The sequence below is a fragment of the Anolis sagrei genome, chromosome 2 (assembly GCF_037176765.1).
Source record: "Anolis sagrei isolate rAnoSag1 chromosome 2, rAnoSag1.mat, whole genome shotgun sequence".
NCBI lineage: Eukaryota > Metazoa > Chordata > Lepidosauria > Squamata > Dactyloidae > Anolis > Anolis sagrei.
This window is the reverse complement of record NC_090022.1, coordinates 272,392,060-272,511,927: the sequence shown is the minus strand read 5'-3', so window position 1 is coordinate 272,511,927 and position 119,868 is coordinate 272,392,060. Positions and strand designations below refer to the sequence as shown.

The window sequence follows — 119,868 nt, the reverse complement described above, 5'->3', positions numbered from 1 at the left end:
ATTTATTTTAGTTAACTATTATAGGAATAGGACCCGCTGTGGTGCAATGAGTTAAACCCTTGTGCCAGCTGAACTGTTGACCTGAAGTTCAGCAGCTTGAATCCATGAGACGGGGTGAACTCCTGTCTGTCAGCTCTAGCTTCCCATGCAGGGACATGAGAGAAGCCTCCCGCAGGATGGTAAAACATCCAAGCGTTCCCTGAGCAACATCCTTACAGATGGCCAATTTTCACGCACCAGAAGCAACTTGCAGTTTCTCAAGTCACTTCTGACACTAAAAGAAATCTATTATAGGAGCTTTAGGATAGTGATTTGTGTTTATTTGTCTTTGTATTCTTATTTTTTTATTGTTGAATCAATAAACAATTTTTTCAATCTATCTATCACTCCAGGAGATCAAGGTTCAAAACCCAACTTGGCCATGGAAACCCATTAGGTGACTGTGGACAATCCGCATTCTCTCAGAGGAAGGCAAAGGCAACCCTCTCTGAACAAATCCTGTCAAGAAAAGCCTGTGATATGTTCTTCATGGAGGCTCATAAGTCAGGGACAACTTGAAGGCACACAACAACAACAACAATTGGTTTTCTGGGTTATGTATTTTATTTCGCCTTGTTATCAAAATAACATTTCATCATTAAAAAGTTTATAAAACAAGAATTTAACTACTAACCTATGTAGAAAGAGGAAGAGCAAATTCTAAAACATGTAGCATCTCATAGTGTTTAACTAGAATTTGCCAATGGAATCCACATAGACAACACCAATAATTTCCCGTTGTTTACTAAACAAAGCTTTTTAAAATACATATAAATATATATAGATTCCAACAGCTGCAAAATACAAGTAACGGGCCAGCTATCAATGCCCTTGGCATACACATTTCTAAATAAATGACAGTGTGGCAAAGGCTAGAGTTTGTGCATCTTTCACTCTGAAGTGTCAAATATCTAAAGCGTATTGCGAGTGCAAGATAAAAGTACAGTTTTAAAACATAAAAATAGCACCAGTATTTGTTTTTTTCCCTCTCTTTTTCTTTACAGTTTATTTTTCCACATTCTCATTTCATGTTTCATAAAAAGCTGCATTTTACAAAGAAACACCAAAGCCAACCCAAGGAACCAAATGCCAGTGGCACTAGACAGCTTGTCTCCAATGGCTGGCACTGCATGAGAATCCTAGATTAGTCAATTACACAAGGGCAGACACTAATCTCACTAATTAACCCCTGCTTTGGTTTAAAAGCTCCATGGTAACTGGAAGAGAAGGAAGCTGCTTGTTTAAGCCCCATGTTGCAGTAACTAGTCCCTCAGGATGGTGTCAATATCTGAACAAGGGAATTTTAGTGCAATGCTCTGTGCATAGTAGCAGTGAGACATATTGCTTACAATTCTGGCAGCTTCTGGCACCAGTGTCAACTGAGAACAGTTTTTAAATAGGCAATCCAGATAGGGAGCAGGAGAGTGACAGGATCAGTTTCCCAATCTTGGGAAAGATCCAGATTGAGAAATTACACAGGAAGGAACCCATGGCTGGGTGTCCAAGAATGCTATCAAGTTGCAACAAGTGTTTAACAATGGTACACACTCCTTTCAAAGTGCAACTCTGATGAAAATACATCATATGAATATTCAGTCTAGCAGAGAGATATACTGATTTACAGAATACTATGGCAGTGTAAATTTCATTGAAACAAACAAGGCGGCATCTGCTCAGCAGAGTCCTTTTTATCTAAAGTGCATCACAGCTCTATTGGATTGAGGAGACTGTATGAATCCATTCCAATCTGTATTCCATTTATGAGATGGCTTTGGTGGGTGGTTGGCCTACACTAGAAAATAGACAAGGGACAGGTGTTTTAACAGTACTACATGAAAACGGCCCTACTATAAATTGAACATGGTAAAAAGTAAAGGTTTCCCCTTGACATTAAGTCTAGTCATGTCTGACTCTGGGGGTTGGTGCTCATCTCCATTTCTAAGTCGAAGAGCTGGCGCTGTCCATAGATGTCTCCCAGGTCATGTGGCCAGCATGATTGCATGGAGCATCATTACTTTCCCGCCAGAGCGGTACCTATTGACGTACTCACTTTTACATGTTTTTGAACTGCTAGGTTGGCAGAATCTGGGGCTACCAGTGGGAGCTCACCCACTGGTAGCCCCAGATTCAAACTGCCGACCTTTTGGTTTAACCCGCTGTGCCACTGAGGGCTCCAAAATTGAACATGAGCCAGCCCAAAAAGGAGAAAAAGGGCAATTGCTATTTTAGTCTACATTAATAGTATAGGAGAGAAGTAATAGTCCTACTATGTTCTACATAGTAAGGCCTCATTTGGAGTATTGCATTCAGTTCCGGGTGCTTAATCTTAAGCTGGCTATGGACACGTTGGAGCAAGTTCAGAAAAGGGCAATGGAGATAAGATATGGAGAGCAAAACATGAGGAGAGGTTGAAGGCCTGTTTGGCTTGATGAAGAGAAGGCTAAGAGTAGACATGATGGCCATGTATAAATATATGATAGGAAGTCATAGAGAGGAGGGAGCAAGTTTGTTTTCTGCTGTCCTGATGCGGAACAATGGCTTCAAACTACAGGAAAGGAGATTCCACCTAAACATTAGGAATAACTTCCTTACTGTGGAACTCTCTGCCCCAGAGTGTGGTGGAGGCTCCATCTTAGGAGGCTTTTAAACAGAGGTTGGATAGCCGTCTGTCTGGAGTGCTTTGAACACAATTCCTGCTTCTTGGCAGGAGGTTGAACTGGATGGCCCACAAGGTCTCTTCCAACTCAATGATGCTATGATTCTAAAGACCTCAACGGGTGTCACAGAGAGGAGGCAGGCATGTTCTCTGTTACTTAGTAGGACCAGAGCTACTAGTCTGAAGTTAAAGGAGATTTTAACTGGACATTAGAAGAAACTTAACCATGGTTCAAAAATAGAACCATTTACCTAGGAAGGTGATGGAGTCTCATTCAAAAAAGAGGTTGGGCACCTACCTGCTGGAGACCCTGCACTGAGTGAGGATTGGACACAAAGTCCTATAAGACCCTTTCCAACTGCATGATTCTATACAACTTACTGTTGCTTATGCTAGGCCTCTGAGTGGTATTTAGTATGAGCCTGTGATCCTTATGGGCTGTTTGGCTGAGATGAGAGGCAACTGAGTTGCAGAAAGCTATCTCTATTACTTGTTTCTGCCATGTGATTGAAATAATAGGGTTATTGGATCAGACCAAACAACCACGAATAGTCCTCTAATTGAGCAGTAGACTATCCCTGAATGTGGTATCTAGCCATTCATTGCATTTGATAGATTTCTTTTCCTACATGAATTTTATTAGTCTCTCTTTAAAGCAGTTTTGGGTAGTGGCCATCACCATTTCTGGCAGATATGTGATCACAACCAATCATTTCAGTGTGGCAAGGAGTATGAGCAAAGACCAGTAGATCCTCTTCCTTGGCTTCCCAGGTTAAAATGTCAAGTGGCCACTCCCTGCCACACTCCATCGAAGAACCAGTCAATCTGCATGGAAGAGGTTGGCAACCTGGTTCCCTTCAGATCACAATTTGCATAAACCCCAAGCATCTTGTTAGTTTGATCAGAGATGGAATAATTTGGTAATCCAAAACTGCTGCGAGGCAACACAAGTTTGTCTACCTCTGTTGCAGAGAGATAGTTTTGGAAGCAGTGATCCACCCTGTATTCAACTACAGTTGGGATGGAAATATGAGGAGCAGTGTACAGAGACGTATGAACCTGAGGGGCTTAAAACCGGTGACCATTCCTCTCTGCTTCCCTGGACTGTGAAGGGAAAAGTCTCTCAGTGTATATAGAAGGGATGCTAGGTGCCTTGAATGCGATTTTCCTGCTTCTTGGCAGGGGGTTGGACTGGATGGCCCTCGAGGTCTCTTCCAACTCTACGATACTATGTATGAGTCAGTTGAGTTTGAAGGAGAGAGAGAGAAGAATGAGAAGTGGTGGTGGGATACTAAGTTTGCTGATAAGCCACACAATATGGCTGGCCTATGCAGAAATGTGGGAGGGGATGGATTGGTTGGTTGGTGGGGAAAGGACATCAGCACTGGATAACCCATGGAAAGCCCAAACTGTTGGTCTATGCAATGTTCTTGCTTCATTTACATGTACTCAGTATCTTTCCCCCTCCCATTATTGGGGGACACCCCCTTCTTCTTTTTATGTGGTCCCCATGGGCCTCCATTGTGTAAAACATGAGCTGGTCCAGATTCCACATGCAGCTTCTACCACCTATGAGTGGATGTTGGGTCCAGGTGGCCACATGCCTCCTTTCCTGGGCAACTGATGCCTGCTGCTATAGTGAGGAAGCTATTCCATAGTGTGTGTTTTTTTTGTTTTGCCTCTGACCTAGAATTTGAATTCAGTTTTACTTTGCCAGCATACTGGCACTGCCCTGCGTGTTGTGATGTAAGCAGAGGGCTAACTCAACATGCTGCCTCTGAACTCAACATTCACTGCACAGTCTTTGCCCAATGGCAGCAATTCTAGGGATGTAGGGCGTGTTTTTATTGTGGGATGTAGGGTGTAATCTCTCTTTAAAGCTGATTTCCTTTGAGTGCACCTGGATAGTATCTAATAGGCTGAAACCTTTGAGCTGGTTAAGCGTCATCCACAATGCTCTTGCTGCATAACCTAACTCATCCCTGCTGTTTCGTAATATCGTCAATATGGGAACCTGCTTCATAGTCTTCTTAAAGATAAGACATTACATTTGCATTTTAATTTGTTTATTATTTCCCTTTCTTCCTTGTTGGGAGTGCATAAAGGATCTAATGACTGGTACAGTGGCAACCTCTTATCATGGCACAGAATTTATTGCTCAGCCCAGACTTGAAAAACCACAGCAATACTTTTAATTGTGCCTCCACATATATGAATTGTTTCATAGCAACATGTGCTAGAAGTAACAGGCAATTGCCATTCAATAGGGGCATTTTCCCTTCGAAAATATTGACATTTTAATATCCAGTGTTTCATTATTTCAAATTGCCATGCAAGGCAGAAATATTATTGTTTCTCAAGTAATTTCTGTATCTTTCACATGTCATCCAAGTAGGGTGGGTGAAATATTCTTACACCATCCTCTATACCAGCATCCCATAAGCCACGTTTTTTTAAAAAAGTAAAGCACATTTTCTGAGTCGTGGCAGAACAATTTTTTAAAATATTACTAATGCACTGTGATTTAATCTGTGTTACATTTCAACCATAAGTATACTTCTTTCAATATACCACTAGAGCAGTGGTTCTCAACCTGTTGGTCCCCAGGTGTTTTGGTCTACAACTCCCAAAAATCCCAACCAGTTTACCAGCAGTAAGGATTTCTGGGAGTTGAAGGCCAAACCATCTGGAGACCCACAGGTTGAGAACCACTGCATTAGAGTGTATTCTAAAACACATGTAGAAACATAAAATCAATGAACTCTCTTAATTTATGCTACAAAAAGTCATACAGCTTATTATTGACCTGAAACCCAACTTGTCTATGTATAAAAAAATTCTTAGGTGGCTTTTTCCACATGACAATCATTTTAAGAAAGAATTTTAGGTTAATGCTTGTTCAGTTTGCCACAGTGTACCATGTTCCATTCTACATCATCCATTTCTGAAAAGTCTGTTACTGTTGTTTTAAAATGTAGGCATTCTTTGGGACAAGTTAACATCAACGGATGGGCAAACAACCGTTTTACGAGTATAGTTGCTCAATGTACTCTTTTGCAACTCCAATACCTCTCACAAAGCAAGATTGATTCACATTAGGAACTGTGCAACCAGGTTAGCCACTCCTAGGAGGATTATAAAAACGTGAATAGCCAGTCCCAACCATGTCAGCCGATCTTCCCGACGCAAAGAGATAATGTAGATGAGGGAAGGATACACAAACACAAACGCCAAGCCACAAGTTGCTCCGGAATATCTGGGGAGGAAAAACAAAAACAGAGATTCTACTTTAACTTTCACTGTGCAATTTAATATATGTCTACTCAAGCAGTTCAATGAAACTTGCTTTCAGGTATCATACACTGAAGAGGCCTGCACTCTATTTTAAAAGTGAATTATCACTCCTGGGGTTTCTAGGAGAGGCTAGTTACCTTGTCTCTTTTTGTTGGAAATAGCAACAATATTCAAACCTCCACTAGTTTTTTGTTACGTTTATAATTCAAATTGCTCACTGTATTGTATATGTGTATATTCATTTGCAGTTTTCCTTAACTCTTTTGTTGTGGGAGGGGCTGCAGACCATGTGATCAGATCTGGGCTTGTTCAGATCTCAGACTCCATTTTAGAAACACTATGCTTCAGACTTCAATGCAGGAACAGTATGCTTAGAGACATCAGTAGGAACAGATGTATGTTTTTAGAAGTTTAGTTGAAACAGACTACAGAGACTCTATTAGACTCTCAGAACAGAGAGATACTTTAGATTATTGACTATTGATTCAAAGAAACAGGCCCTTTGTTATCTACACAGAGAAACTACTACAAATTCTATGTCTAACTGGAAGTACTTGTATGTTGAATACATTAAGTTTGTGAGTATACCAACTATGTTACTTTTAAAGAAGTCTGCTTATTTTTGTCTCTTGAGAGCATGATTTAAAGGCAAATCTATTTTAAGGATGTGTAGATGTTTTTGGGCAACTAAAAAGAACACTTCTGAAACTCAGCTGAATTCACAGTATATATGGTTTGTGCCTAGGCATATCTTAGCCCCTAACAGTTCAAAGACATACCTAAGTAGTACATTAGTTTAACAGTTGAGAAACCTAATTGTCTTGCATGACAGCCATTTTCCCAAAAGGTTATGACTCTAACAGGTCATGATTTTTACAAGAGGTTATGACATTATTTTTCAAAAGGTTATGACTTCTAACAAGATCATGCCTTTTCAAAGATCATAAAATTTCCAAAAAGATTTCCATTTTCCAGAACTTTTTGCTAAAGTAAGATAGTTGGGCAATTTTGAAGAATTCTGAAGAATTACAGCTTCGGAAAAGTATTTCTGTTATTATTATATACCATTTTTTATCTTTTAGAGCAGAGGTTCTCAACCTGTGGGCTGTGACCCAGCAGTGGGCCGCAAGTATGACAATCTAGTTCACGAGCCTCCTTCCTCTTTATTTATTTATTTTATTTCTGCTCCTTTCTGCAGAGCTAACCAGCCCCATCCCATCTGATACTAATGTTGGAGATTTGCCCCTGGTCAAAGTGGGCCCTGGTTAAAAAAAAAAAAGGTGGTAACTACTGTTATATAGGCTCAAAGCGTGGGGGGCAAAATTTGCACATTTCAGTTGAAGGAAGAAACCATTTAAACAACCACTGCCTTTCAGTAAGCCACTACAACAACTAATTCAAAGAGCGACAGTACCTTATGATTCCTCCGATATTTGGATAGAATCTGGCCATCACAATGCCAACTCCTACTATGGCTAGGTTCAATATGAACACATGTACAAAGCTGTCAGATGAAGGAAAGAGAGAAAAAGTAATCACATTTCATATTGGTGCAAGAACAATCCATTTTATGAGTTTAAGTAAGCAACTTTCCATTTCTATGACTCATCTACTAAAAAGGTAATTAATTTTACATATGAAAAGTCTTGACATATACAGAGTCTTGTAAAAAAAACCTAAAAATGTTTGGACTCTCAGTGTGTATAATTTGGCAATTCTTTTGAAAACAATGTAACTGGCAGAGTATGTTACCCTCCCAAATTTTTTTTGGCAGGAAGCAGTTAAAAGAATGAGCAAACGAACGAAAGATCCTCCCCCAATAAACCAAAAAGTTCCATGCTCTAGAACACAACTCCCACATGAAAAACTGCATTTTGGATCCAGGAAATGATTTGAGCAACGCAAGCAGACTAATTAATACCAGAGGACGAATCTTCAGATGAGTGGAAAGCATTACACTAAATATATATACAAGCCAACCTTAAGCATTTAGATAGATTAAATAAACATTTATTTTTGCAAGACTCATGCCTAGGAATAATTGTCATTGGACTAAAACTATGAAGGAATAAAACAGGAAGGGGTTTGTACTCTCCTGAATGCTCCAAGTAGAAAAAAAAATAAAGCTTAGGGAATTTTCACATTCTGCATAAATCCCTTCCCATAATGCAAACAAAGCAATAGCTTTATTGAAATTCCAATCCAGAAACTTCTGGAGAACCTAGAAGGCCATAGGCCTAGAAACAGTTATACACTGATATATATATATATATAGCAAATCTTGGTCACTAAAGAACAGAAAGACTCTGAACCAGAGTTCCCTCTGTGGTGTTTATTCTGTTTTTGGGGATATGGCAATATAAATATTGGACCATTAAACTCTTTCTTCTTAAAACGCTTAAAGTATCCGATTACCTTTGCTAATTGACTTTCACTGGAAGAAATGCACAATTTAATGGGAAAGGAACAGGAGTGGCAAATCATTGTGTGCCGAGGCTCTTGTTTATCTTTCATTTTTATAAATGACTTAGAAAATTAGACACAACGGGCTGGAATGGAATTGAGCAATTTGTGAAATAAAAGGATCAGCTAATGCTTAGTGAAAGTAAATAGCTCAGGGCTATAAATATGATGAATGATTAAAGAACTAGCAGTGACTGTACTAAGACAAGGACACTGCAAACTCACTGAATACATGGCCAATTTAGCAAGACGTTATTACAACAGAAAATAAGGAATTCTATCCAATACTAAAGCTTAACTCATGAGTGAGAGATGACAATTTAACAAGTACACCTCAGAAATATGTTTGGTGCCATAAAGATGAACTGACAGGTCTGGCCCAGGTGAGGCCGTGAGGGACAAGACACACACACAAGGCAGGACAGTGGGAAGCTACCACTGTATATTAAATATTTCTCTGCTGCCACCAATTAATTACTAAGGTTTCTTCAGTTGCCATCATTTTTTGAATCATAGGCTACCACCTTCACTAGAATGTTTAAGAAGCCACACGGATTCTTCAGTTGAAATAAAACAGGAATGTGTTGTTTATTTTGTTCTTGAACAGTAAAGAAGCGTAATAGTTCCAATAAACTGGCAGGTTTTACTTTTACAGAGAATGGTACTATAACCTGAGTTTCTTAAAAGCAATGTTTCACACACAGGAATACAAACGGGATATTTTGAACCTTTTGAATCCTCTTTCCACACCAGCACTCTAACACTATAGAGGCCTACTATATTTCTCACTCCTCCCTAAAGGCTTTAATTATTTTCCTCAAAGAAGTATATTTCATATAACAGTTCCCAAAACTTTTCTTTCCTTCCTTCCCCTTCAAAACTCCTAACTAACTTCTTCAAACACCAAACTCCCAACTGACTAAACTATGGCTGCCTTAGCTCCTTCCTTTCCCTCTGGCTCTGCCAATCTCATCAGCCAGTCAGACTGCACTTCCAGCTATGAGGATGCCTGATAGCACCATCCCATGCTTTCCTTAACCTTTTCAAGCCAAGCCTATTTACTGCCTTTACACCAACCCTGTAAGGTAGGGCCAATCCATTACACTTGGTATGACAGATAGCCAGGTATAGTATTGTACTAGTCAGTCAATTTTTTGATACAGTATTTGAGAAAATGGTGGAAAACAATGACTGAAGATGAGGATAAGAGAGGATTTGCAGAAGTGACCCTAACACAGCAGTGGCTTTCCCACACAATTAGTGAGAATGCTTTCCCCAAATGTAGAGGATTGCAATGTGACTCTCCTTCCTTGCCTTTTCTTTGTTTTTATAATTATCTGTATAGGTTACAGAAAATAGAAAGGTCTTCTAATACTGGGATGCTACATTAATTACACTGGAAATGCACACACTTGAGGGATTTATTTTATTTTATTTTAATAGAATCATAAGATGCTGTAACTGGAACAAGCTGCACAACACTTAAAATTAGAACAGAAATTGTTGCAAGACACTTTAACTCTGGGTCTGAGAAAAGGCGGGATAGGAAAAAGAAAAAAGGAGGAGGAGAGCTAGTCCACAGGGGACATAAAAATTGAATATGTTTGTGGCCCATCACTATTTTAAAAGAATACAAAATGCCTCCTGCCAACACACTGTAGAGCAGTGGTTCTCAACCTGTGGTCCATGGATCACCAGTGGTCCCCAAGAACTAAAATATGGTCCACGGCCTCATCATTACAACACTGTTGAAATGAGAGCGACTGGTCTTGCGAAACTCTCTTATAGTGCCAAGGCAACGGGGATGTCAGGAGGGGAGAGGATGACTACCCACAAAAGGCGTGACAACAAGCCTCCTGACTGCTGCTTCTCCTCCTCCTTCCTCCCCCTGAGTGTAGCCATTCCATGTGGCGCCTGGAAGTGGGGGGCTTTGGTTTCTTCATTTTTAGGGCTGTTCCTAGGATTATTTTGGATGATTTGGGGTGCTGATTCAAAAAATGGATAGAACACATCAACTCTAGATTATTAAATATGGTTTTCTGTGGGTGAGCAGATGGTGACTATTGGATGGCATATGTCCTGTATCTGAAGCTAGAGCTGATGTGGTCTATCCAATGCCATTTTTTGAATCAGCACCCCAAATCACCAAACCAAATCTAAAGTTGACCAAAAACCGATTTGTTACCCTTTGGTTACTAGTGTTGGATAGTGGTTCCTGGTGAAAGTAGTCCCTGGGAACAACTGCTGTAGAGGAATGGTAATGACAATTACAATCACCCGCCCCAGCAGCTATATAAGGCCATTTTTAAGCCCAAAATAATTCTTGGTTCACAAAAAGGCCACTCTTGGGCCTATATGCTGCCTTTGCAAAACATAGAGAAGCTTTTTGATTTTTAAAAATTAGCAAGCAGTGAGGAAAGGAATGTTGGCCATCCAAAGTCTAGCAAGGGACTGCATGATTCACTCTGGATTAGAGAATCAGAAGTGAATGGGCTTCACAAAAATAAACTCCTATTTTTTTTTCCAAACTACCTTAATTTTTTTTCAAGATAATTTTGCTGCTGTTTTTGTTAAACAATTAAAAATTAAATACTCTGTGCTTGTGTATACAGAAGTATCTAATAATAGATCCAGATCTATTCTCTGCCCCTCTTCCTCCATTAAATTGACTTACCCAACTTTGGGCTCTGATTACATCAGATATGTGTGGAGACACTGCAAAGCTATAATAGTGGTATTTGGACTTTCGAAAGCTGAGTGAAGCAATTCCCAAAAGAGAAACATCTGGATTACAGCAATAATATATCTTTAAAAAAAAGGCTTTGGAAAAGGCCAATGTAAGCACTGAGGAGATGTGGAAAAACTTGGTTCAATTACTAATTACTGGGTGGTCTTGCATATGTTACTGTCCTTCATCCTTGCACCTCTTAATTAGTGACCTATCTCAAGAAAATATATTTAATGATTATGATAATGAGTATACACAAAGAGCTCCATCATGATATTGTTTTCTAGATAACAACTCACATCATTTAAAAAAACTGGAATTTTCCACAGATTGCTCCTAAACAAATGTCATATACTTTTGTCCTGCCAGTGTTTGGTTCACAGGAGCACCAGTAACATTTGGTTCACAGAATTAATGCAGTTTGACACCACTTTAAATGCATTGCCTCAAAGAAGGTTCCACCTGAACATGAGGAAGAACTTCTTAACTGTGAGAGATGTTCAGCAGTGGAACTCTCTGCCCCAGAGTGTGGTAGATGCTCCTTCTTTGGAGGCATTCAAACAGAGGCTGGATGGCCATCTGTTAGGGGTGCTTTGGATGTGATTTTCCTGCTTCTTAGTAGGGAGTTGGACTAGATGGTCCACAAAGTCTCTTCCAACTCTATAATTCTATGGAATCATGGGAGATGTAGGTCTTTAGGATCTAGACATTTCTAGTTTGGTGCCTCACCAAACTACAAATGTGCTGCTATGGCCTGCCAGGGAGGAAAAATATTACCTAAAGAAACTAACGTGTGAGGAGAGTCTCACTGAGCAGTAAATTGCAAAATAAATGGCTCCATTTCCCCTTAAATATATAAATATAACTAAGATTGATAGCAAATTAGTTGCCAATACTGGCAACTAGTCTGTATTTTTCGTCCAATCTGGCTTTTATATATCTCCAGAATCCTGTTGCCAGGAATTATAAAAGCAGCAGTTTCCACATCTGTAGGTTTTGACTCTGAAAAAAAAGTTGACACTGAATTTCAAACATTACGAGATTCGGAGTAGAGAGTGCTGGAAGAAGAATGCTAAGGTTACAGATGAAGATAGGAAAATTTACTGCAGAGTCCAGTAAGCGATGAAACATTTAACCAACCAAATGAAATTTGAAGAAGCAAATTAAGTTTGAAGCTCAATTGTTTTTTGTTTTTTTTGTTTTTTTTAATGTTCATGGCACATTTTAGGGAGGACTTGGTAGTTAAAATCTTGCCAAACACATTCTCTCCGTCAAAAAGCCGAACTGATCATGACTGAACTTCATTTTTTTAGCCATATTGTTTTGCAAGCCTAAGATTCCTTCCATTCCCCATCATAAATGAGTCATAACAAGATTTGTAAGGCCTATTTCTTTTTCCTATTCCACTACTTCATCACATTAGAGAATGAATCCATTTTAAATACGGTTTCTGCCTCCTGCAGAATTCTGGAGTTGGTAGTTTAGTGAGGCTGTTAAAGGCTCCTCCCTAAACTACAAACCCCAGAATTCTGCAGGAGGCAACAACCAGATTTACATTGGATTCATTCTCCAGTGTGATGAGGACCCCCGTGACAACCGATTCTAGGTGTCAACAGCAATTGCTAAATGTTGAAAATGGCATAGGATAACCTCTTTAGCCACCATGCTTACCACTAGACTTTCATAATACAAAAAAGGAGGAAAATAAACAAAAATAGTGACAGCGATTCATTTCTGATTGTAAACATCACTGCAGTTTTATACCTGAATCGTTTTAGTAAAAAGGGAAATAAGAGTCATCTTACTGCAGGGTATCACTCTTCAAAACATCACAGTTTTGATGACCATGGCTCAATGCTATGGAATTATGGGAGTTGTAGTTTGGTGAGGCAGAGAATGCTAAAGACCTTGTAATACTACAACTCCCATGATTCCATATCATTGAGTCTTATGGCCGCCTCCATTGAAAATTTATTAAAAGTAAAGTGGCTATCAAACTGCATTAATTCTACAGTCTAGATCAGGCATGGGCAAACTTCGCCCCTCCAGGTGTTTTGGACTTCAACACCCACAATTTGTGGGAGTTGAAGTCCAAAACACCTGGAGGGTGACGTTTTCCCATGCCTAGTGTAGATACACCCATAGTCTCCAGCATTTGATTATAATCCCAGAAAGGCTATGGCCCCATCTATTTCCTAATCACCTGGCAATCTCAGATGCTTTGAAGCAGCCACTCCTAAGATTAACCTGGCATGGAATCACTTTGTTGAAGCTCCCTGGAAGCATTCTGCAATGCCTGAGTTGGAAAAGTTTTTCAAACAGGGAGTTCCTGTTACTCACTATGAAGGATTTGCTTTGACACCAAGAAGTAAACAATGACAGTTTGCTTATAGGGAAAGGTAAGTGCTAAGGCATGCAAAGAGAGGAGCCTTTACCTTGGGTAAACATTTCCAAAGATATGTCCTAAAAGCTGCACTCGTGCCAAATAGCCCAGCAGTGGATACACAGTGATCATCTGGAACAGCAGGAAGATTCTTGCAAGAAATGACATGATGTCATTGCTGGGGAAATTGTCTAAAAAATTCTAACAAAGGGAAGACTAGTCAGACAGCAACAATGACAGGTCTGTTATAGTGTGCATATTCTTCTTTCCATAATAATCCACTCACAAAGAGGATTCCTACGTCAACAACATCACCACCGGCATCATGATGCAGACAGATTATAAAGGACTCTTAAAACCCTGCAATTGCTTCAACCAGATAATATTTTTGTTTTTCAATACGAGAGAGAGTTCTTCATGGAATTAGACACAGCTATGGTCAAACAGGACTGAAATAAGGCCCAATTGCCTACAGACGTTCGGGAGGCTGCATTTTCAATTAAAATGAACACGGAATCTTTCTGGAAGCATTACAGTATGGCCCCCATATTTGTGTAATTCTATGTTCATTTTCCAGTAGAAATTCACCCTGAAGTTATGAAGGAAGACCTAAAAACTTCTAGAGAGGTGTTATCTCTGATTTAAAAATAGCAATTTTTTCGTTTGCGGTTTCTCACTTTCACAGAGAACCTGTGTCCCTAAACAGAGCAAATGTAGGAGCTGGACTATCGTGTGCTTGTGGTGCTTTTTGTCACAGCCTTGGGGCCTGTACAATAAACTTTTTGATGATGACATTATAAACTGCCTTGGTTTCTACTGGGAGAAAGATGGGGTATAAATTAAATAAACAAATAATGAAAACATAAACACAAGGCAGAAGGGTTGCAGTTCATGACATCAGTGTGTTACTAGTTCATACTAAAGCAGACTCCTCTGCTACTTAACAACTCGTGGAATTTGAATCCATCTCTGTTTAATTAATTTTATTAATATCATGCAAATAAAAATGGGAGACTTCAGTCACTTTATTCTCTGCTAGTAGCAAGAGGCAAATCTCGCAATCAAATCAGAACAAGGGGACTCTCCTGCTTCCTGGTTGCCATAAATAGCACTGGGACTGTGGCGCAGCTGTCTGAGTATCAGCTGCGTTAAGATCACTTCTGACCACAAGGTTATGAGTTCGAAGCCAGTCCGGGATGGAGTGAGCTTCTGACCAATTGTGTAGCTTGTTGCCGACCTTTGCAACCCAAAAGACAGTTACATCTGTCAAGTAGGAAAATTAGGTACCACCTATGTGTGGGGAGGCTAATTTAACAAAAAATTACGAGGCCGTAAAAAAAAAACTCCAGCAAAGCACTCCAGCAAAAAGCATGTGGGGAATGCGGAAGTACTTCATCAGTGTTGCAGATGGACGCTAAAAGCGACAGCTCCCCTGGTGGCCAGAAAAAGTTAAATAGCCTCTGACTATTTGTCTATATCTGTTGTCTGTATTTGGCATTGAATATTTGACATATATGTGTACATTGTAATCCGCCCTGAGTCCCCTGTGGGAATATAAATACTGTAAATAAATAAATAAATAAATCATACTGTGATCTGCAACAGTTCTCCACTGATGCATCCTGTTATTTTTCCAGCTTTATGCTGGAAACAGATAAAACTCAGTTTATGACAAATAAAATGTGCTCTATTTTCACTCAACAGTCTAGATGGCATCATATGTTTAGCTTGCAGAAGAGAAGGCTGAGAGGAGACATGATGATCATGTCTAAATACGTGAGGAGAAGCCAAAGGGAAGATGGAGCAAGCTTCCCCAGAGACTAAGACACAGACCAATGGCTTCAAACTACAGGAAAGGAGATTCCACCTGAACACGAGGAAGAACTTCCTAACGGTGAAAGATGAAAAGCGGTTCAGAAATAATTTATTTATTTATTCTGAAACCCAAAATCATAATACATTGGTCTGGATGCAATGATAAACTGTGGTCCATTAGAGACTCCCTTCTTTTTTTGCAACTTGTACAAACTGACTCTGCATCTGGGCAAAAGCCTCAATCATATATTGACTCCTTAAGCCAACATACAGTCATGGAAAGTAGCCCATTCTTTTGGGAAATTCAGATAGTTTCCACACCAACAATTCCCCCACCAAATTCAATGCAGACGTTATGCAGATTAGATAGCAATTTCTATTGGTGCCAACTTGCAGCTATTACCTAACTGCTGCCAACATACCCTTGTCTAGATAAAATCAATATTATTTATGTGTGGCGCTGTGCACAATCCTGGCTTGGTGCCAAGACAGGAAAGCAAGCATGAGCACTGCCATATATCCAGGAGATGGCTGTCAATAAGAAATGTAGATGTAAGAAAAACAGAATGCAGCAGCATACATTCTAAGCTCGTTAAAGCCTGTTTAGTGGGCCATTTTTTCCTGTACCTGTTCTATGCACTCTTTGCTCAATGGTGGAGATGGGAAAGCAGCAAAGATGAGCACCCCAACATACAGATATGTTATGCCCACCAGGAAATAGGCAATGGAGAGATCTCTGACCTGTAGTTAAAAACAAGAACAAAAACAATAATAAGAAAAGAGTAATGTATGAATAGTGAACTATAAGACCATATTGTATCACAGTCTGCTTGAACCTTGGGCTTATGATATTCATGGGATGCAATAGTTCTGCATCTAAACCCTTTAGACAAAGATGCTGTTTTAAATCATTGCTTTCCATGGGATGTAACAGTTCTGCATCTAAACTCATTGGACTCTTGAGACAAGGATGCTGTTTTAAACCACTTTCCATAGGAAGGAGTAATAATGCATTCCCATATAAATGGAAATGTTTGATATGAATGGCACCATTCTACTAGAATATGTTATTTTTACTGGGTTATTCTAGGTTTTTCAGGCTATATGGCCATGTTCTAGAAGCATTCTCTCCTGACGTTTCGCCTGCATCTATAGCAGGCATCCTCAGAGGTTGTGAGGATTGTGGTTTTGGAACCAGGCTTTTGGCTAGGTATTTCTTAATTATTTGACAGAACAGTGATATTACACTTCCCACTTAGAGAGAAGACATGGCAGTGGTTCAGATTTGTTGTCAAAGATGGTATAGCCAACCCCTTGCTCTACTCATTTCACTTCCTCTCCCAGGCAATTTTCCCTGTTACAAACTGCTAGTCTCCCATATGGCATTGTCTTTCCCACTTACAAAAACCTGCTCTGGGCTCCAGCAGTGAAACAAATGGAGGAAGCAGAGGTGAGGAAGACATGGATAGTATGGGGAGAAAACAAGGGAGGCTGTTGTTTTGCCACAGGCATCCAGCAACTGTTTAATTAGGACAAGAAAAACAAGATATGGGAAGCAGAAATCAAATTTGCTGACTGACCAGACCTTGACTGTAGTTATTAAATGCATTGTGTCACTGTCTAGAACGCCAGACACAGATCAGCAGCCCACCATGTAAAGAACTGCACAAACACATCATAAAATGATGGCCAGGGTCCAAGACATTGTGTAAGCATTACATAGAGATGGAATCCAGAAAACTGAGGTGGTGGGATGGACGGCAGAATTAAGGCAAATAGGCTTAAACTTTGGATTCCCACATGATCCTTGTGGAAGCTACCAAACACTCTCTCTTAATGCCTTGCACATATGTGAGCCTCCTTAGGGGAAACAGGCATAATCTCGAGGTAAGATGAGAAATGGAACGGATGATCAAAGGAGAGGATGACACATTAAATATGTTGCTGAACTGAGGGAACTGTTGCTTTGTGGCAAGTACCGTAACTGAAAAAACTAGTCTGGACTTTAGGTTTTCCTTACAAATTGAGACAGCAAACTTGTTTAATTAATTTAGGACAGCACTAGCCATCTTTACAACCTCTCTAGCAGAGCTTGGAAGTGTTATATTTTTAGACCACGGCTCCTATTATCACCCAGCTTGCATGACCAATGGATGTTTGGCTGATGAATGATGAAAAATGTAATAAGAAGGAAGAATTATAAATTCTGCTGTTGAGATAAGTTCCCTAATCTATTGATGCCGCAGTTTCACCCTTTGTTCTAATCTTGTTAACTCCAGTATGAAACAAAGCCGTAGTTTTGTATTCCCTATTTACTCATTCTCAGCCATTCATGATTTCATATGCTTCCATCATATCCCTTTTCAGTCGCAAATTTTCTGAGCTTAAGAACCCCAGTTGTCTTTAGTCTTGCCATGTAGGGAAGGCATTCCATCTCCCTGATGACTTTTGTTGCTCCGCTCAATCCTTTTTCCAGCTCCAGTCCTCAAGGGGCTTTATGAAGTCATCAAAGTTGGCAGAGAACAAAATCCTTCTTTGTTGTAAAATCTCCTCATATGCATTTCAAACTTTGGAAGAGGATGACATTACAGCCCAAGTTGGATGACATAATTTACCAAACTCCAAACATGTTCCCGTGGGTTGATTTTTACTTGTCATATACACTGATTAGACTTTTTGATGTATATTTCACAAGCAGGAAATTCAGAAAGAAAGGCTGTTGGCTAAATCAGCCCTCCATATTATTAAGCCATGGTGCCTGGCATCAATATATACCCTGGTCAATATTTTATTTGTCTCTTGTATATGGTGTAGCCAAGTTATTGGGAAAACCAGAGGATTTAACTGAAAGTCTATTTCTTGCAGACTACAGATGAGGCAGTGAAGACGTGAGACCAGACTCTGCCATTTCAGATGGAAGCACAGACCAGTTCTTCCAGTAGATCAATGCAGGTGGTTTTAAAATTGTGGACTGTGTGTTTTTGAAATATATATGCTTTTTGATCCAAAAACAGAGGAAGTTACAAACAAGCTCTTTGGCAGGGAGATGAAGTGACAACACCCCCCCCAACACCCCCCGTTGCTTGAACTGAGCACACCTTCCAAAGAGGTTGAAAGATGGGAAAGCTAGGTTGCTGTGAGTTTTTCAGGCTGTATGGCCATGTTCCAGAAGCAGACATTTCAACCACATCTATGGCAGGCATCCTCACAACCTCTGAGGATGCCTGCCATAGAAGTGGGCAAAACATCTGCTTCTGGAACATGGCCATATTGGGTTGTTGTAGGTTTTTTCGGGCTATATGGCCATGTGCTAGAGGCATTCTCTCCTGCGATTTCGCCTTCATCTATGGCGAGCATCCTCTGAGGTAGTGAGGTCTGTTGGAACTAGGAAAAAGGGTTTATATATCTGTGGAATGAGCAGGGTGGTTGAGAGGTGATTAGATGTCCCAGATTGTTTCCCCTCTGCTGTTTTGCTGTTGTAATTTTAGAGTTTTTTGATACTGGTACCCAGATTTTGTTCATTTTCATGTTTTCCTCCTTTCTGTTGAAATTGTCCACATGCTTATGGATTTCAGTGGCTTCTCTGTGTAGTCTGACATGGTGGTTGTTAGAGTGGTCCAGCATTTCAGTGTTCTCAAATAATATGCTGTGTCCAGGTTGGTTCATCAGGTGCTCTGTTATGGCTGACTTCTCTGGTTGAAGTAGTCTGCAGTGCCTTTCATGTTCCTTGATTCATGTTTGGGCGCTGCGTTTGGTGGTCCCTATGTAGACTTGTCCACAGCTGCATGGTATACGGTAGACTCCTGCAGAAGTGAGAGGATCCCTCTTGTCCTTTGCTGAACGTAGCAGTTGTTGGATCTTTATCTGTATTCTCGTGGCTTGTTCTTGGTCTTGCAGCTCTTCAGATTCTGAGGTGGAGTATCCATTGGCCTGTAGAGCCCAGTTTAGGTGGTTCAGTTCATCTTGGAGGAGGTGGGGTTCACAGATTCTTTTTGCACGGTCTGCCAGAGATTTGTTTGTTGTTGTTTATTTGTTCAGTCGCTTCCTTGATCGACCCCTCTTCCTTTTTTCTTCAATTTTCCCCAACATCATTATCTTCTCCAAGATTTCCTGTCTTCTCATTATGTGGCCAAAGTACTTCATCTTTGCCTCTAATATCCTTCCCTCCAGTGAGCAACCAGAGTATGGACTGGTTTCATCTTCTCACGGTCCAAGGCACTCTCAGAATTTTCCTCCAGCACCACAGTTCAAAAGCGTCTATCTTCCTTAGCTCAGCCTTTCTTATGGTCCAGCTCTCACATCCATAGGTTACGGAACATGGCCATACAGCCCGGAAAACTCACAGCAACCCAGTAATTCCAGCCATGAAAGCCTTCAACAACACAGATGGGAAAACCGATACACACACACCTTTTATCTATGTATAATTGCCCATGTAGTTATGTATAAAATGACATGTTTGCCGCATATGTATGTTTTGTGATCCACCCTGAGTCCCCTTCGGGGTGAGAAGGGTGGAATATAAGTACTGTAAATAAATAAAGAAATAAATTTTAAAACTTAAGCTTACTTTTATCTAGCTATGTATTTTCAATTAGCATGTGTATTTTAACTATGTTATGTGTCTTTGATTCTGTATTTTAAGATGATGATGAAGATTGCTGTGATAATTGTTATTATTGATGTTGTTATTATTATTATTTAAATACTCTCTAATAGAAATAAAATTAAAGTGCTTGCGTGCTGAATGTTACATGTCCGGGAGGGTTTTGACCTAGCCTTTTATCTGGCATTTTAATTTTCTATCCAGCATTTTAAATGCATACATAGCATGTGAATCCTCAATTGCATTGTGACTTGGTATAGTCCAGACATGGGTTAATTACCTCAATTGCCTAATATGGTTTCATTGAAGTTAAGGTATAACTGAAGCAGGCACTATTTAAAATAGGACACTATTTAAATAGCACAATCCAAGCACATTCCAACCAGTTAGTACAAGGAGTCCACCCTGATTGTGTTGTGTGCCGTGTTGTTTTCTTGGCAGAATTTGTTCATAGTAGTGATACCTTGGCTTTCCTCTGAGGTTGGGGGAGCACAACTTGTCCAATGTCACCCAGTGGGTTTCCATGGCAGAACAAGGATTCAAACCTTGGTCTCCTGAGTTATAGTTCAACACTCAAACCCCAGACAATGCTGGCTCTCAAGCCTTATTATTGCTCAATAATTCTTCTCCCATATACTCCAAGTATGTTGTCAGTTATTTTCATGAACTTACAGTACCATGGTTCTGCCATAGTGAGCAAAATTGACAATTAGATTATTAAGAAATGTAACCCTGCATTAGGGTAACACTTAGCACACCCATAACTGAAATTACATTTGGATCCAGGACTTCCAAGGTAAGAAGTCTTAAGCATTATGCCAAGATCAAGCAGTATAATCAATCAGGATTAACAATGGGGGAGCTACTTATCTATAGTCATAAGTAAAGGTTTCCCCTTGACATTAAGTCTAGTCGTGATCGACTCAAGGGGTGGTGCTCATCTCCATTTCTAAGCTGAAAAGCCGGTGTTATCTGTAGACGGCTCCAAGATCATGTGGCCAGCATGACTGCATGGGGCACCGTTACCTTCCCACTGGAGCAGTACTTATTGAACTACTCATACTTGCATGTTTTCGAACTGCTAGGTTGGTAGAAGCTGGGCCTAACAGTGGGAGCTCACCCTGCTCCCCGGATTCAAACCACCGACCTTTCGGTCAGCAAGTTCAGCAGCTCAGCAGTTTAACCCGCTGCATTATTAGGGGCTCCTTGCCACCTGTCTACAGTCATACAATGAGCCAAATATTTCAGGCCAAATACAACATGAAGATATCTACTACTATGGACTTTCTTCTAGATTCCTATAACTCTTCTAGGATATCATTAGATCCTCAGATCTAACGTTTCACCTAATAAATAAGATGACAGCAAAAAAGTGAGAACTTTTATTTACATATGATTCCAGCTTTCCTATATCTATACAGTATAATTACAATATGAGAAGATCTGTACAATACAAGCCCAAAAACTGGAGATGAGTTATCAGGGAAAAGATAAGCAAATTAGATTATATGCAGAAATAAGTACTCCCTGAATATGCCATCTGTTATATTGTAATGGCCTCCTATAAACTGGCATTTTCGTAGTTTATTATATGTTTTGTTTAGGGGTGGTGGTACAAATTTAATAACCTAAGAAGACATGTGTCCATTTATATTTGAAATCCATAAATTTTATAGCACTGATATCATTGTGTAACACAATTTTTGTTCCTGGGTTATAAATGTCATTTCCTAATTGGTTCTATCATAAAAACATGTAAAAATGCATAAAACTGCAAAAACTTTTACTTTTGCAGGACATTTTGCAGCACATTTTGCTAGAGATTTTCAATGAATATCACAAAAAGTCTTAACCAATTCAATATAGTTTGTGGCAGTCACAAAAACCAAGTTTCTGGAGTATAATCATAAGTTGCTTACCTGTAACTGTGGTTCTTTGAGTGTCCGTCTGTGAAATTAGCACATATGGGTCTTCTTGTGCGCCTGCGCAAAAAATCGGAATATTCTAGAGTTTTACTAAGTTTTTAAACCAATTAGAAACCCCGCCCACCACCCCCCCTCCCCCCCTGGCCGTATAAGAGGCCCCACGGCGTGGTTTCACTTTAGTTCCTTAGCGCCAGACAGCAACCAAGGAAAAAGGAAAAACAGGGCATGACCAGAGGGGAGGATGGGCGGGTTCGTGCTAATTTCACAGACGGACACTCAAAGAACCACAGTTACAGGTAAGCAACTTATGATTCTTTGTCGTGTCGTCTGTGAAATGAGCACATATGGGAGAATAGCAAGCTACTAACCTGGAGGTGGGTCATGCCACACAGGAAAAAAGTACCGCTCTGCCAAAGGCTGCATCTTTTTTAGCCGCCAGGTCGAGCTTGTAGTGAGAAGCAAATGTTGAAGGCGTAGACCAAGTTGCTGCCTTGCAGATTTGGTCAAGAGGTACTCCCCGAAGGAAAGCCTGAGAGGCAGAGACTGACCTCGTGGAATGAGCTTTGATGTGAAGTGGTGGCTCTTTTCCCGCTAGTTGGTAAGCTAGTCTAATAGTGGATATGATCCAGGAAGAGAGTCTTTGGGACGTTACTGGGTGTCCCATTGTGTCTTCCCTGTATTTCAGGAAAAGTCTAGGGGATTTCCTATATGATGTTGTGCGATGTATATAGAAGGAAAGTGCTCTTTTAACATCTAACGAGTGCAGTGAGACCTCCAACTGTGAGGTCGGATTAGGAAAAAAGGACGGTAACGTGATGTCTTGGGACATATGAAACTGAGACACTACTTTGGGTAAGAAGGTAACGTCCGTACGGAGGACTACCTTGTCCTCATGAAAACGGATATATGGGGGGTCTGCCCGAAGGGCAGCGAGTTCACTGGACCTCCTAGCAGATGTAATGGCCACTAGGAAGGCCGTCTTCCACGAAAGGTGGGAGATATGGGCTGAAGACATCGGCTCAAAGGGGAATTTAGATAACTGGGATAAAACTAGTTCTAAACTCCATGGAGGCGAAGGGGGGGAAACAGGTGGGTAAAGGTTCTTGTAGCCTCTGAGGAACAATTGAACAAGGTTATCTTGAAAAAGGGACGGCAAGTCCGCCTTCCTTCTAAAGGAAGATAGGGCAGCTACATAACATTTAACTGATGAAAGGGAGAAGCCCTTGGAGGCTAAGTGAGAGAGGAAATCTAATATCAACGGGATAGAGGCCAGAGAGGCATCTCGGCCCAAATTCTCGGCAAAGGTTTTAAAGGTAGTCCACTTGTAAGCGTAGGCTCTCTTAGTAGACGGCCTTTGGGCTGCGAGGATTATGCGTGAGACTCCATCCGAGAGTCCTAGTGTGGCTTGATCCTCCATGCAGTCAGGTGGAGGGAGTGTGGATCTGGGTGTTGGATTAGGCCGTTCTCGATGGTGAGAAGGTCCGGGGATGGTTGGAGCCGGAGAAATTGGCCTTGGGAGGCTTGAAGTAATGGTGCGAACCATGGTTGGCGGGGCCACCACGGTGCAATCAGAATGCAGTCTGTGTTGTCTGCAATTATTTTGGCTACCACAGAGGGTAGGAGGGGGAGAGGGGGGAAGAGGTACAGTAGGCCGGGGTTCTACTGAAAGAGGAAGGCATCTCCGAGACAGCCTGGGAATGCGTGAGGGTGGAGCCTCGCGCAGAACAGGGGGCAATGTGTGTTTGTTGGTGATGCGAAGAGATCTATCTGGGGTGTGCCCCAGAGGTTGGAAATCATTTTGAACTTTGAAGGGTGTAAGTGCCACTCGTGGTTGGTCCTTGTGGACCTGCTTAGTGAGTCGGCCAATGTGTTGTCCTGTCCTGGTAGGTGGATGGCAACTAGGAATATTTTCTCTTTGATGCACCATTCCCAGATGCGGGTTGATATGGACAGAAGGGTCTGGGAATGAGTTCCTCCCTGTTTGTTGATGTAGTATTTGACAGTGGTATTGTCCGTCACTATTTGAATTGTGCGGTTGTATATGATCGGGCTGAAGGCCCGAAGAGCTTTCTCTACCGCTATGAGTTCGAGGGCGTTGATGTGAAGTTGGCGTTCCGACCCGGACCAGCGGCCGCTGATCTGGAGGTCGTTTATGTGTGCCCCCCACCCGGACGTGGAGGCGTCGGTCGTGAGGGCCATGGTCGGTTTGGGTGTTTGGAAGGGCATTCCCTTGTTTACATTGTGTTGACTTATCCACCATGAGAGGGAGTTGAGGACAGATTGGGGGGGGTGGAGGATAGTGTTTTGGGAGTCTCTGTGAGGGCGGAACACTTGAAGGAACCAACTTTGGAGGGGCCTTAGCCGCAGGCGGGCAAAAGGAGTAACACTGGTGGTAGATGACATGTGGCCAAGGATGGATTGGATAGCCCATGCAGAGGCGCATTTGCGGCCTTGAAGGCCCAGAATGGCTTGACGGAGGTTGGCTAGGCGGTCTTCTGGGAGATAGGCCTTTTGGAGAGTAGAGTCGAGGACAGCGCCTATAAACTGGATCCGTTGGGATGGGGTGAGGTGGGATTTTTCTTGATTCACAATGAGGCCCAGTTCCTGTAGGAGACATAAAGTGTAATGGATGTCAGATGACAATTTAGAACGTGATTTAGAACAAAAAAGCCAGTCATCCAGGTACGGGAAAACCGTGACCCCTTGCTGGCGTAGGTGTGCTGCTACTACAGACATGCATTTAGTAAACACTCTGGGAGAGGTAGACAATCCGAAAGGGAGGACATTAAACGAGAAAAAACAGTCATCTATCGCAAAACTGAGAAATTTGCGATGCTGGGGCCGAATTGAGATATGGAAGTATGCATCCCGGAGGTCTATGGTTGCTAGCCATGACCCTTCCGGGAGGAAAGGGAGTATGGTAGGTAGGGTGACCATCCGGAACTTGCGGGGCATGATAAAGGTATTGATCTTCCGAAGGTCTAGGATGGGGCGAAGACCTCCATCCCGCTTGTCTACAAGAAAATAACGGGAGAAGAAACATGAAGAGGCTTCACAGGAGGAAATTTGAGAAATAGCTCCCTTTTGTAGAAGGGAGGTTACTTCTTCCCAAATGGCAGGGGAAGGCTGGGTAAGTAAAATATTGCCAGTTGGAGGGTAAGTGTGAAATTCAATGGCATAGCCTCTATCAATAATATCTAGTATCCAGGCGTCAGATGTTATGGCCCGCCATGTAGGGAGGTATGGATGAAGTCTGTCCATGTAAAAAGGAAAAGGTGGGTTGGGTCTAAGGGATGAAGAGGGATTTGGATGTTCACTAAAAACAACGTTTGTTATTGTTAGACGGTCTGGTACCGCGGTACTGACCCCTGGCAGGAAGAGGTGGTCTCCTTGTAGATGTAGCCGGTGAGTAAGGGCGTCTTCCTCTGTAGAAGGAGGAGTAGTAAGGTCTGTGGTAGAATTGAGGCCGCTGGTAGTAGGGTCCCCATCTCTGCTTTTGCTGGTATGGAAATGGCTGCTGGTCATATTTGTTTACTGTTTGTTTCATCTCATGAGAATGTTTGAGTTGAGAATCTGTATCTGGATTGAACAGGCCCGCTTCATCCATTGGAAGGTTTTCAATTAAGGTGCGGGCTGACGGGGAGAGAATGGCGGCACGCAGCCATGCATGGCGACGTAAGGCCACTGAACCAGCTATGAGCTTGCCAGAAGTGTCAGCAGTATTTTTAGCCAGGTCTTTTTGGAGTTTGGATAGTAGTAAAGCTTCCTGTTGGAAGGCCTTAATCAGTGGTTGGTTTGTGGCAGGTAATAAATCTAGGTAAGGAGTCAGCTTGTTCCAGAGGTGGGTTTGATAAACACTCATATAAACCCCGTAATGAGCCATGCGTGCAAAGAGGCATGCTGAGGAGTAGAATTTTTTGGCCATAGTGTCAAGCTTCCTTCCCTCTTTGTCAGAAGGGGAAGATTGGTTAGTTTGTATAGGTTTTGGTTGAGCATCTGTCACTATGGAATTTGCCTTAGGCATCTTGGAAAGCCAAGACTGTGACGTAAGGTCAATCCGATAAAGATTTTCTGCTCGCTTGGGGGTGGCTGGCACCATGGATGGTGCAACTCCTGTTGTTTTTAGGATTTTTAAGAGGTAAGGTAAGGTGGGAAGGGAGGTAGACACTGGAGGTTGTTGTTCAGAGGTAGTAAAGCAAGGATCCTGAACCGTATCAGAGGGTTCAGGAATAGCTAAGTTAAGGGCTCTAGAGAGTCTTATCAGTAAGGCTGAAAAGTTTTTAAAGTCTTGGAGTTGTTGAGGAGTGAAATCAGTGTCAGGTTGGGGGTCAGGGAGGGCAGGAGTGCCATCATGGGACTCTAAGTCGATTGTTTCAAAGTCAAGCTGAGGGCGAGGGGTTTCATCCATGGGAGGGTCTTCTTCCCGGGGGTGTGGTGGAGGGGGTGGGTGAGTAGCAGTGGCTGAGGGAGGTACACGTGGAGGTTGGGGATAAAGAGATCTTTGGGGATCAGTGAGCCCATGGTCCCTATAGTGGTCTGGAGGGGGATAGTAGAAGGGATAGGGAGGATATGGAGGGGGAGGGGGAGGGTAGAGATGATAAGGGTATTCAGGGTAAGGATAAGGAAGAGGTTGGCGTGGCGAGTGAGAGCGCATGCGCTTCTGCGGGGGTGGAGAAGGGCTCCGAGAGTCATCAGGGGAGGCGGAGCGACGGGGCCGCGGGGAGCGCTCCCTGCGCGAAGGCGGATCCACAGGAGTATTGGTCAGCGGTACCGAAGGGGCAAGGCTGATCAGGATGGGAGGGGGAGAGGGCTGGGAAGGAGGGAGAGGAGGAGGCGATATCTCCGGATCCGGAGAGGCTTGGCCATGAAGGTGAGTGGAAAGGAGTTCAAGGGGGGGAAGGTGGGGGGGATTTTCAATGTTTAAGAAGGAAAGAATAGACCGAAGATATTGCTGTTGCGCGGAAAAGGAACTAAAGTGAAACCACGCCGTGGGGCCTCTTATACGGCCAGGGGGGGAGGGGTGGTGGTGGGCGGGGTTTCTAATTGGTTTAAAAACTTAGTAAAACTCTAGAATATTCCGATTTTTTGCGCAGGCGCACAAGAAGACCCATATGTGCTCATTTCACAGACGACACGACAAAGAACAACTATTTTCAAAGTAAATACCGCACAATTGTTGGAAATAACACTTTCAAACCGGACACAGAATTTTTTTCAATTTTTGTTATATAGGGTGTTTTAAACATAGTTTATGGCTGCCCTGCTCCCTTTCCCTAGAAAAGTTCCCACAGCCATTACACTGACATTAAACATCCGTAAAACTGAAGTAATCAGTTTTACAAATTAGTAGGATGTAGATAGTTACTAAGTACTCGATCCTCACAGGATACACCTGCAGTATGCATAATTTATTTTTGCGAATGACTTTCTACCAATTCACAAGGCCAACAGGAATAGCAGGGCTAGAGAATTCATGGCCTTCCAAAGGCTGATGAATTACTGTCCTGTTAACTCACACCATTAGCTGGGATGGGATGGGTGGGTAGATGGGAAATGGAGTACATCATCAACTAGCTGGCCACAGTTGCCCTAGTGATAATAAATAGGATATACACAAGCAGTGCAGCCAGGAAGAGGGTGGGGAGGCATGGGCAAAATTCGGCCCTCCAGGTGTTTTGGACTCCAACTTCAGCAGATGAAGTCCAAAACATCTGGAGAGCCACAATCTTGGGGAAAGAAGGAAGAACATCAATCTTTTTATATTTGTTTGTGTCACCATTAGTTTCAAAAGGCAGCTTAAATATGAGAGGTTCATATCTGCACATAATACTTTCTCATGCTGATACTTACATTGTTCTCCTGGTTCTTGTTATTCTTTAGCAATGTAATGATACAATTATGAATAAAGAAGGCCAGGGTCAGCACCCCTGTAAGCTGAGGAAATCGAAGTCTGAATTCTGGAGAAACAAAAGCAGAAGCATTATTATTAAAGAAGCTTCCATCGCCACTATAATATATACCAGTAGTAATCCATGCATATTGCATTCTATGTTGATACTATAGAGGCAGCACTATTTCAGAGGAAGGCAGTAGCAAACCGTCTATGAATATTCCTTACTAAAATAATCCTATGAAATTCATGGGGTCACATGAAGTCAATAGATGACTTGAAGACGCCTACATACACAAAGAGATTTCAGACTGAAGAAGCTTCATCATCTTGATTAACTGAACAAAGTTGGAGATCAGAAATCTTAGCTAGAAACATATCAAAAACATTTTTACACATCAATAGGCTGTAGAAAGTTATTAAGTGCTAATTCAGATAAAGTTTTAAAATATAGAAAAGTGAGATAGGTTTTGTAAAAATCCATATTAATGCAATTGTTTTACATCTAAGAGATTATTCTTCCAATACATAGGGCAAGGTTAATAAAATAAAAATGTATAAACCTGGCAACATAACATCCTTACCTATCCTGATTTTTGTTCGGTGTCCCACAAAAGCCTCACTTTGACATCTCTGTTTAATTCAGCGGTTCCCAACCTTTTTTTGACCAGGGACCACTTTGACCAGGGACCACTCTCCAACATTAGTACCAAAAGAGTTACGAATCCATTTTTTTGTCAACTTTAGATTCAGTTTGGTTATTTGGGGTGCTTATCCAGAAAATTGCATCCAATATACGATATCAGCTCTAGTTTCTGATACAGACAGAGCATATGCTGTCCAGTAGTCACCATCTGCTCATCCACAGAAAACCATATTTAATAATCTAGGGCTGAAGTGGTCTATCCAATGCAATTTTTCTGAACCAGCACCCTAAACAACCCCAGGAATAGGCCTAAAAATGAAACCAACCCCCCCCCCCCAGGCATGACAGGGAACGGGGGGGGGGGGGGGGAGAGCAGTAGGCTTGTTGGTGTGAGCATTTCGTGGGTAGTCAGTCTCTCCCCTCCCAACATCTCAGTTGCCTTGCCACTATTAGAGGGTTTTGCGAGACCAGTAGCTTTTGTTGCAACGATGTAATAACAGTGAGGCCGTGGACAATATTTTAGTTCTTGCTGACGACTGGTGGCCCACAGACCACAGGTTGGGAACCACTGATTTAAGTGATCTGAGGGAGCTAAAAGCTTCAGGATGGGATATGATAAATTTTGGGAAATTACAAGGAAATTGGAAGAAATGTCTTCTAATAGCCTATTTTGACCTTTGATGTTGTTGGCAGAAGATAATTGTTCTGGAGCTGTGGCTATGTTGCTGTTTTTGCTCAAATACAATGAGACATTGTCCTGGAGCTCATTACTAGATGGCTAGCTTTAATTAGAATGTGGAAATAATGGGAGAAAATCATATTGGCAATCTTAACTAAAGCAGACCCAGTAAATCAATGGGATCTCCCAACATGTTGTCTTCCCAGTCAACAGGTCTGCTCAAGTTGGAGCTAGTCAATGGGATTCAGACCACTGTGTTATTTCAAATTGGTTACTTTGATTTTAAGACTTATTATTTAAATTCTTAAATTTCAACAAGATTAAATAATTGTCCTCCCATTCAACATTAACTGCTCATATTATTTTCATATGTTATTTGGAAGTTTCATTAGGGATCTCTGGGCCATTTTAACTTTTTAAAAAATTAAAACAAATGTATTACTACTGTGTCAATGTAATCAAAGGTTAAAGAACTCATTATATAGAAGTTGCACGAAAAGGGCTCACATTAATATACCAGTTTCTAAATTAGTGTCAACAACATCAATGCAAATGTCTTCAAGATGTTGTCTTAGAAAATAAAATACATGTCTGTTTCTAGGACGTTGTATTTGTAACTGGCTTTGGAGGTTTTCTTTTTCCTTCTTGATTACTAACAAACAGACAATGGAAAAATGGGTCTTGTTTAGTCCGTGTACGCTTTAATGATCTGTACTAACTAAGAATTATCTGCAATGGCTTTATAACCACCAATTACAGACTATGTTCTGCACTGTTTAATTCTCTGCAAAACTGCACCAATTCTGGATTCAAAGTTTAGAAACTGGGATGCAAAGACAATGTGTTGATACTGAATGTATTTTACTTGGATGGAAATCTCATCTACTTCCTCACCTTTTATTTGGGATTAAATATCATCTACTCATCTAGAACTTTGTTCCAAAAATGTATTTATGATCAAAAATTAGATTATTTTTTTACACTGTGTAAAGCAGGCATGGGCAAACTTTCTAAATGGGGGATGCATGCTAGCACTCCTGATAGGAGGACTGGCTTCCCAGTGATGGAAGGAAGGAAGGAAGGGAAGGAAGGGAAGAGAGAAGGAACAAAGGATGAAAGGAAGTGAAGGGTGGAAGGAGAAAGGGAGAGGGGGAAGGAGGGAGGAAAGAGAGAAGGAGAAAAAGACAAGAGGGAGGGAGGGAAGGAAGGAGAAGGAAGACAAAGGGGAAGGAAGGAAGGAGAAAAAGAGGGGGGGGGGAAAGAAGGAAGGAAGGACAAAATGATGGAAGGAGAAAGGAGGAGGGAAGGCGGACCAAAGGAAGGAAAGACAAAAGGGAAGGAAGGAAGGAAAGAAGGAAGGGAGGGAGGGAGAAAGAAGGAGGGGAGAGAGGAAAGCCAAAGGAAAGAAAGACAAAAGGAAAGGAAAGGAAAGGAAGGAAGGAGAAAGAAGCAGAGAGGGAAGGAAGGATGAAAAGGAGGAAGTGAAGGAAGGAGGATGGGAGAATGAGGAAGGTAAAGAAGGGAGGGAGGGAAGGAGGAAGGAAAGAGAAGAAGGAAGGACAAAGGGCTGGAAGGGAAGAAGAAAGAGTGAAGGAAGGAGGAAGGAAAGACAGAAGAAAAGAAGGATAGGATGGTGAGAGAGAGGAGGGCCTGAGAAAAGAGCCCAAGGGGCCACATCTGGCCCCAGGGCCTGAGTTTGCCCATACCTGGTGTAAAGCAAGATTAATGAATCACGGAAGGTTTTTAAAGATGTATGTTTTTATTAAAGGGAAGTATCTTCCCAAAATAATGCAATTTGCACTGGTATGTAGGACATGCCTACCACAAGTTGTCTAATGTGACTATGAGTAATATGAATGACTTGGCCACATGAAGGGCCTTTCAGTTAGCATCAACTGGTAAAAAAGAAGAAAAAATGATGGATGAAAGATGCAAACCTTCTAATGGCCTTAGAATGCAAATGTATACAAATTGACTCAGAAGCAAGGCTCACCGAGTTTAACAAAATTTGTTTTCAAGTGAATAGAATGGCAAGTCTTAAAATCCTCCAAAAGTTGATTTTCCGAGTATTTCCAAATACAAGGTGCAGGTTGTTACCTAAAAACACCTAAACGATTTGAGTCCTGGCTATTTGTCCAATCGCATCTTCCCATATAGGCCATCTCATGCACTGCAGTCTGTGGAGGAGGCCCTGCTCTCAGTCCCACACTCGTCTCAAGTATGGCTCGTGGGAACGAGAGAGGGGGCCTTCTCTGTCATCGCTCCCTGTCTCTGGAACTCCCTGCCTAAAGAAACAACCCCCACCTTCCTCTCCATTAAGAAACTTTTGAAAACACACTTATCCCCTTTAGCATATGGAAAGGACGACTTGGACACTTTAATTCATTTGTACTATATGGCTGCTACGATATATTCTAAATGAACACCTATGTTAGCCATTTTAATGTAATGAATTTTAATTGCTGCTTAGGGTATATGTCCTAATCTTTATTATGTCCTAATGGATGGCTTAGACTTTGTTTTTCAGTTCAATGCTTAATTCTTTTATTATACATTTACACTATAAGTTTATAGTGTTATAATACACTATTCTGTATTTATTTTTGATGGAGTTGTACTTATTTTGAGGCATTGAATGTTTACCTTTTTGTGTGTAAACCACCCTGAGTCCCTTCAGGGAGTGAGAGGGCGGTATATAAATATATTATTATTGTTGTTGTTATTATTATTATTATTATTATTATTTACACAAAAGCACAGTATGTCACAGCAAACAAGATCTATATGCTGGATTTCATATCAAAAAATCACAAGTCGAACACTTCCCAAGTGTCTAGGACTGTGTAATGTATCTTCGAATGATGCACGAAGATCCAAGTAAGGTGGCCTTCTGCAGTTGACAGATCGTGATTTTGTCAATGTTTATTGTTTCCAAATTCTGGCTGAGATCTTTTGGCACGGCACCCAGTGCGCCAATAACCACTGGGACCACCTGTATTGGTTTATGTCAGAGTCTTTGCAGTTCGATTTTGAGGTCTTAATAGCGGCTGAGTTTTTCCTGTTGTTTTTCCTCAATGCGACTGTCACCTGGAATTGTTCATTCTTTTAGTCGTCTCCGACTCTTCGTGACCTCATGGACCAGCCCACGCCAGAGCTCCCTGTCGGCCGTCACCACCCCCAGCTCCTTCAAGGTCAGTCCAGTCACTTCAAGGATGCCACCCATCCATCTTGCCTTTGGTCGGCCCCTCTTCCTTTTGCCTTCCACTTTCCCCAGCATAATTGTCTTCTCTAGGCTTTGCTGTCTCCTCATGATGTGGCCAAAGTACTTCAACTTTGTCTCTAGTATCCTTCCTTCCAGTGAGCAGCCGGGCTTTATTTCCTGGAGGATGGACTGGTTGGATCTTCTCGCAGTCCAAGGCACTCTCAGCACTTTCCTCCAGCACCACAGCTCAAAAGCATCTATCTTCCTTCGCTCAGCCTTCCCTAAGGTCCAGCTCTCACATCCGTAGGTTACTACAGGGAATACCATGGCTTGGACTAGGCGGATCTTTGTTGCCAGTCTGATGTCTCTACTCTTTACCTGGAATAGCGACATCAATAATCCAGACTTTTTTCTTTTCCACAATTGTGATGTCTGGTGTATTGTGATCATGGTGTCTCCCCTGCCAGATAAGTATTCGAAAGTCCCTCAGTATTTTTGCATGTTCATTTTCCACGACCATGGCAGGTTTATGATCCCACTAATTCTTTACTGCTGGCAGGTAGTACTTGTGACATAAGTTCCAGTGAATCATCTGGGTCACAGAGTTGTGTCTTTGTTTGTAGTCCGTCTGTGCGATTTTCTTGCAACAGCTGAGGATTTGCTACCGGACCCAATTCAAGGTGCTGGTTCTGGCCTACAAAGCCCTAAACGGTTCCGGCCCAAAATACCTTTCCGACCGCATCTTGGCCTACGAGCCCACGAGGACCTTGAGATCGTCTGGGGAGGCCCTTCTCTCGATCCCGCCTGCCTCACAGGCACGGCTGGCGGGGACGAGGGAGAGGGCCTTCTCGGTGGTGGCCCCCCGGCTGTGGAACACTCTCCCTGCACACATCAGACAGGCGCCTTCCCTCATGTCCTTTCGAAAAAGCCTTAAGACATGGCTGTTCGAGAGGGCATTTAATTAAGTGCTAAACAATACGGTAATGAGAACTGGAATGGAACAAGGAATATGAGACTGGCTATGATTCCACTAAGAGACGAAGCGGATTTTTAGTGTAGTCTGTAATTGTTGTATAGTTTATATGTTGTTGAAACTGGCTTTTTTGTAATTGTCTTTTATGTGTACTGTACACCGCCATGAGTCGCCCTTATGGGCTGAGAATGGCGGTTAATAAGTGCATCAAATAAATAAATAAATAAATATGATCAATGGTTTTATCAGCTTCCTTGCACAGTCTGCATTTTGGGTCATCCGCTGATGATGATGATGATGATGATGATGATGATGATAATTATTATTATTATGGTGTACTGATCAAGACATGTGTGCTCACCTGAGTCCTTCAATACATCTGAATTTAAGATGGCAAATGCATTGCCTACCCAGAGCCCAGAGCTGAACTTTTAGCATTTGGGTCTGGTCTGATTAAAGTTAAAATCTGGATTCACCCAGATGCCGTTGGACGACATCTGTTCAAATTCACAAACAATTCATCAAAGCCGCCTAATTCTCTACCACCCTCTTTTTCCTCTGCTCTGTTTGGATAACCGTGCAGACTATAAACATTGGCAGATTAAGTGTGCCAGTAAACAGTAAAAATCTGCGCAGTGTTTCTGACGAAGGCCATGTGGAGGCCTGTTGTGGAACAGCTCCGCCTGGCGAGTTAGGTCAAGCCAAAGAAGCACAGAGAATGGATGTAATGGACAGCAACATGTGAAATGATTGCCCGTGTAAACATTACATTGGCACGCTGTCACATAAGAATATACTTGCTGCACATACTGATACGGCTAAGGTGCCAGCAGACTATGGCCTGGGCCAGTAATTTGCTAGAGTGTTCACTCCATTTTCAAGAAAGCCTTTCTGTTTGGATCTTTCCCAAGAGCAATAAAGAAGAATGCATGTCCGTTAAGGCTCTCAAAAAAAATGGATAACCCCAAAGTTTGCAACATCCCCTGCTACCCAACCAAAGTTAAAATAACACACCGCTTCATCATTTGGAAGCAAAATGTTTACCATAAAATCAATAATTGACAAGGAAACCTTTTTAGCACTGTTATTTACACTAATATAGTGGTTAAGAGAACAGAGGAAATGTTTTATGAACTACAAGTCTTGAATCTTGGTGTGAGCGCCTAACAAATTCCTCAGAATGACATGTGCTTTAGGTTACAGTAAACAGCAATGCTTTTTTTCCTGTTTAATCAAAATAACCTTAAGTTTATGAAATTCATCAAGAGACTATAAAATCTCCAAAAGAAGAATAAAAAACTATACTGGGCTTTGCCAACTTTATAGAAATAATGTAAACGTCATTGCATGTGGGACTAAAATCCAGGGTCACTTTTACTGTTCTCTGTTTTTCTTTATCATTTCAAAGGTCATTTCATGGAAAATGCAACATGTCAGAACTTCAAAATCTCCAAGTACAGCTTTCAAATTACCTTCTTACTGGTGATTCCAGCTTTCCCAACCTAGTACCTTCCAGATGTGCTAAATTATAACTCCCATAATTCCATCTACAGTGGGCAACAACCAGAAAATATGGGAATTTCACACACTATGATCATGTATGAGAAACACATAACCCATCAGTTGTTGTTAGTCTGCAACTTCCATTAACTTTAGTTTCCCGGGTTGTATGGCCATGTTCCAGAAGCATTCTCGCCTGACGTTTTGCCCACGTCTATGGCAGGCCAATGGTGTCATATTCCAGCAGTAGAAGATACAATTAAATGATATATTTTGGCTTTAACTGGCGTGTTTAATCTATTGTTTTAATGAATTTTTTAATGTATTTGTTGATTGTTTATGATGGCGATAGCATCATAAGGTGCTTGTTGTGAGGCCGCCCTCAGGGGTGAGAAGGGTGGGGTATAAATGTATATAATAAATAAATGTAAATAATAAATAAATATCTGGAGAGCCGAGTGTTCCCTGTGCCTCTGTAGATCAAATCCTCCTACTATAGGTCATATTACAAACAGACTGTACATTTGGGTTGCTGTGAGTTTTCCGGGCCACATGGCCATGTTCCAGAAGCAATCTTTCCTGACATTTCACCCGCATCTATGGCAGACATCCTTAGAGGTTGTGAGGTCTGTTGGAAATTAAGACAAATGGGGTTTATATATCTGTGGAATGTCCAGAGTGGGAGAAAGAACCCTTGTCTGTTCGAGGCAAGTGTGAATGTTGCAAATGGCCACCTTGATTAGCATTGAATGGCCTTACATCTTCAAAGCCTGGTTGCTTCCTGCCTGGGGGAATCTTTTGTTGGTAGGTATTAGCTAGCTCTGATTGTTTCTTGACTGGAATTCCCCTGTGTTCTGAGTGTTGTTCTTTGTTTACTGTCCTGTTTACTGTCCTGTTCAATTTCATGGTTTCCTCCTTTCTGTTGAAATTGTCCACATGTTTGTGGATTTCAATGGCTTCTCTGTGTAGTCTGACATGGTGATTGTTGGAGTGGTCCAGCATTTCTGTGTTCTTTAATAATATGCTGTAGGTTTTGCCAACAGTTTTAATATGCAAGGCTGAGATTGTATGGGCTGTCATGATCATTCACTAGTCTGAACTGAGAATTTTTTTTAAAAAAAAGCTACTGTCTTACAACAGTTCTTGTAAGCTTACAGCCTAGTGAAGATGGTGACCCAAAGTATGTAACATGGAACTCTTGAGAATTTTAACATTGCCTCCATGTCACTGAAACCACAATGAGGAAACTGATGTGTTGGTATAACGATAAATGGCCCCATGAACTAAGCAACACAGATAACATGCAATCTGGTTCCTTTGACAAATTTTATCTGCATTAATACAGTCCCTGTTGGAAAAAAAACCCTCTCTAATAAATGTTAAGTGTTCTTTTTTTCTTCCTGACCACACAAGTAAAAGTGTTAAGCATTTTTCCAATTATGAAAGTTAGAATGATGTATTTGTGGGATAATGTTTCTTTCCCTCAACAGCTGCAGCCTGCTCTATAGCCATCAGGGAACTGCTGAAGCCGCTTCTGTCTTGGCCAGCAGACCAAATAAACAGAGATTGGGTGGACCCCAGAGCATATCTTGTGGGACATATGCCTCATATCCTACTTTCCGTCTCCTTTAGTATTTGAATTTAGCTAAAGCACTGAAGAATGTGCATGGATGGAGTGGCATGGGAGGACAAAGGTCAGGAAGCAAAGATTCCCCCTCTTTTCTCGCAGGGCAGTTAGAAGCGCTTCTCCACAGTCAACATTTCACTTCTTTGTGGAGCTGCCATGGCCCTGTGCCGTTCGAAGAACCCTAAGCTGCTGCCTTTCCTAGTGTCGTTTAATGTTTTTCCCCTAATGCTGCATTCCAAACTATTTGATTTAGACTGCATTTTGAAAAATTACTTTTCTGAATTTAGCTAGAGAACTGAAGCATGTGCATAGATGGGGTGGCATGAGAGGAAAAAGGTCAGGACATGCAAGCAAGCAAAGATTCCCCCTCTTTTCTCACAGGGCAGTTAGAAGCTCTTCTCTACAGTCAACGTTTCACCTCTTTGTGGAGCTGCCATGGCCCTGCGCCATTCACAGAACCCTATGCTGCCGCCTTTCCTAGTGCCTTTTAATGTTTTTCCCCTGATGCTGCATTCCAAACTGTTTGATCTAGACTGCATTTTGAAAAGTTACTTTTCTGAAGTTTAAAGCCACCGACCTAGAATGGCCAGCATTTTCAGAATACCTGGTGCCCAACAGAGCATTCTGAACATTAAGAGATCTAACAGATCCATCAATCAACACTGTCAATGGACTTAGACAAGCTCAACAACAAAGAAAGGGATCCTCAACAGGTTGTCTCACCCAGGGCCCCACAAACCCATTACCACCATCTTGCCATCCAGTTTGCTACCACTGTTACTAGACAAGTAGCCCTTCTTACTTGCCAGCATCAGGCAACTCTCACTGGTTCATGTTCAGGGGCACATAGTCCCCTCCAGACCAGCATAGTTATGTGTCATGTATCATGTTCCACAGTTGGTGGTGTTAGGCCTAGCTGTTGGTGATGGAAGGGCAGAGTAATCTGTAAGTAAGAATTTACAGGCAAAAGCAATTAAAGGTGGAGACATGCAAGAGACAGGATGCAGCTGGGATTAACTGGATATAAGGAGCTAGCCTGGAGTCTGATCTTCAGTAGAAAAGTGTTTATCCTATTTGGCTATGGATGCCGCTGGTTTTCCCCCCAGGTTTGTGGATTTTCGGTATCCTGACCTGTCTCCTGAACTCTTGGAACCCTGAACCTCTGGACTGGCTATTGACAACGGTATAGACTCTTGATCCTTGGACTTTAATCATTGAACTCTCAGTGTTTGACTACTGGACTGAACCTTTTGATTACAGTGTTCTCCTGAACCTGCATTGGCGTTTGCTACCAGTTTTGTTTTATACTTTGTGGCTGAGTGCTATCTTTATGTTTTATATTTGGACAATGAAAACAGTCAGACAGTAAGTGCTGCTTTAATGAAACAGTCTGACACAAGCTGGGTGATTGTTTTGGTTCACCTCTGCCTGTGTACTGGCAGAGCCCTGGCATCATGACACCATGACCCTGGTAGGTCAATTGAGTCTATGGTGTAAAGTTTGGAGTAAAGGTAACTTCCATTTAATCCCATAACTACCCTTTTATCCACCTTTAGGCTCAATTAGTAAACCCGGAATTGGAAGCATGAATAATCCTAATTCAAAATACATTTGCATAGCAGGTTAGCCTTATACATAAAGATCCTTCATGTCTGAATGTGCATCTTTTTAAAAAGGTTCCTTCTAATGAAAGTGATTACACAAGCTGCTTAAGAGTTCTGTTTCAGGGTTGAAATGACTCCCTTGTCATTGATAGTTGCCAACACTGCAGTGACAGTCTACATATTGCTTTGAAAACAAAATCCCTGAATGAGTAGCCTGAGAACAGAAAGAGAAAGGACAAAAGAACAGAAGGACACTTTCAAAGCTTCTCACTAACAGAGCAATCCTTTGACTAGGCTGAAATGCCCCAAGCATTTCCCAAGTCTTTCCATGCTCCTGTGGGCAGGATTGAGGGAGAGAAGATGCTGTGCTTGCTATTCTTTCCTCTTTTTCCTCTTTCAAAACAGATACTTTTCCTTCAGTCAAGAAATTGGGGAAGGATGATATTAAAATGTAATGTCTACACTTTTTCTAAGTTGTAGGATAAGACAACAAGGGGCTGGAAAGGTTTTGTATATTAGAGAACCAGAGCATTCCTCCTCCAGCCTCCAGTATGCCCCTTTTCCAGTATTGGCATTAGGGAATGAAACGATAACTGAAAGATTCCCAGAGAAAGAAAAGTTGGAAATGTGAGGAATTCCAACTTCTCCTGCCTTGGAGGGAAAATATCCTGGAGAGACTAAGATTCCGTTCCAGTGTCTGATTAAATAACAAAACAAAAAAGACAACATTCTAGAAAGATTGCTCTCTTAATAAAATAAAGTTTTACCTGGCACAAAATATTCACTTGTTTGAGACCAGTCAAATTCTAAATGAAATCCCAAGTGTGCCGCCTTTACAGTAACAAGGATGACGAGGTAAACGACTGAAACAGTACCTGAAAATAAAGAGAGAAGGAAAATGCAACATTACTCTAGTAAACTTATAAAATAATAAGGAAGAATGAAATTGTTCTATGGTTCCTAGGTGACCTATACTGTGGCTGTTGCAAGCTTGGAGAAAGCAGATAAGTATTGTATTGTCGAAGGCTTTCATTGCCTGAAATGCTGGGTTGCTGTGAGTTTTCTGGGCTGTATTGCCATGTTCCAGATACATTCTCTCCTGATGTTTTGCCCACATCTATGGCAGGCATCCTCAGAAGTTGAAGGACCCCCTCAACCTCTGAAGATATCTGCCATAGATGTGAGTGAAATCTCAGGAGAGAATGATTCCAGAACATGGCCATGTTCTATTCTTATGTCAGTAGAAAAAGGAAAAACAAGGAGGCGATAGGACCTCTTCGCGGAGAAGATGGGGCAATGCTGACAGGGGATAGGGAAAAGGCAGAACTACTTAATGCCTTCTTTGCCTCGGTCTTCTCACAAAAAGAGAGTCTTCAACCTCAGCAAGATGGAGTGGATGAGGGATTGGAGGACATCCAACCCCAAATTGGGAAAGAAGTCGTCCAGGAATACCTGGCCGCTCTTAATGAGTTCAAGTCCCCAGGGCCAGATCAACTACACCCCAGAGTATTGAAGGAACTAGCGGAAGTCATTTCGGAACCATTGGCAACCATCTTTGAGAGTTCTTGGAGAATGGGAGAAGTTCCAGCAGATTGGAGGAGGGCCAATGTGGTTCCAATCTTCAAGAAGGGAAAAAAGGATGACCCAAACAACTACCGTCCAGTCAGCCTCACGTCGATACCGGGCAAGATTTTGGAAAAGATTGTTAAGGAAGCGGTCTGCAAACACTTAGAAACAAATGCAGTCATCGCTAATAGTCAACATGGATTTATCAAAAACAAGTCATGCCAGACTAATCTGATCTCTTTCTTCGATAGAGCTACAAGCTGGGTAGATGCGGGGAATGCCGTGGATGTAGCGTACCTGGATTTCAGTAAGGCCTTCGACAAGGTCCCCCATGACCTTCTGGCAAGGAAACTAGTCCAATGTGGGCTAGGCAAAACTACGGTGAGGTGGATCTGTAATTGGTTAAGTGGACGAACACAGAGAGTGCTCACTAATGCTTCCTCTTCATCTTGGAAAGAAGTGACAAGTGGAGTGCCGCAGGGTTCCGTCCTGGGCCCGGTCCTGTTCAACATCTTTATTAATGACTTAGATGAAGGGCTAGAAGGCATGATCATCAAGTTTGCAGACGACACCAAATTGGGAGGGATAGCCAATAGTCCAGAGGACAGGAGCAGAATTCAAAACGATCTTGACAGATTAGAGAGATGGGCCAAAACTAACAAAATGAAGTTCAACGGTGACAAATGCAAGATACTCCACTTTGGCAGAAAAAATGAAATGCAAAGATACAGAATGGGGGACGCCTGGCTCGAGAGCAGTACGTGTGAAAAAGATCTTGGAGTCCTCGTGGACAACAAGTTAAACATGAGCCAACAATGTGATGTGGCGGCAAAAAAAGCCAATGGGATTTTGGCCTGCATCAATAGGAGCATAGTGTCTAGATCTAAGGAAGTAATGCTACCCCTCTATTCTGCTTTAGTTAGACCACATCTGGAATATTGTGTCCAATTCTGGGCACCACAGTTCAAGAGAGATATTGACAAGCTGGAATGTGTCCAGAGGAGGGCGACTAAAATGATCAAGGGTCTGGAGAACAAGCCCTATGAGGAGCGGCTTGGGGAACTGGGCATGTTTAGCCTGAAGAAGAGAAGGCTGAGAGGAGATATGATAGCCATGTATAAATATGTGAGAGGAAGCCACAGGGAGGAGGGAGCAAGCTTGTTTTCTGCTTCCTTGGAGACTAGGACGCGGAACAATGGCTTCAAACTACAAGAGAGGAGATTCCATCTGAACATTAGGAAGAACTTCCTGACTGTGAGAGCCGTTCAGCAGTGGAACTCTCTGCCCCGGAGTGTGGTGGAGGCTCCTTCTTTGGAAGCTTTTAAACAGAAGCTGGATGGCCATCTGTCAGGGGTGATTTGAATGCAATATTCCTGCGTCTTGGCAGGGGGCTGGACTGGATGGCCCATGAGGTCTCTTCCAACTCTTTGATTCTATGATTCTATATAGTCTGGAAAACTCACAGCAAACCAGATAAGTATTTATCAGTTTTTCCATTCCCTCTTCTTTCTTCTACTTTTTAATGCTTTTTCTTTTCCACGTGTATATCAAATATGGAAATAACTGCTCTTGCTATGAAGTTACCTTTTATCCAGGACTTAATAATAATCATAACTTTATTTTTATACTCCATCTCCCTGAATGGACTCGGGGTAGCTTATAAAGGGACAAGCACAGAGTTGGAATATTGAGCCTTCCAGATGTTATTTGATAGTCAACTCTGAAGAGACGAGAGCAGCTAGATTCCAACAACATCTGGAAGGGCACAAACATTCTCCATTCCTGCTTTATATTATAAATGATCAGGAACAAAAAAAAAAAGAGAGAGAGAAGAAACCCAAGATGGTGGACAAAGCAGCTGAGAAAATTATGTGAGCACTATCTTGATTGTTCTGCAGTTTTTTCTACAACAATCATTTGACAGGATACTTCATAGAGAGAAAACTGAAGACCTTGAAAAAAAACATTTTTTACTACAGTTCCAAGAATCCCTAGACAAAATGTCCCAACTCCCACATTGATAAGCTTTGAAACTTCATGAAAGTTATTAGATCATCTAGTGGAGACCTTTTATGCAATACATAATTTGTCCTCTGCTCATCCTCCCCCAGTTTAATTGAAATATTAAAAAGGATCTGTATAGTAATGAAAAAGTTAAGACAAGATTTCCAAGGGAAAAACATTTCAAAAAAGGGCTATACACTTTTCGAAACACATTACACATATAGTCTCCAGGAACACTGTTTCATACCTAAGATGTTAAATTTGGCAAAGAAAGATGGAGACTTAAAATTCAATAATAGAAGAATGATAATCAGGTAAAATGGGACTGTTTTCGATTTGCTCCACCACTCTTCAAATTCCTCAAATCCTGCATCACCGGTAGAAAGAAGGAGAGAAGTTCTGTTTCCTGGAATTTCCTGGCCAGCATCATTTGGACATATTACTGTAAAAATGGGGAAAAAGGGAAACAAAAAAGGGGGATTTAGTTCCAGCAAGAAATAAGGATTGAGTTGGCTTCTTAACAAAAGACCCTCCTCATAAATGTATAGCAGAGTAACTTAGCAGCAGCAGCGTGACCCAGCACCAGTAGCCCAAATTGATAAAAAATAACACACAGACCAATGTTATCTCTTCCATGGGAGGCTTTTCTTGTAAAATAATCTTCATATGATTCTGTGAGGGGTTTTTTTTGGTCATGTCAGGAGCGACTTGAGAAACTGCAAGTCGCTTCTGGTGTGAGAGAATTGGCCGTCTGCATAGACGTTGCCCAGGGGACGCCCGGATGATTTGATGTTTTTATCATCCTTGTGGGAGGCTTCTCTCATGTCCCCGCATGAGGAGCTGGAGCTGATAGAGGGAGCTCATCCGCCTTTCCCCGGATTCAAACCTGCGACCTGTCGGCACAGGGGTTTAACCCACTGCGCCACCGGTGATGATTCTGTGGTGATTGTATTTCAATAAATGTTACATGAATAGTGTTAAAACCAAATTTGGTCCCTAAAGTGTCTCATTAGTCTAAACTGCCTTGCTATTCCTTGAACACTCTGCACAAAAGAACAGGAATCTCTTGGGTTCATAACACATGGTTGCACTATTTACAAGAACTAGGTTTCCATAACACAAGTAATCAGTAGCTTTACACACAGCAGCCTTCATACTGGAGTTTTCTCACACGAGACCTCTCTCACACAGAGGTTTATCTCACACTCCTTAGGACGACAGTACCTGTGGCCCACTAAGAGGCTTCAGCCTACTCACTCTCCTCAGGATAACAGTAATTTTGGCCCACTGACTCTAACAGGCTTTGGCCTACTAACTCTTTTAGTGCTTGATTCACACTTTTGTAATAAAAAATACCCAGTTAATTTTTAATATTTCTGACTGTGTGTTCAAAATCAGGGCATACATTGAGATTACTAAGAGCTCGACTGTGGCTGAAGCAACAAGATGACTTAGGGGTTGGAATGGTGTGGGTTCTAGCTTCATGTTTTTTAATGTCTTGGCAGTTTTCTGAACGGTTTCAATTTACAAAGAAGGTCACTCGCACAGAAAAGTATTGTAAGGCAACAATCATTCCCCTACTTATCACCATCCTTGCCTCCAACGCACACCACATCACCACCCACTGTGTGAGTATTCTCCTTGCCCCTGCCAAGGCAACAGACAGAGCAACACAAAAGAATTATCATCTAGGAAACACAGTTGAACGTTTTGTTCTGCATGCTTGTTCTTTTCCTGCCTTTCACGGAGAGAGAAGCAAGACAGCAGCAAAAGGGCTGTCTCCTTTTTTAAAAGTGTGTCACTGTTATGAAGGCATCTAGTCGCACAATTTCTGGATGTGTTCAGCGTCTTGTTTGGAGGCTTTGTATCTCATTGCCTGGAGACAAGAGGCTGCCCACTTGTCTGCAATGAGTAAGCCAGTTCCTAATTAGAAGGCAGTACTAGCTCATATTTACTAACAGAGTTGGATTCACATAATGAACATACACACATGGTTATAGTAGTCACATGCTACTCTCATAGAATCATAGAATCAAAGAGTTGGAAGAGACCTCATGAGCCATCCAGTCAAACCCCCTGCCATCCAGCCTCTGCTTAAAAGCTTCCAAAGAAGGAGCTTCCCCCACACTCTGGGGCAGAGAGTTCCACTGCTGAACGGTTCTCACAGTCAGGAAGTTCTTCCTCATGTTCAGATGGAATCTCCTTTCTTGTAGTTTGAAGCCATTGTTCCGCGTCCTAGTCTCCAGGGAAGCAGAAAACAAGCTTGCTCCCTCCTCCGTGACTTCCTCTCACATATTTATACATGGCTATCATATCTCCTCTCAGCCTTCTCTTCTCCAGGCTAAACATGCCCAGCTCTTTAAGCCGCTCCTCATAGGGCTTGTTCTCCAGACCCTTGATCATTTTAGTCACCCTCCTCTGGACACATTCCAGCTTGTCAATATGTCTCTTGAATTGTGGTGCCCAGAATTGGACACAATATTCCAGGTGTGGTCTAACCAAGGCAGAATAGAGCATGGGTAGCATGACTTCCCTAGATTTAGACACTATGCTCCTATTGATGCAGGCCAAAATCCCATTGGCTTTTTTTTGCCACCACATCACATTGTTGGCTCATGTTTAACTTGTTGTCCACGAGGACTCCAAGATCTTTTTCACACGTACTGCTCTCGAGCCAGGCATTGTCCCCCATTCTGTATCTTTGCATTTTGTTTTTCTTATCGAATCATAAAATTTGTATTAGGGGAGTTCTTTTGTCTCTAGCCCCTAAATACCCTAAAAGCATCAGATCCCACCTGATCTTGGAAACTAAGCAGTGTCACCTCTGGTTAGTAATTGGATGGGAGATCACTAACAAAGACCAGATGCTGTAGGCCAGGCATGGGCAAACTTTCTAACTTGCGAGCTGCATGGCAGGCTGGATTGGGGTGGGCAGGCCAGGAGGAAGGGGCTTTTCCCTAAATCCCCCCGCATACAACCACACCCCCCCTCCCTTTCTCTTCTCTTTCGGAGGCAGAAAGTCAAGGAAAGACAGGAAACGTTTGGATTTCAAAAGGGTTGGTCTTGGTCAGGATGAGATGGTGGATGGGAGAGAAAAAGCAACAGGACTGTGGCACAGCTGGCTGGGAGTCAGCTGCATTAAGATCACTACTGACCGAAAGGTCATGAGTTCGAAGCCAGCCCGGGTCGGAGTGACCTCTCGACCAAAAATTGTGTAGCTTGTTGTTGACCTTTGCAGCCCGAAAGACAGTTGCATCTGTCAAGTAGGAAATTTAGATACCACTTACGTGGGGAGGCTAATTTAACTGATTTACGAGGCCATAAAAATCTCCAGGAAGTATGCAAAGAATAAGGAAAGTACTTCATCAGTGTCACAAACGGATGGTGAAGCGACAGCTCTCCTAGTGGCCAGAAGCTGGAATGTTAAATAGCCTCTGAGTGTCTGTCTATATATGTTGTGTGTCTATGGCATTGAATGTTTGCCATGTATATGTATATTGTAATCTGCCCTGAGTCCCCTGTGGGATGAGAAGGGCAGAATATAAATACTGTAAATAAATATAAAATAAATAAAAGTGAATCCATGAGACCCTATATTGCCTACTCCTGATATAGAATCCTACAGCTGAAAGGGACCCTCAAGGGTCATCCAGTCCAACCCCCTGCCATGCAAGAAGAAACAATCAAAGCACTCCCGATAGAAGCCTCTGCAGAAAAGCCTCCAGAGAAGGAGACTCCACCACACTTCCAGGCAGCCTAAGCCATTCTCTAGGAAGCTCTTTCTAATCTTTTTAGTCCCTGCTATTTGAACCCATTACTCCCTTGTGCCCTGGTCTCTAGAGCAGTAGAAAGTCAGTTTTCACCCTCCTCCTCAATGGGACATCCTTTTAAATCTTGAAACATGGTTCTCATGTTCCCTCTCAGTTGTCTCTTCTCCCAGGTAAACATCCCCTAGGAGGAAAGGAGGAAGGAAAAAGAGAAGGGAGGGAAGGATGGAAGGGTGAAAGGAAATGGAGGGAGTGAAGGGAGGGAGAAGGAAGGAAAGACAAAAGGGAAGGGAGGGAGGGGAAAGAGAGAGGGGGAGGGAGGGAGGAAAGAGGGAAGGAAGGACAAAAGGGTGGAAGGGAAGGAGGGAGGGAAGGGAGGGAGGGAGGGAAGGGAGGGAGGGAGGGAGGGAGAGAGGAAAGAGAGAAGGAAGGATAGGAGAATGAGAGAGAGGAGGGTCTGAGAAAAGAGCCTACCTGCTGTAGGCTATATTTCAGAGGGAGGATTGGTTTATTCCTTGAATCAGAAGACAATATGAAGCCCCAGTCACCAACCCAAAATTCTGGGAGCTAAAGTCCAAAACAGCTGGAGAGCCAAAGTTTGGGAACCACTGTCTTACACTAGACATTGTACTAAAGGATTTTACTGGAAGCAACCCTGATATGTTATGATGTGGGCAAAACGGAAATATTGCAAATTAATATTTTTTCTAAAGCAGTGTTAGCCACAGCTCACCATCCATAGTACAAAGTTACCAGTTTGGAGGTCAGATGCAAGCAGCTGTCAGCCATAAACAAGCATGTTTTATGCACAATCTGTGATCTAACTATGTAATTCTGTGGAACTTTCTTCTGAATTTTCTTTCATCCCATACTGGCATTGTTCCAGGCCATCCACAATGCCCTTAAACACAGAGCTTCATGGAGCATGTGGTCATGTTTCTGAAAAGCTAATGAACGCGACTGAGTCATCAGGATTATTTTTGCCAGTCTGTTTGTTCTCCATTGTCTGTATACCAGTAGTGTTTGAGAGAAAATCAACAGTACTTCTGAAATGTACACGGGATTCTTCTGTGCAGAGAATGGAAGATTGCAGACAAATAGTTGATTCCCCCCATGAAACCTGATGCAAACTGGCATTAATTAAGTTTATATTTAACATATGTAAGAGTAAGCCATTAGTCAAAATCAAAACGGCTTTCAATATGATTCTTAAATACTGAGCCATGTCTTTTGTGATAATTTTTCTTTTCACCACATCTTTCTGTGCAAAAACAACTACTGAATTCTGTTTTTAATACCATGTGATTGTGTAATATCTAATATATTTAGCAAATTATATTTTGTATTTCCAACTTTTAGGATAACAATTGGGCTTATATATACACACACACGCGCACACACAATGTGACACTGTAATAAAGGCTATTGTTGCTGAGTGCTAGAAATATGATTTCTCTGGAGACAATTTATCTGGATTTTTCTGCTTCTTTAATTGGTCTCAGAGATACCTTATCCTTTTTATCGAGTTATGTCTTTATAAACTTTAAAAAAATCACATTCTTAAAAATGGCATAGCATCAACTCAGCGATATTATAATTACCGAAGAAAACAACGCAGTCTGAGCATGCCTTATCTGGAATTCCCCATTTTTGTTGGGTTTTTTTGCCTCATTTATTTTCAAAATTATTGTGAATGGTGTTACACAAAATTATACAAACATTCAAAACATTTTCCCCTTAATAACACATGTTTATATCATTTCTCCTCTTTCTCCCTCCCTCCCCAGGAACAGTTTACAAATTTTGCTCTACTGATTACGGCTGACTGTTCGATCATGAGGATAATCTTATTTAATCCCTTATATTTGTCTCTCCCCTTTATTCTGTAAATTAAGCCTTTCCATTTTGCCTCCCATGGCTTTCCGATTTGGTCCATCCTATAGTAACTTTTCCTTTCACTAATGTAGTTCTGGAGGAGGTAGTCCAGTAAATATGTATACCATATTTTTGTGTCCCATTTCTTTTGATCCTGGAATTCCCAAATCTGAATTATTCCAAAACCCAGAATTGTCCACATAGGTGGATAAGACTGTGACCCCTTTGTTTCCTGATGGTTCAATGTATACAAATTTTGTTTCGTGAATAAAATAATTAAATATATTGTGTAAAATTACCTTGAGGTTATTTGTATATTGCATATATAAAACAAAAATGAATGTCACCTTTAGACTTGGGTTCTCATGGTGTATGTATATGCAAATATTGTAATGATATTTCAAAATCTGAAATAAATCCAAAATTGAAAATACTTCTGGTCCCAAGTACATTGTACAGTGTGAGAACATTTGGATGATGAAAAACCAGAATGCTTACCTCGATTGCTCCCATTTGTTCCAGGAACAATATCTGTTATGTTAATATCATGAACATAATCTGAAAGAAACGACAAAAATGTATTAGGAACACCAGATCCTGGCAGCTCACCTCTCCAAAAGTACCTTTTGAAACAATTCTTTGCTTTTTAAGTTAGGTATATTGGCCACTTTTCTCCCAATACATGATCCAAGGCTAACAACATATATTGAGGGTGACACGTAGAAGCCGCTACCTGATGTCAGGTTTTATGCTGCCTTTACTATACACAATATTTCTTCATTTATGCCTATCTAGTTAGCTATCTAAAAACCATATTCTGGAGTAACTGCATTTTTCCAAGAATCTTTAAAGGAAGTTGAGGAATGGCCCATTAAAGAAGCCTATCATGGAAGTTGCCAGACTATAGATAAATGAGGTTAGACTGTGTTTTAAAATACTTCATTTTCAACCAAAATTTAAACAGAGATGGTTTTGTCTCAGTTATCAGTGCAACTGTTGTGACTACAAGCAGCTATTGCTTTCTCTTTGTTGAAATATTTGTGTCTTCCAAAACCAGGGAAGGAAAGATCAGCTAGTAGCAAACTAGCCTTAATGGGTTGTAAGCTTAAAATAATAAACATTTAACACTCTGTCTTTTTATTTTGCATTTATTATACTTTGGATACATGGCCATGTCAATTTGGGAGTGCTGCTCCTTCCAGAGAAACAATAGAAAGAATAACCTCAAAGTTTTGTTCTACACAACAGCCCAAATCTGGAACATGTTCAGCATTGACTATTCCCAACTTGCCATGCTTTAGTTTGCTGGGCTCCCACTCCTATCATGGAGCTCGGTCCAGCTTATCCACAAGACACAGGACTGAGTTTGCCATAGTTCATTAACACTCTAGAACAGTGGTTCTCAACTTGTGGGTCCCCACAGGTTGCGAACCACTGGTCTAAAGAGAAGACCAAATGCTTATTTGATTACAGGAATTATGCTGTTCTTTCCCTCTAATGTGCACTGCATTGCCATCTGCTGGAGAAATACCGCAAACTAACAAAACTCTCAACCTTCTCAACCTCTGAGGATGCTTGCCATAGATGCAGGCGAAACGTCAGGAGAAATGCCTCTAGAACATGGCTCTATAGCCCGAAAAAACCCACAAGAACATAGTAACAAAACTCTCTCATTACTGCAATAAGGGAGCAACATGGGCCACTTAAGAGGTATTTAAAGCTCATTGCACCTATTTGGAGTTGTTGTAACCCAGTTGAGCATTTATCCCAAGTAAATATTTCCAGCATTAGGGCAAAAACTACCCTCGCACCAGATTATTTAGATCAATGTAATAGTTTATCAAAATGTCATGACCATGATGAAATGTAAACATTCCTTTAATAATTAATTATATTATTATTTGATTAACAGACTTCTCAGTGCTGAGTATGTGTTTTATAGGAGTCCTCCTACTAAGCAGAAAATGTGTTACCGGTTTATTCATATGTTTGTGTATTGCTACCCTTCAGTTATACATCCTAGACAGAATATAAAAGGAATAAAACAAATGAAGTAAGTTAACAAACCAAAGACTCAAAAGTGTAAAAGCAAGATAAAATAATAAATAGAATTAAAAATGCATCTGGAAAAAGCTTTACTTTATTTATTTACAGTATTTATATACCGCCTTTCTCACCCCTGGGGGGACTCAAAGCGGTTACTTGGTGCAGAATGGACAAAGGATATGCACTGAATATGTCTGAGTATTACATTCCTCAGCAGGGCTTAACAGGACAACTTTCTTTCCATCTCTTCAGAGGAAAGAGGCAATTATAGGAGGCATTCCATTGATGTTGGGCAGGTACTGCCTATTAGGGTTGTGCTTTCAGGGCAAACCTTGCCCCGTTTCATGTCCCAGCTTTTGTTGGGGGCCCCAATCCGTTTTTTGGGAGTATTCCAAAATCAGTAGATATTTGTTTTCAGTTTGGGGTCCAAAAATCGGACCTTGGGGGGGGGGACCCCCCCCCCCACTGGCTCCCCTTCCCAGCATGCACTTCCGTTCTTCTTATCTGGCACCTGCTATTTCTACTCTAGAATAAGAGGCGCTCAGCTGTAGACACTGCCTGTATGCCATACCACACACGCACTCTCTTTGGAAAGAGAGTGGGTGTGTGGCATGGTGTGCAGGCAGGCCTGGAAAGCACATGGGCCTGCCAGTGCCTGCAGTCAAGCACCTCTTACTCTAGAGTAAGTGGCGCTCAGCTATAGGCATGCAGCGGGCCTGCCCGCATGCCCCACCACACACATATTCTCTTTCCAAAGCCAGGAAGCAAGTTCAGCTGCAGACGAAAGTAGGCTTTCATGTCGAGGAGATTTTTGTGTGAGGAGGAGACTTCCCATTTCGTGTTCCCGAAGAAATGGAAGACACAAAAGAAATGGTAGAAAAGGCAGGAATGAATTCTGCGCACAACTCTACTGGCTAATCCTAAACCTTAAAGCGTTTTAAAGTTTAACATTTTTCAATGCCTTAATTTGGGACTAGAAATGGAATAGGCTGCTGAAAAGTTGTTATAGGATCAGTTCACCCAGTCCTAGTAAGTAATCTATGAGCGGCATTCTGAATTAACTGCAGTTTTCAATTAGTCTTCAAAAGCCATTCCAGTTGTCAGAGAATGGAGAACTGATAGCCCAAAGATCCATAATTAAATAATGTTTTCAGTTTAACGCCAAGAAAATACTGCTTCCTTTACATTCGGCATTTTGCTTCTTTCAAAATCAGCAAGGGAAGGATCAGTTATTATCAAACTGCTATTGAAACCTTAGGGTTAGCCAAGGTTTTCCCTCAAAGAGGAACTGAAACTAAACTCTGAAGCTGTGGAAACTCTCAAGCTAAATACATCTCACGTGAACAATATAAATAAGGTAAACAGCAGGCAGTTTTGCTCTGGAGAGTATAATGGATGAGCAGTGAAATGATTTCTAACAGAAGCATTCATGAGATGAGGTAAGAAAAAAAATGCACTTACTATAAATAAACTTTCCCGTGTTGAAAAGGAAATTGGACATGAGCACCCAGTAAACCACCATGGCTCCAATAAGAGACACCAGTGAAAATAAAAGACTAGACCATTGTCCAAAAGATCCAAAATAATACTTGCAAACATCTGGGAATTCCCAAGTTGAGGTATCTATTGAGGCTGAAAACACAAAAGTTTTAGGGACATTCATAAGATAAAGGTTAATACCAAGGCACATTAATCTAATCCTTTGCTAGTTGCAGTGAGCATTAGGTCTTCTAAAGTCAGATCAGCATTAAACATTAAGATTAAAGAAAGACTAATAAAATTGATTCCCTATATACCAACAATAGAGTAAAAGCTGTGGGGTATTAAAGGAATAACTACGGATTTTCCATAAATTAAAGTAATAAATAGTTCAAGTAACTTCCATGAACATAGTGGTGATGTCTATGTAGAGCTTAAATTTGAATTCTATATAATTTAGTCCTATTTCCTTCAGCAAGATTTAAAACTAACCCTCACCTAGACACAATATTTTAATGTTTCAAAATCATGTTTAATTGCAGCAGTCTCCCAGAACTAGATCTACAAGACAGACATTGGGACATAAAGACTTGTAACAATTTTCACAATTTATTTATTTACTTCATATATTTCTATCCCACAAGGGGGACTCAGTGCAGCCTCACATGAGCATCAGAGGATGCTAACAACATAAATACCATAAAAACTACAACTTACAATAAAATAAATTTAAAACATTGTACATCATCAATAAAATTTAATAAATTAATAGATTAACGTGCCAGTAAAACCAAGCCGAGCCAGGCGAATCCATGTCGCAAAAATCCAAATTTCCTTTTCCTACTGCCGCTGGCCTCTAATCGAACGCCTGGCCCCAGTTGTTTTCTAAAGGACAGGAGGGAGGTGGCCAACCTGATATCCTTAGGGAGAGAGTTCAACAGACGGGGTGCCACTGCCAAGGCCCTGTCTCTCGTCCCCACCAACCGCGTTTGCGAGAGTGTTGGGATCGAGAGCAGGGCCTCTCCTGATGATCTTAAGCTTTGTGATGGTTCATAGCAGGAGATAAGTTTGGACAGTTAATCTGGGACAGAACCTGAATTTAGAGACCTATATTTTTGCTGTTCCAAATCCATTCTAAACCATGATATAGAGATTTAGCTAAAACGCTACTTTATTTTTATTTTTTTCAGTGCAGGGAACATTAGTTTTAAATGTGTGATTGCAGCTACACACATATACTCGAGTATAAGCCAACCCAAATATAAGACAAGGCACCTAATTTTACCACAAAAAACTGGGAAAACAGATTGACTCAAGTATAACCTGAGGGTGGGAAATGTAGCAACTACCGGTGAATTTCAAAATAAGAACAAAAATACCAATAAAATTACATTATTTGAGGGATCAGTAGGTTTAATTTTTTAAATATTTCATAAAACTAATTTAAGATAAGACTGTCCAACTCTGATTATAACATTATTCTAATTATATTAGATTGTCCCCCTCCTTCCTGACTTTCCAAAAAAGGGTAAAAACTTTGCTCTTTGAGCAAGCTTTTGAGAATGCAGCGGAATAGATAACATGGAACTATGAACTGATGAACATGGAATGGCTAAACGACGTTACTGGATACACTTTTAAGAAGATGACACCGATGATTAGATGTTTTAATGGTTTTATATATGTTTTTATATTATGTTTTTAATTGCAATTTTATGGATGTGTGGCATCAAATTGTGCCAACCCGTAACCTGCCTTGAGTCGCCATAAGGCTGAGAAAGGCGGGCTATAAATATCGTAAATAAATAAATAATAAATAACCTTCTTCAATGTAAATATGCTTACATATCCTACCAATAATAAGAGCAAAATAAATAAATAAATAAATAAATAATAATAGAGTAAAATAATGGGAATATAATAATTAACATTAATAGAGTGAAATAATAAATGTAATAATAAAAATAGAGCAAAATAATAAATGCAATAATAATAATAAATAGAGTAAATAATAACTGTAATAAAATAAGAGAATAAAATAATGTAAATGTAATAATAATAAATAGTTTAAATAGTAAATGTAATAAAAATAATAATAACAGAGTAAAATAATAAACATCTTATAAAACTCTACTTATACTCAAGGATATATGGTAACTTCCAAAACTGGGTGGCAAGACCCACAAAAACCTTGAAAACAAGCACGTGTTCTAAATAATTTTTATTAGCACGCACTCGTATTATGTGGGGCAGCTTGCTGACAAATTGTGGTCTATATTGGGTTCTGAGAATTAGCTCACAGAACCACCAAAATTGCCTGCCTTGACATATTACTTAATGCCTCCTTTATTTTGGACATTACTCAATGACGTTTATAGCAAAATGTTCACTGTTTGCTTTTGGAACAAGGAGATATTACACACAGTATGTGTTGAACGATAGTAGATTTTGAGCTGATCAGGCTACTAATAAAATTCCAGGTGCACTTTCAAACAAGTGCTGTTTCAAACAATTTCTTAATTTGATGGGTTTCAACAAGAATGCAACAATCAGGGACAGGCAGCTTAGTGCAACCAATGTAATTTTGCATAATATTCCCAAAATTAAAAATGGGATGCCTTCTTCAGTTTTGTACTTTGAGGGACAAAACCTGTGCCATATTTTAATGTAAAAATACCACTCAACATGAAGCTAACCTTTTTGGCTGGATTTTCTTTTTAGTTCACAAAAACACCAAATCAAGCAGACCGGAGTGCATGCAATTTGACTAGCCTTGCTTTGGAACATGCTTTTGCATTTTTAAGTGTACACAAACATACAAATAGAGAATTTTATATAGCAGAACTCCATGTTTAACTGGAACACATACTCACGTATCATTGTCCTTGATTTCACAACTCTGTAGCAGCAGTAAAGCGTCAATATGCCCATTAGCAGAATAATAATGATTCCAGTGGTAAACCCTGCCTGTTTTAAAAAATGAAATTTTAAAATCAAATATTTAAGCAAATTCTGATGTTGATTTATCATGCAAATATGTTTTGCTCCTCACACACACACACATACACACAATTGCCATACCTGCTTTATTCCCCAGGGAATACTTAATATAGATGTACCCATCATGGTATTCCAGATCATAAATCTGAGGGGGAAACAACACATGGAAATACTATTAATTGAAGGCGCTTTTTAAAAAGTTACATTCAGTATCATGAATTTACAAAAGAGAAATTCTAAAATAATGTCAGCCATGTAAGATATTTCTTTCACATACATTGTTATAAGGCTGGAGTTTTTGCCAGAGCCATCAGCACAGCTGTCTACTTTGAAAGCCGTTCCCAATGGACTATATACATAGATTTCTTCTGCAGCAGGAAGGACATGATCAGGAGCCACCTAACAAGAGATGAAAACAGAAAGTGTTTCTCTCTGAAAGGGCACAGCAGTGCAGTATTTACTCATAAAACTAAACATGTGATGATTGGTCTTGTTCACTCAGTGGAGGCAGAAATATACTATGAAGGTGGATATTTAGTATGAATCACTTTTTTATTGCAAAGCTAATGCCAGACACTGAAGATAGGTTTACAGCCCTGATTAATTCCTTCTTCAAGTACTGTCTTTCCCAATAGTTATCTATACAGCTGGGTTGCTGTGAGTTTTCTGGGCTGTATGGCCATGTTCCAGAAGCATTCTCTCCTGACGTTTCGCCCATATCTATGCCAGGTATCCTCAGAGGTTGAGGGGTCTGTTGGAAACTAGGCAAGTGAGGTTTATATATCTGTCGAATAATGTCCAGGGTGGAAGAAGGAACTCTCGTCTGCTTGAGACAAGTGTGAATGTTGCACATGGCCACCTTGATTAGCATTTAATGGCTTTGCAGCTTCAAAGCCTGGCTGGTTGCTGCCTGGGGGAATTCTTTGTTGGGAGGTTTTAGCTGGCCCTGATTGAATCTTGTCTAGAATTCTCCTGCTCTTTATTTACTGCCCTGATTTTAGAGTTTTTAAATTCTGGTGGCCAGATTTTGTTCATTTTCATGGCTTCCTCCTTTCTGTTGAAATTGTCCACATGCTTGTGGATTTCGATGGTTTCCATATATAAGTCAAAGGCTGTTTTTAGGGTCAACATTCTGGATTTTGATATGGTCTATGGATGAGTCAAGGATCATTCCACAGAGAGGGGAAAATACCAATGCTTCTTTTAGGTTTCTCCAGGACTGCACTCTTGTCATTTACTACTCTACTCAGAAAATGGGATGGTCCTTTTTGATAAGAGCTTAGATACAGCATTCACACTGACCTGTGAACAAATTGACCCGTTTTTGGGTGTTGATTTTTTTTTTACTAGAATTTCCAGATTAACTTTTTTCAACCTGGGGATTGGGACCCCTGGGGGGGTGAGGGGGGTGTCAGAGAGGTCATTAAAAACCATCAGAAAACATATTTTTTTCTATTGTTTATGGGAGTTCTATGTGGGAAGTTTGGCCCAATTCTGGGCCAACAGGCTGATAAGAATTGTGGGAGTTGAAGTCCTAAACACCTAAAGGGCCGAAATTTGACCATGCTTGGTATACAGAGTATCCATAATTTCAGAAACTTTGATTCTCCAGAATGTTGGGTGTTACAAATGCTTGTAATAATCTAATTTTAAAGTACTAAACAAATCCTGCATGGGTTTATAGCCGCAGCACCTATTTCAGAATCCACAACAATAAGACAATGGCAATCTTATGCCCATCCATTTGGTTACCAATGCAATCTAATGCTGACCATCTCCAAGATGCTTTGAAGAGCTGGGAGCATGTTAACTTTGAAAAGAAAGTTCTCCAAATTCTTTTCACTTGCTTACTAGAACTTAATACACATCAACCAATTATTTTCTTTTCTTTGCATTTTTATTGTCTGCAGAACAAAGAGCATTCAGCCAGATGATAGGGAAGACCTTACAACTTTATTCCAAAATTGTTCAGGCAAAACATTGCTATCACAGAAGAAGCCTGGCAAAGGCAGACAGCAGGGAGATTGGCTCATAGTAATACATCTTTTTTTCTCACCAGTGCTCTGTCTGAAGGTGAAGAAAGCCTACTGTAGTAGTGTATCCGTTTATTCATTGCCGAAGCTTCTGCTGTGACCCTCTGCATATCATCATTCACATTAACAATATTTGTAGGTTCTATGTGAAACGGCCTAAAAGAGCAACAAGAAGTCAATATATGTTGATCTTGTAACAAATAGCTGTTTCTGAAAGGAATCTATTGGTAAACTATTTGCATTTTATAATGACAAATATGGTATGAAGTTAAATAGGTTGACTCTCCCTTATCTGGAAATCCAAATTACTCCAAACCCCAAAATATGTATTGACAGCTGCCCATTTCCACCACTGGAGAAAGGGGATTAGTTGTATGCCCAGTTCCTCAATGAGCTCCGATATACTCTGCTTATACAAGGTTCCTATTTAAAGCAGACACCACAGACATTTGATGTACTTGCCTTCTGCTGGCCTGTGTGCAGCAAGGTGGATGCTGTGGAAACAACTGCACAGAGCAGTGGTTCTCAATCTGTGGGTCCCCAGATGTTTTGGCCTTCAACTCCCAGAAATCCTAACAGCTGGTAAACTGGCTGGGATTTCTGGGAGTTGTAGGCCAAAACACCTGGGGACCCACAGGTTGAGAACCACTGGCATAGAGTAACCTCACTGGTTGCTGCCTGTATCCAGCCCAAAGGGAATGAAAAATACTTATGGGCAGGGGAGATTTCCCCTTCACCAAAACAGTGGAAAGTGTGCTGAAATCCCTTGGGGGAAAACTCAAAAAGATACTGGACATGCAACTACCCCCCTCCCCACTTATTTCATGCACTATGTATATGCAAATACAGGTATTCAAACAACTAAAAACAAATCCAAAAAGCTTCTGGTCCCAAACATTTTGGATAAAAAAAGACTTAATCTGGGTACGGCTGAGCAATACAAGGCTTTCCCTGCTCAGTTTTAGCAAACACAATATCTTGTCTTTTTTCTTCTAACAGCAATGCTTTTGGTCTCATATGCTGACCTCTCCAATGCACCTTGACGAGCGGCCACCTGATAGCAACATCCTTCAAGGCTCAAGGAAACTGATAAAAAGTTTTTTCGGGAAAGGCAACTTGTTTACTTCATTTATTCTGATCATATGGTACATGAGTCATTCAGTGAAGAAACTGAGGTCAAATAGCAGGGAAATGTATATGTCAAAAGTAAGAACAGAGGAAGAGGCTTGGTGAACCTGACCAAAGGCCTATCTTTCAACATCCTAGTTCCCACAACAGCCAAGGAATTGTGGAGCTCTGAAGATCCCACAAACAACGGCCCTCTCCTGTTGTTGCTTCCTCTAGCGCAGCATTTTCCAACCCTTTTTTGACCAGGAACCACTTGACCAGGGACCACTCTCCAACATTAGTACCAAAACGGTTACCAATCTGTTTTTTGGTCAATTTTAGATTCGGTTTGGTTATTTGGTGTGCTGATTCAGAAAATTGTATTGGATAGATCACATCAGCTCTAATTTCTGATACAGAACATATGCCATCCAGTAGTCACCATCTGCTCGTCCACAAAAAAACATACTTAATAAGCCTCGGCACTATAAGAGGGTTTCGCATTACCCTCTTACACCATTGCTCTCGTTGCAACGGTCTAGTAACGGTGAGGCTGCAGACCATATTTTAGTTCTTGTGAACCACTACTGGTCCACAGACTACAGGTTGGGAACCACTGCTCTAGCTGTCGGCATTCATACTGCCCTAAACTCAGAAGCTCCGTGTATCCGTAATGATTAATTCTCCATGACTCAGTCTAACATGGTAAACAATGATTTTAGGGTCAGGTGATTTGAGTAGCAACTTCCATTAGCTTTTGGCTGTATATATAGGGATGAGGAATGTTATCAGTGGCAATCCCACTTCATTTGGAGAGCCACATGTTGCCCAAACAAATCTAATACCCAAAAAACCCTCACTGACAAGCTGGAATGTGTCCAAAGAAGGATGACTAAAATGATCAAGGGTTTGGAGGACAAGCCCTATGAGGAGTGGCTTAAAGAGCTGGGCATGTTTAACATGCAGAAGAGAAGGCTGAGAGTAGACATGATAGGCATATATAAATATGTACAGGGAAATCACAGAGAGGAGGGAGCAAGCTTGTTTTCTGCTGCCCTAGAGACTGGGATGCGGGAACAATGGCTTCAAGCTACAGGAAAGGAGATTCCACCTGAACATGAGGAAGAATTTCCTAACTGTGGGAGCTGTTTAGCAGTGGAACTCTGTTCTGGAGTGTGGAGGAAGCTCCTTCTTTGGAGGCTTTTAAACAGAGGCTGGATGACCATCTGTCAGGGGAGCTTTGAATACAATTTTCCTGCTTCTTGGCAAGGGGTTGAACTGGATGGCCCACGAGATCTCTTCCAAATCTATGATTCTGTAATTCATTTGTCAAATTTGGAGGCACGTTTTCTGCAATCACTGTATCAAATTGCTTTTCTTTGAAGGAGACATCATACAAATTTCCTGACCAAATATTTCCAGAATGTATTGAGCTTAAAAAAAAACCACAACAACTTGGATACATCCTGAACTTCCTTTCTCTTTTACAATAATTCCAGATCCTTTTGCTTTAAAATAAAACCCCAACAGACCACAGTTAAATGTTTATAAAGTTAAATGTTTATAAAGAGCTTTAGAATTTGTTTAGGAAAATATTTCCATGCTAAAAATATCAAAACAATTCAAACAAAGCATGCCAATTAAACAAAGTAAAACAAATGTTTAAACAATACAAACAAAGCATTTTAGCGCAGAACATAAAGTTTACCTTCTATATGTCTTTAAGGTAGAAGTGGGGAACATGTGGACTTTTAGATGGTTTTTCTGGCCTATAATTATTCCCTTTAGTTTCAAAGAGCACAGTCAGTGGTAAGAGATGAATGGAGATGCAGTCCAAAAAGATCTGAAGGTTTACAAGTGCCCATTTGCTTTAGAGTGTTTTTTTTTTAAACTCTGCTCCTCCAGGTGTTTTGGACTTCAGCTCCCAGAAATCCCAGTCTGCTTTCCAGCTGTTTGAAGTCCAAAACATCTGAAAGAGCAGAGTTTTGCTTATCCAATTAAAATATATTTTATTCAGCTGCATTTGTGTGATGCAAGGCTAGAAAGTTATTTTTGTTCTTTACAATATGTTATGTCTACTTGATCTTTATGAAACAAATTGCATTTGATTGGGCAGAACAAGTGGAAAGGCCCTGAGAAGCTATGGCTTTCTTTGGGCCTGGGAACACAGATTTACAGTTAAGCATCTCTCCAGCTATTTGAATACAGTAAAGCTGTCTTACAGAAACACATGTGATACGCTCAAGATGCCTTTGTTTAAGGAAGGGAAGAGATAAATGCTAACATAGATTAAATACAATGGCACAAACGTTATCTTGAGAGCCTTCCAAGACAAGAGGCAACTGTCTAATCCAAGGACTTCCTGTTAGTTGACTGACCTCAAACTTTTTAATATGTGGCAATTTTTTCCTTAAGCATATACTGTACAACATTTCAACATACACTCAAGGACACTAACTAGCTCGTAGTTTTCCTAGGAACTTTGCAAGGTCACAACCTCATTAAGGATTGCTCCTCAATAGTCTCATTTTTCTAATCTATCCCAATCTGTTTTGCTGTGTTGTAGAGTCAATTCAACTGTGCAGGTACATAACATAATCAATAAACAACTGTTCTGAGCATGGGAATTTTATTTTAGGATGACTACAACTCCCAAATGAGTATACTGGCCCAGAAAATCTGGAATCAATAGGTACTTAAAGTAACTTTTCCAATCTCTGGGGGCCCTTCCGCACAGCCATATAACCCAGAATATAAAGACAAAAAATCCCACAATATCTGCTTTGAACTGGCTTATCCAAGTCCACATTGCCATATATTCCAGTTCATAGCAGATAATGTGGGATTTTATCAAACTGTGTGGAAAGGGCCTGGAAGTGTAATCAAAGCCTTCCCCTGAGAGAATCATTTTACACAATATCATTCACTCCTAGTTGCTACAGTCAATCACTTACAAACACATACAGTTATGCTCAGTCTACATACACAGTCCTACTCAGGATTTCAATCTTATAATATTTTCCCCACTATATAAACAAGAACTCTCTTTGCTCGTACAGCACTGAATCTTCGTAGTAGCACTTACAGAGAATAAGGGTTATTTTATCAGCACTCAAAATTATCCATAGTAACTTTTAAAAAGAGAGGTTTAGGGATAGGACAGTTAATGCCAGGTACTGTACATGGCTAAGTTTCTGTGGGATCACTACCATGTGTATGTTAAGAATAAAAGACTCACCCTAGTTAATTACAATCCACAGCCTGAGTAATTGGTGTAATTAAGGTCAACAAGTTTTGGGCCACTCCCAAAGGGGTATAACTCAATGGTTCTTAACCTGTGGGTCCTCAGATGTTTTGGCCTTCAACTCCCAGAAATCCTAACAGCTGGTAAACTGGCTAGGATTTCTGGGAGTTGTAGGCCAAAACACCTGGGGACCCACAGGTTGAACCACAGGTATAAATGGAAAGAGTTTGTTGTATGGATTGTTTTGTGTTTTCTGGGCTGTATGGTCACGTTCCAGAATCCTCTGAGAATGCCTGCCATAGATGCAAGCGAAATGTCAGGAGAGAATGCTTCTGGAACATGACCATACAGCCTTGAAAGCACAAAACCCAGTGATTCCGGCCATGAAAGTCTTCGACAATAAATAGTTTGTTGTATGTTTGCCTCTCAGCTTACTTGGCATAAGTTCCTGGCTTGCAGCCCATTTGACACTGGCAAGTTTGTCTTCCATACTTGTCTCCATGAACAAGAATGAAGATTGAGAGAAGACATATTTTTTAATAGGAAGCATTGCATGAATTAAATGCAAGGACCATACGTGAGTTTGATACTCCAGAGGAATTGTGACTGTATTATTACTAGAAAATTTGTGTTGAAGTTGCGATCTTTTTTTAATGAACTCTGCTGCACAAAACTAAAATTTAAGTTTTGCATTTCTTCTACTTGTGTTGCTCTTTTTTGAATATACAACGGACTACTCTTCTGCTGGTCTGCATGCATTATCCAACCATAACACTGTAGACTATATTTCACAGGAAGGAATTTACTAAAGAATTAATGTGGTCACCATCAGTCAACAAGCTACTCGAAGACACATATATACACACACAGGAAGCTGTTGACTTTTCCATACTTTGGACTACAATTCCCAAAAGTTCTTATTACTGACCATGCTAGCTATGGCTTAGGAAGCTGGGATCTAAATCATCTGAAAGGACAATGTTTCCTGATTGCTAGTTTGTGGCAAATAACACTGCTGGGAAACCACAGATTTCTAATTTCAATTCAGACCTGGGATTACATCAGAATGTGGTTGAGTACCATTCTAGATTTTACTACTCATGCTATAATATGAGTAATATTGTGACTATCCTTCTATATCACCATTTTTCACCCATTAGAGGCAAGATCCTGTGAAATGAAAGGATGAACGGAAAGAAAACTACAATAATACAAAACTAATCCTAAAACCTGACTAAAGCTTACACTCGAAATATACACGTCCATATATTTCCAGGTTCATTGACAGTTTTCCTCACCTTTTGCACTTCAAGTCCTCTGGGTTAAACTGAATGTTCAGGACTCCAACGTCATTTTCATCACCTCCAACAGGGATGATAAGAGGTTTAATATCTTCCTCCATATCGAAAGGATACTTTTTTATCTATGGTGGCAAGTTCTTTTAACCTTTAAAGTAAAATAGTGAAATTGTTGTGAGCTACTGTGATTCCATTTCATATATCTTGTATTTCCTGGCAAAGTCAAATACTGAATAACAGGAAATGAGGGTTGTGAGAAAGGATGCATTTCCTCAGTTTTATTTTAAAACTAGCTTGGGTACCCGACTTACATGAGTTATTTGAATAAATCAATTTTTAATGGTATAAAATGCATAAGGTTGTGCATTCAGTCCACAGGAAGACCTCACTGATGTCATCCAGGCTTGGCCAATCATGCCAAGCCAGGTCCAGCTGGGGGCAGAGGGAATTTTGAACCTGAAAAGTCTATAGAAGTACATGTTTTACTGTGCTGTGTAACTAAGCTTAGTTTGAGGGCGGATTATCGCAGGCCGGCATCACTTTCAGCTGAAATTAAATAAATACCTTGGTGGCATTTGCTTCAATTTTGCGAGATTTATTCTGGAATATTCGTTTCTCTTTCTCACCAGGTTTAACCCACAATGGTTTGGACCTCACCATCCACTGCTCAATAACACAAGTTGAACTACAACTTCCATCATGTTGAGTCAGTCACCCAAGCCCTTCCAGTATGTTCAGCTACTGATCAATTCCTGTTTGCTGTGTGCCATCGGAAAGGGTTATGGGGGAGGCAGTGGGAGGGATCATGCAAATTCCATACCAATGGAGAAAGTAAGAAATACTGAGAAGTTTGTGGTGGAGGAAACACAAAATCTGGGATGAAATTGACCCCTTACGAAAGCCTTCACTAAGTGGTGGGCAGCGTTTGTTTAGGACATTGGCAGGGCTCTTAGACATGTTCATGGCACTCACCATAACCTGCAATGTTAGTGGAGTGAGGGCCAATGGTGTCTCCTGAAAATGTGAGATATAGCTGTTTGTGGAGGCAGGAGCTTGTCTGTGTAAGTGGACATCCTTACCCCCCCCCCTACACACACTTCACACTTTCACTTTTATCATGTGTATAGATAATTGCATAATTGGATTTTACAAAGTTTTTTTTTTAAGTACTAGCCGTCCCCTGCCACGCATTGCTGTGGCCCACATGGGGGTTCTGTGTGGGAGGTTTGGCCCAATTCTATCGTTGGTGGGGTTCAGAATGCTCTGTGATTGTAGGTGAACTATAAATTCCAGCAACTACAACTCCCAAATGTCAAGATTCTATTTTCCCCAAACTCTACCAGTGTTCACATTTGGGCATATTGAGTATTTGTGTAGAGTTTGGTCCAGATCCATCCTTGTTTGAGTCCAGAGTGATCTCTGGATGTAAGTGAACTACAACTCCAAAACCGCACCAAACGTTTCCAGTATTTTCTGTTGGTCATGGGAGAACTGTGTGCCAAGTTTGGTTCAATTCCATCGTTGGTGGGGTTCAGAATGCTCTTTGATTGTAGGTGAACTATAAATCCCAGCAACTACAACTCCCAAATGACAAAATCAAAAAATTTTGAGTGAAGGACATACATTGGGTTGTTAGGTGTAAGCTGTCCAAATTTGGTGTCAATTGTCCCACTGGTTTTTGAGTTCTGTTAATCCCACAAATTAACATTACATTTTTATTTATATAGCTACAAGAAGGATTACAAAATACTAACCTGGAGACATTGCCACTAATGCTATAAACACCAACATTAAAAAATGGGCCATAGCTAACTGAGCAAGAAGCAACAAGGTAGTGATATTAGTTTTTTCTTCTTCTAATTCCTACCTGAAGTTTTTGTTTTAATCATTCTCTTCTCTTTGCCTTGAAGCAGCCAAACAATATGGTTAAAAACAACAGGCTGCAACATGGAAATAATCTCCATCCCACTTCTGCTGAATTACACTGTTCATTTTGCAGAAGTCTAGTCCATCATTGTCTCTCTCCCTTTGTCTTAAAACTTTCAATGAGACAAGCAAGTCATGATAGCCAGCAGAGAAACAAACTTAATGTTGCTTAGCAATGTGAACAAGTGTGTGTGTGTGAAATACTCACTGTTCAAAGACGTCAGGGTGTAAATTTCAGTTTTTTAAAGGATGCTGCAGGGCTAGACGTAGAACTCCATGTTCTTGAGCACAAAGGGACACAGACTGTTTTTACTGAGAAGAAAAACACAGAAACCAGCAGATTAAATTAGTAGAGAAAACACAAGAAGTCACAGGAAGTTTCAAGATAACAGTGCAAACAATGGTGCTGACTCAGTTGCAAATTGTATCACAGGCTTCCTTTTAAAGTCAATGGAGTCTTGTTTTCCAACATAATCCCTGTTATCTGTCGGAGATTTCGAGAATAAGAAAATACCAGGACACTCTTATATATGTCTAGTCAAAACTAAGCCCCAGGTCATTCAGGCATGAAGGGTGGTACTGGGGATTTATCAGTAAGGCCTCAAATACACTGACTATTTCATGAAGTTTGAAGATAGTTTCAAACTGCAATGCCCAGACAACAAACTCCCAAAAAGCACACAAATGTGCATCAGTGCTTTTTGTTGGTTTGTGTCACCACCATCAAACGGGTTCCAGGATTTCTTATGTAATCATCATCACAGCAAAACCACTTTCTTCAATGCTTGAAAGTGCATTAAATGATCAAAAGTTGGTATTGATATCAAGTTTGATTGTTGTTGGGGTATTCCTTTGTGGGTTTCAAAAATTTAAATAACAGTAATCTCAAAATGGATTTTAGTCCCTTGTTAACTACTAGTACTACCTAAGTATCCATTTATTTCCACTGCAGGACTTGGAAAGTTTAGTCATCATAATTCAAAAAGCTGATGTCAACATTTCGGTTTGAGCAAATCTGAAACTCAGCTGTTTCAACAGACTGAAGTTGCTCCTTGACTCAAAGTTACTGTACTTGGTCAGAGAACAAGAAGCCTGAAAAATCAATCTTTCCTTGAAAATAAGGGCAGGTTTTGTAATTCAGATTATGTTTAGGACCACCACCTTCATCTGAAAGGCTGTTGTTATTATTTAGCATTGCCTAATCATGACCATGATTATGATTTCAAAATACGGTACATTGATACCACAAGCATGCAATTTCAGTGCATTGCTTAAATTGTTGTTTTGTATTGTTTGTGTTGTTTTTAACTGCACGTTTTAAATTGTCTTTCATCTTCCTGATGGGTTTAACTACATATTAATTTTACTCTTTCAGCCATATAGTTGGTCCTCTATATCCACGGATTTTGCATCCATTTATTCAATCATCCACAGTTTGAAAATATCACACACACACACAATACAAAGTTTGATTTTCCATTTTAAATAAGGGACACAATTTTACTGCACCACTATATATAATGGGATTCCAGTTTCCATGTACTTTAGTATCCACAGGAGGTCCTGGAAGCAAAACTCAGCAGATAATAAGGGCTCTTCCACACTGCCTTATAACCCAGAATATCAAGGCAGAATAACCAACAGTATCTGCTTTAAACTGGAATATCTGGCTGCCCTTATGTCTGATTCAGAATGTAGCATGGCTACCAAACTAATTGAATGATTTTTCTGTCTGCTTTCAAAACACTACTCAAGACTATCTTACTTAGGGCCCTTCCACACAGCCCTATATCCCAGAATATCAAGGCAGAAAATCCCACAATATCTGCTTTGAACTGGGTTATCTGAGTCCACACTCAGATAATGTGGGATTTTCTGGTTTGATATTGTGGGATATAGGGCTGTGTGGAAGGACCCTTAGATGACTGTCTTTTATTAAAAACAGGCTGCCAACCTTTATCATTGTCAAAAGATTCATTATTTGCCATTCTAACTACTACTTTACTTCTTACTTAGGTGATCCCTCGTTGTCTGAGTAGGATTGTCTCCCAAGATCGGTGTACTGGTGGCAGGTCCATAGGTGACTGTGGAGCCCTATTCTCAACCTGCATGTTGTCCCACAGTTAGGGCATTGGTTTCCAGGTGGAAGGCGGTCCCAGTCGGAGTTGGCTTGACACTCCTTCTTCTTGGCATATTTCTCTCTTTCGCCTTCCATTTGTGCCTCTTCAAATTCTACAGCACTGCTGGTCACAGCTGACCTCCAGCTGGAGCGCTCAAGGACCAGGGCTTCCCAGTTCTTAGTGTCTATACCAGAGTTTTTAAGGTTGGCTTTGAGCCCATCTTTAAATCTCTTTTCCTGCCCACCAAGATTCTGCTTTCCATTCTTGAGTTCAGAGTAGAGCAACTGCTTTGGGAGAAGGTAGTCGGGCATCCGGACAACGTGGACGGTCCAGCAGAGCTGATGGCAGAGGACCATCGCTTCAATGCTGGTGGTCTTTGCTTCTTCCAGCACGCTGACATTTGTCCGCTTGTCTTCCCAGGAGATTTGCAGGATTTTCCAGAGGCAGCGCTGATGGAATCGTTCTAGGAGTTGCATGTGACGTCTGTAGATAGTCCATGTCTCGCGGGTGTATAGCAGAGTTAGGAGGACAATAGCTTTATAAAAAAGCACCTTGGTCTTCCTATGGATGTCCCAGTCCTCAAACACTCTCTGCTTCATTCAGAAAAATGCGGCACTCGCAGAGCTCAGGCGGTGTTGTATTTCAGTGTTGATGTTGACTTTTTGGAGAGGTGACTGCCAAGATAGTGGAAATGGTCAACATTTTCTAATGTTGCACCATTAAAATGTATTTCTGGCATTGGAGAGGGATATTTATTTATTTATTTTTATATTCCGCCCTTCTCACCCTGAAGGGGACTCAGGGCGGAGCACAGCAAACATATATACTGCAGACATTCAATGCCGGGACACAAATTCTTATATACATACATAAACATTAAAAACATTTATCAAAATATTAAAATACACCATTTAAAACCGTCTGAGTCATTCACATCAAATCTAATCGGCCTGGTAATGCTTTATTGCCCTGTCCCGAAAACTTGGTCCCACAGCCAAGTTTTAACCATCTTTCTAAAGGACAGGAGGAAGGGGTGCGACCTGATCTCACCAGGAGGGGAGTTCCATAGCTGGGGAGCAATCACCGAGAAGGCCCTGTCTCTCGTCCCCACCAATCGTGCCTGTGACAATGGTGGGGCGGAAAGCAGGGCCTCCCTGGAGGATCTTAATCTCCGCGATGGTTCATAGGGAGAGATGCGTTTGGACAGGTAATGTTTAGGGCTTTATAGGCCAAATATTGAATTGTGCCCAGTAGCAAACTGGCAGCCAGTGGAGCTGGCGTAACATGGGAGTTGTATGCTGGTGCCTGCTGGAAGAGCACTTTGGTTTTCTTGATGTTCAATGACAGGCCGAGCTTCTCATATACTTCTGCGAAGTGGCTTGTAGATCTTCTTCTGAATGCGCATAGATTATTATTATTATTATTAAACTTTATTTGTACCCCGCTAGCATCTCCCGAAGGACTCGATACGGCTTACAAAGGCCAAGGGCTCAACAACAACAACAAACAATAACAATACAATGCAAGTAAATTAAAAACATAAGCAATAACAAAAACAAAACATTACATTATTACGCAGTAAAACCAGGGCCGGGCCAATGAAGGGTACAGGTTAAAAAGTGCTGGGTATAAGAGGTGATATGTTGGGATTCTGGGCAAGTGCAATGTGCAGAGAGTCTTAAGCTCTAATAAAGTGCTTTCGGGATGTAGTGCTGAAGGTTATCCTATTCTGGAAAGGCACATCGGAATAACCAGGTCTTCAAGTTCTTCCTAAAGACTGCCAACGTAGGTGCTAGTGTAATGTCTTTGGGGAGGGTGTTCCAAAGTGGGGCCAACCACAGAGAAGGCCCTGTCCCTCGTCCCCATCCTCCCAACATCCATGAAGTTTTGGAAATGTGAAAACTATTTTAATAGTCTTCCAAAAGCTATGACATGGCTGCTAATCATAAATGCGGCTCTAGGCTGTTTAAATGTCCCAAACTATTCTAGAAGTGGGCTCATGATCATGATCCTCTTTGCAAACAATTCAGGCACTTGCTCCACTTGGGTCCCTTCCAGACAGCTGCATAAAATCCCACATTACCTGCTTTATACAGATCCCAAAGCATGATACCCCAAATAGAGCAAGCAATCGAATGAAAAGTAGTGAGATGCCCTCTTACCTGCAAAGGATCTGCCTGCCCATGCCTTTCCCCAGGATGTGGGTCGGATCCCTCCCTCCCGGCCAAAGAACATCAACAGGAAGGAGGGAGATGGAGCTTCCAGCATGTGGTGCGCCGTAGAGCTATTTCCATTAGAGTGAACACACCTTCTGTGCCTAGGCTTCACCAGGGAAACATAGAGCTAGAAATTATAGATCACCGCTTTTCTTTCCTTTCGCTTTACCCATAACATCTTTCCTATCTATGACCCCTTCTACTCTGCCACGGGAAATCTAGATTATATCCTTCCAACTACTTTATATGGCAGTGTAGACTCAGGAACCTTCCACACAGCCATATAATTCAGAATATCAAGGCAGATGATACACAATTGAACTGGGTTATCTGAATCCACACTGCCCTATAATCCAGTTCAAAGCAGATAAAGTGGGATTTTCTGTCTTGATATTCTGAGTAATTTGGCAGTATGGAATCAGGACCCTGCCACACATCCCTATAATCCAGAATATCAAGGCAGATGATACACAATTGAACTGGGTTATCTGAGTCCACACTACCATATAATCCAGTTCAAAGCAGATAAAGTGGGATTTTCTGTCTTGATATTCTGAGTAATTTGGCAGTATGGACTCAGGACCCTGCCACACATCCCTATAATCCAGAATATCAAGGCAGATGATACACAATTGAACTGGGTTATCTGAGTCCACACTACCATATAATCCAGTTCAAAGCAGGTAAAGTGGGATTTTCTGTCTTGATATTCTGAGTAATTTGGCAGTATGGACTCAGGACCCATCCACACAGACCTGTAACCCAGAATATCAAGGCAGATAATCCACAATATCTGCTTTGAATTGGGTTATCTGAGTCCACACTGCCATATAATCCATTTCAAAGCAGATAATGTGGATTATATGATTTGATAATCTGGATTCTATGGCAGTATTGAAGGAACCTGAAGCTCAGGACTTTAAAAGTAAATTAAACTATGGATTGTGAGGAAAGGGACTGAGGCCCCTTCTACACAGCTGTATAAAATCCAGATTATCTGATTTGAACTGGATTATAAATCAGTATAGACTCTGGACCCATCTATACTGCCATATAAAATCCACATCTGCTTTGAATTGGATTATATGGTAGTGTAGACTAAGATAATCTAGTTCCAAGCAGATAATGAGGATTTTCTGCTTTGATAATCTAGATTTTCTGCCAGTGTAGAAGGGGCCTCTGATCCCTTCCAGACAGCCCCTATATCCCAGGTTTTATGCTTATCCCAGATTATCTGGCAGTACGAACTCATATAATCCAGTTTAAAGCAGATAACCTGGGATTAGATCCTCGGATATAGGGTCTGTCTGGAAAGGCCCTCAGATAATCCAGTTCAAATAAGATAATGTGAATTATCTGGGTTTTATGGCAGTGTAGAAGGGCCCTGAAACAATTTTGAAACAGTACATCGCAATGCTATTTTGTGCGTGCTATTTTGTGTTCATTATCCACACAATAGTTTGTGACAATCTCATCTGGAAAGGACTGTAGTAAACAGAACTGAGGAAGGCCCCTTCTACACTGCCATTTAATCCAGATTATAAAAGCCGATAATCCACATTATTGGTTTTGAACTGGATTATATGAGTCAACATTGTCATATAATCCAGTTCAAAGCAGATAATCTGGATTTTATATGGCACTGTAGAGGAGGCTGATGATGCAAAGGCAAAAATGTATGTGTTGGGACTGATTATCTTCCTCACACACAAAAGCTTGAGATATTGAAGAACTGATGTTAGCAAAACATAGTAAAGAACAGCTGAGGACAGAAGTTGCAAAACAAACAGTGTGGAGAACATAAATATTTAATTACCGTAGCTTTCTTCAGTCCCTGCGGCTTAGGTGTATCTATACTATAGATATAATGCACTTTGGCATCACTTTGCCATGGCTCAATGGGATGGAATCCTGGGAGTTGTTGTTTTGCAAGTTCTTTAGCATTCTCTCGCAAGGAAAGCTGGAGGCTACCAAACCTAAAATCCCAGGGTTCTGTAGTATTGAGTTGTGGAAGTTAAAGTGGTGTCAAACTGAATTACTTTTATGCATGTACAAGAGGTTGCAGTAGTTTTCTTTTATTTATTCCACACAGCTGAATAAAATCCCACAGTATCTGCTTTGAACTAAAATATGACAGTGTGGACTCAGATAATCCTGTTCAAAGCAGATATCGTGTGATTTTCTGCCTTTATATTCTGGGTTATATGGCTGTGTGGAAGGGCCCTAACTCCATACTGCCAAATAATCTAGTTCAATGTGGATTTTATACACCTGTGTGGAAGAGGCCATAGAAACTCAAACATCCAGCTGAATTGACCCTTGAACACACTACAAATAGACACACTTCAGATTTAAGAGCTGAAAAGTAAACATGCAAATTCCATGCATTATACCTAATCAAAGACTTGCTTTTTGAGAAACATTGCCAGATGACGCTCTTAGACAAATAATGGGTTATTTCAATTCTTTTGGTTCATAGTGGAAAGAACTGTTTGTAGCACTCACCAAGAAGCTGTTGTTTTGCTGAGCTGCACAAAAATATGCTAACTTTCCACTCCCTAAAAGCATCTGTACTCTCAACTATTGCACAATTGGCAAATATGGAAGAGGGCATCTTTTTTTGCATGACAATACTACCATCTTAGCAAATTTGTTTCCTGTCATGTTTCTGTCAAAAGAAAAAGGACCTAACCAGAAGCAAAAGTGTCCAGAAGTCGATGGCTTCAGATATGGTGTGGCTTCTGTTGTTCAGAAAGTGTATTGCACAGCTGAGTTTCAGGCTGGAAAGACACTGCTCTATATCCCAGGATCTAATTCCAGATGGGGCAATGCTGACAGGGGATAGGAAAAAAAGCAGAACTACTTAATGCCTTCTTTGCCTCGGTCTTCTCACAAAAAGAGTCATCTTCAACCTCAGCAAGATGGAGTGGATGAGGGATTGGAGGACATCCAACCCCAAATTGGGAAACAAGTCGTCCAGGAATACCTGGCCGCTCTAAATGAGTTCAAGTCCCCAGGGCCAGATCAACTACACCCAAGAGTGCTGAAGGAACTAGCGCAACGTTTCTCAACCTGCGGGTCGGGACCCCTTGGGATGTTGTGAGGGGGTGTCAGAGGGGTCTCCAAAGACCATCAGAAAACACAGTATTTACCGTTTGTTCTGGGGGTTCTATGTGGGAAGTTTGGTCCAATTGGTGGGGTTTAGAATGTTCTTTGATTGTAGGCAAACTATAAATCCCAGCCACTACAACTCCCAAATGTCAAGGTCTATTGTTCCCAAACTCCACCAGTGTTCACATTAGGGCAAATAGAGTATCCGTGCCAAGTTTGGTCCAGATCCATTATTGTTTGAGTCCACAGTGCTCTCTGGGTGTAGGTGAACTACATCTCCAAAACTCAAGGTCAATGCCCATGAAACCCTTCCAGTATTTTCTGTTGGCCATAGGAATCCTGTATGTCAAGGATTCCCAGAACGCTATTTGATTGAAGGTTAACTATAAATCCCAGCAACTACAACTCCCAAATGACAAAATCAATCCCCCCCTCAAACCCCTACCAGTATTCACATTTGGGCGTATTGGGTATTTGTGCCAAATTTGGTCCAGTGAATGAAGACACATCCTGCATGTCAGATATTTACACGATGATTCGTAACGGTAGCAAAATGACAGTTATGAAGTAGCAACGAAATTACTGTTATGGTTGGTGGTCACTGCAACATGGGGAAATGGATTAAGGGATCGCGGCATGAGGAAAGTTGAGAACCACTGAACTAGCGGAAGTAATCTCGGAACCATTGGCAACCATCTTTGAGAGTTCTTGGAGAACGGGAGAAGTTCCAGCAGATTGGAGGAGGGTCAATGTGGTCCCAATCTTCAAGAAGGGAAAAAAGGATGACCCAAACAACTACCGTCCGGTCAGCCTCACGTCGATACCGGGCAAGATTCTGGAAAAGATTGTTAAGGAAGTGGTCTGCAAACACTTAGAAACAAATGCGGTCATCGCTAATAGTCAACATGGATTTATCAAAAACAAGTAATGCCAGACTAATCTGATCTCTTTTTTCGATAGAGTTACAAGCTGGGTAGATGCGGGGAATGCCGTGGATGTAGCGTACCTGGTGTAAAGAAGCGCTAATCCCACTAGATGCCACCAAAATTATGTGAGGAAGCGTTAATCTTCTTTAATGCCACCAATATTCTGTGAAGAACCTTCTTTTAGATATCAATTAAGCTGCCACCAATATGTTTAGAGACGCTGGTTTATGTCTCTGTTTATCTTTAGTTGTGTTGTGAGGTGACTTTGGTAGTGTGGAATGCACCAAGCATAAAAGCAATGGAGGAGGCAGGTTTGAAATACAAAGAGAACAAGTTTTATTGTTAACAGAACGTAATTGTTGCAGTTTTGAGAATTTGAACTTGGCACAAGGCTTGATGTTACAAAATGGCTGGTTTGAGATACATTCAGGCTTCTGATGTTACAATTCTACAAACTCCTTCTTTAGTGAAGTGCTTATACTACTTCAGAGTTCCCTATTGTGAATATCCACACTGTTTGCCCTATACTCGGAACAAACCACTGATCACCAGTCTTTCCTTACTGGCGATCCTTTAAACCCCCTCTGTTAGATTCTTTTAACCTAAGCAATCTAACAAGGTAACACCTTCAGCTCTCTTGCTGAAGAAATATTCACAAATTCTAAGAACTGCTGAATTCTCACAGCTTCACAACCCAGAGCCCTAACTGACTCTGAACCTCTTCCCCGGGTCTCATCCACCGGACTAAACTACTTTTCCCAGAGTCCTTTCTTGACTCTGCTATTTCCCAGAGCCCTTAACTGGCTCTGCTCTTCTCCTCAGGGTCTCTTCCTCCTGACTCCATATTAACTGACGCTTTCAAACCTTTTATTCCTTAAACTCCGCCCACCTCCTCTGAGGCTTTGTTACTATGGCAACCTATCTCTTACAGTTAGGCCATAGCAACTAATGTAAACCCTAAATACAGTTTAAACACAGTACATTAAACACTCTATAATAAACATTTCTCTACACCTGGATTTCAGTAAGGCCTTCTACAAGGTCTCCCATGACCTTCTGGCAAGGAAACTAGTCTAATGTGGGCTAGGCAAAACTACGGTGAGGTGGCTGTAATTGGTTGAATGGACGAACCCAGAGGGTGCTCACCAATGCTTCCTCTTCATCCTGGAAAGAAGTGACGAGCGGAGTGCCGGAGGGTTCCGTCCTGGGCCCGGTCCTGTTCAACATCTTTATTAATGACTTAGATGAAGGGTTAGAAGGCAGGATCATCAAGTTTGCAGATGACACCAAATTGGGAGGGATAGCCAATACTCCAGAGGACAGGAGCAGGATTCAAAACTATCTTGACAGATTAGAGAGATGGGCCAAAACTAACAAAATGAAGTTCAACAGTGACAAATGCAAGATACTCCACTTTGGCAGGAAAAACGAAAGGCAAAGATGCAGAATGGGGGACAATACCTGGCTCGAGAGCAGTGTGTGTGAAAAAGATCTTGGAGTCCTCGTGGACAACAAGTTAAACATGAGCCAACAATGTGATGTGGTGGCAAAAAAAGACAATGGGATTTTGGCCTGCATCAATAGGAGCATAGTGTCTAGATCTAGGGAAGTAATCCTACCCCTCTATTCCGCTTTGGTTAGACCACATCTGGAATATTGTGTCCAGTTCTGGGCACCACAACTAAAGAGATTTATTGACAAGCTGGAATGTGTCCAGAGGAGGGCGACTAAAATGATCAAAGGTCTGGAGAACAAGCCCTATGAGGAGCGGCTTAAGGAACTGGGCATGTTTAGCCTGAAGAAGAGAAGGCTGAGAGGAGATACGATAGCCATGTATAAATATGTGAGAGGAAGCCACAGGGAGGAGGGAGCAAGCTTGTTCTCTGCTTCTCTGGAGACTAGAACGCGGAACAATGGCTTCCTGACTGTGAGAGCCGTTTAGCAGTGGAACAGTGTGGTGGAGGCTCCTTCTTTGGAAGCTTTTAAACAGAGGCTGGATGGCCATCTGTCAGGGGTGCTTTGAGATGCAGTATTCCTCCTTCTTGGCAGGGGGTTGGACTGGATGGTCCATAAGGTCTCTTCCAATTCTATGATTATCTGTTTAGCCCTAAGGCCCCTTCCACACAGCTGAATACAATCCCACATTTTTTTGCTTTGAACTGGAATATTACTTACTTAGGCGATCCCTCGTTGGACGAGTAAGATGGTCTTCCATTATGGATTTCCTTGTGGGTCCGTATGTGGCTGTGGAGCCCTATTCTTGCTCTGCATCTTCTTCCGCAGTGAGGGCATTGGTTTCCAAGTGGAAGGCGGTCCCGGTCGGGGTTGGCTTGACGCGCCTTCCTCCTGGCACGTTTCACTCTTTCACCCTCCACTCGTGCCTCCTCAAATTCTGCAGCACTGCTGGTCACAGCTGTCCTCCAGCTGGAGCGCTCAAGGGCCAGGGCTTCCCAGTTCTCAGTGTCTATGCCAGAGTTTTTAAGGTTGGCTTTGAGCCCATCTTTAAATCTCTTTTCCTGTCCACCAACGTTCCGTTTTCCGTTCTTAAGTTCGGAGTAGAGCAACTGGAATATATGGCAGCATGGACTCTGGGTTATATGCCTGTATGGAAGGACACTGAGGACCCATCCACACAGCCCTATATCCCAGGCTCCTTCCACACAGCTGAACAAAATCCCACATTATCTGCTCTGAACTGGGATATAGGGCAGTGTGGACTTGGATAACCCAGTTCAAAGCAGATATTGTGGGGTTTTCTGCCTTGATATTGGCCCCTCAGCTGTGGAACTCCCTTCCCAGTGATATTAGATCAGCAATCTCCCTCCTGGCCTTCAGAAAGACAGTGGAAACATGGCTTTGGGACCAAGCATTCAGATAATAATTGGAGTGCATATGGATACGTATTGCAAATGGAATTGTGCAAATGGATACAGAATATGTGCAATGACTACTCAAATGGCCCCAGATTATGATTGTGGATGGTGTGGTTTTAATAGTGGATGTAATGTTTAAATGTTTAAATTTGTGGTTTTAATTTAAATGACCACATCTGGAATATCGTGTCCAATTCTGGGCACCACAGTTCAAGAGAGATATTGACAAGCTGGAATGTGTCCAGAGGAGGGCGACTAAAATGATCATCCAGAGATTCTACCTGCGTCACAGGCCCGTTTGGTGGGGACGCGAGACAGGGCCTTTTCTGTCGTGGCCCCCCGACTCTGGAACACCTTCCCCAAAGATCTTAGACAGGCCCCTACATTGGCAGTCTTTAGAAAGAACTTGAAGACCTGGCTGTTCCGATGTGCCTTTCCAGAATAGGAATCTCCAATAACAAGTCCCAGAAGCACTTTACTAGAATTGAGATTGCCACACACTGCACACTGCACTTACCCTATAATCCTTACATATCACCTGACACATCAGCACTTTTAACCCTGTACCCATTACTCTGGCCCAGCCCAGTTTTATAGTGTCTTGTTTATTGCTTGTTGTGTAATATTGCTTTAACTGTTTTTAATTTGCTTTATGTGTTGTATTATGTTGTGTTTTGAGGTCTTGGCCGTTGTAAGCCGCATTGAGTCCTTCGGGAGATGCTAGCGGGGTACAAATAAAGTTAATAATAATAATAATAATCTGGAGAACAAGCCCTATGAGGAGCGGCTTAAGGAGCTGGGCATGTTTAGCCTGAAGAAGAGAAGGCTGAGAGGAGATATGATAGCCATGTATAAATATGTGAGAGGAAGCCACAGGGAGGAGGGAGCAAGCTTGTTTTCTGCTTCCTTGCAGACTAGGACACGGAACAATGGCTTCAAACTACAAGAGAGGAGATTCCATCTGAACATTAGGAAGAACTTCCTGACTGTGAGAGCCGTTCAGCAGTGGAACTCTCTGCCCCGGAGTGTGGTGGAGGCTCCTTCTTTGGAAGCTTTTAAACAGAGGCTGGATGGCCATCTGTCAGGGGCGATTTGAATGCAACATTCCTGCTTCTTGGCAGAATGGGGTTGGACTGGATGGCCCATGAGATCTCTTCTAACTCTTGGATTCTATGATTCTATAGAAGGCTGTGTGGATAAGCCCTATCTCTCTCTCTCTCTCCTGTTTAGCTTGGACTAACCGCGCGCCAAACACACTTCTTCGCGCGCCCGCCGAGGCCCCGCCCCCTTCCCCCCCCTTCTTATCTGGCCTGCGATTGGTTGGTGGGGGAAGTGACCAGAGGCTGGCGCTCTGTGGAAGGCTGTGGAAGCTTCAGCGGAAGAGGCGGGGCGTCTGGAGAGGGAGCGTCGGGTTGGCGCGCGGCGGCGGCAGTTGGAGTTGCGGTTGTGGCACGTGCTGGCAGGGTGCTTCTCTCCTTGGACTCACAGCTTGCAGAACCGAGGGGGGAGACGCTCGAGAGGGCCATGGACGTCGAGGATTGGGAGACGGACATCCACGGGAGTACAGGGGCTGCTGCTGCTGCTGCTACTTTGCCAGCCTTCCAGCCCAGCTTCGAGAAAAGGGTGGGTGGCTGAGAGAGAGGCCTGCAGGCCCTTCCACACAGCCATATCACCCAGGATAGCAAGCCACAGTATCTGCTTTCAACTGGGGACCCTTCCACACAGCTGAATACAATCTCACATTTTCTGCTTTGAACTGGGATATATGGCAGTGTGGACTCAGCTAACCCAGTTCAATGCAGGCCTTGTGAATTATTCTGCCTTGATATTTTGGGTTATCTGAGTCCACACTGCCATGTATTCCAGTTCAAAGCAGAAAATGTAGGATTTTATTCAGCTGTGCGGAAGGGGCCCGAGTTTAAATTGACCATAGAATGCAACTGCATTGTTTGCCTACATTAGGAGTAGCCTGGCACTCATTCAGGGCCCTTCCACACAGCCCTAAATCTCCCAGAATATCAAGGCAGAAAATCCCACATTATCTGAGTGTGGACTCAGATAACCCAGATCAAAGCAGACATTGCGGGATTTTCTGCCTTGATATTCTGGGATATAGGGCGGTGTGGAAGGGCCCTGGGTTATCTAAGTCCACACTGCCATGTATTCCAGTTCAAAGCAGAAAATGTAGGATTTTATTCAGCTCTGTGGATTTTATTCAGCTGTGTGAGTTTATATTGACCATAGAATGCAACTGCATTGTTTGCCTACATTAGGAGTTGCCTGGCACTCATTCAGGGCCCTTCCACACAGCTTATATCCCAGAATGTCAAGGCAGAAAATCCCACATTATCTGAGTGTGGATAACCCAGATCAAAGCAGACATTGTGGGATTTTCTGCCTTGATATTCTGGGATATAGGTCTGTGTGGAAGAGCCATGAGTTATCTGAGTCCACACTGCCATGTATTCCAGTTCAAAGCAGAAAATGTAGGATTTTATTGAGCTGTGTGGAAGGGGCCTGAGTTTAAATTGACCATAGAATGCAACTGCATTGTTTGCCTATATTAGGAGTTGCCTGGCACTCATTCAAGGCCCTTCCACACAGATCTGTATCCCAGAATATCAAGGCAGAAAATCCCACATTATCTGAGTGTGGATTCAGATAACCCAGATCAAAGCTGACATTGTGGGAATTCTTGCCTTGATATTCTGGGATATAGGGCTGTGTGGAAGGGCCCTGGGTTATCTGAGTCCACACTGCCATGTATTCCAGTTCAAAGCAGAAAATGTAGGATTTTATTGAGCTGTGTGGAAGGGGCCTGAGTTTAAATTGACCATAGAATGCAACGGCATTGTTTGCCAGTGTAAACCCAGCCTACATTGGGAGTTGCCTAGCACTCATTCAGGGCCCTTCCACACAGCCCTATATCCCAGAATATCAAGACAGAAAATCCCACATCTGAGTGTGGATTCAGATAACCCAGATCAAAGCAGACATTGTGGGATTTTCTGCCTTGATATTCTGGGATATAGGGCAGTGTGGAAGGGCCCTGAGTCCGGACTCAGATAATGTGGGATTTTCTGCCTTGATATTCTGGAATATAGGGCTGTGTTGAAGGGCTCTCAGACCTCTGGTTCCCCCCTACTTCAGGGTTACATTTCCCTTACTTGACAGGTAGCCCTCTGCTAAAACCAGGCAAAGTGTAACTTCTTCCCAGCCCTGAGATCCTTTATCAGGCGAAACTAGAGATTTCCCAGGTCCACAGGGAGTCCTCAGGAAATCCCCTCCAAACACTGCCAAATATTCCAGTTAAAAGCACATATTGTGGGATTTTCTGCTTCTGTATTCTGAGTTATATGGCTGTGTGGAAGGGCCACACATATTGTGGGGTGTTCTATCTTGATATTCTGGATTATAGGGCCCTAGGTTATCAGAGGCCACACTGCCATATATTCCAGTTCAAAACAGATAATGTGGAACTTATCTATGTGAAAGAGGCCAATGCTACAGAACCCTGGGATTTTAAATTTGCATTCCTTGCATGAGAAGGCTAAAGAACTTGCAAAACTACAGCTCTCAGGATCCCGACACATTCAGCCATGGCACAGTGGTGCCAAAGTGCATTATATCTATAGTGCAGATACACCCACATAATATGCCACAGGGATTGCAGAATGCTGGTTAAATATTTACATCCTCCACACTGTTTGTTTTGCAACTTCTGTCCTCTGCTGTTCTTTGCTATGTTTTACTAAGTTCAACTCTCAAGCTTTTGTGTGTAAGGAAGATAATTGGTCCAACATACATTTTTCCATTGCATTTTCAGCCTCGTTTACACTGCCATATGAAATCATAAATTTTCTCCTTTGACCTGGATTATATGACAATGTAGACTCATATAAGCCAGTTCAAAACCGATAATGTGTGGAAGGGCCCTGAGTTTTCTAGATTCTACACTGCTATATAATCCACATCAATGTGGATTTCATACAGCTGTGTGGAAGTTTGGGATAGATGCTGGAGAAGTGAAAGGGCCTGACCACCTTGGTAGCATACTCCCTTGTATTCCCTCTTATGATGTAATATTTATAATATGATTATTAATATTTCTACAACAGATATTAGCAAACTTCACCCCTCTGGGTGTTTGGGACTTCAACTCCCACAATTCCTAATACACAGAGGGCCAGAGTTTGCCCATGCCTGTGCTATCCCATATGGCTATCCTGGTTAATATGGTTATTAATCTTTATGACAGTCCTAATCAATATTTATTTAGTGTATGCATATGCCCAGGGCGGACTCAAAGTGGTTTACTACAAATAATGGCAAAATTCATTGCCTCGCTTACATATAAAACCAAACCATAAATCTAAACAAAATATATAACTATGCATTAAAATCAATAAGGCAATTAAACAAGCTAAAACAACATTTAGACACGAAGGCATAAAAATTAAAACCACCCAACATTATAGTACCTTATATTCATCTCAAAATTCACATTCATTTCGAATTTAGATCCTGTCCTATGGGGACTACTATGAGCCCTCCACCAATTTGGTGCCATTCTGCAAATTTGAAAAGCATACAATATTATAAGTAATTTATAATATTGCAGAACTATTGGATCAACATTAATCGATTTAAATGTTGATTCAATCGGTCTACTCTACGTGGTCCCAACTCATAGAATTTGGGCCATTGCTGGACGTGGGTTAATGACTGGAATCTTGTTAAGCTTTAATTATTTATTAAAACAACTAAGAGAACTGATTAATATGACTATTAATCTTTCTAGGACAGGCATAGGGCAAACTTCAGCCTGTCCTAGAAAGGAATGGTGGGAGTTGAAGTCCAAAACACTCAGAGTGCCAAAGTTTGTCCATGCCTGGTGTAGGCCCAGCCAGGGATCTATACCTTTCTAGTCAGTATGTTTCTGATGGCTTTTTTGAGAGGTGGGGAAAGCAGGATATCATTCTCCTTTCTAGCTTTGTAAGGGTCATACAAGAGAGTGAACCTCTTGGGGTGCATCTACACCAAGGGTCCTCAAACGGTTTAAGCAGAAGGCTGGTTCGCAGTTCCTCACTCTGTTTGGATGGACTATAGTTTGAAAAGAACCACGAATTCCTATGCAGAAGGCACATTTTTTATTTGTAGTCAAATTACCATTATTTCTGCTGTGTAGATGCACCCACTATTTTGGACACAATGAGAAAAATACAAGGACTGTGAAGCACTCACATTGCCACTTTCTGCTCTGGCTGAGATTTATACAGCTTGGGAAAGATATAATAATAATTATTATTTCTATACCGCCCTCTCCCTGAGGGACTCAGGGTGGTTTACACATTAGGCAGACATTCAATGCCTGCTTGAGTACAAAACATATCAAAATACATGATAGAGCCACTAATAACAGTGAGTTTACCACAAAGGATTAAACATTGAGACAAAAATATAACATAGTCAGCAAGACATAATTAAAACATAAATAAACATTGCAAGAAATACCACCAAAACAGTTTAAAATGTTGTTACATTAAAAGTGGCTGGTGCCAGTATTCCTTTAAGAGGTATTAATGGGAGTTGTAGTCTCCAAAGAAACTTTCCTAAGAGCTGGCCACATTACTCTCATCTTGAAGCTTGGCTTAACAAGGCTTAACAAATAGGGAAATTGACCAGAAGTCACACCCATAGCACCTATATATTTGGTGCTCTGAAAGCTTCATGGATCCACCCACAAAGAATGACTTACCTTTGTTGCCAAATTACGAGATAGAGTAAAGAACAGAAATGCATGGTTTCTTGAAGTGAAGAAATAGGAATTTTTGTCCTTAAAAGCAGTATGGTTTATTATGTGGGCAGTGTACTGTGCTCATCAGCTTCTATTCTCTCATTTTAAGTGCTTGAGCAAAGAAGGTTAAAGAATAAGGTGTCACGTTCTTAGTTCAAAAGTACAATGCTATTTACAAGCTGGAATGTGTCCAGATGATGGAAATCAGACATTCTAGGAACCAAGCTGTATGTGGAATAACTTAGGGGGCACAACTACAGCTCCCAGCATTCCCAGAGTATTTAGAGGTGAAAGTGTGTCAAACTTCATTAATGCTACATATAGATCAGGCATGGGCAAACTTCATACCTCCAGGTGTTCTGGACTTCAAAGCCAGCTGTTAGGAATTGTGGGAGCTAAAGTCCAAAACACCCAGAGGGCCAAAGTTTGCCCATGCCTGGTGTAGATGCACCCAACTTCTTATGTACGATCTAGGCTCCACCTTAAATCAGCCTGCAGTATGGAAAATCACAACATCACAGAAGGTTCACAGTATCCCATAGTATTTAGTCATGGTAGTGAAAGTGGTGTCAAGCTGCATTAATTCTACAATGTGAATGCACCCCAGTGTCATTTTGAGCTTCTCTTTTCTGGCATTCTAAAATGCAGTTAGCCTTGCCCCTTTCACTTGGGTTTGGGTCCCTGCAAAAATGAAAAGAAAGAAATGCAGTTTCTAGTTGGTTGAGAGTAACTTAAAATATGCCTGACTTAATACAGTACTAAACCATATCATAAACTTGCATTGACTTTGTATTTATATTGGAATACAGTAATTAAAACAGATAAAGGCAGACTTCATAAAATACATTTCTGTTAAAATTGATTGTGTTTTAATTTTAAGTATTTCTTCAGGGGAGGGGGGTTGCCCAGTTGTTTGAGAGCTCAAGTTGTTTGAGTTCTGGTTAAGTGAGTGTTTGCTATATATACTTAATTGAGAGAACTCTTAAAAGAATCTCTAGATCCTCCAGTGCATCTCAGTGGTTAACCTCTGCCGTTCTAAAAAAGATAGTGGTAGTTGGGTGATATTTCAGGGATTAATTGTTCCAATATGATACTATTAATTTGACCAGTTCTTTTTAAAGGGGGAGAAATAGAATTATTGATAACACTGGGTTTACATCTGTAATGCATTGTAGCTAGAACTATTTTTTTAAAACTCACATTCCTATAGTAATTTCAGTGAGTCCTTTTTCATTGTTTTAGGGGGGGTTATCTGGAAGAGTAAATGAAACAACATCCAGCTTCAGTCAGAATGCAAAGGTACCAGGTATGTGTGAATGAATTTTATGCACATTTATATTTAGAAAAGCATGGCTACCATGTTTTCATGATAAGGGTCAAGTGAGTCTTTCAATGTAAGGAAAATAATAGGAATATCATTGCGTGTTTATTAATGAATGAATGAATGAATTTGTATGAAGCAAAATGGATGATAACTGTGTCTAAGACATTTTCTATTGTGAAAGAAGAGGATTGCCTTTTCTAAATAACATGCCAGTTATTAGCACTTTTGAATGAGGAAAATCAGATTGTTTTAAGGTAGAAGTTCCCTTACTGGTTGAAACACTTTTATCTGATTTAGCCAGACGATTCAACCTACCTGTCCCACAGTGAATACCACCACCTGGGTGGATGGAATTTGATTTCTGAAGATACTGTTTGTTAAAAGATGATATGTAAAAAGCTTGAGGTTTCAGTTGTGTACAGTGTTCCCTCGCTGTTTCGCGGTTCACTTTCCATGGAGTTGCTGTTTCGCAGTTAGGGTTTAGAGTTTATATATTTTTTATTTTTATACATTTTGTGGTTTTAAAATCAGAAACGCCTTGCCCGACTTACTGGGCAAGGGCTGTTGTGGTGGTGGGCGCTTTCCTGCTGCTTGACCGGCTGGCCAACCGGCAGCAGGTCCTGCCCCGCCCCTGGATTGGCCGGAGTCAGCTTCCCCACCTCGCCCCGGTAACCTTTGTAGGGCTGTCCTCCGGCCTCTGCAAGCCTTGTGGAGGCCACGGAGCCCTGCAGAAGCCAAGAGCAGCCCTATAAAGGCTGCTGGGGTGAGGTGGGGAAGCTGGCCCTGGTCAATCGAGGGGCGGGGTGGGGCCTGTTGCTGGGTTGGCCAGCTGGCCAAGTGACAGGAAACTTCCTGCCACGCAGGGGGCTTCTTCCTGCCAAGCTGCAGGAAACTTCCTGCCGCGCAGGGGGCCTCTGGGAAAAAGAAGCCTGCAAGCAGCACGGCCGGCCGGAGGGCGCCCACTGCCGCAACAGACCTTGCCCAGTAAGTCGGGCAAGGCATTTCTGATTTTAAAACCACCAAATCTGTCATGAATAACTTTTCAATAACTTTAAAGCATAGGTTTTTTTTATTGCAATTTCCAATGTAAGAGGGTAAATAAGATTACAGAAAAACAGTTAGACATACAGACATACAGTATCTATGCAGCTACATTGGATTTACAATTACATGGCTAACAAACAAAGGAGAATTACTTTTTCACTCAACATTCACACACATGTACATGTATTCATCCTCATGCACCCAAATATTATTATATACTTTTCTCCCTCCTTGGAGAAGCACCTGTTAGGCCAGACACTGCTTTCCTGCAGCCCTTCCAATGCATCGTTCCAAAACTTCCATATGCCATAATTTCGAAACGCTGAGACGCCAAAACTTCTTTCCCTAAGCACAGTACCAAGGACCAGATCTCTGTTTTCCATACAGCAGAACCTGACTCCTTGCACAAAATCTAAGATTCCAAAAGTGCACTTCTTCCTCTTCCCTTGAGAAAGAAGCCCCAAAGTGACCAGACTGCTCCCGTGCAAATCTGCCACTCTCCATATGTACACTGTCTTTCTCCTTCCCATAGAGCAGAGCATAGTGGGTGGAACAGATGCATCAGGTCTGCCACACTTTGAGCATTTTTTGATTGAGTATTTTATAGGAATATTCTGCTGATGTAGTCCCAAAGTTGTAAATTAATAGTAGATGTTTTCCTTCCTGGATCTATTTCAGTTTCCTGGCCAGATGTTGGTCTTCTTGATTGGTGTTGATCTTACATCTCATTGTAAACATTCCTGTTATCACTGTCCCAATTATTTTCAGTTCTTATTAGCAACTTTTAATTACAGTCCAGCAAGCCCGTAGTTAGCCATTGCAGGCCTCAATATTATACTGGTGTCTCCAAAATTATTAGCTCCATCTATGCATCCTTCCATTCATTCCCACACATCATACTAAATCCACATTTATAAAATCTGCACATTAAATTTTTGTGACAAATGTATATAAATAAATTAAAAATATTAATTCTAATACTAAAATAATATTATAAATAATAAAAAATTACAATTTACAGTAAATAGGATTGTAAATACTGTGTGTTTATATATAGTGCCCCTACTTGGGTTTTTACTTATCGCGGGTGGTCCAGGAACATTACACCCACAATAAGTGAGGGAACACTGTATATAAATGAGTTCTTAACTTCATTAGTAGCATTGGTCCATGGCAGTTAAAATGGTGTCAAACTGCATTAATTTTACAGTGTAGCTGCACATTCAGGGCCACTTATTTTTATTCTGTTCATTAGCTTTCTTCAGGCATGTAATGGTGCTGTGGATTGTAAAATAAAATGTTGAGCTAAATAAGTGTTTTGTCTGATCTGATAGGGCTCTGGGAGCCGTATGTCATGTTCCTGTGTTATTCTAGAGTGGATATGATGGAAGGAAATCAGTATGGACAAGTCCCAACAATTTTAGCTTTGAATTTACGGAAAATTTATTTATTATTATTTATTTACTTCATTTATATACCGCTTTTCTCAGCCCTTAGGCGACTCAAAGCGGTTATGAGCTGCCTCTTGAAAATGCTTCTAGGAATTGTGTATTTTCCACCTACCTCTATGCTGTTGGTAGCTCCTTGTGGTACAGGCATGGACGGAACTTTGACCTTCCAGATGTTTTGGACTTCCAGCTCCCATGATTCCTAGCAACTAGTAAGCTGGCTGGGATTTCTGCGAGTTGAAGTCCAAAACATCTGGAGGGCCAAAGTTTGCCCATGTCTGTTGTATGCAGCTAAAAGTGGTAGAAAGGAAACCCCAAGGCACTAATTGGAAAAGTTTTAGGATAGGATAGAGTGGATGTTTTATGATCTTACATCTACTTCTTGATTCAAGTCCTTTTGAATATAGTACAGTTTTTGAGTAAACATAAATGTTATGCAGCACATTGAACTGTAGTCTAAAGAATAATGTATGTTTGAAAGTTGGATGAGGTTTGTGATTTTAATTCTGTTTGGACTTAAAATTTTCCAAGAATTCTCAGATAGTTTGTGCCTTATACAAATTTTAAATTGAGCCCAATACTTGCAAAGTAATTAAAGGGAAATACGTATTTGGATCATTAGCCACATATATTCTAGATTCTAGAAGACTATTATATGTTGATATGTGTTCTGTTAGAAGTTTTATGTCTTTGTCATCAGCAGCAAAGATGAACATGATGTTGATTGTGACCAGCAGTGGAGGAGGATATCCTTGGATCGATTTAGCTTATTTAACATAATTGTAGAGGTTTTTTTCCCTTAGACCTTCAGAGGTAAATTATATCTACAAACAGATCCTGTTTTCTTTCTTTCTTTCTTAAAACATCTTAGGTGTTTATGCAACACCAAACAGAGATGAGAAACCAACTGGTGGATTTGGAGGTGGAAGGATATTTCCAAACAGAGGTAGTTATACTTGGTGGAGGCTCCTTTGGAAGCTTTTAAACAGAGGCTGGATGGCCATCTGTCAGGGATGATTTGAATGCAGTATTCCTGCTTCTTGGCAGGGGGTTGGACTGGATGGCCCATGAGGTCTCTTCCAACTCTTTGATTCTATGATTCTATAATTAGGGATGTCAATCCAAGATTACTTATGACTTCTGAAATTTTATCCTAATTATATAACAGGTTTTCGCCAACTAGCAGAATTGAGAATGCAGTAGGCCTGGTAAAACAAGCCCACAGTTCTGTAGTGTGTGATAAAAAAGAGTTCATGCTGAATTCAAAGACATATATTAATATGGATAAGTATACAATGGGATTTTTAGCACCTTTGAGACTAATTGAGGGAAACCCAGATGCCACTTCTACCCTCACATCTACTCAGGAAGCATCATCATAGGTCCTAATCACATCACATCACTCACAAAATGTTTATCCTCTGATATGTATATAGTCCTCTATCAACGTTGCCTTTCATCACCCTACATTGGGCAAACAGGCCAATATTTAAGCCTTTGGATGAATGGAAATCAACTGGTTTAGGAACAGAAGTAAAAACCTATTTGTAGAACATGTCAGTCTTCCAAAACATTTAATCTCAGACCTTAGAAAAGCAGTTCTGGAACAAAAACACAATAAGGAAGAGTGGAAAGAGAAATAGCAGAATTGGAATATAATCCACTAACCCCAGTCCGTCAACAGTGGGTTGAACCTAGACTGTAATTTCCTGGCATACAGCACATCAGTGATTTCCAATTCTATCCACTGTTCATAGGCTTATCCACTCACCTTGGCTTTAGACCATTGTTCGAACTGAACTTATCACCTCATCGCTGTCCCGCTAAGTGTTGCATTTCCATTGCTTTTCAAAGATACAGCCTGCTCATCCATAACTATAAATGTATATTCCCGAGCTCTTTGCTCCATGCATTTGATGAAGTAGACTTAAGACTAAAAAACGTACTTTTCTGAGTCTCGAAAGGTGCTACAAGATCCCTTTGTGTTCATGCTGAATGTAAATCAGTGATAGAACTCAGTGTAATGCTAAATAAGCCTATTTTAATTTAGAGAAGTGGTTGCTGGTTTTTTATATTTTCTTGTTTGTAAAATATGCATGTGACATAGAGCTACAGTATATTCTCTCCTATTTTGAATATGTCTTCACACAGATTAAGAGACTAATAGAACTGAGTGACACTGCTGATATGGATAGTCAATAAATTTTGAGTGCTTTTCAGTAGTATTTAAGAAGTTCATTAATATTTTGAAAACTATACATACGGAATTGTAGCATACTTGTCATATAATACTCATTCTATATCTAAACCAGGAAACAGGTTTGAAGAAAGACAGAGTTTTGATTCAGAAAGAGGTAAGCTTCCTATACAATCTTCTCGGGGAATTTTAGCAACCTGTGCTGTGGAAAATGCGAAGACTTTTGAGCATTGTTTGTTTATTTATTTTGTTTACTTTACAAGGCGGCTAACAACCACAAGGGATTGTTAGCTGCCTTGTAAAGGTGGCGCAACAGGTTAAACCGCTGAGCTACTGAACTTGCTGACCGAAAGGTTGGTGGTTCGAATCCAGGGAGCAGGGTGAGCTCCCACTGTTAGGCCACCCTAGCAGTTTGAAAATATGCAAATGTGAGTAGATCTATAGGTATTGCTTTGGTGGGAAGGTAACGACACTCCATGCAGTCATGTCAGCCACATGACCTTGGAGGTTTCTACAGACAACACCGGTTCTTTGGCTTAGAAATGGAGATGAGCATCACCCCCTAGAGTTGGACACAAGTAGACTCAATGTCAGGGGAAACCTTTACCTTTACCAACAACTACCCACTTTGGTTAATATAAAGCCAAGCAAATACTACTATTACAAAACAATTAAATGGCACTGTGTGTGTTGGGTTAAAATGCAGTTAAAATACAAAAAATAAAATAAAATGCATTTAAGTTCTATTATGAGACTAATTGAACTGAATGACACTGCTGATATGGATAGTCAAAATAAATTTTGAATGCTTTTCAGTGGTATTTAGGAAGTTCATACATATTTTGAAAACTATACATACAGAATTGTAGAATATTTGTCATCTAATACTCATTCTATATCTAAACCAGGAAACAGGTTCGAAGAAAGAAGGAGTTTTGATTCAGAAAGAGGTAAGCTTCCCATACAATCTTCTCAGGGAATTTTAGCAACCTGTGCTGTGGATAAATTGCAAAGAATTTTGAGCATTGTTTGTTTATTTTATTTACTTTACAAGGCAGCTAACAACCACAAGGGCCCTGGTGGTGCAGCAGGTTAAACCGCTGAGCTACTGAACTTGCTGACCGAAAGGTTGGTGGTTCAAATCCAGGGAACAGGGTGAGCTCCCACTGTTAGGCTAACCTAGCAATTTGAAAATATGCAAATGTGAGTAGATCAATAGGTATCGTTTTGGTGGGAAGATAACGATACTCCATGCAGTCATGTCAGCCACGTGACCTTGGAGGTGTCTACAGACAACACCGGTTCTTTGGCTTAGAAATGGAGATGAGCACCACCCCTTAGAGTTGGACACAAGTAGACTCAATGTCAGGGGAAACCTTTACCAACAACCACCCACTTTGGTTAATATAAAGCCAAGCAAATACTACCATTACAAAACAATTAAATGGCACTGGGTGTGTTAGGTTAAAAATGCAGTTAAAAATACAAGAAATACAATAAAATGCATTTAAGTTCTATTATGAGACTAATTGAACTGAGTGACACTGCTGGTATGGATAGTCAAAATAAATTTTGAATGCTTTTCAGTGGTATTTAGGAAGTTCATACATATTTTGAAAACTATACATACAGAATTGTAGAATATTTGTCATCTAATATTCATTCTATATCTAAACCAGGAAACAGGTTCGAAGAAAGAAAGAGTTTTGATTCAGAAAGAGGTAAGCTTCCCATACAATCTTCTCAGGGAATTTTAGCAACCTGTGCTGTGGATAAATTGCAAAGAATTTTGAGCATTGTTTGTTTATTTATTTTGTTTACTTTACAAGGCAGCTAACAACCACAAGGGCCCTGGTGGCGCAGCAGGTTAAACCGCTGAGCTACTGAACTTGCTGACCGAAAGGTTGGTGGTTCGAATCCAGGGAGCAGGGTGAGCTCCCACTGTTAGGCCAACCTAGCAGTTTGAAAACATGCAAATGTGACTGGATCAATAGGTAACGCTTTGGTGGGAAGGTAGCGGCACTCCATGCAGTCATGTCAGCCACATGACTTTGGAGGTGTCTATGGACAACACCGGTTCTTTGGCTTAGAAATGGAGATGAGCACCACCCCTAGAGTTGGACACAAGTAGACTTAATGTAAGGGGAAATCTTTACCTTTACTAACAACCACCCACTTTGGTGAATATAAAGCCAAGCAAATGCTACTATTACAAAACAATTAAATGGCACTGTGTGTTAGATTAAAATGCAGTTAAAATACAAGAAATAAAATAAAATACATTTAAGTTCTATTATGAGACTAATTGAAGTGAGTGACTTCTGATATGGATAGTCAAAATAAATTTTGAATGCTTTTCAGTGGTATTTAGGAAGTTCATACATATTTTGAAAACTATATATACAGAATTGTAGAATATTTGTCATCTAATATTCATTTTATATCTACACCAGGAAACAGGTTCGAAGAAAGAAAGAGTTTTGATTCAGAAAGAGGTAAGCTTCCCATACAGTCTTCTCAGGGAATTTTAGCAACCTGTGCTGTGGATAAATTGCAAAGAATTTTGAGCATTGTTTGTTTATTTATTTTGTTTACTTTATAAGGCAGCTAACAACCACAAGGGGCCCTGGTGGCACAGCAGGTTAAACCGCTGAGCTGCTGAACTTGCTGACCGAAAGGTTGGTTGTCCGAATCCAGGGAGCGGGATGAGCTCCCACTGTTAGGCCAACCTAGCAGTTTGAAAACATGCAAATGTGAGTAGATCAGTAGGTGGGAAGGTAACGGCTCTCCATGCAGTCATGTCAGCCACCTGACCTTGGAGGTTTCTACAGACAACACCGGTTCTTTGGCTTAGAAATGGAGATGAGCACCACCCCCTAGAGTTGGACACGAGTAGACTCAATGTCAGGGGAAAGCTTTACCTTTACTAACAACCACCCACTTTGGTTAATATAAAACCAAGCACATACAACAATTGCAAAACAATTAAATGGCACTCTGTGTTAGGTTAAAATGCAGTTTAAATACAATAAAATGCATTTAAAACACACAACCCCCCCCCCCCCAAATCCCACCACAGCCTCCCCAGTAATGTGCCCCTTATACTTCGCTAAACTCCTCCTGACAGAGAAATGTCTTGACTTGTTGCAGAGCTGTGTGTCTTATATTAAAACAGACTGTTCCAAATCTCATCTACAAAAGTATGAATTGTAGGAGGTACATTTTGTTGCTTATGACCATGATGTTCATAGCAAGTAGGACACACAAATATATGGCTGTATAGTCGTCTTGCTTGAGGAAATATGATGTAAAGGTATTAATATTCTGGGACAAAAACTCTTAGTATATACTCAGAGGATACAGGATAAGTATTCCGGCTACTTTTGTTTCTGTACACAGTTCTTTGAGTTCCTTGTGAGTTCCTTGTTTGTCAGTGGTCAAAGTGCATTTGCAAGTTAAAAAACCTTGGGTTCCACTTTTCAACCAATTTTGTTTTCTGACAGTGTTCTGACTCCTAGCCCTTCAGATAAGCAGGGACCTCCTATTATTTATTTATTTTTGTCGTGTCAGGAGCAACCTGAGAAACCACAAGTTGCTTCTGGTGTGAGAAAATTGGCTGTCTGCAAGGACATTGCCCAGGGGACGCCCAGAAGTTTTGATGTGTTAGCATCCTTGTAGGAGGCTTCTCTCATGTCCCTGCATGAGGAGCTGGAGCTGATATGGGGAGCTCACCCACACTCTCCCCGGATTTGAACCTGTGACCTGTTGGTCTTCAGTCCTGCTGGTACAGGGTTTTAACCCACTGCACCACTGGGGGCTCCTATTATGAACCCTTTGTTCTTTACCATGGTCTTTGAGCCACATAAATGAGTTATCTGTGCAGGGCACTGTCTGGGACATTCAAGAGCTGTTATGCATGCTTCTTGGTGAAGAGCCAACCCTGCTGACCCTCTGGGCTCCATAACCACACGGTTCCCACATACATCTTAGTCCCTTTTCATTTGCCACATCAATAGCTTTGGGGTCAAGTGCCCACTGTAAGACCTTCAAATGAAACATGGAACAAACATTTGTGCAGAACTGTTAACTGCAATGGATGAAAAGTAGTTGAACAAGCTTCACTGATGAACTGCAATTCTGTTGACAAAATTTGCCAAAAAAAACAATAGGAGTAATTATAGGCTGACATTCTCTTATCCAAGACAGTCGGGACCATAAGGTTTTTTGCTTTTTGGACAGCATACTAATGATGAGATTGGGCTGCAACTATTTTTTATCCAAATTTGCCATTTGTTTTGAAAATCTGTAACCCCTTTTAAGCTGATTATTCCTAAAATAATTTTTAATTGGAACAGTTTTATTTTTACTGATGCAATTTAATGTATTTTTTCAGTTAGCTTTATGTTTGTGTTTAAATTATTTATTATTAAATACATTTTGATACTCAAAAGTAACTGAATATTTTCAATTTTCTTATGGAAGAATTTGGTGATAATGAAGACAGCCAGCCAGCCAGAAGAGGTCTAAGGAGAGGAGGTAAGAGTCATACTAGCCTCACAAAATAAGTTTCTTCAAGACAACAGAAATTGGGTTTGTAGAGAATACAGAACACTAATTCATTAATTTATGTTTGTGCAGTGAATTGTGTTTACTAGAGTAAACTAGAACTATAATCTTTTGAAAAGCAGCCAGGGCATGTATATCTGCTTGTTCCTCCACAGACTATATTGCAGTGAATGACAATAATTTACCAGAGACAACATAGCAATTGTCATAAAATGCTAGAGTTGTCCCTCAACCCATGTGTTGTGCTTACCATGGCTTGCAACTTCCCATTTCCTTCTGTCATTGCATTGTAATATTATAGTATACAGCCCCATATCCACAGGGGATATGCTCCAAGAACCCCTGTGAATTCCTCAAATTGCAAATAATAGTCAATTCTATATTTAGATTATACTTGGGCTGGAGGCATATCATAAAATAGGAGTGGAGGACCTAGGAAGATGCTCAGACACTTCTGGGGAAAATATGTTGTGGAGCGTGGGTATGTGGATTTTGAATATTGAGTCCCAAAGTGAGAATAGTCCTGAATCTATATATATAATAAAAGTGAATGTTTGTATGTATGTATGCGGAGGGCAGACATGATTGGCTGCCATTTTCACAGGCCACTGTGACCAACACAGGTGACACACCTGCACCAAACTTGGCACACATAACCCCCATGAACCCCTTTATGTCTTGGTGCGGTTTGGGGGAGGTGGACCATGGATTATGGGATGTGTAGTACTTCCAAACAGTTTGGTTCCCAGGGACCACTGTGACCCCCAACAAAGACCGATAAAGACCAAACTTGGCACACCGAGCCCCCATGACCCACTCTACATCCTACTGTGGTTTGGAGATGGGCAGACCATGGATGATGGGACTTGAAGTACCTCCACTTGCTTTCCGAGACTGCTGCGACCCTCATCCAATGAGTGAACAAGACCAAACTTGGCACACATAACCCCCATGACCCCAATGGATGATGGGATTGGTAGTATTTTCCAACACTTCGGTTCTCAGAGACCACTGCAGCCCCCAACAATGACCAATAAAGACCAAACTTGGCACACAGAGCACCCATGACCCATTCTACATCCTACTGTAGTTTGGAGGAGGATGGACCACAAATGATGAGAATTGGAGTACCTCCACTCATTTTCCGAGACCACTACGACTCTCATCCAATGACTGATCAAGACCAAACTTGGCACACATAGCCCCCATGACCCACTCTACAACCTGGTGCACTTTCGAGGAGGACAAACCATGGATTATGGGACTTCAAGTACCTCCACTCACTTCCCAAAACTGCTGCAACCCTCATCTAATGACCGATCAAGACCAAACTTGACACGCAGAGCCCCCATGAGCCACACTATATCCCGGTGCTGTTTGGAGGACGGACAATAGATGATGGGACTTGCAGTACCTTCACTCACTTCCTGAAATCGCAGCGACACTTAATCAAATACCAATAAAGACCAAACTTGGCACAGAGAGCCCCCATGGCCAACTCAACGTTCTGGTGAGGTTTGGGGCAGAACAGACTATGTATGATGGGACTTGCAGAAGAGAAGCTTGAGAGGGAACTTGATAGCCATGTTTAAATATTTGAATGGATATCACATTGAGGAAGGGACAAGCTCGTTTTCTGCTGCTCTGGATATTAGAATGTGGAACAATGGATTCAAATAGCGGGAAAAGAGATTCCACCTGAAGACCTGCCCAATGATCAGAGCTGTTTGACAGCGGAAAATACTGCCTCAGAGTGTAGTGTAGTCTCCTTCCCTGGAAATTCTTAAACTCACTGGATGGCCATCTATTGGGAGATGGCCATCCATCCTCTTTGATTGTGTGTTCCTGCGTGGATGGACTGGATGGCCCTTGTGATCTCTTCCAACTCTGTGATTCCATGATTCTTATGGTTTGATTTGATGAGTTGATGGGGCTACTGTTAGCTTTTGATGTTACTGATCAAATAATATTTTTCACTTCAGGTTTTCAAGGAATGAGTGACAGTGGTGCTCGTAGGGGTGGAAGAGGACCATTTCAAGGTGGCAAAGGAGGATATGGGCAGTTTGCAAGTATGTGCTGCAGTTCACAATTGAGTTAGATTATCACTGAATTATTTCATTCTTGTCTAAAAACGTAAGATTTTGCTTGAGATGCATTTTAGTGTCATACAGAAATGCAGTTTTTGTGTACTTTTCAGACTTAAGTTCATGTAGATAGAATTATGTTGCCTTAAGAATAAACATTTCATTGTTTGAATTTGAAATAATCTATTTTTTTCATGAAACAATTCTGGTTCATATAAGAATAAGTGTTTGTGTGGATTATGTTATAACAGATGATGAAAATGAGAATCAGGATATAAGACCGGGATCTGGCAGCTTTGGCTTTAAAAGAGGAGGAGCTTTTGGTGCTCCAGCAGGTAGGAATTAAAAATTAAATGCAATTACTTGTGGTTATTTAGTCTTTCCATTTATCTAAGTTGGAAACTGTCCGAAGGGATATTGACAATTGATGGGTCAAAAATGGTGGCACAAAGATTACCATTCTTTTACAACCTCCTGGTGCCTATACACTTCTCCTTAAAAAAAACCCATATGAGACAAATTTAATCTTTTCTGATAAATAAAATGTGGTAGTTTATTTATGCTGATCATTCACAGTTACATTATTATTAGAATTATTTATTTTTCAGGTGATTTTGAAAATAGAGGAAGAGGATTTGGAGGCAGAGGTAAAATCTTTGTAGTATTATTATACAGGGAAAATGGACAGCATACAAAGACGTGTTAGACGTTCCTGTTTCATGATTTTTAAGACCATAAGCATTAAATTAAACTTTTCTAGGATTTTGCTACAAGCATTTTAGTATTTCAAAATGGTTCTCTCTAATTTTGTTTTTTGCTTTTCTTGCTGCCCTTTCATTTGGTTCATCTCCACTAGGACCATCTTCACTTTAAGCTTTCAGACTAAGATTCTCCCATATAGCCATAACATACTTGGCAGTTCCATTTCGTTGTATTGCCACAGCTGCATTATTTAATGACACACAACTTCACTATAATTTTTAACAGGGGGATACAAAGGAAACGACGAAGAAATGATTGGTGGCTCTGTTAGAAGTAAGAGTATTGAAATAATTTAAATTCTTTCTTTCTTTCATCAAGTAATGTGCTTTTTGTCTTGTTAATAAAATATTTATTTAACTTAAGGTATGTGGAAATCAGATGGAGACCCAGAAAAAGGTGATGGTGGAGGTACGTTCAACTAAAACAGATGAGATAGGAGAGTGACCATGCTCAAATGATCGTATTACATGTGAAAGCTTTCATGATGCAAATTATATTCCAAGGGCAACTTAGCATTTTTGATTTTTTTCATAGTTGGGGATTAATTAAATTGAAGATCTGGTTAATTTGTACAGTGCAACCAAAGTTCAATAGAAAACAGGCAAAAAAAAAACCCCAGGTTGTTAGTCACCTTGAGTCCCCTCGGGGAGAAAGGCGGGGTATAAAAAAAGTAACAGTAGTAAGTAGTAGTAGTAGTAGTAAGAGTAGTAGTAGTAATAATAGTAGTAATAAATTAGCAAATTTGATTCTCAGTAGCAGAATTTATGTTTCTACCTTTGTGTTGCAGGTCCAAAGGTGACATACGTACCACCTCCACCACCAGATGCTGAATCTGCCATCTTTGCACGTTACCAGACAGGGATAAATTTTGACAAATACGATAACATTCTTGTGGAGGTTTCAGGACTTGATCCTCCATCAGCAATACTGGTTAGTGAATGCTGCCTTCAAATACTTCGAATTTAAACATCTAATATTGAACAATAGAGAAAAGTGTGGGAGTTTTCTCTAATTCATTTTTGAATATAAAATGACAGATTGCTTTTGAAATCCCCCTTTAAATATAAGTGCAGCTTTTAAAAGGCAATCTCATAAAAAGTTGAAACAACAACTACTTAAAGTTACTTGAATATGGATTTGCATACTCTTAATGATTTTATATGGATTTATGCAGAACTTCATTTTCTTATGTAACTAGGTCTTCTCATTGATCATAATTTAGGTTTTAGAGAATTTCCCCCAAGAGTTTCTTTTAACTATTTCTGGAAATAGAAGTAATTCTCTTTAATGGTGAAGGGGGTGTCCTTTGCTAGTTTATATCCTGTCACTGTCCAGACGAGGCTAGGGACAGATAATTTATTAGATGTCTTTCTCCTAGCTCTGTCCCCAATTCCTGATTATAACTGAGTGGGAATGGAAATAGGAAGAGACTATAGGACAGGGGTCCTCAAACTAAGGCCTGGGGGCCGAATACGGCCCTCCAAGGTCATTTACCCAGCCCTTGCTCAGGGTCAATCTAAGTCTGAAATGACTTGAAAGCACACAACAACAACAATCCTATCTCATCAGCCAAAAGCAGGCCCACACTTCCCATTGAAATACTAAGTTTATATTTGTTAAATTTGATCTTAATTTTAATTATTGTATTGTTTTTAACTGTTTTTGCACTACAAATAAGATATTTGTAGTGTGCATAGGAATTCATTCATGTTTTTTTCAAATTATAATCTGGCCCTCCAACAACTTGAGGGACTGTGACCTGGCCCTCTGTTTAAAAAGTTTGAGGACCCCTGCTATAGGATAAGGCAGAACTAAGAAGAGAACACATTGAAGAGATAGATGGGAGCATCAGCTACAATTCTGTCAGTTTATCAGTCCATAGATTTCCTGCATTGGATTTAAATTTTATACTCAATGCTCTGACAAGGCCACCTTTTCAGCCACTTAAGGAGACATTGTTGAGATTGATGAATTTTAAAGTTGTATTTTTAGTAGCCATTACCAGATGATGGCAGACCTGCTAAGTTGCATTCTTGGTTAACTCATTGAATTCTCATATGTAATGTGCCATTTTCAGACATTTGATGAAGCTAATCTGTGCCAAATATTAATGGAGAACATTGCTAGAGCTGGATATTTTAAACTTACTCCAGTGCAGAAATACAGTATTCCTATTGTGCTGGCAGGACGTGATTTAATGGCATGTGCTCAAACAGGATCTGGGAAAACAGTAAGTATAAATGCTAATTGCCTCTGGAGTAACTTAAGTTGATATTTAGGATTTTGAGCAGTGAGTCTTCAAGGGCACTGGCAACTCTGCTGAAATTGTTGAAGCTTTCACTATTTTTAAGAAGCAATTCATTTCACATATTTCATTGGACTGATACTGTTTTTTTCCGGCTTTTAGTTTATCATTAGCTAGAACATTTTATTAAAAATGGTTTCTGCACTATAGAGAAATGCTTCAGAACAATTAGTTGAAATATTTGTGTATAATATAATTAAATGGTTAAAGATAGATCTATTGATGTTATTTTTAGATTTGTATCTTTACTGTCTTGATTTGCTATTACACAAACATGTTTTTCCCCCACAAACTAGATTCTAGACCAAAAACACATGCTGCTTTTGTGTTTCATAACTTTCTAAAGGCTTGTGTAAGATAAGATTGCAGAATATTTGCTGTCTTTTAAAAATCAGACATGTTCGTATTTTAGAGCTGAGAAATTCCTAAATCCAATTCTAATTTTCATTGGTTCTTTAGGCAGCTTTTCTTATTCCAATTATGGCTCATATGCTACGCGATGGAATCACTGCTACTCACTTCAAAGAACAACAGGAACCAGAATGTATAATTGTAGCTCCGACTAGAGAACTGATAAACCAGATCTTTTTGGAATCAAGAAAATTTTCATATGGGTGAGGATCGGGCAAATCCCCTCTACCATTTTACTTCTAATCCCCACCCCATGCTATTAGTACTATGTCAACTAAATAGCAGCTTTTAGTTAGTTGGATAATGCTTTTTTAATAAAAAAAATCAAAAGTCTTTTTATATTGGCCAAGCTGATAGCAAGCTGTCTCACTAAAGTGAATGTGGTGAATCTCTTGGCACATAATTCTTTCAAACATGACAAAGATGTGAAAATTGACTGAAAAATCTCAGAAGTGAATGCTCGTATTATATTTCTAGGTCACAATTATAGAGGAAAATATGCTCACAATTGGGGCACAATGATGAAAACCGACCTCTATGGTTGTTACAATAGCCATATTTGTTGTTAAGTTTAGAAAGAACCAATGGCTTTGGATTAATCTCTACTGTGAAGGAGCTAAATTCGCCCTTCCACTGTGCATTAAATAAGAGAAAATGTGTTATGTTGATATCTTGTCACTTCATGTTCAATGTATTACCATGGTGATTGAGGTCCTCGTATTGTTGTTTCATCACCATGGAATTAGGCTATATTAGATCCCAAAACATACTTGGCAGAATGAAAAACTGTGTCTGAAATATAACCACAATAGCAACATGATGCATAATGATAGCCATTCATAAACTTTTACAAATGAGTACTAACAAGAAGAAAAAGATCTGGAGAGTTGTTGGATCTGAGTTGTAGCAGGAATTAATACTGGGGACTGGAGCATATTCCAGACGCCATTCTCGTGAAATTAGTTTTTGTATCTGTCATTTTTTAAATAACGCCAACATTAAAATATTCGCAGTTTGTTTTGATTGGCTAATTTGGAGTGTTTTATTGACCTGAGATCAACATTATATAGGCATATATGTGCCACTAAAAGATAACTTCCTTCTTGTGAAGCTTTCTGTGCTGCTTGAGAATTGAAGTAATTTGTGGTAGTGTACAGAGGGAGTGGAATTGCCTTTCCCAGTTTCTTTAAAGAAGATACCCTGTGGGTTCCTGGCAAATCTCATTTCAATTAAAAGCTCTTTCTAATTCTAGGTGGAATAATACGTGAGCACATAATATTGAGTTCATGCTTGAATAAAATGTAAAATAGCCATATAGTTACAGCTCTTGAATTTTGTCTTTTGCAACTATATTGAATGTAAAAGGTTGCAAACAAGAAGTGCCATTTCACTTAAACATCCTTTTCAAAGGAAGATAAACAGAACTTTAGATCTATTGCTGTTTTTGTAGTATTATTTATATACTGTTGTTGAATCTATGCAGTTAGGTTTATATGTATATTAGTACTGATTAATTTACCGTTTATCATTAAATGAGAAATGTAATTTGGATTCTCTTGTTGACTAGAACATGTATAAGGCCAGTTGTCATTTATGGAGGTATACAAATGGGACATACAATTCATCAGATAATGCAAGGGTGTAATATACTGTGTGCTACCCCAGGAAGGCTTTTGGATATAATAAACAGAGGAAAGGTAGGCTCCACGTGTGAATAATTTCTTAAATGTTAAGGCTCTTCTAAATCTGAAATACTTAAAACTGCCTCATTGAAAGGGATTAGGCATATAGATGCAAAAGATGATCTATGGGGGGGGGGGGGGGGGTGTGTCAAAAGCATTGCATAAATAGATAAGTATAAAAACTGATAAAATGAAGGGAGAACAAGCAGTTAAGTAGTTTTAGACCAAACCGGGCAACAGCGACCGCATTGTCTGTAGCTTTAAAAAGTTCTTCCTCTGTGCATGATGCAGGGCATTATGGGCAAGCATACAGATGCTGAGTTGTTTGTTCTGCTCCACAGTTGCACAAGGTGGACTGTGCAATGTAAAAGCATTGTTTTCCAACGTCTACAGCATGGTTACTTAGCTTCAAAAACGGGTGCTCCATATTATCAGGCAAGGGTGAAGGTGTTAGGACTATTCTTTCCCTTGTCATTAAGCCCAGAAGAATGGAAGAGTGAACTCTTGGCCAATATAGCCTCCTGCTCCGTTTTCTTTATCTTAGGAAATATGAGCTACCCTATTGAGTTACAGCAGTGTCCAGTTAACCAAAAATGATGTACGTGATTTAAATTTAAAGAAAAAGTGTTTATGTCATTAGTGCAATTTAATGTAAGGTGGGTGTAAATATTATAATAAACATTGTATACTATTGCAATGGCTCTTCCAAGCTCTTGAGAGATGGGTTTTACATATCCTTTAATGGAACTCTGGATGTTGATTTCAAATCTTGGGCATTTCAGTGTGCTTGTTTTGCCACTGAGCCATGAGGAGAACTAGATTGCAGTACACTGTTTCTTAAACTGTGGGTCCCGACCGCAAATTGGGTCCCCTTAGCTCGATTTCACAACAAATTTGGCAACAGTGAAGGTTTCTGAATGCCACCCATTTACCCAGAGGACTCTGTAGAAAATGCTTCAGCTCTACTCCAAAAAACAGAAAACCAGTCTGTTTAGCAAGCATTACAAATTCTTGATTTTTATACCTATTTTATGTACATATCTACCAGGTGTCACAGAAAGGTTTCTCGGGTGGGAACGGGTTGTGAGTGCAAAAAGTTTAAGAAGCCCACTAGAGACAGGCAGAATAAAAGCATCTGAATTGCTGATTGGGAGAAGTTTTGTGTGACCATACCATTAATACATTTTGAGGCCACGCAAAATGTAAATGCAGACAAGTATGAGCACAGTTACCTTTTCTTTGGGTGCAAAAAGAATCAGTTGCATTTCACGGGTAATAATTGAGCATTTTGAAGACATACCGTTGCAGTTAAGTGGTGATTAGGTCACAGAAGTCTATTTTTAGCTGTTACTGATTTATATTTTAGAGTGGAGTTTATGCTCAAGTTCATAGCCAGTGGGTGGGAAGATAAAATGTTGTAGATGGTCTTCATTTTATGCTGTACTGCTTTGTGTTTGTACAATATTGTAAATAACAATGTCTGCATCTTTTATTGTTGACCTAAACTTTTTTCACTTCAGATTGGTCTGTCCAAATTAAAATACTTGGTGTTAGATGAAGCAGACCGTATGCTGGACATGGGATTTGGTCCTGATATGAAGAAATTGGTTTCAAGTCCAGGCATGCCGTCAAAAGATCAACGACAGACACTTATGTTTAGTGCTACTTTTCCTGAGGAAATCCAGAGGTTTGTCCTCAAAATTGTTGATACAGTTACAGGTATAAGCAACCTGTCCCTCAAAGGAAGGAACTGCAAAACTACCAATTCCTTGCCTAAGAAAACCCTGTGAAAGTCATAGGGTTGCCATAAATTCGCAGGTGACTTGAAGGAATATAAACACACACATTTTCTTCTTTATTTAATGGTTCTTTGTAATTCCAAATTACTTATGAGTGAGTGGGTCATACTCATTTCATACTCTGTTTGCTCATTCTCCACATCACCATAGCCTGATAGAAAAATTGAAATTGAAGGTTATTGATGTTGTATCCAGATGAAGATATTTTCCATAATGTTCTGAAGAATGTCCATGAAATAACAGTTTTAGACTGTCCCATTCTTAATGCGCAATTTTCATGGAGTGGAAGTAGATTATGCTCTAGATCCACTCAGGTTGCTGCTAATCCTTTTTGGAGTTTGGGAAAGATGGATTAAGTGGACATCCAGATCTGCCTCCAGCAGAATAAAATTACTTCCCACTACAGTTTCAGAATTCATTTTGAGATCTTCATTCCTGGCTTATTCAGAATTTCAGCACCAATTCATTCAGAATTCAAAATTATTCAAGTTTATATGTGCTGGAGAATTTAGGCTTGCCAAATTAATTCTGAGGTAAAGTAATAATTTGATATAAAATTTATATTAAGAAATGTGTACGTAGAACTAGCCTACTAGTACATTTTTTTTACTAACGTGATCTCTTAATCTGTATTTTTGTCTTGCAAAGTTACCTTTTTCTTATTTTAGTCTGCCACTTAGCCATTAATTGTTATCATAAAATAACTTTTTCCGTTCATTTTAAAGGCTGGCTGGGGAATTTTTGAAGGAAGACTACTTATTTGTTGTTGTTGGACAAGTGGGTGGAGCCTGCAGTGATGTTGAACAGACTATACTTCAAGTAAATCAATATGACAAGAGAGATAAGCTTCTGGAAATTCTCAATACCATAGGTAAAACAACTTATATGTCAGTAGCCTCTCCTCCTAAATGACGTGTACAGTACTATCTCAGTTAACTGGCACCCATGATGCCAGATAAATGTTGTTTCTGTGTCTTGCACAGGCTCATAAATGTAAAAGTTGAGACTGCTCATTGTCAGTTATGAATATGATAGTCTTCAGTTTTCAGAGATGGAATGTCTCACACAAGTTATAGAATTCCTAGAGACACCTGATTTTGAGCAAACAAAACTGGACAATATGAATGTTTAGTTTGCTCTGGCAGTCTTTTTCTTGTTGGATAGTAAGTTATAGTCAGTCAGTAGGTGCTGGCTTTACTCCAGATACATAAAGAGGCACACTGTTATGCCCTGTGCTTGTGGTAGAAAATTATATTCTGAAGTAGGTGTAATAAAAATGCTGTAAAGAACCAATAAAAGAACCAACCAGTAAAAATACACCAGGAAATGCCTACACCTTAGTGTAGTCCTTGGCGCACGACTTTTGAGATTTTAAAAAGTATCTAATTTTGGTTGAATCTGTGGGTGCAGAACCAGTGGATACAGAAGGCTGGCTATACTCCATCCTTTCGGTCTAGTAGACTGACACCATTTTAAGATGAGCTAGTTCAAAAATAATCACTCACAATAAAAGAAAATGTTTTAACAAAGTGTATATTTAGATTCAGGGACCAGTGTATTAGGCATGCTTAGTTAACACATTTCTGTTAATATTTGGTTTATTTTAGGTAAGGAACGAACAATGGTGTTTGTGGAAACAAAGAAAAAAGCAGACTTTATTGCAACTTTTCTTTGTCAGGAATACATACCAACGACAAGCATTCATGGGTAAGCATTGTAAAAAGGGTGGTAAATCTTTTTTCACATATGGCTCAAATCTATTGAAAAGAATTTTGAAGGCTGAATTTCAGTAATGGCAAAGGCCTAAGACACACAATGTGGGACCAGGAATAATTCTTAATAATGCACAATTCCACATCACACAAAGTCCAGCTTAATTTTGTGCATACATGCTGAGGAATAAGACCCATTGGAGAAGCCCCCCAATCTATGCTGACCCTAAGGTAATTGTAGTCCAGGCCACAGATTGCCTATATCTGATTGAAACCATATTTTGACGCAAAATATGATTAAATGAGTTGTTTTTGATACTTCAGATTTCTACTGGTCTGTTCAAATTTGACACACCAAAAATCATCCAAAGGGGTGCTGCACAAGATACAGCAAGAAAATACAAATGTTTCCTTGATAGCGCCTAATTGGCCAAGAAGCTTCTCAAAGCTGATACAGATGTCAGTGCAGCCACTCAAGGCTCCTCTGAAGGTCCTGGATTTGTTAGCAGAAGGTCCATTACATCATTAGGACATAAATTGGTTTGAATTTGGCTGTGGGCATTTGAAGAATAAATTTGAGAAAATATAAATCTCCAGAAGCAGTTGGAGTGGGTTAAATTGCTGAGCTGCTGAACTTGTTGACTGAAAGGTTGGCGGTTTGAATCCAGGGAGCTGGGTGAGCTCCCACTGTTAGCCCCAGCTTCTGCCAACCCAGCAGTTCGGAAACATGCAGATGTGAATAGCTCAACAGGTACTGCTCCGATGGGAAGGAACAACGCTCCATGCAGTCATGCGGGTCACATAGCCTTGGAGGTGTCTACAGACTATGCTGGCTCTTCAACTTAGAAATGGAGATGAGCACCATCCCCCAGAATCTGACACAACTAGACTTAATGTCAAGGAGAAACCTTTACTTTTATGGCACCAAGGAAACATTTGACTCAAAACATATATAATATGACATGGAAGTTGTTTGAGGTGATGTAGTGCCAAAATTAGGCCAAATGTGCGGAGAAGTTGTATCTATTCTGAAGTCTGAAAGGGAACCAGTAGCAACACATCCTCACATTTAGAGATTTTAAGAGGCTCTACTATTTAATAATGATAATATTTTATTTGTATCCCCCCTATCTTCCCCAGGGAACTTGAGGCAGATTCCAGCACATACAAACAAAGTCAAACTGGTTTCTCTTTAGATCGCATCAATCTTTTCTCCTTTTACAAAAGCAAACATTCAATGCCTGGAAACAATGAAACACACAAAAAGGAAATTTTAAAATGCCAATATCACATACATTCCCAATTTGGGATCTAAATGTGGTATTGAATAAATGGACAAGTATGCCATTAGTACCTTTAAAGCAGTGGCTCCTAGCCTTTTTTTGACCAGGGACCATTTTGATCAGGGAGCTCTCTTCGACATTAATACCAAAAGGGTTACGAATCAGTTTTTTGGTCAATTTTAGATTCAGTTTGGTTATTTGGGGTGCTGATTCAGAAAATTGCATTGGATAGACCACATCAACTCTAGTTTCTGATACAGAACACATGCCATCCAATAATTGCCATCTGCTCACCCACAGAAAACCATATTTAATAATTTGGAGATGATGTGATAGTAGTAATCTTTTGTGGGTAGTCAGCCTCTCCCCTCCCGACATCCCTGTTGTCTTGGAACAGTTTCGTGAGAACAGTTGCTCTCGTTACCACGTGGTTTCAAGGCAACAATGTAGTAATGGTGAGTCCGCAGACCATATTTTCGTTCTTTTGGGCCACGGGTGGGCCACAGGCCACAGGTTAGGAACTACTGCTTTAAAGTCTATGATGCTGAGGCAATTGTTGATAAAGATTACATTTTTGGTTGCAGTAACATCTGCAAGACATTAGCATTTTAACTTGACAAATGAGTATTTGAAAGTAAAAGTATTGTTGACTTTATCAGTATCACTTGGCTACTTGTGATACTTATTAGTATTAAAATTGTTATCTAAATGCATCTTTTTAAAAAGTGGTAACTACTTTCTTTGTTCCAGTGATCGGGAGCAGAGAGAGAGAGAAGAAGCTCTTCAGTGTTTTCGTTCTGGAAAATGTCCTGTGCTTGTTGCGACTTCAGTTGCAGCAAGGGGCCTGGATATTGAAAATGTTCAACATGTTATAAATTTTGACCTTCCTTCTGCAATTGATGACTATGTTCATAGAATTGGACGAACTGGGCGTTGTGGAAATACAGGAAAAGCAATTTCTTTCTTTGATTCTCATTCAGACAGTGCTATTGCACAGCCTCTAGTCAAAGTGCTTGCAGATGTAAGTTGCCTTTTGTTTTTTATTTCTTTTTTATTAAATTATGAATAGCAAAACAAATTATTTATAATGTGCTTTTTTAAAAAGGCTCAACAAGAAGTACCAGCATGGCTAGAAGAAATTGCTTGTAGTTCTTGTGGAACTAGCTTTAGCTCTCCAAGGGGAAATACATTTGCATCTGTTGATTCTCGAAAGGTAAATCTTAAATACAAATGATATGAGTGATAAATAAACACTGTTTGGAAACTAGAAAATATTGTAAGAACTTTTGGTCTTGAACAGTGTTAAGAAAAACAAGCTAAGGCTAAAGGATACTGCTTAAGTGAAAATATACCATAGTGGGATCATTATGGAAGCTTCTATGAAAATATTCTGCTCAGTAGGCAGTGGTGTCAATGCAAGATTGTTGTTGTGTGTCTTCATTTCCAACTATGCTGACCCTAAGGTGATCCATTGGGGATTTCTGGGAAAGATTTGTTAAGAGGGGTTTTTGTATAAGGCGTTCTGATTTCATTGGCAACATATTTCTCATAGGAAAAGGACTGACTGGGATTGCTGAGAATTACAATCCAGAAATACGTGGCAAGTCACAATTGTTCAGCTATGGTCTAGTGCAGGCCTATACAACCTGTGGCTTCCCAGGTGTTTGGGACTCCAAATCCTAGAAGTCCTAACCAGCTTGTCCAATGGTCAGGAATTCTGTGAGATCACATTCAAAACACCTGGAGGTCCCTAGGTTGTGCAGGTCTGGTCTAGCATAGTATGAATAATTTTATACCTTGGTTCTTTAAATGTGAGTGCTATATTTATCAAGTATGATCTGCCATTTTCCTATTGCATACCATTTTCTTTACTTCACCAAACTAGGAGTTCAAAGATTTTTGCTCATCTGCCAAAATTTGTGTTTTCCTAAAAATCTTTATATTAGAATGACCTTAATTTCATTAAAACTATATAAGACTAAACAGAGAGAACTTATTTTAATATTGTCAGTTGCTGTCTTCAATTATATTTACTTTAGTATTTTATTTATTAGTTTTATTTCCTGCCTTTTCTCAGAATGAAATTCACACTAAAAAGCTCTTTTCACATCACCTTGTCGATATTGGTCCACCACTCATTTCATGAGCTGGGTGATAATTGCTTTTGCTTCAGACAAGGTGCCAATGTTTCATGGAAGAGTATCAGGAAGCAAATAGTTTTATAGACTGTGTTGCTGTGAGTTTTCCAGGCTGCATGGCCATGTTCCAGAAGCATTCTCTCCTGACGTTTCACCCACATCTATGGCAGGCATCGTCAAAAGTTGTGAGGTTTGTTGAAAACTATGTGTAATATCAAAGTGTAATATCAAAAGAGCATATAGTTTGCAATTTGCCAAAATCCCAAGTACATAGCTCAATTCAGTGGCACAAAGCAAAATCAAAAGGAGCAACCACTCTCAAACGTAACAGTTCTAGGTCTGAATAAGGATTCCACTGTATATAGGCTTCAGGGATACATTCAATGAGAAAAAATATATAAACAAAGTAAGCATTGAGTCATGAGGCTATATGTAGACTGAAGACAATAATGAATATGGAGCACCACTCTTAAAAAAAACTTTCATGGATAAAATCCAAATCAAGTCCAGTGAAATTGGGAGCACTGCTTCTCAAAAAAAGTCTCCGAAGGAAAAGTCAAAATAGCATTCAGTAGGGCTGCTCAGGTATTTTTGTACCCTGTTTTGGGGAAAGAAATCCCCTTCCTCAGGAGTTGATGTAATCAGCAACTCTAGACTCTTATATCATGCCAGATAGCTTTTACAAAAAGTGACTCTGCTTGTAGTGTGAATTTACAATCAGAGCGAGCTAGCACCTCCCAACAAAGAGTTCCCCCAGGCAAGAAGGAGCCAGGCCTTGAAGCTGCAAGGCCATTCAGCGCTAATGAAGTTTGCCTCAAACAGACAAGAGTTCTTTCTCCCATCTGGACATTCTACAGATATAAAAACCCCACCTGCCTAGTTTCCAACATACCTTACAACCTCTGAGGATGCCTGGCATAGATGTGGGTGAAACGTCAGGAGATAATGTTTCTGGAACATGGCCATACAGCCCAGAAAACCCATTGATTCTGGCTATGAAAGTCTTCGACAACACCGTTTTGTGGACCTATCCTGTGTTCATATGTCAAATGCCATGCCCTTTCTCTCATACTACAGAGGTACATTATTTGTCCAAGGATGCCAAAAAGGGGGAATTGGAACTCCCTTGTGTTGGTAACTGTTATTAAAGAAGTGTAAATGCTCGCGCCTGAGTCATAATGATGTGGATACTTTGCTGGAAGTAATCCAGGAGCTTTCCAGATGACTTGTGACCTTTGCAATGGCCTAGCAAAAAGGTAGCAGGTATATACAGGTGGCAATAAGCAGTCTTGCTTCTGACAACTCGGCAACTGAAAGCATCATTCAAGAATTCTTGATCCTGAGTTCTGATACAGAATGGTGCTCGTCTCAAGACTGTCAGCAAACAAGACTGATTAGTGAGCAAAGATCAAAGTAGAAAGGTCTAGTCCTTAGTTTCTGCCAACCTCTAGGCAGTCATCATGAAGTAGGTACTTCGTATTACATCAAATAAGAGAAGTAACCACACAGTATGCATTTTTACATCAATACCTTGTTTATTCTAACTGAAAATCTGCTTGATTTTATTTGTATAGGTTTTCCATGGCAAAGAGAATCAGCACAGTGGAGAACCTGTAGCATCAAATATAAGTGCTGCTGATGAATCATGGGAGTAGGGCTATCTCTGGTTCAGAACAAAGGTTTCAATCTTCCAAATAATATAATTGAAATGGGGTGGAGGGAATTAGGTGAATCCTAAACACAATTCCCAGTTTCAGTTTCTATTATTTCAGTGGAGCTTACTTCCAAGTAAGTGTACTTAGATTGTGCACATACAATGTTTTTAAAAAGTTTTATGTTACTGCTCCCTTGTGTTGAGAAAATACAGATAGAATAAGCATATCAGAGTAAGAATGTAGTTGGTATGCTTAATGGTTGTGTGAAATAACACCACTTCATTGTACAGAGCTGTTTCAGTTTATTTTACAAATGCCAAATAAAAATTAAAAATCATATCCTGTGCTGTGTATTTATCTTAATCTTGAAGAAAAGTACTCAGAAAAAAACTTAATACATTAAGCACCCATTGCAAAGAATGAGAATATGAATCCCAGGCCTTCCTAACTGAAATGCATTGCAGAATGTACTATTTTAGCTTTTTAATGCAGCAATTCTGTTAGAAATGTGTGTTCTTCTGCAGGATGTTCTAGGAGTGTTAACTATTATGAGACCAATCTGGAACCTGTGTGGTATGTCAGAGGGACACATTAAACCAGTTTCTCAACCTTCCTAATGCCGCGACTCCTTAATACAGTTCCTCGTGTTGTGGTGACTTCCAACCATACAATTATTTTTGTTGCTACTTCATAACTGTAATTTTGCTACTGTTATGAATCGTAATGTAAATATCTGATATGCAGGATGTATTTTCATTCACTGGACCAAATTTGGCACAAATACCCGATACACCCAAATTAGTGGGGTTGGGGGTAGGGAGATTGATTTTGTCATTTGGGAGTAGTAGTTTCTGGGATTTATTCAAAGAGCATTCTTAACTCCACCAATGTGGAATTGAACCAAACTTGGCACACAGAACTCCCATGACCAACAGAAAATACTGGAAGGGTTTGGTGGGCATTGATCTTGAGTTTTGGAGTTGTAGTTCACCAACATCCAGAGAGCACTGTGGACTCAATGATGGATCTGGACCAAACTTGGCACAAATACTTAATAGGCCCAGATGTGAACACTGGTGGAGTCTGGGGAATGGAGACCTTGACATTTGGGAGTTGTAGTTGCTGGGATTTGTAGTTCACCTATAATCAAAGAGCATTCTGAACCCCACCAACAATAGAATTGAACCAAACTTCCCACACAGAACTCCTATGACCAACAGAAAATACTGTTTTCTGATCATCTTTGTTGACCCCTTTGAGAAACCTGCGTTAAATGTATGTTCATACAGTTAGCATAATCAAACGAATGTAGTGAATGTCGCTTCAGGTATTGTCACATTACTGTTTTTGGAAGTCTCTTTGTAACATTTGCAGCTTCAAGACCATTCTTCTATCCTGTTTCATTTTAGATGATCAGTGTTATTTATATTCAACTCTAAAAAATATAAATAGGATAATTATTATAGCAGAACACTAGTGAGATTAGTCACCTGACCTAAAACAAAAAGTCACAGTGGAGAAAGATAGCCTGGTTAAGATTTTTTAAAAAAACAAATTGCTACTAAATGCAAAAGCATTTTCATTTCCTATTGAAGGCAGAAGCTGCTTTTGATTAATTTTGTTACAATATTGCCATGCATGGCCAGAAATATTGCATTATGTTTTTGGATCTTCAAATCAGGAGTGGGCCCTGCAGGGGGAAAACAGCTCTGAGCTTTAGATAACTGCAGAAGCTGCTGGCTACTATTACAGATCTTCTCTGTCTTGCAAAGGTATTGATTAATCACATTTATCTGTAAACATTGCATTTTACTGATAGCTAATAGGATAGAATGTGGTTTGAAAGCATAAGTGAAGCAAGAAAGTGCATTCTTCCCAACATTTCAGTTTGAGCAAACTATATATCAGTACTTGATGTTTAGGAGTTTTACTCCCTTTGTGCCAGGAATCGGCATCAAATCGGTGCCTATTGACTACAACTGTTTTACTGGAAAGTTGTCACCTGCCAGTACCAGTCTGTGGACACCCATGTCAACTTGAATTGCTGTTTGTTGTTTATTCATTCAGTTGCTTCCTACTCTTCGTGACCTGGATCAGCCCACGCCAAAGTTCCCTGTCTGCCGTCGCCACCCCTAGCTCCTTCAAGGTGGGCCTCTCTTCCTTTTTCCTTCCATTTCCCCCAGTATCATTATCTTCTCCAAGCTTTGCAGTCTTCTCATTATGTGGCCAAAGTACTTCCATCTTTGCCTCTAGCAGTCTTCCCTCCAGTGAGCAGCTGGGCATTCTTTCCTGTAGTATGGACTGCTTTGATCTTCTTGGGTCCAAGGCACTCAGAATTTTCCTCCAACACCACAGTTCAAAAGCGCCGATCTTCTTTCGCTCAGCCTTCCTTATGGTACAGCTCTCACATCCATAGGTTACTATGGAGACTACCACTGCTTTATGCATATCTTCATTGACAGTGTGATGTTCCTACTCTTCACTATTTTATCAAGATTGATGATTGCTCTCCTCCCAAGCAGTCAACGTCTTCTGATTTCCTGGCTGCAGTCTGTGTCTGCAGTAATCTTTGTACCTAGAAATACAAAGTCTGTCGCTGCCTCCACGTTTTCTCCCTCTGTTTGCCAATTATCAATCAGTCTGGTTGCCATCATCTTGGTTTTTTAATGTTTAACTGCAACCCAGCTTTTGCAAATTTTTTCTTTCACCTTGATTATAAGGCTCCTCAGCCCTTCCTCGCTTTCAGCCATCAAAGTAGTATCATCTGCATGTCTTAAGAATGTTTCTTCCAGCAATTTTAACTCCAGCCTTGGATTTGTCAAGCCCCACACATAGCACAATGTGTTCTGCATACAAGTTGAATAGGCTGGGTGAGAGTATACAGCCCTACCGTACTCCTTTTACAATCTTGAACCAGTCTGTTCTGTGGTCTGTTCTTACTGTTGCTACTTGGTGGTTATACATATTCCTCAGGAGACAGACAAGGTGACTTGGTATCCCCATGGCCCATTGACTTACAACTTTTTTCTGGAAAGTTGTTGCCTGCCAGTTCATGCCAACACAAACTGGTAGCAGTCTGTGGACAGCCATATCAAGTTGAATTGCTGTAAATAATGGTTAAGTGCTCATATTTAATAGGGAAGTCAGGAAATAGAAAGGCATATTGGCTACATGTTCACATGAGACCCACATTATGAGTCCTAATGCATTATCCTAATGTTGCATAGGAAACTGAAGTAGAATTCTTCTGGGAAAGTTGTCTTTTATCTTTAAGGTTTCCTTCTTACTAACAATAGTGAGGTGCTTCCTGCTGAATGGTTCCTAGCATTGGTACTCAAGGGATATTCTTCAACTTTTCTATCTTCCTTCTATCCTGTGGCAAGAAAAAGAATAAATGATGAGAAAACTTAGAATGGTTACAAATAAAACATGACATCAAGAGGCTATGCAATATTTTTTGAATGAGGCATGATTGTAAAATGAAATTAATATGGAAGGACCATAATCAATAACAGCCCTGCAAAACAGATCATAAAAGCTTTTTAAAATGTATGCTACTTTTATGAGAATTTGATGTTCTATATTCAAAAAATTATCTGACTGGCTCCATTGCGTACATTTTTTTCACAGCTTTGACATTTTTTGTGATATATGACAGTAAAATTTATTTGAGTAAACAGAAAGTCCCTTTATGGACTTTCAAAACACTTTAAATTTGTTGATAAAACAAAAGAGTTCAAAAGCACTAAAAGAAATCACTGGAAGAGCAGCAGTTGCATTTAGTCAAAACTCAGCAACAACTGAATTTATAAAAAGATGTGTAAAAGAACAATGATGATACAATATTTTTCAGCACCACAATGCATTAAAAATCACCTCAACATTGAAAACAGCTTTTTTGTTGCTGGCTGGTGTGCTTACATTTTTACATTTCCCGCATTTTGAGTATAATCTCTACTAAGATACCTCAGAATCTTAAAATAGATTCTCTTGAATTCCAGGGGCTATAATGGGGCAAGCCAAATGCAACGGTGCATGGTCCCTAAAGTCTGTTTTTGCCTCTTGACCCCTTCAAATTTCCAAGGCTATTGCTTTTCTGCCCAAAAAGTGGGAACGCTATGTCCTAGAACTTCTGTGAACAGCAGTTCATGTTTTCAGTTAGTTTCACTGATTAAAAAAAACAGGTTTTCAAAGCCAGACGTTGACTTCCTGGTAATTCATATTTTCTTCTGTTTTTGTTACTGTGTTGATTTTGGCAGTCAATGCAGTTCCTATAGCTCACAAAGGCCACTGTAGCATTACATAAATGTAGCATGCTCTTATAGTGTAAGTCTTTCAGATGTGGATCTTACATTCAGTTCCAACATGGACTTGGGGAGCAACTTTTTCTGTTGCGGTGTGTAGTGATAAACCCACTCTTGCAACCCTCAATGTTGCAAGGGGCAAACAAGATTATCCCGATTATGTTAAGAGGAGCAGCAACCATAAACATTATTTTCTTATATAATTTGAACAACAAAAGCACTTCTTGTGTTGTTATTATTCATCTTTTTCTCCACTGTACCAGTGTGATACAGAAGCCACAAAAGACAACAGCAATTAAAAATTAAGAAGTACTAATTCAAACGCTGTGAGATGACAGCTGGCTTGAATCAATGGAGGAGTTTCCAGCAATCCATTGTAGATATTCGTATTGCTGACGTGCCAGATTATATTCAAAATACTGATTTTATATATTTGCACAAGAGCAAAAAAAGTTTTTTTTATTTAGGATAATGGTTTTGTTCAGGTGCTTTATACAGACAACTCCAAGTTCCAGTTATACATTACTACTTCATAGGATGATTTTTGGGGCAAAATAAAATGTCCTAGTGGTTTTCAATCATTGGTCCTCCAGATGTTTTAGAATTCATCTCCCACAATTCCCAACACCTGGTAAAGTGACTGGAATTTCTGGGAGTTGAAGTCCAAAACACCAGGAGAACCAAAGGTTAAGAACTATTAGTAAAATGTTTTGAAATAATTGTATTGTACAAGCCCAAGGCCACGACAAAAAAGACACCTTCAGAGCAATCAGGAAACAAAAGATACCAAACAGAGGCCATCATCATTCTCACACGAAAAGCAAAAACAATGTGACTTATCAATAATTATAGATGTATTTTGGAGGGAGGGTCAAATTAGCTTTCCCTTGCAGCCAAAACTTAACATACAGCTGCTACTCTGCTCTCTTCTAAGGCTCAGAACAGGGAAAACAGACAGGCATGGAGCTACAGCAATTAGCTGTTGCACAGAAAAGAGAGGAGGGAGACCATTCTGTCCCCTTTCTTGCTATTTATTTATTTATTTATTAACTGTACCCTTGGTTTGGTCCTGATATTAGTATCAGGAGGGAACCAAGGATACAATTGTGATGTATTGAGAAAACACAAAGTTTTAAAACTTGGCATTCTATTAAATTTCCTTTGACCTGTAGCTGGCCACTTGGGATGCCCCTGGTGTTGCTATAAGAAGGTCCTCCATTGTGCATGTGGCAGGGCTCAGGTTGCATTGTAGTAGGTGGTCTGTGGTTTGCTCTTTTCCACACTCACATGTCATGGACTCCACTTTGTGGCCCCATTTCTTAAGGTTGACTCTGCATCTAGTGTTGCCAGAGCGCAGTCTGTTCAGTGCCTCCCAAATTGCCCATTCTTTTGTGTGCTCAGGAGGACGTCTCTCATTTGATATCAGCCATGGATTGAGGTTCCAGGTTTTAGTCTGCCATTTTAGGACTTTTGCTTGCTGAGGTGTTCTTTGCTAGTGACTGACAGGTAGAAGAATCACTCCTAGATTGGCTTCAGGGGTGGTTGGTTATGCCTGGGCTGCAGCTGACTTCGTTAGCATGATGTTTTCTTGTATTGCAATATTGCAACTGTCTCATAGGCAGTTGAAGTCGTTTTTATCTTGCTCTCTCTTTCTGAGCTTTTTTGCAGCCAAAGCAGAAAGTACCACTTTGTATGTTACATATTCATTTTGAGTTGCTCAGCAAAAACGACTGTTTTTACAAGAGTTTCCATTGTCTTTTATCAGCAATGGTTTCAATTTTTTCCCCCTCAGATCACTATACAAAGGGAAATTTAACATATAATGCACAAAGTCTTCCCCCTGACCTTAGCTACAGATGCATAATCTATTTTACAGTTATAACAACCATTACTTGGAACTGCAGTTCAATAAAGGCAGTTCTTAAGGAGGCTGGCTTTTGTTTAATCAGATATCTGGCTCTAAAATGTTGAGTTTTCAAAAAGGGAAAACATGAGGAGAATGCTTAGTTCTTGATTGATTGCAGATCCCTTCATGAATTAATCCAATATTGCCAGCCTCTTAATTGCCTCTTATCCATGTTCAAAGCAGGTTTCAACACGGGGAGGTTGTAGCTGTGTAGGATATTTTCTAGGCTTGATTTCCAATGTTGGTGGTTACTTATTTCCAAGTAATCTAATGCTGGAAGATGGCAGTTTGGTAGAGTGACAGTTTGTTTAAAGTACCTTAATTGGGCACAATCTATTTTGTTTTGACTGATGACTATCCGGATGGAGTATGTAGAAGTGCTGTGGGAGTTCCAGTTGGGAGAAAACAAAGTTTTTAGAGGAAACTTTTCTGCGATATTTCCAAAGCTTTACAAGTGTTGGTTTCTAAGCTCCAGGTTTCTGCACCATAAAGCATCTGTGCCTACACTTTGCTACTTAAGTTTTTAAGAGCAGGTTCAATCAGATGACCACCCTGAGTATTGTAAAATTTCATAAGAGCGCCTATTGTTTTCTCGGCTTTCAGCTTCACTGCTTCCCCATGGCATTTCCAGGAAAGAGAGTCACTAAAACAATCCCCAGATATTTGAACAGATGAATTTGTGCTATGGCATGTTGGTCTAGAGTACATTTGTACCTGAGGTAGTGTCTACCAAAAGCCACAAACTTCTGCATACATTAGGATGAAAATCTTTCTGTTACTGGTGAAGGATAGTCAATTTTAGCTAAACAAGGCATGACATCATTCACATAGATGTTGTAAAACAGTGGGAGCCTGGAAACATCCCTGCTTTACTCCCCGTGTTGTTGTAAAAGCTTTGTCAGAACTATTTCTGCCGGCTCTGACCCTCATTTCTGTGTTAGTCTACGATTGATATCAGAATTCTGTAACTTTCCCCATAATCTGTTTCTGTGAATGGAATCAAAAGCAGCAGAAAGATCCATGAAAGCAGCAAAGACATGTTCGTTCTTTTCCTTAGTATATTTTCTTACAATATGATTTAGTGTGAAGCATTGATCTATAATGCTATATCCACTTCTGAACCCTACCTGTTCTTCATATATAAATTGTTTTCCTTGTAGCCAGAGTGTCAGTTTTTAAAGTAGATGTTGAGCATAATAGCTTTTTACTAGTAAAATAAGAAAAGCCCAGTCCTCGTCCTGCCTATTGGTCCATGAAAGGAGATCAAAACTCAAATGTGATAAATGTGATCAAGGGTTTGGAGAACAAACCCTATGAAGAGCGGCTTAAAGAGCTCGACATGTTTACCCTGCAAAAGAGAAGGCTGAGAGGAGACATGATGAGGACCATGTACAGATATGTGAGGGGAAGTCATAGGGAGGAGGGAGCAAGCTTGTTTTCCGCTGTCCTGGAGACTAGGACACAGAACAATGGCTTCAAACTACAGGAAAGGAGATTCCACCTGAACATTAGGAAGAACTTCCTAACTGAGAGCTGTTCAGCAGTGGAACTCTCTGCCCCAGAGTGTGGTGGAGGCTCCTTCTTTGGAGACTTTTAAACAGAGGCTGGATGGCCATCTGTCGGGGGTGCTTTGAATATGATTTCCCTGCTTCTTGGCAGGGAGTTGGACTGGATGGCCCACGAAGTCTATATGATTATACACTGACAAGACAGACAACCGTACATAGTTAGAAGTACAGTAGAGTCTCGCTTATGCAACATTCACTTATTCAATGTTCTGTATTGTCCAACGCAGTCTTCCTCCAGCCCGGAATAATGTCCATGATGGGAGAAAGGAAGAACCCTTGTTTGTTTTGGTGTTAAATTCATAAATACAGGAATTACTACATAACATTACCGTGTATCGAACTGCTTTTTCTGTTGATTTGTTGTAAAACATGATGTTTTGGTGCATAATTTGTAAAATCACATCGTAATTAGACATTTAATAGGCTTCTCCTTAATCCCTCCTTATTATCCAACATTTTCGCTTATCCAAGATCCTGTCAGCCCGTTTATGTTGGATAAGCGAGACTCTACTGTACATATAAGCTTTCTGGTCTTCGGCAGCTTGGAGGCTGTGCTCAGTTCTGGCCACGGGAGAGGTGTGTGTGTGTGTGTGCTGTCATTCTACTTTCCCTGCTAGAATCATAGAATCATAGAATCAAAGAGTTGGAAGAGACCTCATGGGCCAGCCAGTCCAACCCCCTGCCAAGAAGCAGGAATATTGCATTCAAATCACCCCTGACAGATGGCCATCCAGCCTCTGTTTAAAAGCTTTAAAAGAAGGAGCCTCCACCACACTCCGGGGCAGAGAGTTCCACTGCTGAACGGCTCTCACAGTCAGGAAGTTCTTCCTCATGTTCATATGGAATCTCCTCTGCTGAAGAGATTTGTTTATAAACTTCTCCTCTGATCGAATCGGCAGCATTCTTCTGGTATTTCCTTATGGGTGCCTTAAATACCTCTCAGTTTCAGTAGTACCTATTTTTCTACTCACATTGTTGTTTTCGAAACTGCTAGATAGGCAGAAGCTGAGCTAACGGCCAGGAGCTCCCTCTGACCCAGGCTTTGATTTTCTAAACGATTTTCTGTTTCATGATAATTTTAATATTGCAAACATTCTGTTGTATATATTCAAGTGTCTATCATGCACGTAAAAAACAGCAGCAAATATGCATCTCTTTTAAGTCTTTTTTATACTTTGCTTCTTCACATGGCTTTATCCTGTACAGAGAACAAAAAAAAAAAAACACAACAAAAGTATTGCTTGAATGGGATTGGAAACTGAAAAGGGGTTTTAAAAATCTGCATGTTGTCATTAAATAGGATGCTACAGTTAATTGTCATATTTTTCATAAACTGAGCTAAAACGTTAGAACTTCACATTTCATGCCGTCACTTCTGTAAATAATTGTATATGTTGCATAAAAATATTCATGAACTATTTACACAATTCTAGAGAAACACAATTATTTCCTGACACAACTATTTGCTGCTGTTCAGTTGAAAGCAATCACTTTCACAGGAAGCCAAGCTAAGTGTCTGTATCCTGCTTTTTAAAAGAATGTGCAAGCCCCTGAGCTTCACTGTCTTCCCAAAGGAAATGCAAAGGTATTAAACTGGTTGAGGTAATTTTTATGGCAAATGCTTTGTGGGAAATTATTTTATTGTCTCAGAACAGCAAAAGATCTATGGCCCCATCTACACTGCCTTTTTAATGTAGTTTCAGAATGCAGTTTAACTGCATTGAAGTGGATTATAGGAGTCCACACTGCCATATAATGCAGTTAAATTGCATTCTGAAACTGGATTATATGGCAATGTAGATGGAGCCTATGTACAGAACTGAAAAACAAGTAAAGTAATGTAAAGGTTTCCCCTGGCATTAAGTCTGGTTGTGCCCGACTCTGGGAGGTGGTGCTTATGTCCATTTCTGAGCTGAAGAGCCAGCATTGTCCATAGACTCCTCCTAGGTCATGTGGCTAGCATGACTGCACAGAGCGCTGTTACCTTCCTGCAGAAACTGTACCTATTGATCTCACATTTGCATGTTTTTGAACTGCTAGCTTGGCAGAAGCTGGGGCTAACAATGGGAGCTCACCCCACTCCCTGGATTTGAACGGCCAACCTTTCAGTCAGCAAGTTCAGCAGCTCAGCAATTTAATCCGCTGTGCTACTGGGAGATCCCTGAAAAACAAATTCCTTAGTAAATCCAAGTGTAGTATAACTATCACAACAGGATCATGAATATGTTTACTAAAAAACCTTCAGAAGTCATAGAAGAAAGTGTGAATGCAAGTTTACAGTTGAATATTAAGAAAAGATGATTTGCATAACTGCAAAGCAGGCAAGGAAGATGTTGAAATACTTATTTTGAAATGGTTATTAGTCAGAATGGAGACTGCAGCCAAGATACCAGAAAACTAGGACTTGGAAGGGCAAAAAACTAGACAAGATCGTGAAATCAAAAGATATATATAACAAAATAGTAAAATTAGGATTATCCTTGCTATCATATTTTTACGCTGTATAGTTATGTATAATATATATAGTTGTTACAGCTTTTTTTTTTTGGCATGTCAGGAGCAACTTGAGAAATTGCAAGTCGCTTCTGGTGTGAGAGAATTGGCCGTCTGCAAGGACGTTGTCCAGGGGACGCCTGGATGATTGGATGTTTTTATCATCCTTGTGTGATCAGTTGTGATAGCTGAACAGTGAAGAAAGCTGGCAAGAAACAAATAAAATAATTTTAAAACGTGGCTCTCGAAAAAAAAAAGTTCTGCTATTGTAGACTGCTAGAAAAACAAATAAATGGGTCACAGAACAAATTAATTCTGATCTATTTTGGGCATTTCATGAGAAAACATGACTCACTAGAAAAGACAATGGTTGGCATGAAGAGGCAGTAGGATTCTTACAATGTTTTTAAGGACAATCTCAGTGGCTTGAGGCCCAGGGACTTATAATGATAATGATAAATGTTTTTTTATTATGTTTGTTTTATATGGTTTATGTAATGCATTTATGCAATGTGTTTTATTTACTGTTTACTTGGTTGGGTTGGGGGGGGGGGTGATGTCTTGTTTTTGAATTATGTAATTTCTGTTTTTTAACCATTTGTTTGCTGCTTTGAGTCCCACCCATGGGAAAAAGCGGGAGATACACACACATACACACATTCATATTCATGTCAGGAGTGACCTGAGAAACTGCAAGTCACTTCTGGTGTGAGAGAATTGGCCGTCTACAAAGACGTTGCTCAGGGGACATCCGAATGTTTTATCATCCTGTGGGAGGCTTCTCTTATGTCCCTGCAAGGGAAGTTGGAGCTGACAGATGGGGGCTCACCCTAGAAGCTCATTAAATAAATTATTAATAATAAAAGATGAAGACACTGCATTATGGATGCTTAGACTGAAGCAAGGAAAACCATGGCTGCCCTGAGTTAACTCGGGAGGGGGGCCTTGGAAAACTTATAGAGCAGGCCTTGGAAAACTTTGGCCCTTCAGGTGGACCTACCAGCTGTTAGGAATCGTAAGAGTCCAAAACACCTGGAGGACTGAAGTTTGCCCATGTATTTTATAGAGTCTATCAACAGGTGTAGGTTTGAGATATCCTTTGATTATTCCACATGCTTCGTGTGGACAGTATTCTGCTAAACAGAGCAGGCATACTCAGCAGTTGAGTACTTCATCACACTAGAGCAGCATTTCTCAATCTGGGGGTTGGGACCCCTGGGTGGGTCGCAAGGGGGTATCACAGGGATCGCCAGAAACCATCAGTATTTTCTGTTGGTCATGGAGGTTCTATGTGGGAAGTTTGGCCAAATTCAATCATTGGTGGGGTTCAGAATGCTCTTTGATTGCAGGTGAATTATAAATCCAAGCAACTACAACTCCCAAATGTCAAGATATATTTCCCCCAAACTCTACCAGTGTTCACATTTGGGTATATTGAGTATTCATGCCAAGTTTGGTCTAGATCCATCATTGTTTGAGTCCACACTGCTCTCTGGATATAGATGAACTACAACTCCAAAACTCAAGGTCAATATCTGCCAAACCCTTCCAGTATTTTCTGTTGGTACTGGGAGTTCTGTGTGCCAAGTTTGGTTCAATTCCATCATTGGTGGAGTTCAGAATGCTCTTTGACTGTAGGTGAACTATAAATCCTAGCAACTACAACTCCCAAATGACAAAATCAATCCCCTCCCCAACCCCACCAGTATTCAAATGTGTGCGTATGGGGTATTTGTGCCAAATTTGGTCCAGGGAATGAAATACATCCTGCATATCAGATATTTACATTACGATTCATAACAGTAGCAAAATTACAGTTATGGAGTAGCAACGAAAATAATTTTATAGTTAGGGATCACCACAACATGAGGAACTATATTAAGGGGTAGCGGCATTAGGAAGGTTGAGAAACACTGCACTAGAGAAAAAAGCCACTTAAAAATATGGTTTCTGCCTCCTACAGAATTCTGGGGTTTGTTCTTATTAATTTTGGGTTTGCATCCCAAACCAAAATGTAAGTTTCCACAGGCTGTTATTGCTTGCAGCTACTTTGTGATTGGTGTTCATACTGTGTTTCCTAAATGTTAGTGTTTGACTCCACCTGGGTAATGGAACAGTACCAACAAAATCTGAAACAACACAGACTAAGGATGATTGAAGACTTCCCAAATTCAGATGGAACATGTTCCAGAAGCATTCTCTCCTGACATTTCGTTTGCATCTATGGCAGGCATCCTCAGGAGTTGTGAGGTCTGTTGGAAACTAGGAAAATGGGGTTTATATATAGGGTTAACTGTATATATCTCTGGAATGTCCAGGGTGGGAGAAAGAATTCTTTTCTGTTGGAGATAGGTGTGAATGCAGAGGCTGCCCTAGGTAATTTTCAACAGTAAGCAAACAGTATTCCCCCCCCCCCCCCAACTAATCACTGATATATATTTTCTGTTTGTCGTGGGAGTTCTGTGTGCCATATTTAGTTCAATTCCATCATTGATGGAGTTCAGAATGCTCTTTGATTGTAGGTGAACTATACATCCCAGTAACTACAACTTGCATATGTCAAGGTCTATTTTCTCCCAAGAGAGCCTCAAGAGTGCCCCTGGGCAAAATCAACTATACTGCAAATGCTTACTTTGCGTACTGGGTTGAGCCGCCCCCGTGTGAATGTTTCAATTGTCCACCTATCTCCAACAGACAAGCGTTCTTTTTCCCACCCTGGACATTCCACAGATATATAAACCCCATTTTCCCAGTTTCCAACAGACCTCA

The 119,868-nt window shown here is 40.5% G+C and overlaps 2 protein-coding genes across 7 annotated transcripts; one reads left to right on the top strand and one right to left on the bottom strand.

Moving 5' to 3' along the window:
* Positions 1-584: 584 nt before the first annotated feature.
* On the bottom strand, positions 585-67,773 carry SLC38A9 (solute carrier family 38 member 9). Its single transcript, XM_060761496.2, has 16 exons — positions 67,658-67,773; positions 63,584-63,687; positions 61,450-61,597; positions 55,824-55,956; positions 54,045-54,166; positions 53,849-53,912; positions 53,641-53,734; positions 50,750-50,920; positions 47,741-47,800; positions 41,848-42,042; positions 38,798-38,905; positions 27,760-27,866; positions 16,006-16,119; positions 13,616-13,764; positions 7,404-7,493; positions 585-5,951 (listed from the first exon to the last, which is right to left on the bottom strand). The coding sequence occupies exons 3-16, from the start codon at positions 61,551-61,553 to the stop codon at positions 5,786-5,788; spliced, it is 1,677 nt and encodes a 558-aa protein (XP_060617479.2). The 5' UTR covers positions 61,554-61,597; positions 63,584-63,687; positions 67,658-67,773; the 3' UTR covers positions 585-5,785.
* Positions 67,774-75,994: 8,221 nt separating this feature from the next.
* On the top strand, positions 75,995-107,165 carry DDX4 (DEAD-box helicase 4). 6 transcript variants are annotated; one of them, XM_067464596.1, is made up of 23 exons: positions 75,995-76,244; positions 81,661-81,724; positions 85,106-85,180; positions 86,547-86,588; positions 87,340-87,381; positions 88,111-88,152; positions 88,885-88,926; positions 90,914-90,967; positions 92,980-93,066; positions 93,333-93,416; positions 93,690-93,728; positions 94,069-94,116; positions 94,207-94,251; positions 94,631-94,773; positions 95,921-96,073; positions 96,608-96,762; positions 98,127-98,256; positions 99,762-99,928; positions 100,766-100,911; positions 101,648-101,747; positions 103,786-104,056; positions 104,141-104,248; positions 106,748-107,165. In XM_067464596.1, exons 1-23 carry the CDS (start codon positions 76,146-76,148, stop codon positions 106,826-106,828), a joined length of 2,217 nt encoding a protein of 738 aa, XP_067320697.1. In that variant the 5' UTR covers positions 75,995-76,145; the 3' UTR covers positions 106,829-107,165. The 6 variants fall into 6 exon arrangements, with proteins under 6 accessions (XP_067320697.1, XP_067320698.1, XP_067320699.1 ...); XM_067464597.1 differs by lacking the exon at positions 87,340-87,381; XM_067464598.1 differs by lacking the exon at positions 88,111-88,152.
* Positions 107,166-119,868: the final 12,703 nt, after the last annotated feature.

Coding starts and splice junctions, on each gene's coding strand:
- SLC38A9 (XM_060761496.2), bottom strand. CDS start 61,553: ATGGAGGAAGATATTAAACCTCTTATCATCCCTGTTGGAGGTGATGAA. Junction 47,801..50,749: donor CACGGGAAAGTTTATTTATA/GTAAGTGCATTT, acceptor CGTTTCTTTCAG/ATTATGTTCATGATATTAAC. Junction 38,906..41,847: donor TGCCAAATTTAACATCTTAG/GTATGAAACAGT, acceptor CTTTATTTTCAG/GTACTGTTTCAGTCGTTTAC.
- DDX4 (XM_067464596.1), top strand. CDS start 76,146: ATGGACGTCGAGGATTGGGAGACGGACATCCACGGGAGTACAGGGGCT. Junction 93,417..93,689: donor AGCTTTTGGTGCTCCAGCAG/GTAGGAATTAAA, acceptor TTTATTTTTCAG/GTGATTTTGAAAATAGAGGA. Junction 94,252..94,630: donor AGAAAAAGGTGATGGTGGAG/GTACGTTCAACT, acceptor TTTGTGTTGCAG/GTCCAAAGGTGACATACGTA.